The sequence below is a fragment of the Podarcis filfolensis genome (genome assembly GCF_964270895.1).
Source record: "Podarcis filfolensis genome assembly, chromosome: 14".
Classification (NCBI taxonomy): domain Eukaryota; kingdom Metazoa; phylum Chordata; class Lepidosauria; order Squamata; family Lacertidae; genus Podarcis; species Podarcis filfolensis.
In genome coordinates this window covers 34184017-34325082 of record NC_139616.1, presented here as the reverse complement: position 1 = coordinate 34325082, position 141066 = coordinate 34184017, and the positions used below count along the sequence as shown (strand labels likewise).

Genomic DNA, 141066 nt, shown 5'->3' with positions numbered 1-141066 from the left:
CATCCTTTTATATTTATGTTTTTAAGTATATACAGTGGTCTTTAAGGTATTCTATAAACTTTTTCTACTGTTGACTGAATTTCTTGTCATCTTGGTGCCTGATCCTCACGGTCATCTTTGCCATTTCAGCATAGTCCATCATCTTGGTTATCCATGGTTCTTTAGTTAGGACTTTCTTTTCCTTCCACTTCTGGGCAAGTAGCATTCTTGCGGCTGTTGTCACGTACATAAATAGTCTTTTTAAATCTTCTGGTATTTCGTCTCCTGTTAACCCTAGTAAAAAGGCTTCTGGGTTGTTGTTTTAATAAAAGTTACCTTAAACATTTTTTTCAATTCATTGTATATCATTTCCCAGAAGTCTTTTAGTATTTTACATGTCCACCGTAGATCAGAGAACATGGCAGTCTTTGTCCCTATGTCCCACTTTACAGAGGAAAGTCCTCTATTTGAAGATATCCTCTATTTCAGAGCTGGGTAAGCTGTGATTCTCCAGATGCTTTTGGACCACAACACCCATCATCCCTGATCACTGGCCATGCCGGTTGCTGTGGAGATCAACCACATCTGGAAGGCCACCAGTTTGCCATCCCAGCTCTGTTCAAATGCCGATCTATCCATTCCAAGTCTGGTTTTAAAGATAACAGTCCTTTCATAAGCAAGGAGATGCATATGCTGGGGTCAAGCGTGCATAGAAATACATATATTCATGAACACATACACAAAAATGCATTATATTAGGGAAAATGGCTTTGCAAAAAATTATGCTTTGGGCAAAATTGCATACCAAAAATATGTATGAGAAACTCGCACAAAAATGCTGGTGAATTTTAATAGGGACTTGTTCTTTCTTTCTTTCTTGCAAACTGATGTGAAAATGTGGAGAACTGAACTTAAGCTTGGAAAAAGGAGGAAAAAATGAAATGGGCGCATTTGCCCACCTCCTTCACTCTTGTGCCATCTGTATTAGAGAGCATCAAACTTGTTCAGCCAACATCGCTTTTGTGGGTTCTCCTCCTGACCCTTTAACTGCATCTTGATATTCAAAAAAGAAACTGGTGATCATGTCGTCCTGTCCCTTGTTTGCCACACCCAGAAGTTCTTCTTCTGCTGCTGCTACAGGGTTCTCGAATCTCACTGGATTTGTATATATATTTGTTTTTAAACGTGATTGTGGGGGAACGGCCCACTATTGGTTTCAATTGTCTAAACCAAAAGGAAGCTGTCCGGTCTTGTGGTTCATCTTCAGGAAACCTTGGTTTTATCCTCATGTGCCCTCAGCTGAGTCACTAACGGCTTCAGTTTTTTGAATGGCTTTTCTTTTCAAAAAACTCTGCAGCAGAATTTCATCCTGGAGCCCCTTGTTCTCTTCCTCCTAAATCTAGAGTTTGCAGTCTTGAGTGTGGCTAATGGCAGGTGATCAGATGCAAAAACAAAAACAAAACAAACCCTGAACCCACCCCCACGCCCCACCATTTTATTCCTTCCAGGGACACCTGCCTGTTTTTGTGGTTGATTTTCTGCAGAGGTGGGGGCTCCTTGACCCTCCAGATATTGCAGTAGAGGTCATCTGCTCAGAGTCTTCTCCACTATGGTGAAAAGTATTGTGTTTTTTTAAAAAATTGTAGTAATTCTTTACAAATTGCATATAAACCCATATTTCATGCAAATCTGCACCCTCTCTTATCCTATTTTTTTGGTGATGTAGAAACAGTCACTTTCACCACCACCGCCAACTTACTGAGAAAGCCCAATCCATCCAGCTCATCTTCCTGATCACTTGTGATGGCACAGGGGATGGGCTGGGCGAGTGGGCAATAGCTCAGTGGCAGAGCAGCTGCTCTGCATGCAGACAGTCGCAGGTTCAAACCCTGTAATCTCCAAATAGGACTGGGGAATGCTCCTATCTGAAACTCCAGGGGGCTGCTGCCAGTCAGCTCTGACCATACTGAGCTAGATGGGATGGTTGGCCTGACTCTGTTTAAGGCAGCTTCCTATGAGAGAGTGCTGTGGTAGTCAGGTCCTTGCACACTTCCTCCAGGGGTCTCTGGCTGGCCACTCTGAGAACTGCTTGAAGCCCTGGAGAGCTTCTGCCAGCTGGTGTTGACAATACTGGGTTAGATGGACTAATTGACTTGGTATAAGCCAGCTTCCCAGGCTTCTATTGATGTGTCAGCCCTTTAATCATAGCCATGAGGACTGGAAGCTTCCATTATTTTATTTTTTAGCAAACAGGCCATAACTTGGTGGTAGAGCACCTGCTTTGCATGCAGAAGGTCTCAGGTTCAAAACCTGGCATCTCCAGGTCAAAGTGGGAATAGTGTGGGGAAACCCAGAAGTGCTGTGGGAGAAGGATGATGGTATCTGCTGAGTCTGTCTGGCTTGGTGCTTCTCTGCTCAGCACTGAGTCATTAATATGTAATAATAATAATAAATAGGGACATGCTCACAACACGCCAATTCTCATTTGAAGGACCCAAGAATGAGTGGTCCTGAGACCTTCCACCGTCCTTATTTTCCATTGCTAAGGGCTTGACTCTATCCCTTCCTTGTGCTCTCTTTGCTTGCTTTGCAATCGCCTCTCTCCTCCAGCGATTCCAAAGCCAGAAGAGGGTTTTGTTCCTTTCTGCTCAAAATAAACAAAACAGAGCTGTCCCAAAATAGGTGACCAGCAGTTCAGATGTGTCTCAGCAGCTGCTGAGTGTGAAATGGCAGGCTGTGAACTGCACAGTGCTTCAGTGTCCTCATGTCTGCCTCGACACTAGAGAGGAGGCATCTGCTCCCCGCTCAGAGGTTTCACTTCCAGGGAGCCTGGGGACGCAGCTGAATTCTGAAGAAGAACGACTTTAGCAACTCACACTCAAGGGGGGGGGAATGTAACAAGGCATCCCCAAAAGGCAGGGGACATGAATTTACTAGGGACACGAACCAAAAAATGGAGCCATTTGGAGCATACGTAGCACCCCTGCTGGGTAGATGCAAACATCGTTGGAAAGCACACTGTGCAGGAGATCCCAAAAGGGAAACTGATGTGGGGTGTGTGGGTGTGGGTGTTCAGGTTGCAGACTGCCTTTGCTGAGCACAACAGCATTGCCTTTAAGTTCTCAGATAGCCACTGAAGGAGAGCCATATGTTCGCTTTTTCAAAAGCTGCAGCAATTTGCAGGCAGAGGGGGATGGGGAGAGGGGAGGGGCTGTGGTTGCTGCCTCCGCCACACGCAGTGGGATGTCAGAGAGGGTGAAAGCCAGGCCTCTCTGTGTAAATAACCCTGCAGGGCGCTGGTGTGTTCACTCTTGCGATAGACAGCGACTCCCATTAACCTCAAAAGGGTTTGGGTTTAATGGAGGGTTTCTTTGGGTTTTGGAACCGAGTGCTGGTGAATGCTGAACTCAGAATAAACCCTGCTCACGAGGCTGGTTAGATGATATAGATCATGAAGACATTTGCACACTGGGGAAACCCTGCTGTAAAAACAGGATGGCGGGGAATGTCTACCACGCAGAGGATTTGTTTGCATACAGTTAAGGATAATTTGTTCCATTATCCTAAGAGCAAACAGCCAAGGCCTCCGTGATCAAGGTATTCCAGAGTGTTTCAGCTGCGTCTACCCACCCACCATGATTACAAGTCACTATTATACCCTCTAGGGTAGCAATCCTAGGGCTGTTCACACAACCAGAGTTGCTTCATACTAGGAATGCTTGAGGGATTAGGTTTTTGGCAAAGTCCACTGTGAAACTGACCTGATCTGTCTTTTCTAGGCTAGCATGCAAATCAGAATTTAGGAAAGTAGGAAACTGCCTTATGCTGCATCAGACCATTGGTCCATCTAGCTCAGTATTGATGGACCTCCAGCGTTTCAGACTAGGAACAATCCCAGTCCTACCTTGAGATGCTTCAGATTGAATTCAGGACCTTCTGCATGCAAAGCAGATGCTCGGTCACTGAGCTCAAGCTAGTTCTCAAACAGTTTCCACACTTCCCTGGGTGTTCCATCACAGGTCTCAGCTAAAAAAAAATACTGTTAAATGTGTGTAATTGTGTGTGGAGGGAGTTATGCTTCAGGATAAGGAAAATGCGAACGTAATGAGAGTTCATCTGGACCAGCCCAAAGACCCATCTAGTTCAGCATCCTGTTCTCACAGGGGCCAACCTGGCAACACAAGCAGGATGTGAGCCCAACAGCACGCCCTCCACTAACGTTCCCTAAGAACTGGTATTCAGAGGCTGTATTGAGGAACTGCACACAGCCATAATGAGTAGCTGTCATTGATAGCCTCTTTCTCCATGAAGTTGTCTAATCCCCTTTGAAAGCCATCCATGTTGGTGACTATGTCCACACTGCCACTTGTCTCGCACTTTCCTCTGGGAAAACCTGCTCCTTGTCACTGAATTGGAGCAATTGGCTTTTCCACAGACTGACATTTGTTCTGATTCAGCAGTGAAGAATGTGTTTTCCCAGGGAATGCGGCAGGGCAAATGGGATACTGCTTGGACCCTTGCTTTCTAGGTGTGTGGACAAGCCCACATCTCTATTCCTTTTGGCGCCTGCTAAAAACATTTTTGTTCAGGCAAGTCTATCCAGACGTGTAGAAGTTGGCATGTGTTTTAATCAGTTTTCAGATGAATTGTTTTATTTATATTTTGGAGTTTTTGAGTGCATGTTTTTAACTTTGTCTTGCATTGACAATTTTAATCTGTGGTGTGTGGTTTGTTTTTTTTTGTTTTTGGGCAAACTGCAAATAGACCCTCTAAGCAATCAAGCGGTATATAAATGATGTTAAATAAAAAAGTAAACCTTTGGAGAGCAAATTCCAGAACTTAACTATGTGCTGCTTGAAGAAATGTTTAGTTAAAACTAGTTTGCAACCTGCACAAGGTATCCAGCTTATGTTGCTTTTTATTGTCACCGTCATCTCACAAATAAATGAGGTTTGATAAATAAGGAAACATTCACTGAAACAAGGAAGAGTTAGGAATCCTATTCCAGATGCAGCTGCTCACCACAAAGGCTGGCATCAGACATGGGCCATGTTGGGGTGCTTGGGCCTTTGACAACTGCCCGACAATGTCAGGTACCAACGACTGCTTTGCATGTGTTCATATAGGACAGTAGTTTTCAATGGATGTGCCGCCATGCCCTTGGGTGCCTTGTATGACGGTCAGATGTGTTGTGGGTGGAGAGAGTCGCGGGCAGCAGCACCCTCCATCCTTCTTTCCTTCCTTCCTCTTAATAGATAGATTAGATTAATAGAAGAGGCTGTGTGTGGCAGAAGTGAGGGCTGCATCACCTGCAAGGCATGGCCTGTAAGGCCTGATGGGAAATGTAGTTCCTGAGCCCTGTTTCTGCCTCAGATGGGGTGAAGTTCCAAGGCATGTACTCTCTCTCTCTCTCTCTCTCTCTCTCTCTCTCTCTCTCTCTCTCTCTCACCCCTGACCCTAGGGGTGGGAATTTATTAGGACTTGCTTGCAAGTAGGCACAGTTAGGATTGCAGGGAATGGAATTCCTTATCTCCACACACATACCATGCACACAAACACACAACACACACACACCGGGGAGATCTGTGTGTGTTTTTTATGAAGACTAAATGGCCATTGCGGTATATCAGTATATCAGTGCTTCAAAGTGCACTTTGTATCTTTTTCTGATTGCTATATAAATTTGTTTTCATTTTCCTCCCAACTTTCAAAAGCAACGTTTAGCAAAGCAATGAATGGCTCATAATTTTTTAAAAGCCTTTTCAAAGCTGTACTGCTTAAATTTGAAGCCTTAAAGGAATGGTGGGCAAAACCAGTAAATGATGAAACTACACAAGTTTTTACCAGATATCCCACAGGGGAGCCGCGTAAAGAATGTAGTTGGTCAAGGGAGCCGTGGACTCAAAAAGGTTGAAAGCCTCTGATATAGGAAATCATTCTTGAGGAAATCATTATTTGCAGTCTGACCTGATTTGCACCTTCTGGGCTAATGGGCGGATCAGCTTCCAATTGCCCAGGGGTGTACCTAGGGGTTGGCAAAAGTGCCCCCCCGGGGGGGAGGGGTAGGCTGCCACCCCCCCAAAAAAATAACCTATCAGGCTATGTAGTGTATGACGTATATGTCTGTGGCTCTGCACTGCAGCTGTCATGGTGAGATCAAATGCGGGAGAAGTTTCCCATCCTTCTTGCACTGTGGCACAAAGGCGTTCAAATTTTTTCACTCTTTTGGCAGGCACCGATATGGCTCCTTGCCAGGGGTGCAAGAGACCCTAGGCACCCTTCTGCAGCTGCCCTTCAGATTTCACACTTCTCCAGATTTTATGGTGCAATTCCTCGACTCATAATATCCCCATATGTATTTTAGGATGAAATGCATTTACAAATGTGAATTTTGTGAGAAAACTGCATTTAAATATGAATTTTTAAATAAGCAAAAATGGTAGATTAATGTAGAAAATGGGACAGAACAGATTTATTGCACAGACTTATTTTCATATGTGTTTCTCTGTGCCCAAAGCTGGCAGAAGCAAACAGCTCTCAGTGGCAGTTGATTCACATCAGGACTACGGAAGTCAGGGAAGCCAGCCATGGGTGGAGCCAGAGCCAAGGATGCTCATAGGCAGAATCAGTGGCAAGCAGAGCCAACTGATTCTAGTTCTGTCCTATTCCTCCTCCCGGCTGAATTCTACACAAGCAAGACTGAGACTAAAGAGGAGAAAGCTGATAGGCAGGGCCCACCCTCTGGACCACTTGTAAATGGGAAAGGTTGACAGCAGACTGAGGTTGGTGGGGCAGTGCCTTATTTGCCCTAATGGGGCAGCCTTGAATCCCCCTTACAAATATTTTGGGGAGATAACTGTGTTGCCAGTCCACTATGGAGAGAGCTTCAAGGTATTAAAAGACCTGGCTATCAGAAAGACTGCCTTCTCCTATATAGACCACCACTGTGATCTACTGAGGCTGACTGAGCCGTTCACCTGACTACAGTGTGGGGAAGGGCCTTCTCAGTGGTGGCACCTGCCCTGCGGAAGGATTTTCCAGCAGAGATCAGGCTTGCTTCAATGCTAGGTGGTCTAAAAAGTCCTCACTTACCCCAGCATTTTCCTGATCATTTTTGCTTTATTGGTTTGGCTTTGCGTGTTTGTGTGTGTATAATTTCCCCCTGTTGTTCTGACTTGGTTTTATTAATCTGATTTTATTGATTGTAGTAGATGGTATTGTGTTTCATATGCAAGCTGCTTTTATAGTTTGTCGCAGAAGTGAAAAGTGATATACAGATGTTCTGAACGAAGGATTAAATCCAGGTGTTGGCTCACACCGCTATCCAAATTGGAGAGAAACAAGCCTTTGCTTTGTTCTTCCAAACAGAATTCAACTGTGCATCCCAGACAGATACTTACAGGCCAATCAAGTAGTCTATTGTGTGTGGCTGATTAGTCTAATGGCGTCATACGCTTCATGCATGACACTTCAAATTACATCTTCATTCATATTTGAAAAGAGAAATGATTACCGTTGCCTGATGCCCATCTTCCTGCTAGAGCGAGGCAGCTATTCAGCTGGGGGGGGGGTCAGTCCTCCAGCTTCGTGAACACAGCACTCCTTATCACGTCTCTTCAGGGCCCTCTCTTTGTTTTGTTACTGCCACACTGTTCCTACAGGGAGAGACAAAAAATAAATAAATACCCCCGTTATTCTGAAATTTGCATGGGGCATTTTTCTTTCCAGTTGAGATTTGCATAGCTTGGTATCCAGATGCAGCTCACGCAATGGGAAGGGAATCTAGCATTTTTGATGAGGTGGGTGTTGGTCCCTTTCAAAGCCTTAAAAAACCCGCAACTCATCTAGATTTCTGGAAATGGTTATCATGCAAAAGTAAAAGATTTGCATCCATTGACTTAGTGAGTGTGCTTCCATTGGGGTAGATAGGTTTAAAGATTTATGGAGATGAACTAGAAGGAAAATGTAAAGCAGGCTTCCCCAACCTGGTGCCCTCCAGCTGTTTTGCACTACAGCTGCCATGAGCCCCAGCCAGCCCTCTAGGAAGGCCTCTAGTCACAGCCACCCCACATATATTTAAAGTACAACTCCCCCCCCCCCAAATAATCCTGTGAACTGTAATTTAGCCCCTCTCAAAGCTACTACAGCACCCTTAGCAAACTATGGTTTCCATGATTCTTTGGGATAAGCGATGCTCTCAAAATGAATGGTGCAGACATGATCTTTGAATACCCAGTCACAGGGGAGAACTCCGGCCTTCATGCCTTAACATGGGTCTTCCCAGTTCCTCTAGGATGTGACCTGGAGGCTCCATTGAGCTGTCATGTGACCCAAAGCCATAATCTCTTGCCGCAGAAAATTGCTTTGCAGGCAGAAGGTCCCATATTCAATCCCTGGCATCTCCAGGCAGGGCTGGGGGAGACTTCTGCCTGAAACCCTGGAAAACTGCTGCCAGTCAGGGTAGACAATACTGGGCTAGATGGACCAATGATTTGACTCAGTGTAGGGCAGTGTGACTACACTGCAGATTTGTCAAAAAGCATTGTGCTATTGGCAATTCTATTTAACTACAGCAAGGTCCAAGAATCTTCGATACTCTGCTCACTGATGGCAACCCCACCCACCCAGCCAAGAGTGCAGGACCAACCAGCCACACACTTTTCCAGAGGTGTGTGTTTGCTGATACCAGAGCAAGCATTGTCCTTCCCCCCTTCCCTGCACCAGCTAACATGCAACCCCTGCGTCTTCTGTTCCTCCTTCCCCGGAGGTCTAGATTCATGACCCATGCTGAGATCCATTATCTGATTTCTATAGCCAGCTGACTCAGAGAGGGACAAAAGCTATTCCAGAGATACAGGGGAAGAATAAAATAATGGACTTTGCTTGGAAACAAATTCCCTCTCTCCCTGTCCCCCTTCACAGCTGCGTTCTCTTTGTGTAACGAAAAGCCGGAAGGGCTCTCCAAAGACCTCTCCCACATTGGAGGACAAGGGGATGGGATGTCTAAATGCCCCCTCCCCCAGGCTCTGGGTTCAGAATGCCAGTGGAATCAAGTGGGAAATGGGAGAAAGTGAATCAAACCTGGCTCATAGCCAAAGCAAAAGGCCTCTATATGTCATCTGTTCCAAGCCATGGTGCAGCCAGGGCAAGATATCAGGGCTGGAGCCCAGCCCTTTGCCCCTACAGCTGATAATGAAGGCTACTGCGCAGGGGGACTGGTAGGGTAGAAGGCAGGGAGCCCAACACTAGGTGGCGCCAATGACCAGTTGGTAGTTCAGAGCACAAACTTGTAGACTTGTAGAGGTTTGACTATTAAGTGGTGGAGGGTAAAATTTTGTGTGGGGAGATATTTGCAAGATACAAGGTAAGGTGAGTGCCAGGGGAGGGAGGGATAGCACCATGGTGTGTGCTGCACAGTGATTAGTTGAGATTGGAGTGTGACAGAACAGGGGTTTGTGGTGAGGGGGAAGGATAGTTGGGTGTGGGAGTGAGTGGAGGGTGGCTGGGCGGGTGCTGAGGAGTAAGGGGTAGAGCAGGCAGGATAGGAATGGGACTAGAATTAAAAGCACATGCTGAAATTCAAAGCATCCAAACACTGTTATTAGAAGCAAATCACATTAGAACCTGTTACAGCCAGCTTTTACCGTAGTAATAAAGTTTGCTTAATCCAACCACGTCTCATATTTGGCTAAGCTATCAGGGCTGTGACAAAATAAGTCAGAGATAGTGGTACAGTGGTATCTCGGGTTACAGACGCTTCAGGTTACAGACTCCGCTAACCCAGAAATATTACCTCGGGTTAAGAACTTTGCTTCAGGATGTGAACAGAAATCGCTTGGCGGTGGCGCAGCGGCAGCGGGAGGCCCCATTAGCTAAAGTGGTACCTCAGGTTAAGAACAGTTTCAGCTTAAGAACGGACCTCCAGAACGAATTCTTAACCCGAGGTACCACTGTATCTATATGTTGGCAGTGGAATGCCAGCAGCTGGGAGGTTGCTTGAGGTCTTGGGAGCCCAAAGCAGGGAACCCTTTAAATCAAACAGCAACCCAGCGGAGTTGAAATAACTTTTCCAAAGCAAAAGGGATGCGTGGTTTGAGTCAAAGTAGCCTCTTGGTCTTAAATGGTAGGCTTGAGTAGGGGAGGGCACGACTGTATCCTTACAGCCTCTCCCCTCCTCAAAAAATTACAATTTTTTTTCTGAATCTGCATGGATGAGCAGGAACGTGAAGGGGAGCGGGGCAGAGGAGAAAATACTTGCAGCGCCCATTATGAGCTCAGGGAGGATTATGTGAGTATCACATGGACCTTCTCTTTTAAAACTGACATGTGGATTCTGGTAATTTAAAGGCAGAGACAGCGAATCCAAAGAAATAGATTTCCTTGCTGTCTCCGATCTTTGATTTGTGGAGTTCAGATGAGTCTATAAATAGCAGGCAAATAGGAACCAGCCTTGGGTTTCCCCCAGTGTATTTGATGGGTTATCTGGAGGTGAGAGGCTGTTGTTTCATTGTCAGGCTGCTGAAACTACATGGGGCCTGGGAGATGAGAGACTTTTGAGGAAGAGGGGGTAGGTTGAGAGTCTTAAGCAGCAAAGTTCCACTTTGGCTCTCGAAAGGCTGTATAGCTCAGTGGCAGAGCACCTGGTTTGCATGCAGAAGGTCCTGGGTTCAATTTCCAGCATGTCCAGGTACGACTAAAAGAGACCTCTGTCTGAAATCCTGAATAGCCACTGCCAGGCTGTGTAGCCAGTGCTGTGAGTGATGGACCAATAAGGCAGCTTCCTGTGTTTCATTTCAAGATCAGAACCCCCAAAATAATAATAATAATAATAATAATAATAATAATAATAATATATTTATACCCCACCCATCTGGCTGGGCTTCTCCAGCCACTCGGGGCGGCTTCCAACAAAATATTAAAATACAGTAATAATTGTCAAACATTGCAGGCAGTAGAAAGAAAGAACACCAAATAATGCAGCAAGGTCACTAATGAAGAGAAGCAGGGGATGACATCTCGCAGTCCGTGATGATACATGGTTACGGATAGGTTTGTGGGGCAATTAAATATAAAATAGCACCAGCAACTGCCAAGAATGTCTGGATATATGTAGAAGCCTGTCAAACAGCTCAACTGGTTGAGCACAAGACTCTTATCCTCAGAGTCGTGGGTTCGAGCTTCACTTTGCACAAAAAGATTTCTGCATTGCAGAGGGTTGGGCTAGATGACCCTTGGATTCATTTCCAACTCTATGATCTATGAAAAAATAATGCCCACCAAAAGCCAGCCGAGAGGCCTTAGGTGTGGTGTAAGGGCCATTCCATTGGTGGAGAGGAGAACCTCTATCAGTGCCACCCCCCCCCCAAAGGGAAAGCTCCCCAAGGGTCGATTGAGTGCCAGTGGTGCTTCCCTCACCAGCAGTGGGGCTTCAAAGAGGGTGTGCCATAGGGGGCTCATGGAAAGCCTTGGGTCTAGAGAATCCAAAGTCTCCTCTATCCCCTGACTTGCCTATGAGAAGAGCTGGATATTATAATAGCCCTGAGGCTGGCACACTCATTTTTTCTGCTTTTGACATCAATGGGAAGTGCAGAAATTTAAAATGCAATACAGTGGTACCTCGGGTTAAGAACTTAATTTGTTCTGGAGGTCCGTTCTTAACCTGAAACTGTTCTTAACCTGATGCAGCACTTTAGCTAATGGGGCCTCCTGCTGCCGCCGCGCCGCCGGAGCACGATTTATGTTCTCATCCTGAAGTAAAGTTCTTAACCCGAGGTACTATTTCTGGGTTAGCGGAGTCCGTAACCTGAAGCGTATGTAACCTGAAGCATCTGTAACCTGAGGTACCACTGTACAGGGATTGGGGAAGAGGTAACTGAAAAATCATCTCCACCCCCACCTTCGGTCCTGGCCAGAGTGAGCCAAGGCGGCTGAGGCCACAATGCCTCCTCTGCCACAAAATATCTCTCTCCCCTTTGCACGTACCTTCAGATTGCTTCATTAGTTATTTAGCTGATATGGGGTCAGAAAAATAAGCACCTGCATTTAATTGGCTTGTTATCACCGAAGCAGTCAATACACAAAACTGAAAGCCTGGGTCATGTTGATGCACTTTGACATAAATTCAAATTTATTTCCCAACCCCAAATACTGCAGCCCTCCCTACACCTGAAATTAAAGGCCATTTTGCTGCGCAACAGCCTGGATTGTATTTTATCTTTGGTTGTGCCCAGCTGCAGCAACAGCAGCATCTGCCCTGAGTGCAACCTGAACTAAGTCCCTAAGCAGGTGAGCATCGGCAGCTTGTTTGGGTTTCTTTAATTGAATAAGATAATGGGAAGTTATTATTTCTTTTTAGTGTGGAACTTTCATAATTGTTGATGAAAAGCTAAATATTAGCTCACATTGAGGCTTAGCAAGGGCAGAAGGCTAGGTAGAGGGGCATGATTGCAGCTTCTGATTGGCCCTGTGCCTGCAGCCTAACACAGTCAAGCACATTTGGCCATTGCACCCTCCTGATATTGCTGGGGGTAGAAAAAAATTGGAAACATACAACATCCAGTGAAATTTAGGGGTGGGGAGTTCGTGCCTACAATAGCTGTAAGTTAGAGAAGTCTTTATCTGACCAGTAAAAGAATTTCAGCAACCATATCCGTACAGAACCACAATCATTCCTAAACATGCCCCATTATTACTTTGGGGAGGGGGTCATGGTTAAAAGTATGGAAATGGCTTAATACAACAGTAGAAGGAAGGAAATGAGATCATGGATGCACACAAGCACACTCACATGCTGCCTTTCCAGGAATTTGCAACATTCCCAGCCCCATAAGTTCCAAGCACCTGACAGGGATCTTACAATTGAGACAGATAATATATATTGATCTGCCTAAATAAACAACAGGAGCAGAGGTCAACTGGATGACATCAGCTTGCAGAGTGCTCAGCACCATCTGCGAAAAGGATACAAGGGAGGTGCATTATTTATCAGAGAATGACTTTATTCTTGCCATATGCCTAGTGAGGTTCACCACCCAAAGCTTGCTGAATGCTTAACTGCACAGCTAATTAGACCCACCCCCCCCCCAGGCTACTCGTCAAAGGATCCAGATAAGTCTTTATCCCTCTCTTATTCCTCCTCTCGAAAACAGAGTTATCTAGTTCAGTGGTTGTTTTGTTTTCTCCTTGAGAGCAGCCTGAAGTGCTAACATTAGCAAAAACTGAGAGCTGCAGCCATGAAGGCAGTTGATGATAACCCTTTGTGTATTTGCATTGGGCTGTGTTCTTCAATGGGTAGATTGATAAACTAAAGATTTACTCCCACCAATTCCAGGCTGTGCTCTTGAGCCCCTTAGAACTTTCCATAGTTCCTCAATGAGAAGGGAAAGTGATGGCTGACTCATTTCCCTATGTGTGCTTGAATACAGTGCTTGGGTCCCTGGATGTTGTTCTACTCCAACTCCCCTAATCCCCAGCCAGCTTACCCCAATGGTCAAGGATGATGGGAACCATAGACCAACAATTTCTGGGAGAACCAAGGTTGAAGAACACAATTTTGATGTATTGTGTTTCATATTGTGCTCCGACTTCACTTGAGGGCATAGTGAGGCCTGGCAGGGCTAGGTAACCCTCTTGGGAGCAGAGTGTGCAGTCTGGCATATGTTCCAGAATCCTCTGCAACATACTAGAATTCCAGATCCCTTGGCAAAGCAAGTCAATTAGGAAAAGGTACCTTGGAATTAGAAACAGTGAAGCCCCACTGTGTGTTCATACTTGGAAGGTACTTTGGTTCCAGTGTGTTTCTGTAATAGAGAATGAAAAAAGAAAATATTAGAGATGGCCACTCTTTCTAAGTGGCAACTTATAATACGGTATGATGATGATGATGATGACTTGTTAGATGCTTTTTACCCAAAGGTTACCATTATCTTCCTATATACATAAAAATACAAGGTGTCATCATGCTTATTTGTTGGCAAACAGAGCACTTGTCTTCAGGAAACATGGCTGAGAAAGGAGAGCTTGAAATATCTTTACCATCAGTCTGCCTACATCTATATCTTCCTGTGTGCCCATATACGGCCTCCCACAAGATAGGAAGTTCTGTACTCCAGTAGGGGTTCTCAACTGCCTAAATACCTCTGTGCTACATCACTTTGAGCCAGGCTGGTCTAGAGACTGTAGTGTTGGATTTAAGTTGGGGAAGACTTGGGTTCAAATTGCTGCTGAGTTGTGTAGTGACTTTGGTGCAGTCAGTGTAACCTTCCTCACAGAGTTATTGTGAGAATGGGGGGCAGGGAGATGTATGCTTCCCTCCCTGAGCTCTTTGGAAGAATGGTGATATATATACATACTATACTTCCTTCAAGAAGCTCAAACCCTCCCCTTCTCTCATGACACCAGTAGTCATAATTCTTCTCCTATGGACCACTTGAAAATTGCTGTGGGGGTCTCAGTGGATCACTTAATAAACTTTTTTTTGGTTCTACAAACCACAGCACATCCATAATTCATATTTTAATAATGGTAGCCTTGCTCTTCTAGTGTGATGGATGTGCCTGTTTTTGTAAGCAAAATGTTCCACAACCTTTCCACGGATCACCTGAATAGAGATTGTGGGCTACCAGGGGACAGAAACCACAGTTTAAGAGCCTCTGACTCACAACAATCCCGTGAAGTAAGTTAGACTGAGACAGAGTGGCTGGCCGAAGGTCACAAAGTGAGAGTCATGGCTAACTGGGGTGCTGTATAAGAGTTCCCCCACTTCTGGTCACCACCACATTATAATGGCAATTATTTACTGAATGCAATTGATACATAAGCACAAAAAATGTTTGTTTCAAATGTAGCTTTCCTCTTTAAATGGACATGAGACATATAAGAACTTAACAGCCTTCTGCTTCTGTGTGTTTTAAGGGGAAATCTGCCTTTGAAATACATCTACACCCTTCATATCATCATCATCATCATCATCATCATCATCATCATCATCATTTTAAATGCAGTACCCACCCTTCACTGTGAGGTCCTAAGGTTATAACAATTTAAAATTCAATGTTGAAAACAGAACAAATTACAGGAGTTGGGTAGGTCCTGAAAACACGTATCTTGGGTGTGGAAGGTAAAGAAGTACGACTTTAGCATATAGCAGAAGCTATATAATGAAGGTGTGGAGAGAATGTGGGGAGAGAATTCCACAACATGGGAGCTGCTACAGAGAAGAGCCTTCTCATCGGCCACTACCTCCACTCCCAACTTCTGAGGGCAGTGGCACTACTCAGGGGCCCCCCTCTGCTTATCGTAACACCCAAGAGGGACTGCTGGGAAGGAGGCAGTCTTACAAATGTATGAACTTTTGTGATTAAATAATATAATATCTCCTTGGTGCATAAATGTGGGAATGAAATTCAGCACTTGAATTTCCTAATGTGTGGACAAGAAGGAGAGAGAGAAAGAAAGAAAGAGCCAAAGGAGAAATGGAACTGGGGCCCAGGCTTCAAAATATTGGCAAGTGAACATGGGTGCATTTTGCAGACATAAAATACAGTATCTCAGTCCACCCCCACATACTCTTGGAGAAAATAAATATGTGGGCTCTTTAGCCAGGATTGTGTAGAAACTGAGAAGGAAGTCAAGAGTGTAAAATGGCTCTGAATGCCCCTGGGTGCTTTGAAAGCCAGAGAGCTTTTGTGTGCTTTGAGGGAAGACTGTGTTTATTCTTCATGACTTCTCTTTAGTTCATTCCTGCAGCCAGTAGCCATGCAGCGAAGACACGAAAATGGGTTTTTGGCCTACTGAACTTTTTGCTACTCTCCAGGGTGCTTAAATGCCAGCCAAGCACTTGCCTTGCTGTCCAAGGTGCTGAAATTACCGCCACTATGCTCTTGTGGCCTGAAAGCCTGTGGGAAACTGCAGTGGATCAAAGAGGGAGCATAGGAAGCTGCCTTATACCAAGTCAGACCATCTAGCTCAGTATTGGTTCATCCTGTATTGTCTACACTGACTGGCAGCAGCTCTCCAAAGTTTCAGGCAGGAGTCTCCCTCAGCTCTACCTGGAGATGCTGGAAATTGAACCTGGGACTTTCTGTATGCAAAGCAGGTGCTCTACCACTGAGCTATGGAAAATTGGCAGAGGAGCAATTTGGCAGTGCTACTCAATGGGCTGCTACCCATTTGTTGGGCTGTTGAAGTTGCAGGAACCTGGCCAGTCCCTTTTAATAGCTATGGGGTGGGTCTCCTATAGGGCCCATCCACTCATTCATTTTATTTGTATGCCGCTTTTACACACACACACACACACACACACACACACACACACACACACACTATGCTCAAAGTAGCTTACAACCAATAAAATCATAGAATTGTAGAGTGACAAGGCACTCTGGGGATCATCTAGTCCAAACCACTGCAATGCAGGAATCTCAACTGAAGCATCCCTGGCAGATGACCATCCAACCTCTGCTTCTCCAGAAAGTTCCATTCAAAACAAAAATTGAGAAGTTAGTAGATTCCTGGGGGTGCCTCCCAACTTTAAACCCTCTGGAGCTTCAATTATTTTAAAGGGATGGGCAAATGTCTGCCCTGCACCTTCCATCATGGATAGGTTGTTTGGACTGCAGAGCTAAGTCCCGGAAAGATCTTACATAGTACCAGTAATATCATTATTGGCTCTCCAGAATCACTTAGCTGTGATTCCTACGTTGCAGGGGGGGTTGGATTAGATGACCTTTGGGTTCCTTTCAGCTCTATGATTCTGTGACCTCTCTTAGGCTGAGTGGGTGCAGTTATGGAATAAGAGGTGCTATTTACACATATAAAAATAATAGTAATGATCATTAGCTCAAAGCCCAGCATTCTGGCTCTACTGTGGTTATATAGCTGTGGCGGTTGTTTGTTTTTAAAGATCAGTACTACCCCATCTGTGTTGTATGCCTCAGCCAGATAGGAAGATGCTCACTTTACAAAGATGCTCACACTGTAAAGATGTTCACATGTTTCTTGGAATCTCACCAGGCTACCTGGGAACATCTTTGTGCCTGCAGCGTATGAGAGCTGCTTTGAACACCACAGGAGTAAATGCCAAGACTTTTGCTTGAAAAAGGCAGAGTAAGGAAAGCACATGAGTCAGGGCTGTCATGATGGGCAGGGGTGGGGCAATATTTTCAGGCCAAGGACCACAAGGTATTGGGGGCACAATCCATTAGTTTCCCCTCCCCCCCTTCTCTCTCTTTCTCAAACAGAGAGCACTATTTCCCATGGAAACCAGCATATATTCAATGCCCAGAAACTCTGCTTATCCTTTATGTGTCCTGAGAGCACAAAAGGCAAAATAAATCCCAGTCATCCCAGGAGAAGGATTCAGATAAAGTCAATATACAGCTGAACTGTGAACCCTGCTAACTTACAGCAACTTACATCAAGCCACAAACTTCAAAATGGAACTGCATCCCAAAAATTGCATCGGCACAATTGCAAATGCACATACAGCTTTCTGCATATTTGCAAGGAACACGAGTCCACCTCTCTGCTGACACATTTCCCCCTACTTTGATCTTCTTGCTGAGGAAAGGGCTGCAGTCACACACTTTGTTCAACACCAAAGGTGTTTTCCCTCTCCCTGCTTCCCCCTGAACAGCTGATGGGCAGGAGAGGATCCAGAGTGCTGGATGAAATATGACTGCAGGCTACATCTGGCTCATGGTCTCACCTAACATTGGGAGTGTCTGTGCTCATAACACACCTCCAATGTCATTTGGTGGTAAAATGGCAAATCCATGTGGCCTTGATTCACATGGTGAGTCCTATAGATTGATGCTGTTGAGGGTGTGGGATGAGGGTTGGGAAACTCTAGAGCAGGTCAGCATCTCGGTTCAGAAAGTACTGGTACACAGCAAAGTTTTGTTCTTGAGATCATGGGATATTCTGGATCCAGGCAGGAAGTCTCTGAGGGCCAGACTGGATCTCTGCTGTTCTTTATAAAATAAACACAAAGCAGATTGCAATAGATGGATAGATATAGATCACCAACTTACTAATGATTCCTGGATCTTTGCATGAAAAATCTGCAGGTGGAGTTGCCCCCTTCCCCCCTCCATTGCAATGTGAGAGTTCTCCTTCTGTACATATTCCTATGAAAGATGACTGTTATGTTGAGAAATTGCCTCTGAAGAAGTCAGGCTTGTATCTCTTGGCCGCTTTAACCAGAGGCTGTAAGCTGATCTCTCTTCCGAGGATGCTTGCCAGCTGTGAGCTCAGGATGAGAGAACGCTTGCCTCACATTGTGCCACTTTGCAGACTGCAAGGTGATCCTCCAATGCAAGGCTCTCCATTTCCGGGCAGCCTCAGCACTACAAAGGGATCACGATTCCTGGCCCACCCCCATCTGTAGGGAACTGCATCCAGACTCTGGAGCTTGAGATCAAATGGATGCCTGTTTCTGCTCCGAGTCAAATGGCACTATTGTAACATGTGCATGCCTGACACATGGATGGAAACTGACTCATGATATCCTTGAAGGCAGGAGCAAGTAAGGAGAAGGGCCCACAGGGTGGTATGTGCCAGTGGGCCCAAATTGCACACCTATTGCATCTATTGATCCTGTGGTTGGCAAGGGGAAAGCCAGGGCATGTGCAAGGTGGCTGGATTGGGGGCAAAACAGGTTCATGCAGTTTCAAGAAAAGCTACAGGTGAACAGACAGCCAGGTCAGCAGGGCATCATTCAGGGTTGGTGTTAGTTCAAAGATGCTGGGGGGTGAGTGGCTCCAGAGTGCAAGGAGGCCTGGGGCAGCAGCTCCCAACTCTCCTGTGGCATCTAATTCTCTCTGAGTTGTCCTCATTCACCATCCTTATATTCCTAACTTGCTCTCCAAGACAAGACAGTACATAAGAACATAAGAAGAGCTTGCTAGATCAGGCCAATAGCCCATCTACTCTAGCATCCTCTTCTCACAGTGACCAACCAGATATTTGTTGGAAAACAGCAAGCACAACACAAGCACAAAAGCCCTCTCCCCTCCCCTGGCTTCCAGCAGCTGCTATTCAGAAGCACCACTACTGCCAACCATGAAAGCGGAACAGAGCCATTGTGGCTAGTAGCCATTGATAGCCTTATCCTCAATTAATTTGCCCAATGCAGGCATATGCAGTGGTACCTTGGGTTACAGACGCTTCAGGTTACAGACTCCGCTAACCCAGAAATAGTACCTCGGGTTAAGAACTTGGCTTCAGGATGAGAACAGAAATCACTTGGTAGCGGTGCGGTGGCAGCAGGAGACCCCATTAGCTAAAGTGGTACCTCAGGTTAAGGACAGTTGCAGGTTAAGAACGGACCTCCAAAACGAATTAAGTTCTTAACCCAAGGTACCACTGTATATATGTATGGCATTTGTATATTGCTTAATCATTAGCATTTCTAAATAGTGTGCATAAAAATAAACCACGTGGAAAATAAAATAATAAAAAGTAATCATAAAACCAAGCAGAAACCCAAACACCAGCTGAAAATGCCTGCTGGAATAAGAAAGTATTTTATCATGCACCTAAAGTTCAACTTGACTGCCTAATCACAGTCAAGAGGGCAGTCCACAGGCTTGGGCTCCCAACACGGAATGCATGACTTCTGGTAGTAATGAACTTTACGTGTGAGTCACGGGGCCACTGGCAGAGAACCTCCCACCCACGATCTCAGTGACTGGGCAGGGATATAAAGCATTGTGATATTTCATCACCATTGATCATTTATTTCCATTCGTTGTGTATCCTGCTTTTCTGCTTAGGAGAAAATGTATAGCACATCAATAAGTGCAACAGAAATGAATGAGAGCAAATCAAAGGCCCCACCCCACTCCTCAAAAAACAGAAGGCATCTTAGCGTATTAAAAGGCCTAGTCCACTGAAAAGATTCAAATGCCTGTTGGAATAAAAAGGTTTTTCTCAGCCCATCAAATGGACCTTCCCTGTAATAGCTCCCCTCCCAACCACCCTGTCTCTGGAATGAGTGCCCAAGGGAGGCATGCCTGGCGCCAACTTTACTATCATTTCAGCGTCAGGTAAAACCCTTTTTATTCTCTTGGGCATGTGGGGAGCTTTAATGATATTGTTGCTACAGCTCCTCAATCCAACCTTCACAGTGTGTGTGTTTTTCATTGCTATTGTACTGATAACATGTATTGTCTGAATATGTTTTGTATGAAGTTTTATCATCACCATAGATAGATAGATAGATAGATAGATAGATAGATAGATAGATAGATATAGATATAGATATAGATATAGATATAGATATAGATATAGATATAGATATAGATATAGATATAGATATAGATATATAGATATAGATATAGATATAGATATACTGTCAATTGCTTTGAGACTTTTTTTGGGGTACTGTATATATAAACCAAATAAATCAAATAAAGCAAAGATGGAGCTGGATAGACCTCCTTCCTTTGAAAGGATATTCCATACTGACGGTACCACAACCAAGAAGGCTCTGTCAATTCTGCACATCAGGTGCACCAGTAGTGGTAGGGAAGAGGCAGGGAAACACATGCCGGATCCTAGATCCCACAACAGGCCATTTTGATTGGTGGGTTTACCCACAGGAATCATTTTGTTACACCAAGTGACTTTGTGTCCTTTTTTGATGTAGGACAAGGAAAATTCAATCTCCTAGCCTGTCTCCCAATTTGTACTGGCTGATCATTAAGAGCCAATTCTGTAGCTCAACTTTGAACATCTTCTATCTTTGTTATGGCTTATAGCTTGGCAAATAAAATTGCTGCTGCTACCTTGCCTATTTTATAAATGCCCGCAAACACAGGAACAACAACTACATTTTTATTCCACCTTTTTCTCCAAGGAGCTCAAGGTGGCGTATATCGTTCTCTCTCTCCTCCTTTAATCCCTGCAATAACCCTGTGAGGTAGGTTAGACTGAGAGGCAGCGACTAGCCCAAGGTCACCCAGTGAGCTTCATAGTCAAGTGGGGATTTGGACTGTAGTCTCCCAGGTCCTAGTCCAACACTCTAACCACTACACCACACTGCCTCTCAAAAGACATGGCTGCCACTGTGTGGAGTGCTCCCCACCCCCCACCCCGATGGCTGCTGAGAATTCTGAAGTTTCCTTGCAGAAAAGCAGAGAAAGATGGAAGAGATCATGCACACAGAGAAACACAAGCCCTTGACCATGTTGCTCCATCCGCTTCTTCAATTTGCTCCCCCACCCTTATGCTTTTTTGCTCTTTTAGCAGCTAATTTCTCTAGGGATTGGGAGGGGGGGAGCAGGGGACAATCAGCTGCTCCAAGAGAGTGAAGATAAGCAGAGATGAATGGCAGAAAGGTGGTCAGGGTCTCCTGGTTCCTTGTGGGCTCGGCCCTTTGATCCCCTCCAGCTGCCTTTGTCTGCCTTCTGGGTTTCTTCAATCAGTTCTCAACTGTCAGGTCCTGGCACAGATGTGGCTCCTTTGGACGTGATGAATGTTAACACATAGCCAGGCTCTTAGAAGGGAAGCATCCCCATGGGGAATGTTTTCCTGAGCTCCTAATTGATTCCTCCATAGGCAGCGCCTGTCCATCAGCATCACCTTTAATCTCCATCTTCCTGCTCCATTGCATGAGAAACCTCCCGTGTCCATTCTGAGCTCGGTTGCATGGGGCTTCTACCCTGGGTCTACACAGTCACTGCAGGAGGGAAGATTCTCTGCTGTCTGTTCTGTTACTGCAGAAGGAACATACTAAACAGGTTTCTCTGCACTTATCCGAGGAGACTTTTAAGTTCTGGCTTCTAGGAAATGTAGTAATTGGATGTTTCCCTCATCTTCCGGAAATGTTATTTACTGCCAAACATCACTGTAGCTGTGCTTTCCAGCTGGGTCTAATGATCTCCAGCAGTTTGTGTCCAGGTTTGTCTTGCCGAAACTTCACATGCACCATGAAGGGTTCTTAGTCTCTTCTTCTCCGGCCAATTAACTGCGGGAGACATACCAATCTATTTGTGCTGCTTCAAGGTGGGTCATTCTAAGTTTCTGGATATTTGCTCGCAAGAACTTTTTAAATAAGTAGTGTAGTTTGAAGCTGGCAGTGCAATATCTCACATGCTGATTCTGCACCATGCAGAATGGCTGCAACAGGGTGCAAAAAGAGTTGGCCATTCTGGGTTTAAGCAAAGACAATCCCCAGTGGTGACCAGTGTGCGTTGGAACTGGTAGGGCAGAAGGCAGGGAACCCAACAGTAGGTGGCGCCAGAGCCAATGACAGGCACAGCCAACTAATCCTTGGTTTGTCCCCATTCTCCTCCTCCCTGGTGAATTCCACAAGGGCAGCACAGAAACTAAGGAGGAGGACGTTGACAGCTAGGGTCACATGTTGAATGAGTTGTAAGTAGGAAGGCAGGCAGGTGGGGGCTGTCTGGGGGCCAGGCTGAGGTTGCTGGGGCAATGCTCCATTTGCCCTAATGGATCAGCTGCCATTGCCTAGTCCTTCAGGCCTAATCTGCGCTACATACATATATTGGGTTTTCCGCCAGTGTAGCTGTTGTGGCTTCCCCTTGAGAGTCATGGGAAGTGTAATTTCGCAAGGGTGCTGAGAATTCTCAGAGACTCTAGCCCACCCCTTCACAGAACTACATTTCCCAGGGTTACCTGTGGAAAGCAGCTGACTGTTAAACCTGTGCAGATATGCCACAAGCATCCTCTTGGAGGACCAAATGCTTGACTCCTGGCCTAGCCGTCCTCTGCTGAGCATGTCCCACTTCCTTCCCTGCCAGACATCCGCAGCCACCACAAATTGCAGGCTCTCCACGCCATGTCATCTGCCTTTTGTGCTGACTGTGCCATAATTATCTGTTTTGATTTGTGTTGCATCCCTCTAATTTAGACGTCCTTGCATGTTGTGCCGCTCATTTCTTCTAATTGCTGCTAGGCGCTCAGCTGACTTCTCCCTCTCCCTTTCTCTTTTTTGCATTTACATCCTCCCCCTTCCCTTTCTCCTCCTACTTCATCTGTTTCCAAGTAAATTTAGCGTACCTGAAAAGGAGGCAGATGGATCAAACCAACCCCTTGAATCCTGTGACTTTGCAGGAGGGAAAACTACACTGTTGACAGTTCTAGACTCTCCTGTGGTTGCATTTTGATCTTCACCTATTAGGGTGAAAAATAAAAATCAAAGGTGGATCAGGTGCCCAGAACAGAAGTGAAAGCAGTCTTGGACTTAGAGGTAGATGAATGGATGAATCTGTTTTCTATCCATGTAACTATCACATGTGTTCATCTAGAAGTCTTCTCCATCCTGTAGCTCCATGGAAGAGTGCATGTCTTGCGTCCAGGAGACTCCAGGTTCAGTTGCTAGAAAGCTGGGATAGATTCCCTATCTGAGACCTCAGAGAACTGCTGCCAGTCAGCATGGACTGAGCTAGATGGATAAATGGTCTGATTTAGTATAAGCTTCCAGAAATGGCCTGGCTCAGTACTCTCTACACTGACTGGCAGCAGCTGTCCAGGGTTTAAGGCAGGCGTATCACTCAGCCCTGTCTGGAGATGCCAGAGACTGAACCTGGATCCTTCTTCATGTCAAGCAAATGTTCCACTACTAAGCTACGGTCCTTCCCTCAATATGAAGCCCTCCAGCTTGATGAATTGTCATGGAGTGGCTGGATGCAGAGGAGTGCGGGAGGCTGAAAACCACATTAAAGCACATGTTGCTATTATATATGTTGGGATAGGCTTGCCTAAACAAAAATGTTTTGAGCAGGTGCTGAAACAAGTACAACAAAGGCACCTGCCTGATGTCAATAGGCAAGGAGTTCCAAAGTGTAGGTGTGGCCACATTAAAAGCTTCATTTCTTACAAATACAGAATGAGTATTATGTGGCAACAGCGCCAGTTCTGCAGATGGAAGCAGTTGAGTGGGCGCATGTGGGGTAAGCCAGGGGTCAGCAAACTTTTTCAGCAGGGGGCCGGTCCACTGTCCCTCAGACCTTGTGGGGGCCTGGACTATATTTTGGGGGAAAATGAATGAATTCCTATGTTCCACAAATAACTCTGAGGTGCATTTTAAATAAAAGCACACATTCTACTCATGTAAAAACATGCTGATTCACGGACTGTCTGTGGGCCAGATTTAGAAGGCGATTGGGCTGCATCTGGCCCCCGGGCCTTAGGTTTCCTACGCATGGGGTAAGGCAATCTTGCAAGCCCACATCTTGACTTTCTCCGATTGTACCTAAGCTATGCCCATCCCTTTAGCATTTCATAAGCAACAGCTTAGAAGATTATCACAAAAGGCAACAAAGGAAGTTGCCTTATACTGAGCTTGACCATTGCTCCATCCACATCAGCATTCTCTACACTGACTGGCAGTGACTCTCCATGGTTTCAGGCAGGGGCTTCTCCCAGCCCTGTCTGGAGATGCCAGGAATTGTGTTCTGCATTACAGAGAACATACCTCTAGTTCAAAATCAAGTATGATTTAAAAATAAAGAACCGTAAGAAGGGAGAGCTGGGTGGAGGGTTACAGTTGCTGGTCAACTGTTTCAGCACCACGGACAGCAGGCAGAGAATGCACACACAAGGCAACGAACCACAATCTTCCTCACCACGGGGAAATGCACTGTGTAGTTCTGTTTCAGTTGTTTCTAAATTTGCATCCATGCATATAAAGGAGCAGGCACAGATTTCCTGCAAATCTGAGCCTTCTTTTCTTCGCTTCGCGATGCGTTGCCTCTTCTATGGTGTTATGCAAAGGGTCGCCCCATCCACCCTTTGCTTGTTCACAGCAATCGCAGGAGAACTGTGCCTCTATCCAAGACTGTGGGTAATAGTGCTGTCTCCCAATCTTCGGCTCCCATGCTGGGCTCGCACGATGTGCTTGCTGCCAGTGCTGCAGCAGAGAGGTGTGGGAGGATGTGAGCCCATAATTGGCACCTTTCCTTTGAAGTGAGAGCCTAAAGCTTTTTCCACTTGGGAGTGTGAGGATCTGTGCTAATAAGCCTGATGGCATTGTAGGCACCGGTTGGAATCTGCAGAGCCCACGGCCTCCGAGATCAAAATGGGCCTAGACAGCCTCAGTGGTCCCCCCTCCCCTTTGCAGTGTGATGAGTCCTAGAGTTGCTTCAGGCCTCACGCCCACACTAAAGATGGAGGCGGCTGGAGATGAGAACCTATTTGCACACTAGGCAGGCTGCAGGGGGGTGGAATTATGGACTGCACCACTTTCGGATGCAACCGAGAGTGTGAGTGTCATATTTGTGAATACTTTCTCCATGGAAGAGGGTGGTTTTTTTGGGGGGGGAATGCATGTCGTAAAGTAGGACACCGGGGAGGCAGTGGTGAAGCATCATGCTCCAGCACCGGGGGGGGGGAGAGCAGGCAGGGGGCTGGTGCGCATCCCGGGAGCAGGGCGCGCCGCCCGCAGGGGTGTGGCGCGTGTCCTGGGGGCGTGGTGCACCGCCTGTGGGGGCACCCCGGGGATCACGCTGCCGGGGGCACTGCGCTCCCCCCGCACTCCTCTTCCTCCTCCAGTGCAGGGAGGGCTAGTTTGTGTAGCTTCCCCCCACCAATGTGGGGGGATACACACACACACACACCACTGAGCCTAGGACTTGCTGATCAGAAGGTCGGTGGTTCGAATCCCCGCGACGGGGTGAGCTCCCGTTGCTCGGTCCCAGCTCCTGCCAACCTAGCAGTTTGAAAGCACATCAAAGTGCAAGTAGATAAATAGGTACCGCTCCGGCGGGAAGGTAAACGGCGTTTCCGTGTGCCGCTCTGGTCATGACCCGGAAGCTGTACGCCGGCTCCTTCGGCCAGTAAAGCGAGATGAGCGCCACAACCCCAGAGTTGTCCGCGACTGGACCTAATGGTCAGGGCTCCCTTTACCTTTTACACACACACACACACACACACACACACACTATATGTGCATACATGCACACACACCAAGGAACATAATCCAAAAATTATCATGCCTCATATCATCCCAGCAATGGTTGCAGTGCTGCTTCCTTCTCATAAAATCAGGCTGGTGTAACTCTGTAACTGCTGTGGGACAGAAGGTCATTTGAAAATCCAGCAGGTCTGCTTGCAAATCCCAAAATGTTCATTTCAAAAACTCCCTCAGTCTAGTTAGCTAGCATCTAAAGGAGCAGGCTGTTTGACACCTTTCTCCATAATGTGTTCTTTACTACATAGGGGTAGCACATTTTTAAAGTTTGGCATTTGCCTGTCACTACTACGGATGGATCTGTCCATTTTTGTTTCTCCCTGTTTCTCATTTTTCCAGTCTTAAATTCAGCTCTCCACATTTCCACATAAAAATTGCCCTCATAAAAATTCATCAGCATTTTAGTGTGAATTTATTCAAATAGACACATTTTCCTAGGCAATTTTGCCTAATATCATGCATTTTTGTGTGTTATTTTCATTATTATATGCATTTTTATACGCACTTTACTTGACTGGAGTAATGACATTGCAAAATTCACAGAAGTGCGAATTTCAAAGGATGAGTGTGTTTCAGTTTATGTAGTTATCTCAGAAAATGTGATTTAGGTAGGCTTACCTGTAAATGCAGACTGATTTAAATTTCTCCCCCATCTCAAATCACCACCCACAGCTAGATAAGCTAAAGATGGGGAATCTCAAGCCCAGTGACTAAATGTGACTCTCCAGGCCTCTCTCTCTGGCCTCTGAGACTCTCCCTAGGCCACACCCCTCACTGGCTCTATTTCATGCCTTCCTTGAGTGTTTTTGATAGGCTGGAATGTGTCCTTGAACTCTGATTGTGCCTCTTAATTGCCTGGATGGAGGACAGAGAGAAAAGGGGATGTGTGAGTGTGTAATGAAACCAGCTTATTCACCTGGAGGAGCAGCAGGTGAATCTGGAGACCCTGGGTAGTTTGGCATCCCTTGTAAACACCCTGCAAGCAAATCGGGGTGGAAACTCATTGCCATATAACACACACCCTCCAGCATTTCTCTGATGAAAATAGGGAGGTCCCATTCCATAATGATAATTTTACTATTTATACCCCACACATCTTACTGGGTTGCCCCAGCCACTCTGGGCAGCTTCCAACATACATAATAATAATAATAAAACATCAAACATGTAGAAACTTCCCTATATAGGATTGCCTTCAGACGGCTTGGGGGTGGGGTCAGATAACTGCATATCCTCCAACATTTCTCCAATGAAAATAGGGGCATCCTAAGGAAAAGTGGGACATTCCGGGATCAAATCAGAAACCAGGACGGCTTCTCTAAATCAGGGACGTCTTTGCGCAGGCAAATCAGGGTGGATGCTGAACAAACAGGTTGTTTGCAGACAACCTTCTGTGCGGCTGTTAAAAAGGCACAGGAGCCAGCTAATGGAAAGTGGCAACCTTCACCAGTCTCTACCTCCACATCAAGCAGGAAAAAAACGACAAAAACACAGATTTTGCTTGGCCTTCTCTCTGATTCCCTCCCTCTTCAATCAGAAATGGGTGTGGGATGGGAAGAAGAGGCTACTGGGAAGCCGGAAGAACCCAGAGGGTTTGTGGGCAGTCCCCTCATTGGGAAGCTTCCCAATGAGCTTGCCACCCAGCCAGACATAATCTGACTCATTCATATTTATTTACAAACCATCCTTCCCTTCCGCCACCTGGCTTGGGAGTTATCGCCATGTTCCATCTGCTTGAGGTCGGGATAATTCCAATGGCGGTCTTCCCTTCCCTTGCACCCCCTGCCATGTGCCTAAAATAAATAATCCCCTTAGGGGAGCATACACACATGTGCACACATGGAGTTTGCCAGTTTCACATTGTCAAAAAAAAGATGCACAAAATGCACACAAGAGAAAAAAGAGGACACAATTTTTGCAGGAACTGTGCCCACGCTGTTGCCTGCACCTAGGTGCATGTTTAGAAAGTGTGACTCTGATTTAAATGGAAATAGAGGACAGTGACTCTTCAGGATCTCAATCCAGAGGTCTTTCCCCCATCACTTGACACCTGAGAGGCTTTTGAACTGGTTATGATGGAAATAGAGTCTGGGCTCTCTTGCACAGCAAGCATACACTCGACGTGCTATGATCCAGTTTTCAACCTAAGTGAGCATGGGATGGATGCAAGCTTCTACCAAGTCATTTAAGAGGGAGCTGCCTTAGACTGAGTCAAACAACTGGTCTAACTTAATATTGTCTTCACTGACTGGCAGCAGCTCTCCAGGGTTTCAGATAATGAGTCTCTCCCAACCCTACCTGGAGATGGCAGGGAGTGGACATGGGACCTTCTGCATTTAGAGCAGGTGCTCTACCACTGAGTAATGACTCTAATGAAGAAGTCCCCGACTTTTTAAGGCAGTCTATTCTACTATCAAACAGCTTCCACAGCCAGGAAGCTCACCCTATCATTTTTATTGTGATTTAAACTGCTAAGTTTGAGGCTTCACCTCCAGAGCAGCAATAGCCTCTCTAGATGTTGCAGAACTGCCTTAAGACCCATAGCCAACGGTAAGGGATGATGAAAGCTGTAGTCCGGCAACATCTAATGAGCGCCATGCCTACAATCCCTGCTCTGGAACAGTAGGAAAGACATTTGCGCCATCATATATTTGACCATGGCAAGGTGGCTATCATAGAATTGTAGAGTTGGAGGGGACCCCAAGGGCCATCTAGTCCAACCCCCTGCAATGGGGGAATCTCAACTAAAGCATCCAAAACAGCATCATACAGCCTCTTAACTGTCTCTTCTCTAGTCAAGACACACCAACTCCTTTAACCTTTCCTCCTAGGCTGTTGTCAGTTTTGTCAATCTCCTTTGGGGGGTCTCCTTTGGAGCGGAGGGTAGTGGGAGGCAAAGATTCAGTGCTGTGATAATAGTGCTGGAAGCTGCCTGGTGAAGTATCCAAAACTAGAAGCGTGATGGAAACATATGTTCAGTGGTTGGGATTCCTGTAACTTAGCAGTGGGGAATCCAAGGCATGAAGATCAAATGTGGCCCTCCAGGCCTATCTTTTCGGCCCTCATGGCTCTTCCCAGACTCCCCCCTCAAGTGTTTTTGTCTGGGTGGAATATGTCACTGAACTGCGATAACGCTTCTTGCTTATCTCTGTGTATGTGTGCATTTGTAGAAACTAGCCTACTGCACAAAGGTACATTTTACCTTCATTGCTGCTCCCACTTTTGCCCATGCCAAAATGCCAGCATGTGGCCCCTGGAAAGTTGCTCCGAAGGAAATGTGGCCCTCTGGCTGAAAAAGGTTCCCTCTCCCTGCCAGAACTCTTGGCTAAAATAGTAAACATTGCAAAATCAATCCTGTCTCCTAAGAGAGAGTAGCCTTACTACTCTGTGCCATTTAAACAGGGTGCAGAATCTAGTTCTCTTGGCCACTGCGTTCTTGTGGGGCAGAATGTGGGGTGGTGCAAATGGAGAGGCTTTTCAGAAGAAGGGGGGAGAGAACCACCCAGCATCTGTATTCCATTCCTCTCCCAGCCAGCTGCCTGAACTGAAGGAAGGCCCGTTGTCTGTCAGTGGAGAGGAAAGCATGACTGTTGAGCATCTCTCGCTCTCTCTTTCTCTCTGTGTGTGTCTTTGTGGGGTTTCTCCAAGCCAGCTGGCTCAGCATAGAAACAGGCAGTCATCTGCATTGGCACGTGATTGCAAGCAGCGTCCAGGCCGGCAGACAGCAGATCCTAGCCTTGCTTCAAACATGTCTGTGCTGCCGAGTCTCCTGGGATGCAGACTCTTTGCTTCCTCCCTCCCTCTCCCTTTCAAGGTTTTTTTTTGGGGGGGGGAGGGTGCACCTCCCAAGGCAAATGGGATGCGACAGGCTGTGGGGCTGCTGCCGTTTTGGGGCCTTCCCAGTCCAAGGCCTGGCCAGTGGAAGGCACCCTTAATAATTCATGGGCTTATTTATAGACTGAAAAAGCACTTTAGAAATACATCCCGTGAGGGCAAGGGGAAGGCAGTGTCGTTGCCAACTTTTCAACCAGCTGCCGCAGCTGTGCCTTAGTGGCAGGTTGGTGTGCAGGTGTTAGGGCATGGGTGGGGTATCTTGGGCCCAAGGATCAAATGCGGCCCTCCAGGCCTCTCTGTCTGGCCCTTGGGCCTCTCCCAGACCACACCCACTCAGCACAGCAATTCCATTCCTTCCTTGGGTGCTTTTGCTTGGCTGGAAAGTGCCCTTGTGCTCTGATCATGCCTTTTGCTCGCCTGAATTTATCTATAGAGATGGGGGGGTGAATGTGCATAGAAACTAGATTATGGTACAAAAGTTAAATTCACATTCATTACTCTGCCCCCTTGGCCCCGGGCCCTGCTCCCCACTACCGTGTGGCCCCTGAAAAAGTTTCCCAGAAGGGAATGTGGTCCTCGGGCTTCAAAATGTTCCCCGCACCTATGTTAGGAGGTAATAATGGGTTGCTTTTGTCATCAGAAGATTCCCTTGCCAATTTCTGCACCTTAATCTGCTGTTTGATGCACAAGAGCAGGCCAAAGTGATTTTTTCAGGTCAGCTGGCAACACAAGAAGGAAAGAAGTGTCCCTGCCTCCTCTGTCTAAAATCACAATTCTCTCCCTGGCTCCCATCCTTTCCATGAAGAAAAACAGCAGCAATTGCTTTATTTGCAGTGGGCAGTTGTCATGGCTGCAGAGGTGGCTGGTGCCCACTGGGGCTGGTGGGGCAGAAGGCAGGGAGTCCAACTGCAGATGGAGTCAGAGCCAATGGCAGGCAGAGCCAACTGGTTCTAGTTTTGACTCCATCCTCCTCTCTGCCGAGTTCTGCAAGAGCAAAACTGAAACGGAGGAGGAAGGAGCTGATGGCTCGTGCCACACCCTGAAGCTGGTTGTAAGAGGGGACCTGGCTGAGAGCAGATTGAGGTTGGTGCCCCCTTTGCTCCAAAGGACCAGCCTCCACTGTGTTGCTCTTTTCCAGCAAAGGAGTGTTAACGTGTGGGATGGTGGCAGCCAGATTTCTCCCTCTAGCGGCCAACTTGGATAGGGCCTGAGGATCACTATGGATGGCAATTGGCCTTATGGATGCAGCAAAGGGAGGTGTCTGCATGCTTGGAGGGACCCCCAAGATTTACAGAAGCACATGGTTTTTTTTTTAAAAAAAGAACAAAATTCCCTAACACACCCACACACCCCTCTGCATATGGGTGCACTAATGGAGAACAGGGGAGGTGCAAAAGTTTAATAAGAGAAGGAGGAGGAAGCAAGAGGGCAGAGGGGAAATAAGAAAATCCAAGCAACAGTTTGTCTTGGTCCCACACACATTCTAACTCCTGACAACAGCCGGCTGTTTGTCAATCAATTTCATGTACTGGAAATAACCATTTGGAGTCTACAAATTCTGATTTCTTACTTGCTGCACGTTTGAGCTATTGCTTGTGCTATATTTTTTTCATCTCCCCCCCCCCCCCCATTCTTATTAAACATGAAATTCTGTTGAATGCAATACCGAGGCGCATAAGATACTGATAATGGCTTACATTAGCTAAGGCTTTATTGATTGTGTATACCTCAATATGCAAGTGTGCACTTTAGTTCAGAGCTGGCCAGTGCCTGGACTCTCTGGGGCCACACTATTCTCTGGACTGAGGGACAGGGCTGGAAATATATTTTACCACATCATCTTGTTCAGCTCTTTAAGTGATCAGGCTCTGTAACCAAGATGGCACCCTCTAGCAGCCAGAGCATCACAACTATGGTCTGCAAACGCTCTGGTCCAGCAGTGCACTGTGTTGCACACTGTATTGAAGTCAGGCCCTGTGAATTATCTGTGCTGTGACCTGCTAAGCACAAGCCAATCTCCACACCTGTCTTCCCATCCATCCATCTCTTGGCTCAGGGAAATCCCTGCTGCAGGCCTGCATTAGGAGTCCTGCCAGGCAGCTGGGTAAAACAGTCCCCTGTAAACAAACCAGAAAAGCTACCCAAGCGTGTGTGAATTCTGAATTTAGGTTCAATGGATAACACATATGCAAAATGAAGTGTGACCTTAAAAGTGTGGGATTTTAAAATATGTAAAATATTTGTATCCTCCTGTTCCAGTAATATTGGGTCCAGCATATAAATAAAGGCAGTAGATAAATCATTAGAGTTTTTAAAAAATAATAAATGGTGACGATGCTTATGGCCAGAGGTAACTGGAAAGAAAAAGGATGAAGACTCTTTGGAAACAAGGCACTTTCAATCCAATGGCAGCTGGTGCCCCTTGTAGCTGGTAGGGTGGAAGGCAGGGAGCCCAACAGTAGGGGGAGCCAGAGCCCATGTCAGGCAGAGCCAACTCAGTCTAGTTTTTACTCCATCTTCCACCCAGATTCAGTCTGTGGCATTTCTGGGTAGGGAAACCTGGAGAGTTGCTGCCAGTCTAGACAATACTGAGCTTAGATAGACCAGTGGTCTGATCTGTGTAAGCCAACTTCCTATGCTTCCTAATCTGTTCTCTCCTAGAAGACCAATATTAAACATGTGGGCTTCCCTTGCACCACCACCGCCAACTCTTGCAAGCCCCAGGATTAAGTTGCTATCAAAGCTGCCACCTTTGGTTGCTGTGGTTACGGCCGGAAAGTTTCATTCACATGACAATAGCAGAGCAAGACGAACTCAGCAACAAAGATTTCACTAAAGGAAAATTGGCTCAATTTCCAACCTTCTGCTTAGTTTACTGGAGAGAGCGGCAGACTCAGGACTCGCACTCGCTGAGGGGGAGGGATCTCTGGGCTGTCAGAGGGAGCTTGGTTGATGGAATGCTGCTTCGTGTAAAACATTCCCCATGGATAGGGATGGGGAAGAAATTCACTGAAAGGTATTGTACTGAAAAGGCAGTGTATCAAAGTTGCAATTTCCATATCACTGTGAGAACCAACATGTGGTGTAGTGGTTAAGAGCGGTGGGCTCGTAATCTGGTGAACTGGGTTCGCATCTCCGCTCCTCCACATGCAGCTGCTGGGTGACCCTGGGCTAGTCACACTTCTTTGAAGTCTCTCAGCCCCACTCACCTCACAGAGTGTTTGTTGTGGGAGAGGAAGGGAAAGGAGATTGTTAGCCGCTTTGAGACTCCTTAGGGTAGTGATAAAGCGGGATATCAAATCCAAACTCAAACTCCTCCTCCTCTTCTTCTTCTTCAAAATTCGCACATACCTGAATTTTTTGGTGCAGTTTTCCAAGCAATCAAAGTTTACAAAAAAGCATATATTATAGGGGAAAGTGCACATGAAAATTAATATGCAGTGGTACCTCGGGTTACACACACTTCAGGTTACAAATGCTTCAGGTTACAGACTCTGCTAACCCAGAAATCGTACCTCGGGTTAAGAACTTTGCTTCAGGATAAGAACAGAAATTGCACAGTGGAGGTGCAGCGGCAGTGGGAGGACCCATTAGCTAAAGTGGTACCTCAGGTTAAGAACAGTTTCAGGTTAAGAATGGGCCTCTAGAACGTATTAAGTTTTTAACCTGAGGTACCACTGTATTTGTGAAAATAACATTCCTAAATGCATTATATTAGGAAAAGTTGCTTTGCAAAAAGATGTACATTTCATCGAAACTGTATGCAAAGATGGGAGAAATTCACACCCAAATGCTGATGAAGTAAGCAAAGCAATACCCATTGCCAGTCACAGCCATGCCCCCTCAAAGCCGTACCCGCTTCTAAGATTATGCAACCTTCTAAGATTGTACAATACTGCTGTTATACAATATTAATTAGGGATGCGTTGCAACAGTTAGTGCTGATTTCCATGTGTTGCCTTTCAGCCAGATTTCCTATTTTCTGTAGACATACATGGGCAAATGGTTTGGAGTGTTCCAATATCTTCTTTTGAAGTGACTTAAGTTGTGTTTTCCTTGAAGTTCCATTATATGTAACAGAACTTGAACACCATTCTCTTTTAAACTAAAGCTCCCCTTCCGTTTTCTGTGTTCCTAAATGCTTAGCTTTGGAGCAACTCTTCCTATGTTGTTCTTCCTATGCACAGAGTGACCCTAGGAGTCAATCCTCAGTGGCTGACTCACCTCCTTTCACTCTGATTGACTCCAATCAGCACAAAGTGTGAGAAGATTTCTTCTCATTGGCTCAAAAGCTCCCCTTCCATGCTGATTGGATGGCCCTAGGATGCTGGAAACAGGGATGCTGCTGGTACCCTACTGCATAAATTGTAATGGGTCTTCAACCTACTGTGATCATAGGCCACTACACTTCTGCCCATTACCATCTAAAAGGGGGGCAATTCCTCCTGCAAGATGATTCAATGAAAAGCTGAATGTTCCCTGGTGCGCCATGGGTCCAATTCCCTAACAGCCTTCCTTGTTGTTTTCCCAGAGTGACCTTGGAAGATGTCGAACCAGAGTAACGGTGATACGAAACCTCCATGTTTACCCCGGAACGGACTTGTGAAGATTCCCGCCCAGGCCAATGGACTCGGCTCTGCCAGCATCACCAAAGGGACCCCAGCGATGAAAAACCGCTTGTGCCAGCCTTCATCTGTGCCTGCTCTCATCGGTCCAGCCTTAGCAAATCACAGCGACCTGCCCATCCCTGGCCTGGCGCCACCCTTGTCCTTGGCGGCTCTGGCCGGGGTGCCATCTCCTTCTGGAGCTGCCATGGTGGGACTGAACTCCAGCGAGGCTTCCCCGACAAACGGGGAGGTCACTTCCCTCGAAGGCCTCTCCGGTTCCCCCAGTGAACGGCAACTGGCTGTGGACGAGAAGATCCTCAACCGCTTGTTTACGTACTTTTCCGCCTGCGAGAAGTGTGTCCTGGCCCAGGTCTGCAAGGCATGGAGGAGGGTCTTGTACCAGCCCAAGTTCTGGGTGGGCCTGACGCCGGTGCTACACACCAAAGAGCTTTACAACGTCCTGCCCAGTGGAGACAAGGAGTTTGTCAACCTCCAGGGTTTTGCTATCAGGGGTTTTGAGGGGTTTTGCCTGGTCGGCGTCTCTGACCTGGACATTTGTGAGTTCATCGATAACTATCCTCTGTCCAAGAAGGGGGTGAAATCCATGAGCCTTAAGAGATCGACCATCACAGACGCAGGCCTTGAGGTAAGTCTCCTGCACAGAGGGGAAAACTCAGGCCCAGGAGCCACAGACAGTCCTCCAGGTAGCCACACCCCCTTCTAGCCACACCCTCATTCCCCCAGCCACACCCCCTCTCCCCAGGCCACACCCCTTGCCAGTCGGACTTTATCCTCTGGGTGTTTATGCCTGGCTGGAATGTGTCCCTGAACTCCAGTAATGCCTTTTGCTTGCCTGGATAGAGAATAGAGAAGGGTGTGTGAGTGTTACTTAGAAAGTAATTTTTACATGTGTTTCTCTATCCAGGGACATGGGTGGCACTGTGGGTTAAACCACAGAGCCTAGGACTTGCCAATCAGAAGGTCGGCGGTTCGAATCCCCACAACGGGGTGAGCTCCCGTTGCTTGGTCCCTGCTCCTGCCAACCTAGCAGTTCGAAAGCACGTCAAAGTGCAAGTAGATAAATAGGTACCGCTCCGGTGGGAAGGTAAACGGCATTTCCGTGCGCTGCTCTGGTTCGCCAGAAGCAGCTTAGTCATGCTGGTCACATGACCCAGAAGCTGTACACCGGCTCCCTTGGACAATAAATCGAGATGAGTGCTGCAACCCCAGAGTTGGCCACGACTGGACCTAATGGTCACAGGTCCCTTTACCTTTCTCTATCCAGCTTTGCCTCTCTTCCTGACCCCAACACTCAGCATGTGGCCCACAGAACATTGCCCAGAAGAGAATGTGGCCCTCGCGGTGCAGTATGTCCCCTGCCCCTGGTCCCCTGCCTTCATGCTGAGAGAGCCTTTCCCATACCCTCCAACGTTCCTCTGATGAAAATAGGGACGTCCTAAGGAAAAGCGGGACATTCCAGGATCAAATGAGAAACTGGGACAGCTTCTGTAAATCTGGGGCTGTCCCTGGAAAAGAGGGACACTTGGAGGGTCTGCTTTCCTCTGTTGCAGGGCTGGGGAGAGTGCGGCATTGCATATGTTGCTGGTCTACAACATGTCTGAGCATCGGCTGTCTTGATTTAGGCACCATCTGCATTATGCATTTTAAGCAGCACCATACCACTTTAAACTGTCATGGCTTCCCCCAAAGAATCCCAGGAGCTGTAGTTTGTTCAGGGTACCGGGAGCTGTTCGGAGACACTGATTCCTCATGCAAAGCTACAATTCCCAGAGTGCTGTATTAATCAATACATCTTCCATGGGGACGTCTAATGCGGCTTTATAATGCATAGTACAAATGCAACCTTATTTGTTTGCTTGTTTACACCCTGTCTTTAAGGACAAACCGTTATTCCAATGTGACTCAGCCACAACCGTATTGTACGCACAATATGAACATCAAAAAAACCACCCAACATATGCAAACAATGGAAACACAGATCCAGTGCAAAATCAATCCCAAAACACCATATGATGATGGTTGCTGTTATTTTAATAAAGGGGAGGGTCTAAAGACAAGCAGAGCAGAGGTGGCCTACAGGAGCTGAGCAGCCTGGGCAAAAGAGAGCCCCGATCCACAGAAAGAACTGAGCAGGCTGATGGGGTGAGAGGTAAGGGTGGATGGACGGATCAGCAGTCTGTTTATGGTAGTGCCTCTGTAAGCCCGTCTGCCCCATTTAGCTTTGATTACTTACTTTTTAAAAAATCATGCAGAGAAAATCCTATCTAAATGCATATCTTCCCATGAAATGCATGCTTAAAAATATATATTTTATCCCACTATATGCCTTCTTTCTTTCCTTCCTTTTAGCATGGTTTTGCTTATTTAAACAATTACATATACTTCAATAATAGACAAGCATAAATAAATGCAGAAAAACAATGCAATTGAATGAAAATGAAAATTAAACACATGCACACACAAAGTATAAATTCAGTTAATTTTATTCACATTCCCGGGGGGGGGGGTGTATTCTTGGTGTTGCAGGGTAGTAACTTTTAAAAAAGTTTACTTTATTCATAAATATCAGGAAAGCTGAAATGTTACTAAGAGTTCTTAGATAGATAGATAGATAGATTCTTTATTGTCATTACACACGTGCAACATTGCACAAGTGCAACGAAATTGGATGCCATCCCTTAAAAACAACAAAAGCAAAACAACAACAACAACCCACAAACCACATTCCAGCCACACCCACACCCACACCCATCAATCTCCCAAGTCACACTATCGAGTTACAGCATTCAAAAGGGCCACAGCTCTCGGGTAGAAACTGTTTTTCAGTCTATTTGTCCTTGACTTGATGTTTCTATATCTCCTGCCAGACGGCAGTAGTGCAAACAGACTGTATCCCGGGTGAGATGAATCCTGCAGGATGTTGTTTGCTTTCCTAAGACAACGGGAACCGTACAATTCTTCCAAGGATGGGAGAGGTTGACCAATAATCCTTTGTGCTGTGGTTATGACCTTCTGGAGCACCTTCCTCTCCCTAGCTGTACAACTGGAGAACCAAGCACAAATACAGTATGTAAGAATGCTCTCTATGGAGCCTCGGTAGAAGGACACCAGCAGTCTCTCACTCAGATTGTTCTTCTTTAAAAGTCTGAGGAAATAAATTCTCTGCTGGGCCTTCTTCACCAGAGCAGTGGTATTTGCGCTCCAAGTCATGCCCTGATCGATAGTTACTCCCAAAAACCTGAATTCCGCCACCCTCTCCACCCGTTCCCCATTGATATGCAAGGGCTGAATGTCCGCCTTTTTTTTCCTGTAATCCACCACTAATTCCTTGGTCTTAGCCGTATTAAGAGCCAGATTGTTCTCTCCACACCAAACACAGAGCCGCTCCACCTCGTCCCGATAGGCGGACTCATCCCCTCCTGAAATGAGCCCTACCACCGTAGTGTCATCAGCAAACTTGATGATTTTGTTGCTGGAATAGATGGCTGTACAGTCATACGTATAGAGAGCATAGAGCAGGGGACTCAACACACAACCCTGTGGTGAGCCGGTGTTAAGGCTAAGGGCTGTGGACATATGTGACCCTACTCTAACCCTCTGAGAACGTTCTGACAAAAAATCCAAAACCCAGAGACAGGTGGAGTTGGAGAGTCCAATCGCCTCTAGCTTGGACACCAGTCTATGGGGGAGAATAGTGTTAAAAGCTGAGCTAAAATCCACAAACAGCAGCCTCACATAACTCCCCGGCTGCTCCAGATGGGACAGAGCAGCATGGAGAGTGGTGGTGATAGCGTCCTCTGTGGATCTATTTGCCCTGTATGCAAACTGGTAGTTGTCAAAAGTTGATGGAAGACAGGAAATAATATGACGGCGCACCAGTTTCTCAAAACACTTCATGATGATTGGAGTCAGTGCAACTGGTCTGTAGTCGTTCAAACTACTGATTGTGGATTTTTTGGGCAGAGGGACAATAGTTGACGACTTCAGGCAGGGTGGGACAATAGACTGGTGTAAGGACTTGTTGAAGATCTTAGTAAAGACCCTCGCCAGCTGATCCGCACAGCCCTTCAACACCTTTCCAGTGATGCCATCAGGTCCAGCCGCCTTCCTCGGATTCACCATCCTCAATACCTTTCTCACCTCATGCTCCTCTACCGTGAATGAGGGGCCCCTAAGGGCTGGTGGCTGTAATACCGGCGTCTCAGGTGGCTCCTTCTCGAAGCGAGCAAAGAAGAGGTTAAGCTCCTCCGCCAGCAAAGGGTCACCGTCGACAGCACCAAGGTTAGGTTTGTAGTTGGTAATGTGCTGAATCCCCTGCCACATCTGTCTTGTGTTGTTGCTCCTTAAATTATCCTCAATCCTCAGCCTATAATCCCGTTTTGCCTGTCGAATACCCCTCTTCAAGTTTGCTCTTGCCACACTGTAAAGCTGCACCTCGCCTGACCTGAAAGCCCTGTTCCTTTCCCGCAACAGGCCCTGGACCTCTCTATTCATCCAGGGTTTCTGATTGGGATAAAACCGGATGGATTTGTTTACTGTGACAGTGTCTGTGCAGTTCCAGACAGTAGCATAATTCACAGGAGGCATTTGAACGTTGTTATCATCATATATATTTTTGCCACTTAGTTGAAATTGAATCTTTTTCTGATTGTCCTCTAGTATACCTTAATTTTTGAATTAGTTTTTCAGCAACAGCTATGGACCAGATTTGACTACACTATAAATCCTTATTGAACTCCTCTAAATATTTCCATTTTCTTGCGATAACCATCCTAGCAGCTCTAACAACACATACAGAATCAATTCTTAAGAGAAAGATACAGAGTCAATTCTTTATGCAAATCATCTTCATTTGGCCCCTCTCATATCCCCAGTAATTCTAATGGAGGGATTGGTATCAAATTTTGTTTTGTTATTAAATTAATTCCTAGGAGCACCACCTCCCAAAAAGCTGCCTCTAGGTGTATGCATTTCTAAACCTATCTTACCCTAAAATGTGCAAACTAAATAGTTGTTGGCTTGTTGGCAATTTGGGATCTCAGGAGTGTCTTGCAAAATTCAGAGAAGTGCAAAATCTGGAGAATAATTTCATTCCAATCCATGGATAAGGTTGGAATGCGCAGATCAAGTCTATTCCCAATGGAATTCAAGGAAATTCAGTTTCTTGAGCATCCATAGAGTGTGGTTCTCTTCTTTTTTTTCTCTCTTTCAGACAGCATGAGGCGGGTGAAAGTTGCAATGCTATTGTACAGTTGCATCAGAGGAAGCACCTTTGAACTCAGTGGGACTGACTTCTAAATACACATACCTTGTAGGTGATTTGCAGTGCGCACCTACATGTGTCTGCTTGAGAGTAAGCCCCACTTGGTTCAAAAGAGCAGAGGGGTGGGGAACCTTTGGCCCTCCCAATGTTGCTTAGCCAGTGTGGCATAGTAGTTGAGTGTCAGACCTGGGAGACAAAGGTTCCAATCCCCAGTCAGCCATTACTTAGGGCCGCTCACCTCCTCCCACTCTGATTGGCTCCAATCAGCACAAAGTGTCAGAAAGACCTCTTCTCACTGGCTAAAAAACTCCCCTTCCTATTGATTGGACGGCTCTAGGATGCTGGAGACAGAGACCCTGCTGGAGAAATATTAACAGGTCTTTAACCCTAAGTGGGAACGCAGGTGGCGCTGTGGGTTAAACCACAGAGCCTAGGACTTGCTGATCAGAAGGTCGGCGGTTCGAATCCCCGCGACGGGGTGAGCTCCCGTTGCTCGGTCCCTGCTCCTGCCAACCTAGCAGTTCGAAAGGACGTCAAAGTGCAAGTAGATAAATAGGTACCGCTCTGGCGGGAAGGTGAATGGCATTTCCGTGCGCTGCTCTGGTTCGCCAGAAGTGGCTTAGTCATGCTGGGCACATGACCCGGAAGCTGTACACCAGCTCCCTCAGCCAATAAAGCAAGATGAGCGCCGCAACCCCAGAGTCAGTCACGACTTGACTAAATGGTCAGGGGTACCTTTACCTTTACCTAACCCTAGGTGACCTCAGACTACTACACCTCTGTCTCCACCCACAAGCCTGATGCCCGCTGATCCCTGGCTTAGACGATTTCTAATGTCCTTTCCAGCTTTGCCACTCTATGATCCCCTCCCCCAAAATGAAATCTGTGTTTTCCCTTTCTCAGGTCATGCTGGAACAGATGCAAGGGGTGTTGCGGCTGGAACTGTCCGGGTGTAATGATTTCACCGAAGCTGGCCTCTGGTCGAGCCTGAATGCCCGCATCACTTCCCTGAGCGTCAGCGACTGCATCAACGTGGCCGACGACGCCATTGCCGCCATCTCCCAGCTGCTGCCCAACTTGACCGAGCTGAATCTCCAAGCCTATCATGTGACGGACACGGCCCTAGCCTACTTCACTGCCAAGCAGGGTTACACAACCCACACCCTCCGCCTGAACTCCTGCTGGGAGATCACAAACCACGGGGTGGTCAACATGGTGCACAGCCTCCCTAACCTGAGTGTCCTCAGCCTCTCTGGCTGCTCTAAGGTGACGGACGATGGCGTGGAGCTGGTGGCAGAGAACCTCCGCAAACTCCGAAGCTTGGACCTGTCATGGTGTCCTCGGATCACAGACATGGCCTTGGAGTACATTGCCTGTGACCTGCACAAGCTGGAGGAGCTGGTCCTTGATAGGTAGGTGGAGAACTGAGCCCTCTTGAAGTTTCACAGAGGTTGGGATGGAGGATTGAAGCGTGATCTACTGAGAAATGCCTATGCAGCAGTGGAGAATTATCTTGCCAGGCCTCGGCTGAGCTCAGAAACCAGGCTGTATAGATCAGTGGCAGAGCACCTGCTTGGCATGCAGAAGGTCTTAGGTTTGATACTCATCACCTCCAGGTAGGAATGTTTCCCCTGTCTGAAAAGCCTGGAGATCTGCTGCTGGTTAGCGTAGACTGGGGGTAGTCAACCTTCTTATACCTTGTATACCTACCGCCCACTAATGCATCTTTCTTGATGTTAAAATTTCCTTACCGCCCACCAGTGTTCGATGGAAGGAGGATTCAGCTTCTACCGCCCACCTAGAATCCTGAAACGCCCACTAGTGGGCAGTAGGTAACAGGTTGACAACCCCTGGTGTAGACAATACTGAGCTAAATGGCTTCCTACAACCCTAGGGCTTGGTTCTAGCACAGACACACAACAATCTGCAGCGGTTCTCAACCTGTGGGTCCCCAGATGTTGTTGGACTACAATTCCCATCATCTCTACCTAGCAAGGCCAGAACTCAGGGATGATGGGAGTTGTAGTCCAACAACATCTAGGGACCCACAGGTTGAGAACCACTGAAAGGGTTAGAAGCTAATGGTGCGGTTTAAAATGGGCTGGGCCTATTTCCAGAGGGACAAAACAAGGAGAGATGTCTGTGCAGCAGTTTCTCCCCTCGTAACTCAAGGCTCAGGGGAAGCTGGTTGCAGCAGAGACACTTGCTGGTAGGGCAGAGTCAGAGCAGGCAAGGTGGGGACCAGGGGTGGCCCATAGCTCAGGGGTAGAGCACCTGCTTAGCATGCACAAGGTCTCAGATTCAATTCCCAACATCTCCAGGTAGGGCTGGGAATGCCCTCTTGCCTGAAACCCTAGAGAGCCACTGCCAGTCATTGTAAACAAGTACTGAGCTAGGTGGACCAGTGGCCTGATCGATACAATGAGGCAGCTGTCTATCTGCCTGCAATGCAGCTTGGTCACCATGAGACCAAGGGGTTTCCAGGGAACTGCAGTGCCTCAAGGAACAATGTTCTCGCCTTGATCTCCAAACACCTGTGGCTCATTTCCACTTGCTGCTGTAGATGACCCTGCTGGTGCAACGTCTTTATATGAGATTATGTTTCTAGCCCACCTTTCCTCCAATAAGCTCATGGTGGACTATATACTTCTTGTTTTATCTTCACAACCACCCTGTGAGGTAGGTGAGGCTGAGAGATGCTGACTGGCCCAAAGCCCACCAATGAGCTTCAGGGCTAATTTGAACCCTCTTCTTCTGTGTCCTGGCCTGGCATCCTAACAACTGCACCAGGCTGGCTCCAGTTATGCCAAGGCACTAATTGTCTCAGCTGCCTCCCCACCCATAACTTCAGGTACCAGTTGTGTGTGTAGCTTCTGATCTCTGGGCATCCGGAAAGGCCCTCCCCTCAGTCTATGGACTACACAGTCAATGAAGCTTCTCTAATTCAATGCTGCCCCCTTGTGAGTTATCCTAGCACATACAGAGAATCTGTGGGTCTCTCCAGACTGTAGCGTGTGTATTCCGCAACATGTGCTTGACACAATCATAGGGTGTTTGTGGTAAGTTTATTCTGCTTGCTTAGCTGTTCTGCGGTGCTTCTCCAATGCCACCACATTATTCCTGTACAGAAGTGCAACAAAAGTGAGGCAACAGCTCCCCACCCACCCCAGAACATTGTGGCATCTCCAGATAGGAAACAACCCTGTCTGGAATCCTGGAGAGTCTTTGCCAGTTAGTATAGACAACACTGAGCTAGATGGACCAGTTGTCTGACTTGGAGTAAGGCAGAGTCCAATGATCCTATGAACATAAGAAGAGAAGAAGAAGAGTTTGGATTTGATATCCCGCTTTATCACTACCCTAAGGAGTCTCAAAGCGGCTAACAATCTCCTTTCCCTTCCTCCCTCACAACAAACACTCTGTGAGGTGAGTGAGGCTGAGAGACTTCAAAGAAGTGTGACTGGCCCAAGGTCACCCAGCAGCTGCATGTGGAGGAGCGGGGAAGCGAACCTGGTTCACCAGATTACGAGTCTACCGCTCTTAACCACTACACCACACAAATGCTAGATGAGACCAGTGGTCCAAGTCCAACATCCAGTCCCCCCAGTGACTTACCAGATGCCTGTGGGAACTTGTGAGCAGGACAAGAGCACCCTCCTCTTTTGGAGCTTCCAAAAACTGGTATTCAGGAGCAACAAGCCAACAAGGAAGTTGCAGGATATGAGCTACCTGGAAATGAAGCAGTATGGCTGCCCCAAAGGTTCTATGGGTGCAAACAGTCTTGAATGTAGGGTCACGTGTGACCATCCCACAAACATCATGAGCACAAATCATCCTGAACGCACAATAAAAAGGACACCTGGAAGAGACCAGTTTTGGGGTGGTGCGTGCTCCTTAATCGTGCCAGTGTCCACATGGCATCATTGGCATCAAAATGCCAACTTCTGTATGCCCTCGCCACCAAGTTAATCTGGATTTACCTTTTTAGAAGAAAATCTGATTTTTAAAAAGCCTTTTGCCAATAACCCATGTGCAATTTCTCCAAGACCTGTCTCCAAATTTAAGTCCTCATCTGGAAGCTGTTCTGGATGTGGAGATGCCTTCTAAGTAGTCAGCTCAAAATGCACTTGTGCCTCTCCAGAATGGAGCTCTTGTGAAGAGGGTTGGGTGACACAGTTCTGAAAGCTTCATAGCACTGATTGGCTGTCCACTCTGATGTCACGAGAAACACCCCCCCTGCCCCATCTCCCAGGTTCCTTCCTTCCAGTACAAAATTCATAGCAATGCATACATGCATTCAAGTCTAGTTTGGTCCTCTGACAACTGCTGCTGTTTAGTTTATTGGTGTTTCATTAAAATGTGATGTCAATTTGTTTTAAAATGCACATTGCCCAGGTTTTCATGGCAACACATTTGGAAAGGCTGGAGTGCAGCCAACTAAGTTTTACTCAGAGTATACCCGTTGCAATTAATGGACATAACTCTGAGTAGAACTAACATTTGATACAACCTGATGTTTTTAGAAACTGTACCATCAAAAGGTCCCCTGCTCCCCCCCCATGCCTGCTGCTCCACCTTTTTAAAAATTGTATCTAGTATTACTAATATTGAAAAATATGGTGCATACAATATTTCAGCACATACAGTACTTAGTACATATAGGTATTATATTCATCAATAGCATCATATATCATATAAATAAAATCTATTGAATTATATCACACTGGCAGCCTCATATTTGGCTTTGCTAGGGAATTCTAAGGGGGAAATATGAGTTCAGTTTTGAAAGGTGTGGCCCACCATCTTGATTCCAAATGGCTTCCAATTTTATCCAAACACAGACGAAACCTGCTCCTTGATTGAAGAATCCATCCTGCAAAATTGGGTTAGGATATATTAAGAGCTGTCCAGACACGGAGCAAACAGAGAAACAACTCTTCAAAAGATAGATATCGATTATATTGAATTATTTATTTATTTTATTTTATTTGTATTGTGGTACATTTTCTAATATTCTAGCTCTCAAAATATGGAATCCATACATTACTCATCTCAGCATAAAAAGGCATTTAAAAACATCAATTATACTGCTACTTTATATCAATAATAAAAAGGGACTGGGCAGTTGAGAAGTTCCCCCTTTCCCCTTGCTCCTATTGCTCATGCTTTCCTCCTCACAGTTGCGATTTTCCTAACTCTCTTGCAGGTGTGTGCGGATCACAGATACCGGGCTCAGTTACTTGTCCACCATGTCATCTCTTAGGAACTTATACCTCCGTTGGTGCTGCCAGGTAGGTAATAGATAGGGCTGGCCCTACTAATAGACTGATGCAAGTGCCTCTGGCGGCAAATGTTGAGGGGCAGCAGGGGCAGCTCCCCCCCCCCTGACATGACTTTCTTTGTTAGGCTTGAAGTACAATTCAATAGTGGCTCTAGCCAGCTTCTGTGTGTGGAAAGCAGGGTGGGATGCCACCTTGTCTTCAAGGGGCAAAATTTCTTGGGCAGTCCCCAAGAATCCTCTGGTAATGGGGAAAGAGCAGCCTGGTACTTTCAATCCGTTGGCAGAGGCTATAAAGAGGTTGGGGAGGTGGGAAAGATTCTGGGAGTCTCCCTTTAAGCAATCCCTGCTTCCTGCTCTCTCCCCCAACAGCTGGCAAGTGGTGGCAGCTGCCAGGTCAGTGGGCAAATGACAATATTCTGGAGCTTCAGGTTGTCCTGGAGCCTCACCTTTGGGGAGGTGAGTCCTCTATTTGAAGGACTGACAACGGTGATGGCTGGTGCCCATTGGGACTAGCCAGAGCCAATGACAGGCACAGCCAACTAATTCTAGTTTTGTCTCCATCCTTTTCCCTGCTGAGTTCTACAAGGGCAACCACCAAGACTTAAGGAGGAGGAAGTTGACAGGTAGTGCCACATCTTGGATGGGCTGTAGGTATGAAGGCAGACAGGTGGGGGCTGGCTGAGGGCAGACTGAGGCTGGTGGGACAGTGCCATATTTTCCCAAATGGACCGGCTTCCACCGCTCCAATATTTTGTTGATGAAAATACGGACAGACATAGAGTTGGTCATCTGGTCCAATTTCTTTCTCAGTGTAAGATCTACAATACAGGATGCAGCTGCGGTATCTTTGGGTAGGCCTCTGCTGCTAGATCTCAAGTCAAAGAGAGCCCCCTGCTTCCTGAAGCAGAGTGTTCCACTGCTCTAGCCATCAGGAAGTTTCTCCTAATGTTGTCATCTGCAGTAACAGAGAACCGGTCTGCTCTATCTTCCGCCTAACAGCCATTCAGACCTTTCAAGGCCACCATTATGTCTGCCTAGACCAGGTGTAGGGAACCTTCTGCTCTCCAGTTGTTACTGAGCTACAACTCCCATAATCCCCAGCATGCATGGCCAGTGTCCAGGGCTGATAGGAGCTGTAGTTCAGCAACATCTGAAGAGCCAAAGGTTGCCCCAGACTTCTCTAGAAAGGTCATTTACATAGCTGTCAACGTTTCCCTTTTTTAAAGGGAAATTCCCTTACTCCAAATAGGATTCCTTGCAAGAAAAGGGAAAAGTTGACAGCTATGGTCATTTCACAGTTGGCACCCGTGCCAATAGAATACCCCCATATTAGCAAGACTTCAGGTCTTAAAAACGAGCATAGTTAACCGACTTAACCCACTTGCTTCTCAAGCAATTCAGGCTCACAAATCCTCCCTCCTTCTCTCCTGTTTCAGGTTCAAGATTTTGGCCTGAAGCATCTGCTGGGAATGAGAAGTTTACGCCTCTTGTCTGTTGCTGGTGAGAGCCAAACTAAGGGGAAATTTTCTGGTGCATGTCATGAATCCATTTGAACCCACCACTTTGCTGAGAAACGCATTCATACAAACACTGTCACCACATTCTTTTGTGTGGGGTGGGGGCAGGGCAAAAGGAAAATAAGGGAAACTTTGGTTAGGGGTTACACACTACCTCCCCCTCTCCCCAGAGAGCTGAAAGTGGCGAAAGGGAATTGACAATACTCGTTTCTTTGGTCATTTTACTTCAGAGGCAGGAAACCCTTTTCTGCCTAAGGCAGGCTTCCTCAACCTCTGCCCTCCAGATGTTTTGAGACTACAATTCCCAGCATGCCTGACCACTGGTCCTGCTAGCTAGGGATCATGAGAGTTGTAGGCCATACATTGGGAGGGCCAAGGTTGAGGAAGCCTGGCCTAAAGGCTGCATTGCCTCATGAGAATGACAATAATGTGCACAAAAATGCATACAACTGAGGTAAAATGTCTATTAAAACACTTATATTTGTGAAAATAATATTATAAAAATGCATTGTGTTCAAGGAAATGGCATACAAAAATGTGTAACCGGCCAAATTGCATAAAATGTGTATATTAGGATAAATTTGCACTTAAATACTGATGCAGTTTCATGCTAACCTTTTTAAAAGAATCGTGAACTAGTGTGGAATTACAGATAGGTAGCCGTGTTGGTCTGCCAAAGTCAAAAAAAAAAAAATTCTTCCAGTAGCACCTAAAAGACAAACTAAGTTAGTTCTTGGTATGAGCTTTCGTGTGCATGCACACTTCTTCAGATACACTGAAACAGAAGTTGCCAGATCCTTCTATATAGTGAGAAGGTGGGGAGGGGTATTACTCAGAAGGGTGGTGGGAATGGGTGGTTGGCAGATAGCTGTGATGAGCCTGTTGACGACTCTTAACGACTGCAATAGGTCTTACAGGAAAAAGCAAGGGGTGAGAAGGTGAAAAATGGCTTTGTCATGTATAATGAGATAAGAATCCAATGTCTTTGTTCAGACCAGGTCTCTCCATGGTTTTAAGTTTGGTAATGAGTTGCAATTCAGCAGCTTCTCTTTCCAGTCTATTTCTGAAAGGAATTGTGTGGAATTGTGGAGAACTGAACTTGAGGCTAGAGAAATGAGAAACCGAGAGAAACCAAAACTAACGAATTCATGTGTCCCTAGAATAGCTTCAGCTGAATTCAGTGGGGAGGACTTCTGAGGCCACATTAACACCACACATGTAAAGCACTATGACACTACTTTGAACAGGCCTGGCTTCCTCCAAAGATTTTTGGGAGCTGCTGAGGGCTGTTAGGAGGCCCCTGTTCCCCTCCCAGAACTACAGTTCCCAGAGTGGTTTCACAATTAATCCCACTTTGCAGGGGGCTGTTAAAAGTGGTATTTAAATGTGACCATTGTTAGCCTTGCTTGCTGTAAGTTGTGGTCATCTGAATGAGTTGTTTCTTGTTCATGGGGTGCTCTCTGATTTTGGTCTTTCCAGGTTGTCCTCTCCTGACCACAACTGGGCTCTCGGGCCTCGTCCAGCTTCAAGACTTAGAAGAACTCGAGTTGACAAATTGTCCAGGGGCCACTCCAGAGCTTTTCAAATATTTTTCCCAACACTTGCCCCGTTGCATGGTGATCGAGTAAGCCGCTCCCTGGAAGAATCTGACCATCGTCTGGAGCCAGGTCCTCCAATCCCAACCCAGCACTGACCAACCAATCAGAGTCATGGTTTTATTTATTCATTTAATATATCTATATATATATTTTCTTTTCCGGGAGAGATGCTGTGACTTATAAAACCACACATGCACTCACATGTACACTGAGAGAGAGAGAGAGATCAACGCAACGTGTGGCAAATCATAAGCCAAGAGTTAGATCGTGCGTATGAATGACCAGCGCACTTTGCATGTGCGTCCACGTCCCATGAAGCCGTGGCAGTGGCAACTTGGAAGAAATCCCTCCTCAAGTTTGTAAAATCCCCATGCCTCCATCACCTCCCGTCTTCCTTGTAGTGATCTGTCCTGAAATCTTAATTTTTGAAAAAAAGTAACGATGCTTAAAAAAAACACAAAAACAAAAAAAACAAAAACACAAATGAAAAACAAACAAAGTGGTGTATGGAAAGAAACAAGAAATCGCTGTGGCAGATTGGCAAGTTGGTGGCAAAAGCTGCTGCCACTCAGTGCTGGATCAAAAGTGGTTTCCGGCCAAGTGCTGGTGGGTAGAGGTTCGCCTGTGTCCCCCCCCCCCCCGCCCGGTCTTGGGTGGGTTGTAATGCAAGAATAAGGGGAGAGAGACCCCCTTGATGGCCTTCCCAGCTATGGATTCTGGATGGCCGAGCCTTCGGTTGAAACAGTCGGCGTCGTTCGAGGTAGAGGTGGAAAGCTGAAGAAAAGAGATAGAGGAAAGTCGGTTAAGGATGAATAATGGAGCGATTGCGGATGCGTGTTGGGTTCCACCTCTGGATTCCAAGAATGGGACGCTGCAATGAAGTGTTTATAGGAGGAGACAAGGGAGGGAAGAAAATGATAGAATAAGCAAACCGATCAACGCTGTGAAAGAAAGCCTTGTCCCCGTGACTCTTGGGAGACCGGGGTGTATGGGTGCTCCCACAGGCAAAAGCTGGTGTGTTGACTGTAAGTCATCTGCACATGAAGAGAGCAAACCAAGGAGCAAATGTTTCCCAGGAAATGGATTTAACAAACAGTCATCTGAACAATCCCGGCTGACCCTGAGGTCATGCCATGCTTGGCAGACAGCCATCTGCCTCCCTCTGGGTTTTTTTAAAAAATTATTATTATTATTATTTTGCTAATGATGAAGGGTTTTTCCTCCTTCTTCTCTTCTTCCTCTCTTCGGAACAAACCCGCAGCTTTTGCATGCTCGCTTGCTTCCGTCTTGTGGTAAGGTAGATTCTGGATTTTGCTTCGTCTTGGGCAGGGCTGTGGGCAGCAGCCTTGACCCCGGGCTCGGCTTGTCTGTTCCAGTGTAAAGCTGGCGTGGCTTTGTATTTCCATCCACGTTCCATTTACTGATGCACAGGGATTTTTCAGCTGTGTCTTCTGCTTCCGCCCAGAGGAGATGGAGGCATCTCCTTCCCTGAACCTCCCGCAAACCACCCCCTTACACACCAGTTCCTTCCTTTCCTTACCCAACCCTGCCAACCGAAGTGGGCAATGCGGAGTAGGGGTGAGGGAGAGATTTGATTCAGTTTGTGTTCGAATACGAATCTACCTAATCCACACTTTCTGTAATGATACGCAAACCAAAACTATGGCCCTCCTTCGCACATCTCTGAATTTTGCAATGCAGTTCCACAGCCAAGTAAATGTGCAAATTAAATATGCATATACTGGGGTGAAGAGTGCATAACAATGCATTTGTTAGTGAAAATAACGTGGGGAAATTCATTAAAGCAAGGAAAACTGCTTTGCAAAAAAAAAGTGTATATTAGGAAGAATTCACACTAAAGAAAATACTGGTGAGTTTTCATGATGGCTTTTTAATGGAAGAGACGCCAACCAGTGTGGAAATGTGGAGAACTCAGTTTAAGACTGGGAAACTGAGAAACCAAAATGGATAGGTTTACCCATCCCTACTCCAGAGTCTATTGCCCTGCCCTCTCCTGGGTCAAGGATCGGGCTGGCCATTGCTTGATGATCCTTGACTTCTTTTTAAACATTGCTTGGTAGCTTTTCAAAGTCCTTTTGGGGCTCTGTTGGCCCTCGGGTGCTGGAGGGCAACCTCAATAACTCAGGCACTCCACTCCCAACCATCCACCTACCCCTGCTGCAAGCTACCATGGAGATCCACCCCAAAGAGGCACAGCTAGCTACAGGATCTGGACAGGCACCTCTGAAGCAGCTAGGACACGTTGTATCCTGGTGGTGGGATCTCCTGTCGGGACAGCTAGAGCCGCTGCTTTATTGATGAGCAATGCTCGCTTGCCATTGCCGCTCGCTCTAGCACCTGTACACACACACACACACACCCCTCTGCCCAATTCACTGCTTTGGAAGAAAAGGGAGGAAGCTCGCCTCCAAACAGCGAAGGCTTCTCTCCTTCTCCTTTTGGGGAATGGTAGAAAGAGAAGCTACTTCCAGTTTCACTGGATGGTGCAAGTGTGTGTCCGCAGGCTAACCCAAGTCGCCACGGTGGCAGTCCTGTGCACCCTTACCTGGGAGTAAGACCTGTTGGACATGGTGGGCCTTACTTCAGACTAAGCCTGCTTAGGATTGCACTGAGGGATGTAAGCCATGATTTGTGCCGTGTTTCTGCAGAAATGAGAGGAGGGATTTTCAGGGAAGGCTCAGAAGACTTTTTCTGCCTCTCTTCTTGCATCTTGTTGCATGGGGCAAGTGTGTGCCCTCCTTGCGGGTTTTCCAGGTGTTTGCACCCCTGTTTTCCTTTTTCCACCCAGGCGGGACAAGCAAAGGGGCAGGAATGGATGCTGATCGCCTGTTGCGTCCTGTTCTTCAGAGGCAGAGAAAGGGGATGTTGCAAATGGTACACGCAACCCAGGCAACATTGTCCCAAAGGTTAGGGAAAGGAGGTCTAAGCTCCCCCTAGTGGCTTTTGCCCGAATTAACCTGGCTCGCTTGGAAGTCCAACACCCAAAGCAACCACCTGCACTGCCTATTGCCGCCCTCCCCGCCTGGCGCTGGCTGGGGCTGATGGGAGTTGTAGTTTGAAACACCTGGAGTGTGCCAGGTTGGTGACCTATTGCTCTGGGCCAGCCCCAGATATTTTACTACACACTGTGCCATTTCCTATTCATGGTGTTTTGGTGGCCTTCTCATTACGGTTTTGTGGTGGCAGGTCCATTAGGGCAACCTCAGTCTGCCCTCAGCCAGCCTTCACATGCCTGCCTTCTTTCTTACAACCAGTCCAGCAGGTGGCACTGCCTGTCAACGTCCCCCTCCTGTGTTGCCCTTGTAGAACCCAGCAGGTGGGAGGATGGGGGCAAAAGTAGAACTAGTTGGCTCTGCCAGCCATTAGCTCTGGCGCCACCTACTGTTGACCTCCCTGCCTTCCGCCCCACCAGACCCAATGGGCACCAGCCACAGCTGAGAAACAATATTCCTCTAGTTTGTGGCTTGGAGAAACAGGAATGTGTGATGCCGAAGAAGCGGCCTCTGATTCTAATGTCCCCATCATTCTTCCTGCAGCTAAGCCATCATCCCCAATACCAGCAGAAAGAGACCACAGGCACTGTCCAGCCCTACCTCTGTTGAGTCTTCCCAGCATTATCACTGCGCTGGGGCTTAATTTGAGCCGAGGATTCAGCTCCAGCACTAGTAATGCATTTTATATTAATACTGCTCACGAAAGGAGGACGGTCTCCCACCCCATCTCCCACTCCCTGCTCATCCCTCTCTCCCCACGGTACGACTATCTATTATTTCATTCATCTTTTAAAAGATGTACGGATCAAAGGTTTTCAAAAATATACAGAGCAACTTTCTTTCTTTCTTTTTGGCAGCTATGAGATTACTCACTGCCTTCCTCTCAGTTTTTAGAGCTCTGTTTAGGTTCAGTGTTATCCTCAGAGCTCTACTACTGCATGAAGTGGTCCCGGTGGGGTTCTCCAGGAGAAAGCCTGAGACTCTTTGCATCACACATAGCAAGCGCCGCATTTGCCTGCCCTTTTCTAGTCGCAGAACCCCTCACAATTCCGTCCCATATTTATGGCGTTAACTTCACTTCTCTTATCAGTAGCTTTCCCACATACCCTGCAAGCAATTCCCTCTTCAAGGTTAACTGATAGGTCTGGTTTGCTACAGCCTCCTCCTCCCTTTAGCCCTCAAAGGCAGCAGCTCTTAGTCCTACGTTGAGCCTTGGCCTCTCCCAACCCAGCCTCACCTCCTCCTTATATATTGGCAGTGGAGGCTTGTCCATCACAGTGAGTGGGGGACCCACCCCAGTCTGCCCCCAGCCAGTCTCCATCCACCTGCCTTCTTACTCACATGCAACCCAGGAGGTGCCAGCACTGTCTATTGGCTTCCTCCTCCTTAGTCTCAGTGTTGCCCTTGCAGAATGCAGCAGGGAGTAGGAGGATGGGGACAAAACTAGAATGAGTTGGCTTTAGCTCTGCCTCCTGTTGGACTCCCCTGATTTCTGCCTCACTAGTCCCCGGTGGGCACCAGTCATCACTGTATATTGGCAGAGGAGAACAGAGGATGAACAAGCTCCAGCTGGTGCCTTCTCAGAACATTAAATCTTTCTCCCCAGCTATTTCCAGATGGGTGTTTATTGCAGGATCTGGAGCTCTTCATGCATGCAGGAGTCCAGACAGTGTTACCGACATCAACTTGCCAGCCCATATTTAATTCAGCTGTACCTTTCCGGTGAAAACCCATTAAGTAAAACCCAAACCCATTGCCAGTGACCCATTTGCAATATCTCAATGGCTTGATTATTATGAATTAAACCCTATCGAGGAGACCCTGAATCTCCTCGAAAGGTATAACGGAGATTTTCCCAACTGAGCGCCTTCCAGATGTTTTGGACCCATCAGTTCCATCCAGCACAGCCATTGGGAGTGACTAGTAAACCAACCAAAGTAAAGGTTGATGGAGTCTACCTAATCTTTCCTTCTCACACTTGAGAAAGAGTTCCCATGTGTTCTTGGAACTCTGGCCCGATTGTTATAAGTTCAATGGCAATTCGTGTATGTTTTTATCATCCTTGGCCAAGGATCTAACTATGTCTGCAGATCTCCTTAGCAGAACTAGAGTGCTTCCTTTCTTTGTGGATTCCCCAGAAATTATCTCAGAGGTTCTGGACTACAACCAGCTGGGTTTGATGGAAATTGTAGTTCAAAACTTCTGGATGGCACCAGGTTGCTGAAGGCTGATTTAGAGGAAGGTTATATCCAGTCATTCATTCATTCATTCATTTTAAAAAAAGAATCATTTGCATTTTTCAAAAAACAAATAAATAAGGAAAACCCTCTCATGCAGCATTTCATAACACCCTGCTTGTTTGGATAAAGACATAAGGTAAAATAAATATGAGATTAACTGAGAGCTAGTAAACCTGTGGCCCTCCAGATGTTGTTGGACTGCAACTCTCATCAGCCCCAGCTAGCATGGCCAATGCAACATCAGGAGAGCCACAGGTTCTCCATCCCTTGTTTAGCCATTCAGGCCTAGTTTATTTATTTCAGACATTTCTGCCCAACCTATTTCTCCAAAGAGACTCAAGGCAGCTAAAAAAAAGTAATGAAACCATCTTTAAAAGTCCTGCTATACACTGAGATTAATGCTAACCACATCCAACCTGTTTTACAAATTTCCAAGGCATGTTTACTCAGAAGCAAGTCCCCATAGGGGTGCCGTGGGGTTTGCTCCCTGCTCATTGGGGGTGCTTAGGAGACCACAGAGAAGAAAGATATTCCATGTTTACCATTTGATACACCCCAACTAGATGTCTGGGTTCAAAGAGCTTGGGGAGGGGGGAGGGTTGAAGCGCTGCGGGTCATTTTGCATGAAGAGGGATGGGCTTGGGGGGGGAGACTCAATTTGTTTGTGAATCTTCTGTGAACAGGAAAAATCCATCCCAACCAATCATCATCCGATAAACCCTCCACTTGGGCCAACCAACTGGCTCAGCTCTGCCACCGCATAGAGGCCCAGCTTCTCCACGCAAACCTCACCTGGGCAGGATTACAGCAAAAGGCAACCACCTGTCCTGGATGGACTATGGGCCTCCTGTGCTTGGCGATACAGTGGTCCTGCATCGTTCCAAAGGATGTGTTTGGACACACACAGGCTTCTTTCATTTGTATGGGACTCACACGAACAAACTTGGTTTGACAACCACTTTCTTTTTTTAAACAGCAACAACAGAACTTTAATTACAAGAAATTTCGTTGCCATAACATCTTTGTAAAGCTTTAAGCTATTTTTTAAGATGACGTTTTACAACCTCCTGCTCTTTCAATCTGCCCTCCTCATCCTGCCCCAAGTGCATGATGGTTTGGGTGGGGTAAGTGTGGGATTGGGGTCGGGGTTCTTGTCTGTTGTGGGCCATAGCTGAGGTTGCTAGTCACATAATTTGAGCTGCCGTCCCCCCTCTGAACTCTCCTGAAGTTTGGTAGGTGGGAGTGTTGAATCAATGATAAATGCATGAAGGGAAATGAATCTGATTTTTACCAGCTTCAGGCTTCTCAAAGCTTGGGTCATTGGAAAACTCTGGCCACTGATGCAAAAAACCCATTGTATCTAATATAGAAATAGGGTGAACATTCCTATAATGGAGTTTTCTTTCACCCTATAAATTGTTTACACTGGTAACCAGGCAGTTAAATTGTTTTAATCCCATTGAAACCAGCAGATTGTTTCCCCTCCCTTGAATTTTTATTAAAGCTTGAAAGAACAAAGAAGAAAAAGTATAAAGAAATAAATATCAAATATCAAGCATTTTTAACATAAAAATTAAAAGAAAATAGATAAAGATGAGAAGAAAAAAGGAAAGGAGAAAACTTTCGATTCTCTATCAACTTTAAAAACTCATGTAATGTTCTTACTTCATAACAATATTCAACAGGCCAGCAGATCTTAGAGCTGGTAGGTGTTTAGTTAATTGATTGATATATTTGAATGCAGCTTAATTGCCAAGGTGGCTTCAAAGTAATTTACAAGTGTGAAACAAAATATAAAAATAAACAAAGACACATCATTAAGATACAAGATAAAACAACATCATCAAAATGTTAACATAAACAGCCATCAATAAAATCAAACAACAACAAAAACAAGCCCATTAAAACAGCAAAGCAGTTAAAACAGGAGGTTCAAGTGAGAGATCAGAGAAATGCTTGTTTAGCCAGATGTGTCTTCAAGATCCAGTGGAATGCCAATACTGATGGGGCATCTCGTATATCAGCAGAGGAGCGTTCCACAAAACTGTGCTACCTGTTGAAAAAGCCCACCACTGTGCTACTACAAGCTAGTAATCCTATGCACATACATCAGCTGATGGCTCTAACAGCAGGTTGTTTGTTTTTTCATAGGCCCTTCAGGATGTGGCCCTTCAATATGTGGTTACAGACAACTCAATACAATTAATCTGTATAATCTGTGGGTTTTTCCTAGAAAAATGAAGTTGTTACAGTAAGTGCCACACTTTTTAACAAAAACAAAAAGAGGTGCCAGTATTGCGTACCCTTGAGTACCCCCTGAAAAAACAACAACACTGCATAGAATATTTTCCACACCCAAAGGCCAGTACAAAATGGAGGTCTTGACCTGATGTCAAAATATGTACAGCAGTGGCATGTGGCCATTGAACTAAGGGGACTAGGCTAGCCCCCTAAATGTTCCCCTGAGGCCTCCTTCCCAAAGCCTGGGAAGCTTTTGCCTGGCTTAGGGACGGAGGCACCAGGTTCTGATGGACCCATCCTGCCATCTTCCGAAAGCCCATCCGGCTTCTGGAAGGAGGCAGGAAGGCTCCAGCATTCCTGTCAGAGCCCTGGCACCTCCTTCCCAAAGCTCGAGAGGGAGGTGCAATGCTCATGTGTGTGACATCAGGACGTCACAACATCACAGTGTATGACATCAACCCCACCCCACCCCTCACAAGCTAGTGTCTCTGTCTCTAATTGTTCCCCTATGAAAAATTTCACAGCACACCACTGGTATACAGGGATGAGCCCAGAAGGGATAGCATTCAATAATTTAGGGGCCACCACAGAAAGCACCCTGCTGTGCATCGCTGCTCCAAAAACTTCACTCGGCAGCCAAATTGCTAGCAGGGCCGCCCCTGCAGAATGCAACAAGCGGGCAGCTTATCTAAAAGCATTTCTGCTTTGCTCTTTATCCAAAAAGTATCCCAGAGAAACTTACATGCGATCAATAACAAAAAAAAGACAGTCCCTGCCCACAGGCGTACAACCTAAAAGATACAAAGAAAAAGGGAAAGGGGACATGGAGGGAAGAGGAAAACAAGCAAACTCAGGCAACAGTTCTTAAAATTCTGTAAGTAGAGGAGCCAAATGGAACTGACCTCCGCAGAGCTGTTGGGGTGGGACCAGCTTTCCATTTCTCCCTTTGAGATTGGACTGCCACAGATCTAATACCGCATGCAGCACTTTTACTGTATCCTGGGTGTTTTTCAGTGGAAGCTCGTTCACACATTCAGTTATCCACCGTGAATAGGGGTGGGGAATAAATTCAATTCAATTTTTAAAATGTGCATAAATCCACACAAAGAATGCTGGTGTGTTTTCATGAGCACTTTAAAAATGAAACTGATGTGGAAATGTAGAGAACTGAAATTAGGACTGGAAAAAGGAGAAACTGAGAGAAACTGAAACTGACAGATTTGCCCATACCTAGTCATGAAATGGTTCACATTTTCAAGGGCACATCCAGAGCATCTTAGGCAGAGATGGGGAAACGGTGTCCTATCTGATGTTGCTAGCCTACAGTTTCCATCATCCCTGGCCATCGGCCATGCTAGCTGTGTTGAATGGGAGTTGGAGTCAAAGAACACCTGGAAGGCCATAGGTTCCACACCCCTGATCTTAGATATACAGCTACAAACAAACAAACAAACAAACAAACAAACAAACGTGTTTGAACTGTATGTTGGACAAAAGATTCCTGTATTGGAGACAGCTGGACTAGAGGACCCTCATGGTCCCATCCAACTCCACAATTCTATGAGTTTATATGTGCCAAGCAGCCCTGGCTCTCACCTGATACAACACATGGGTCAATTGCGCCACAATGTTCAGAGTTTTCCATGGCCCCACTTGAGACTCTCATGGGGAGGGAGAGGCAAGGAAGGTTTGAGGTTGGGGGTGCAGAACAAGAAGCCATGGAGCAGAGAGTGCCTTCAGAAAGGATGTTTGTGCGTGTATTTATTTATTTTTCCTTCTAAAGGAGAGGGGTGCTATCAGGATTTATTATTGAACCAGAGTTTTTCCAGGAAATCACTTTCTCTTGCTGGAGTCAACCATATTATTATTGGTGACAAGGGAGGCACTGTAATGAAACATCCCGGTGGAGGAGTCAGTGGCCGAGTCCCAGGCAAAGCAGGCTATGTCACTAAATGAAAGTGGATGCCATAGTTTTTTCTTCCATGTTATGCTTTGAGATGACAGTAGGTTGGCACATTTTCTGGGACAACTATAATGTTCTCCTGCAAATAATTGATCACATTTCCAGGCTTCCCATTGGCATCTGGTCATTGTGAGAACAGGATGGTGGAGCAGAGGGACCTTTTGGTCTGACCCCATAGGGCTCTTTTTATTACCTTAACTGTGAGGACTGCTGGGGTGGACTGGCTAAGAGCTATGAGCCAGGAAGTCTCTGGTTCAGATCTGGCCTTTGCCATGAACCTGATGGGTAGCTTTAGCAGGATGATCCATCTCATGCTTGGCTTCCCCATTTCTGTTTTGAGGACAGAAGTACTGAGATATAACATGTGAGTTACTGGAAACACCATAAATTTGTTAGCATGTTTAAAGCACATAGCTTATGCCAAAGAATCCTGCAAACTGCAGTTGGCCCTTCACAGACCTACAGTTCCAAGCACCCTTAACAAACTATAGTTCCCAGGTTTCTTTGGAGGGAGATTGTGTGTGTTAAATGTGTTTCAGATATATGGTGTGGGTGAGTCCGTCTTTCGAGAACACCGTCACGCTCTTCCTGTACGCTTTCTTAGAACTCTGATCTTGTCACTGCTTGTTCGGTTTCACTAGAGTACTGTCTTATTGTTAGAACCATTCCTTTAAATACTTTTCACACACAAAATAGTTATAGGAGAGGTATGAAAACATGGGACCCTCCAGGTGTTTTTGGACCTCAGCCTCCATTATCCCCGACTATTGGGTATGCAGATGGGACTCTTGGGAGTTTGAGTCCAAAATTTGGAGGGCAAGGGTTCCCAGCAACAACGCTTCCTACAGCTGAGATTGGAGGAGGGATCTTAACTCCCTGGTCTTCACCTGAGACCTTGAAGAATCAATTACAGCAGGCAACCTTGGAGAGATAAGTACAGTGGTCCCTCGGGTTAAGTACTTAATTCGTTCCGGAGGTCCGTTCTTAACCTGAAACTGTTCTTAACCTGAAGCACCACTTTAGCTAATGGGGCCTCCCGCTGCCGCTGTGCCGCCAGAGGACGATTTCTGTTCTCATCCTGAAGCAAAGTTCTTAACCTGAAGCACTATTTCTGGGTTAGCGGAGTCTGTAACCTGAAGCATATGTAACCCGAGGTACCACTGTAGTCTGCAAATAAGGCAGCTTTCTTTCTATGTTTCATGGGGGGGGCATTCTTACACCCTTTAAGAATCCTGGGGACTCTAGCTCTGTGTGGTGTTTCCTATCAACTCTCAGCAGCCTTAACGAACTACACTTCCCAAGGTTCTTTGGGGGGGCCATGATAGTTAAAAGTGTCATAAGAGTACTTAAATGTATGGGGTTGATGTGACCTGAGACTGCTCAACCTTTTTCCCGTTCTCTCTCCCTTTCTGCTTCTTTAAGGCCTCATATTCATGTTTGTTCAGAAGTGCATTCCCACTTCATTCAGCAGGTCTTGCTCCCGAGTCAGTGTGCGCAGGACTGCAGCCTTAAACTTGCAAAGCTTCCCCATTTAGGTCATGTCTAGGGTAAATTTGGGTTGTATCCAGTGTTAGAGCAGCTCAGAAATTAACACAACTAAGATCCATTAATTTCAGTAGGTCTACTCTAAGTAAAACTTAATTGAATACCATTCATTGTGTCCTGTTAGAGAGGCTATTCCTTGATATGAAAATGTCCTCTGTTTGAAAGGTCATCTGGTCCTGTTTCAATATTTAAAAACTCTTAAGAAGGGAAGGCAGGAGGGGTGTTGAGGTCACACGTCAGTAGTTCACACCTGGAGAGCAAACTGAGCAACCACACAGGGCACCTGCTCACAGCCTTCCCAATGAGATGGATTGTACAGTATTTTTATTTAAATTGAATTCAATTAGTTCCAAATCTATACATCTATATGCGTAAATTAGCATGCACACATTTTGTGCAGATGTGTTTCATCTTCTGGAAGTGCATGTGTGAAGTATTTCCCCATTTTGCGATGCACAAATGAACACCACCTTGCCCATGATCCTCGAGTGGGAGAGCAATAAGCCAAGGGACTGGTCCGTGATTTTCTGCTCATTAGATGTAAATAGATCCGAAGGTCAAAATGGGACAATGGAATAATTGAGTCTGGCCATTTTGTCATTTACAGGCCAGACACATTCCCCCTAGTTAATATTATATCAAACCCATTAAAGACTTTATTAGTCTAAACGCATTGACATTGTTTTAATGCCACATTTGTTAAAGAGGCCTTAATTGCTGTAATAATTGAGAGAGTGACCTTGAAGAAGCTCTGGCAATGAAGGGAATGCACACAAGGCATTTTATTTTATTTTATTGCTTTAATCTGCCTCCTGGAGCAGTAGTCCAAGGGCCATGAGAGGGACACAAAGAGCTTTCCAGATATAAAACTGTGTTATTGCTAGCTAGTGAAAAAGAAATTTATGGGAGAAAAATAGTATTTAAAAGCAGGGCAACGCCAATACATTTTGAATCGGAAGGAGAAAATCCACATGGTGCACACACAGCCCTCCTCACACACAGATGAAAATCAGACACGACCCACTGGAACATTGTTGTTGTTCCTGCTGTTGCTACGGTGTATTATCCGTCCTTCACCCTAAAGTCCAAGGGCAGATTACAACAATTTAAAGTGCAACACTAAGAAAAGTTTTTAAAACTTACAATCCCCCCCCAAAAAACCCACCACAATCCCCCAAAAGTATGTATGCCTCTATCAAGCTGCCCCTGTTCTCTGATTCCTATTCCTGGTAATCCACTATGGCTAATGTGTCCACCCATTTTGGCCTTTTGTGAAGTGCCTTCTTAAAATTTTGCGAGTGCTAAAGTTGTCGTTGTACACAGGGTTCATCTCTCCCTGCCAGGTTTCCAGATGTGAAGCGTCTTGAGAGGGTGATGGATGAATCTTGTCCCTAACACACATTCTGGTAAATTGCATGTGCATGGGCGTGAGAATTCCCAGGCCAGCCCCATCACTAGGCAGTGAGGTGGACACTTCAGGTGACACACACATAAACACACAACTTTCTGAGCACCCTCTCCTGTTCCTCTCCTCCTGAGCCTCCATCCTAGCATCAGCAAACCTTGATTTTCTTTCTGGTCTTGTAACCTCTAAGCTGCCCTGCTGTCTTCAGTGCAGTGGAGAAAACTGCCCCCAGTGCCATGGTGGAAGTGAAATTCAATTGCCAGTCTGGTCTGCTTCTATATGTTAGAGTGGCAGGGGTAGCAGCATGTTATAATTCCCTAAGTTGCTGAATTCCCTCCCCAGAGAGATGCATCTGGCTTCTTCACTTTCGATGAATGCTAAAGATATACCTCTTTACCCTGGCCTTTGGCACCCGAGATGTGTTTACAGGGCTCACCTTATCCCCTTGATTGTAATCTGTTTTCATTGTTTTGAATTTTAAATTGTCATAACCCACCCTTGGACCTGCTGGTGAAAGGTGGGTAATAAATTCAGCATCACCTTATCCTTCGCCTCAGGCAGGAAAATGCACCGTTTCACACGGTGGTGGCCAATGCATAGTTTGAATACTTATATTGTCACGACTATTCTTATAACTTTAATTAAGAAGACAAACAGCTGCTTGGCTTGTAAATCAGGCTATTGCAGTGCTACCCAAGATGGGGATTCAGAGTAGAACCTTCAGCAGTGTGTCTTTACACACACACACACACACACACACACACACACTCATGCAGAGTGCTAATTCACTCTCTATTTTAGTCCATTCCAGTTTTCTTTCATTAGGCATTTACCATTCTAATCTGGACAAGAATTCACAGGAATGCAAAGATTCATTCATTTATTATCCAAAGCAGCCTGAAGTGGGGGAGGGGGAGAGAGAGAGAGAGAGATCAGCTAAAAAACCATTAACATTTCAGACTGAGCACAAACTGGGCAACTCTCATTGTTTCGAAAAACTGCATTCCAACTTTGATAAATTGCTGTGATTTGGGGTATCATTTTAAAAAATAAATTGCTAACAGCAATCTATTTATCATTGTTGCTACAAAATTGTTTTAGGTTTTGTTTATAGATTATTTTAAATGGCCATTCCTGCACATTTAAATGTTTTTGGGTTTTACTAATGATCCTGTCTACTGCAACCATGAAACTTATTGATGTTCCTTTTAATTATCATCTATTATTATACTATAATATTATAACCAGTCATTAATGGTATTTCCACCATTGTTTGAGTTCAGTGGAAAACACATTCTTGGGAATTCCATTGGCTTAATATCAGCCTAGGTAGTAGCTTTAAGCCTTTCAGTTTGCAAACTCTGGTTTGAACAAACCAGTGCTATTTTGCTAGAAAAAGAGGTGTTGAAACTCACTATGAATGCCTCCCTTGCTCTCTTATAATGGCAATGGAGCCTACCTTAGAGATGCCGGAACTCAGTTTTGGCAAATTCTGGCTTAAAAAAAAGCCCTGGAGCTAACCATGGTTAAAGTGAATAATATACTGCTCCACCATGATTAGATGAGAACAGAATATAATTTTTAATACATATATGTATGCTAGGAAGAGCAAGAGAGTGATAATCCAAATGCAATAATTTTATTTATTTATTTGAATCATTTCTATATCCCTTTACATTTCTGAAAATATCCACATTTAGAGAAGCATAATTAACAGGAAAGCAAAATATTCTCATAAACATAGAGAAATGTTCTCTTAAATATGATTAGGAAATGGGGAACATTCCATGTGCACTGTTGGGCCTTTCAGTGAAAGAAGAGATGAGGAAAGGTATCAGGTAGAGACACGGGGGTGGGGGGGAATTGTAAGGGAAAGATATGAAGGAAAGATAGAAATGTGCTTAAGATCAGTCACTTGTTCTATACAACTGCAATATCCTGATTTACTTGTGTTACGGAGCAGGGTGACAGTGCATTCCTATACAGTAAATCCCACTAAGTTCAGTGGAGCTTACTCCCAAATAAGTGGATATAGGATTGCTCCCTGAGAAAGGTGACTCCACTTCATGCAAGAGTTCTAACAATGTATTGGTCCGAATTTAGGGCATAACTCATTAAGACTTTCTGCTGGGCAAGCCGCATTGACACCAATGAGAATTGCTCATTCATTTAGCCGGGCTTGTGCAAAGGAACACCGTCAGTGGGTTGTGCCTGCCATTCTCCTGCACCCCTGTTTTAAAGTGTCCACTGGTCCAAAGTATTATTTAAAGCTATTGAAGCTGAGATGTTTCAAATTACTATAAAAAGGGGAAAGAAAAATAAAATTCTGAAAACCATTTTCTTACTGTACATACAAGCCTCCTTCTCCTGTATATTCTGAAGATATAACCTTATATTTGGTAAGTGTTTCTTGTGCTATTTTATCACGTGATCTGTTTATAAAAATATATATTAAAAAATAAAAAAATACAGAATATCTGATTTACTTTTTACACCCACGTCATTGTATGGTAATGTATATAAAAATATACTTGAAGCTGACCACCTTACCTGTGCAAATTCAAGATCTAACAGCACAGGGCTGAATCAGAGAGTTGGCGGGTGCCTTGTAAGACACCTGTGTCCACATCATACATTTGAAGAGCACTACTTATTTCTACAGAATCCTGGGAGCTGTAGTTTAGCCCTCACGGAGGTAAATTCCCAGCACCTTCAACAAACCACAGTTCCCAGGATTATTTGCAAAAGTAATGTGCTTTAAATATTTGATGTGTATGCAGCCCTCATCCAACCTACTGTTCAATGTACAGCATCCCCAGCAGAACATTGCACAAAACATTTATATAAAAGGGGGGGAAAGAGGAGAAAGAACGTGCAACTTCCAAATGAATGTCCATGCAGTGGGAAACACGCATCTGTGAGCATCACATGCGATGATACACACATTGTTTCATGGGTGTAGCCAGGATTTTTGTGGTGGGGGGCAGGCCTTTCGAGGGGGGGACCTCAGTTTGCTATGTACCTTTATTAATTTTTATTGATTTGAGGGGGCAGCTGCCCCTCCCTGCCTATGTCAATGCATGGTTTGCATATTATTGCCTACACAAAAATGTGTACTGTAGGATTCTCACAATGACAGCTGTTCCCAGTATGCATAAGGGGGCACACTAATGCAAGGGGCTAAAGGGTTCCTTGCAAAATTAAGCCACTATTTTGGATACAGCATTTCCCCGATATGTCCCCCTGGAGTGTTGAAGCCCTGTGAACATAGTAATAGTAATAATAATAATAATTTATTATTTATACCCCGCCCATCTGGCTGGGTTTCCCTAGCCACTCTGGGCGGTTTCCAACACAATATTAAAATAAAGTAGTGCATCAAACATTAAAAGCTTCCCTAAACAGGGCTGCCTTCAGATGTCGTCTAAAAGTCTGGTAGGAAGCCAAGTCAGACTAGGATGGAGGCTGGTCCATCTAACTCAGTATTGACTACAATGTCAGCAGTTCTCCAGGGTTTCAGAACTGTGCGACTCCCAGTCCTACGCCTAGAGATGCCGGGGGATTGAACCTAGAATCTTCTGCATACAAAGCTCAGGCCTTTCCCCTGCGTGTAGCGTTGATCTCCCACTCCATCAAAACATGGGCAACAGAATCTCAGGGGAGAAAAGAAGAACCAAAAACTCCTTGATACAGGTGGAGCAACAGCGGACAGAGATGGCAGGGGCAAAGTGTTCCAAAGCGTGACCATTGTCCAGAAGCAACTGTAAGAGGTACCTTACAGCTTTCCATCAGGCTCTCATCCAGTGTGGTGGCAACCATTATATACGATAATCTTTATTGTCATTGTCCCATACAGAACAACGAAATTACCAAGTAAACCCAGTTTTAACCTGGGGCGGGGATTGCATCCAGGTACCAAAAATGTGGGAACTGTAAAACCAGTGAAAACCAGTGGACAGTTAGATTTCGTACTCCGGATGGGGTGATTCTATTTCAAGGCTTGCATGTTTTTAAAAGAAAAAAAGAAAGGCAGCATGTCAGGGAGAACGATTCTAACCCAGACCACTCCCTGCTGTGCTAGTTTTCTACATGCAGGATTATAAATAAATAAAATACACGGGAGCATTGAAAAACGCGACTTCCCCGCCCCCCGCCCGCGATCCTGCGGGAAAACGCAGCCGGGGGCGACGGGTGAAGCCTCCCGCCCAACGCCCCGCGGGCTCGCCGGCGAAGGGCCGAGAAGGCGGCGCGGCCAGGGTGGGGGGCCGGCAGGCGGGAAGGCAAGCAAGGGCGGAGCGGCCTGGCCGGTGGCGGAAGGGGCCGGGCGAGGCGGGCCGGGTTTCCGCGGCGGAAGGAGAGGCGGCTGCCTTGAGCGACGGAGGCCCCGCCAGGAGTGGCCGCGGGAGCAGCGATCGGTGAAACCGTTGGCCTGGCGGCCTGGGCCCGCTGCCAGGTGAGCTGCCGCCCGTTTGCTTTTGCTTTTTCCCTCAGCGCCTCGTCCGGCGCTCGCTCGTGAAAGGCTGAGGGAAGCCAGGCCAGGCTGGGTAGGCCTCGCGCGGGACTAAAACTGCTGCGCATTTATATATGCAGCGCATCTTTTTGAGCTCCCGAGACATGTAAGGGTGAGGAAATGCTGGATTGAATACATTGCATGGCGGGTTTGTTTGTTGTTGTTTTTATATTAACTAAAGCTCCGTTTTAAAGCAAACTTTAATCTGCGGCGTTGGCTTTTTTATTTTATTTATATTTTTTTATAATCGTTCTTGCTTTCATTTCCAATACGCAAAAAACCATTGGTCACAACGACATAGGGAAAAGGGGGTGGGGAGAGAAGGGAAGAGAGAGGAGGGTCGTATTACAACAAAATAGCATTATAATTCCAGGCTATTGTTCTTCATAGGCGTGTTATCCAATAATAGTTTTTTTCCAAAGGAAACCGTGAGAAGAGGGCGGCTGCTGGTCATGTTGCTTTAATTTGATGTATTCAATAAACGGATGCCAAACTTCAGAAAAAGTTGTGCTTTATTTTTTGATAGTGTAGCATTCAGGTATAATTTGTTCACTTTCCATTAAAGCGGTGGTCCAGATCTGCACATGTATTGCATCATAAGGAGACTCGTGTTACATTTAGGACTCTTCCACACTTAACGTTTGCTCTGCATTTGTAGGCACGGCTCCACAATTTAAAGCTTCCTGTCCAAGCCGCAAAAACCTGCTCTTTAGTGCTGAATCCACTTAAAACCGGAATTGCCGTTTGCTCCGATTTAGGGGTACAGATTGGGTTTTCTTGGGGAAAGTGGCAGAGAGAAAAAAAGTGCCTGGACACAGACCAGGAAAGCGCAGGGCAAAAGGTTAGTGTGGATGATCCCAAAAATACATGTGCCATTAACTGTCAGTCTTCCCAGTTAAAATTGATCTCTCCCAGCAATATATTCAACTGGGGTGGTAATGCTTGTTTTCAGCCCTAGTTTCAAGTGAGGAAAAGGTGGGATATTCAGTAAATAAATAAATTACCTGCTGCCTTGCAGGACATCTTTGGGAAAAGAAAAGGCCAAGGAGTAAACCCTACACAAATCCAGAGTGGAGTCCCTAAGGCAGTTGGTGGGATGTCGTCTTGTATACTTTCTGGCAACTCCTGCAGCCAAGCTGGTGCCAAATGTATTGTTCTGCTTCCCTTTGGACCACTTCAACAAGGCAGACAGGGCGGTCTTGTCCTCTGGGCAGTCCAGGACCTCCATGCACACTGCCCAGGCTTGTACCCTAGGGAGGTCACTTTGGTGCTGCTAATGCAACAATAAGAATTGGGGGGGGGGACAGTTATTAATTGGTCTCTGCAGCCACGGCAGGTGCTGTGATTCTCCAGCAGTTTGACTTCACCCCCGGAGGCGTACTCCATTTCTCTTGAGACAGACGGATGACAATAAATAAATAAAATATGAAAGACATTAAAACATTTGTCTTTAGTGGTGTGTCAGTTTCTTTTATGCAGGTTCTTCTCAGAAGCAAATGGCAACTTCTACAATGGTGGGTACTGGTCTTGTTTCAGTGTCCGATGCTTTGAGAGAGATGTTTATTCTTAACTAATTTTCTCTGTGTGTGGGTGTGTGTGTGTGGGTTGGTCTGCATCCTGAACAATTCTGTCTTGTATTGCAGAACTTTGCTGAATTTCTTCGGCCAGAAGCTATCCTGCAAGTGAAAAGTTTCTGTCAAGAGTCTACTTGAAAGTAGGAAAAGAAGTGCTTGATGGTTTACAAAGACATTTCCACACAAGGTAGACCTAAAGCCAAGTAAGCTTCCAATGCAAATTAGAAGAGCTTGCAACTAACTCTGGAGCTGTAAGCACTGGCTTTATGTGATCACTTCATGACATTTCCTTGTGTTAAGATGCTGCCCATTTCTGGGTAGGACCTTATTTCAAGTGCTGAATATTCCTTTTTTTAAAATGAAGCTTTAGTGATAAGGAGCTTGCAAGATTGAGTTTAATTTTGTGAAGTTGTCCATTAAGATATAGCTGTAGACACTCCTGCTCTGTGGTCATTGGGAGATCCCTCAGAACCACAGAGAGCCCCTCAGAAGGCAGCCATGGAGAAAATGGCTAGGGTGACCACTGCCCTCGGTGGCAATACTATCACTGGACGGACCATGTTCTGCCACCTGGATGCCCCTGCCAATGCCATTAGTGTATGTCGTGATGCTGCCCAGGTAGTGGTAGCTGGGCGTAACATCTTTAAGATCTACTCTATAGAAGAAGACCAGTTTGTGGAGAAGCTGAACTTGCGTGTTGGCCGCAAGCCATCCCTGAACTTCAGCTGTGCCGACGTGGTGTGGCACCAGATGGATGAGAACTTGTTGGCCACAGCAGCCACCAATGGCGTCGTTGTGACCTGGAACCTCGGCAAACCATCTCGTAACAAGCAGGACCAGCTCTTCACCGAGCACAAAAGAACAGTTAACAAGGTGTGCTTCCACCCGACAGAGGTGTACATGCTTCTCAGTGGATCCCAGGATGGCTACATGAAATGCTTTGACCTGCGCAAAAAAGATTCTGTTAGCACATTCTCAGGTAAGGAGTCATTTCTGAATTTGCTGTGCCTGACTCTTAACACTCTCAGCAATGGTCGAGAGTACCTTTTTCTAGTTACACCTGGTCAAAAGGCAGTGCTTTGAGTTTGTTGGGGCTGGGCCGAAAGCAAGGTGTGACCAAATTATTGAGAGAGAATCTGATTTGGCCCTTGAGCCTGAAATCTGTTGTGCTAGAGTATGATTACAAATGGTGAGTGTCATCTAGATGAGCTGCCAGATATGAAGCTTGCCAAATATGCTGTCTGTTGCATTATCTTTCAGGTCAATCAGAAAGTGTCCGTGACGTCCAGTTTAGTATACGTGATTACTTTACCTTTGCTGCAACCTTTGAGAATGGAAATGTTCAGCTGTGGGACATCCGCCGGCCAGACCGCTACGAGAGGATGTTCACAGCCCATAATGGGCCCGTATTCTGTTGCGATTGGCACCCGGAAGACAGGTATGGACAGCAGGGGCTAGAATTCTGCACTAAAATTTTGTTCTTTGTCTTCAAGCATATCCTCATCTCACTTTATTGTGTACGCTCCTTTTTTCCCTTTGGCACCATCTCACGTTGTGCACTAGGATTCTCTGTTCCCTGCCCATGGAACATTCTTCCTTCTTAAATATGCAGTTTTCCCTTCCTATTTTTAAACATTATTAAACATGGAGAACTTACTGTTCTTAAGATTGCCTTCCTCAAGTAAACATCTTCCGTGTAGTGCTTTGTTTTTAAGCATTATATTATAGAAATGCATCTTAGAAAACTCAAAGCTCTTTCTCCAAGAACTTGTATTTGTTAGTATGCTGTATAAATTATTTTCCTAAATTTGAAATTCTAGGCTAAGAACTGCAGCACAGGTTCCTAACTTGTGGCCCTTCAGATGTTGTTGACGTCTAGCTCTAGTCATTCCTGACTAGGGGCCATGCTGGCTAAGGTTTATGGGAGCTGTAGCCCAACAGCATTTTGGGATGTATGAGGGTTTTGTCATGCAGATAAGAAAAGAAGACTCACAGGTGTGTGAGAGCAAGGATCGGGATGTGTGCTCACCCCACCCCTCACTGTCACTGATGACTTCGCTATAAGCTCTCAGGAGTAGAGACATGGGGGCTCCAATTCCCATCAGCTCCAGCCAGCATGACTGCTGGTCAGGCATGATGGGAGTTGTAGTTGAACATATTTGGAGGGCTACAGGTTAGCCCCTCATGCTTTAGCAGTATTGTGAGTTGGTAGCTGGGTATAAGGTCAGTGTAGATCATGTATAAGAAAAGTGGTGGTTGCTGAACTGTTTACTGGCCACTTAAGCTTCTCTTCTCTTCATCTAGGGGCTGGTTGGCCACAGGGGGCCGAGATAAGATGGTAAAGGTCTGGGACATGAACACCAACCGGGCCAAAGAGATATACTGTGTGCAGACAATAGCCTCTGTGGCAAGGGTCAAGTGGCGGCCTGAATGCAAACACCACATTGCCACATGCTCCATGATGGTGGACCACAACATCTATGTGTGGGATGTACGTCGGCCTTTCATCCCCTCTGCCATGTTTGAGGAACACAAAGATGTCACCACAGGGATTGTGTGGCGTCATCTCCACGATCCTTACTTCCTCCTGTCTGGCTCTAAGGACAGCACTCTTTACCAGCATATCTTCAAGGATGCCATCCAGCCTATTGACCGGGCTAACCCTGAGGGGCTTTGTTACAGCCTCTTTGGGGACCTGGCTTTTGCTGCGAAGGAGAGCCTCATCTCCTCTGATTCTAACCGTAAGCGTGATCGGCGCCATCCTATCTTCTTCAAGCGCAAGCTAGACCCCACAGAACAGTTCGAGTTCATCTCCTCTTCCAGTGCCCTAAGTGTATTTGAAGCGGACACAGAGTGCGATGCTGGTAGCATGGACTGGTTTGTGCGGACCGCCAAACAGTATGTGCTGACAGGGAGACCGCTGGCAGAGCTGTGTGACCATAATGCCAAAGTAGCCAAAGAGCTCAAGCGCAACCAGGTAAGGGCTCCCTTTGTGCAGGAGTTATTCGCTTATACTTCGGTAGATTTGGGGAGGGGGCTACAACATATCCTAGTCCCAATGGGCACCCAGGAAGGAGATGCCATGGTTGATTGTATTGGAATCCAAACCTGCAGCATGTATGTTCAACTCAGAGTGCCAGAAGTCTCTTTGCTGAAGTTGGCGGCTTGTGATGAAGCCAGAACATGAGCCTGAATTAGAGCCTTAAGTCAAGGGTGGGGAAACTATGGCTTTTTGGATGTTGGACTCCCAGTTCCCATCAGCATCAACCAGTGTGGCCAGTAGCTGAGGATAATGGGAGTTACTTTCCAGTAGCACATGGGGCTCTATTCAAGTAACTTTTACTTAGAATAGGCCCATTGAAATGAATAGTCAAGTCTAATTTTAATTCCAGTGAGTCTGCCTTGAGTGCAGTTGATGGAGGGCCATAAGTTTCCCATTCCTAATGCCTTAAGTGGCACAAGCAGAATGTGTAGTGAGCAGAAGTCTATACTTGTAGTATTTTATAAGAGACCTTACCAATCCAGAGATATTATACTTCCTACCAGTTGCCAATCAGAAGGTCAGGGGTTCAAATCCCCGCGACGGGGTGAGCTCCCATTGTTCGGTCCCAGCACCTGCCCACCTAGCAGTTCGAAAGCACGCAGTGCAAGTAGATAAATAGGTACCGCTGCGGCGGGAAGGTAAACGGCGTTTCTGTGCGCTGCTCTGGTTTGCCAGAAGCGGCTTAGTCATGCTGGCCACATGACCTGGAAGCTGTACACTGGCTCCCTTGGCCAGTAAAGCGAGATGAGCGCTGCAACCCCAGAGTCGTCCACGACTAGACCTAATGGTCAGGGGTCTCTTGGTCTCTTTACCTTTACCAGTTGTAGAGGCTGATGTTGCATGTGTTATTTCTCTGCTGTGAACTAAGTCTCAGTCCTGAAATTCCTGAGAGACAGCTAAGAGTTTCCTAGCATGTAAAGAGGAGTCAAGGGCTATGTTCAGCCCCTCTCCCATAAGACATTACCTGAAATTGTTGTGGTGGTGTGTGGTGGCCTCCAGCCCAATACCTCATTCTTCATGTCTCGTTTGCCTCTATTCCTTTTCCTTAGCTGAAAGACGTGGCTGTTGATAGTTTAACTCTTTCTGTTCTTTCTCTTATTTGTCAGGTTGCTCAGACATGGACCATGCTCCGAATTATTTACTCTAGCCCTAGCACTGTTCCCTCTTCAAACCTTAATCACAGCATTGGGAAGAGTAGTTCCAGCCTTCCACTCATGAACAGGTAAAAAAGGCTTCAGCATCCTTGATCTTAGTTGTGAGATGGGAGGTAGAATGTTGACTGTGGCAAATGTAGGTGGGCTGGTTGCATGAGAGGTCTTATTTACACATTACCAGCACCATTTGCATTAGGTAGAGTATTCATCTGGATAAAAGTGAGAAGACTCGCATTTCCACTCTTGAGCTCTTGGAAATAGGGCATACTCCAGGGCAGAAAAAAATGCACCTTGCTGATAAGTTCAGAAGTGCTACTGGTCTTTCAGTAGGTTCTCATGTGAGCCGTGAGAAAAATTGAACTCAAAATCTTAATGATAGAATATTTGTGTGGTTACTTGGTTACCAGGAATTGCAACCAGTGGGGGACTTGGGTGCCGGGATGTAGAAGGGAAGCTGGAAGCATCAGGTTTTACCTGGGTGTAACACAGATTTGTGTTTCCCTTCCAGCTTTAACTTGAAAGATATTCCTTCTGGGATTGGCAGTGAGTCAAGGATGGAGAGGAGCAAGGGAGAGAACCGACCTGAAAACATACTCATGGATTCTTCCTCCACACTGATCAATAACGATGGTGAGAATGGTGACATACCTCTCCCCCAACACTGCATAGAAACCTAAGAACCATTTCTCACTTCCTTCTCTGCTTCCCTCTTTTTTTTACTCTTGGATGTCTAGAGAACGAAGAGACTGAAGGCAGTGATGTCCCTGCAGATTATCTCCTTGGGGATGTGGAAGGAGATGAAGATGACCTGTACATGATAGACCATGAGAATCCTCACAGTGAGTGTATATACTCTTGAGAACTGTTGGTCCTTCCTGTTCCCCTTTCTGTGTTGGGTGGAATTGTTTATCTTTCCCCATCTGCCTTTCCTCTCATGGGTCCATGTTTTCTTAACAGCTGAGGAGCAAGAGTACATCCTTCCCCAGGAGGCCTTCCCTTTGCGTCATGAGATTGTGGACAATCCCTCTGCACTGGATCACTTACAAGACAAAGCAGACTCCCCACATGTCAGTGGCAATGAGGCAGAGACTGTGTCACTGACACCTGTGGAATCATTCTCCCTGATCTCCATCTCTCACTCTCTGTATGACAGCCGTCTGCCTGCTGACTTCTTCAGCCCCATTGTCCGTGACATGTTGCTCTTCTATGCTGAGCAGGGGGATGTCCAGATGGCGGTGTCTGTACTTATCGTGTTGGGGGATCGTATCCGGAAGGAGATTGATGACCAAGCACAGGTACCTCCCTGTTCTGTATTTTAGGATTAGGATTGGGGGTCATAATTACCAGATACCTGCTGAAAGCTGCACACTCAATAAGGAGCCCATCCCAATCCACAAAAACTCCTATCCTGCTGCGCCTCCTCCTAACTGTTGCTGCCTATTCACTTGCCCTCCCCAAGTGAGCAAGCAGCAAGAGATACAAGGAGAAGGAGTAGTAAGCTCTGCACAACTTATCCTCTGCCTCTATCAGAGCTGGTGCTGATCAGGCACAGAAGGAGAGGCATGTGGAATGGGCAGTGGCCATGAGGAGGTCTGGGTCTGGTGAATGCCTGGATGGGAGTCTGCCCAGGATCCATTTATACTCCACTTTGAATTCCATGTTTACTGAAAGGCAGCAAGTGTGTGAAATAAAATAGCTGCTCTTCATGTTAATGCTTGTGGTAGTATATTAAGTGGAGTTGGTCTAGATTGTCTGGCTATCAAAGCACACCTGCCAGTTATTTCCAGTTTGATGGGCCAGGGCCAACTTAAAAATATCCATCTGCAGAAGAGGAACATGGAAAGATCCATATGAATTTTGTGTTCTATTTCACCTGCATTAGAAGTTGTTCATAGACTTGAGTGCATCTTTTTTTAAAAAAAAAAAAAGATGAAAAGGCAATATATGAGTATTTCAATAAAATAAAGGGTTTGAGTTGCAAGAGACAGGTTGAAAGAGATTTCTGGAGACGAATACTGTAAGTGACTTGTGTGCAATGCCTTAAAACCCCACAGGAACACTGGTACACTTCATACATTGACTTGCTGCAGCGCTTCCAGCTGTGGAACATCTCCAATGAGGTGATCAAACTGAGCACGTGCAGAGCCATCAACTGCCTCAACCAGGCCTCCACCACACTGCACATCAACTGCAGCAATTGCAAAAGACCCATGAGCAACAAAGGCTGGATTTGTGACAGGTGAGAGGCCTCTGCAGAGACACACTGTGTGCATGTATGCACATATAGAGGTTTTAGTTTTGTGACATACTGAGAATAATTTTATGAATCTGCCTTATTCCAAGTCAGACAATTGTTCAACTGATCTGAAATTGCTTACTCTGGTGGCAGTAGCTTTCTGAGATCACAAGCAGGGGTGTTTTCCAATCTTCAGGACTGGGGATTGAAACTGGGATCTCCTGCACCCAAAGCATCTTAAATTATCTTCCCTCTTTTAAGTAACCCTTCGCATACATACTTCCTGATAAATAAAGCTAGAAGTGATTTTGTTTTCCAGGAGCTAAAAATCATTTTACCACCCCCACACTGATTACATGAAGGCTTTTGAAGCTAGGTGTGCCTTACTCGTTTTATAGGAGATCATATGATGTGACCTATGATAGTGGACTGATTCTTGAAGAATGTAAAAAATGCCAGAATGGCCAGTTCTGGTGTTTTATTTTTAAAAAGTGTAAATTTACAGCACAGTGTGCAGAGCCTCACTGACTTTACAGATGCGGAATGGACATCACAACAGTGAGAGGTTGTCATGACTTGTCAGCGCCCAAGCAAATGTGTATATACATCCTTTACGCACAAAGCAGCATAGGTCATTTTACCCAGAACCTCCCATCACACCTGGCTGGTGAGGCCATAGGTAGCAGTTATCCAAGGCTTACAGATAGCTCCCCTCTTTGGGCCGAGAGCCCAGCATTCCAGGGTTCACAGATAAGCATAGCATTAAAGCAAGCCAATTTGCATATATCAGAGCAAGTGAATATAAACATACATCAGCTCATTATTGCAAAAACGACTAATTAATTGTAGCGTTATCTTGACTACCAAGATGGTGTTTGCAGAGCTTCTGGAACATCTCGCCTTTGGTTCAACACAGTGGTGTAGCAAAAGTGTTTTTAAAAATTCCTGGGAAACAAAATCACTTCACGACTGCTTACATCCTTTTTCATGCTGTTTAAGAAGTATAGTGGAATACAGAAATTTAGAACAGACCTCAATTTATGCTACATCAAGCCAACAGAGACATCCCAGGCACCTGATTACAATGCGGTCATAAGAAGGCTGCAAAACATAAGTTTTTTGAGCTCCTGATGGGCTCCTATCCATTCATGACTGATGTGCTGGTTCAGTGGGTCAGAATGGATCTCTTATCTATACCTCTTGCGAACTTTATGCATCCCAATAATGCACCTCCCAATAGTGGTGAAAAATGAATTGGTGTACAATTTCAGGTGAGCCATGCTCCTACCAGCTGCAGAGACTACAACTGCTTTTCACATTTTATTTATTTTTTGTATTTCTTACAATTATTTCCTACTTTTGCTCCAAGGAGCTTAGGCTGGCCTGCATGTTTCTCTCTCACACACATGACCATCATGACCATGCACCATTTTACTCACGCAACCCTCTGAAGTAAGTTAGGATGAGTGAGCTTCATGGCTGAGTGAGGGACTTGCACCTGGGTCTCCCTACTCCTTGTCCATCAGTAATCACATTAGCTCTCATTGGGATTCTTGTGTTCCAGAATCTGTGTTGCATTTGACTGCTAAGATAAGTCATTTTCTTCTGGTTGATACATTCTGTGGTCTCGTTTCAGATGTCGGCAGTGTGCCAGCATGTGTGCTGTGTGCCACCACGTAGTGAAGGGTCTGTTCGTGTGGTGCCAGGGCTGCAGTCATGGTGGCCACCTGCAGCACATCATGAAATGGCTGGAGACCAGCTCCCATTGCCCTGCAGGCTGTGGTCACCTCTGTGAATACACCTGAACCTAATGGGAGTCTTTGTCCGCTGGAAAGCAAAACCTTGACGCACTGGCTGCTTAGAACTGGCACTGAGCTCTGTTTATGGGAGGCATTAGAGGCATAGTTGCACAAGAGAACTTAGTGAGTAGGATACTGTGAAGGAAAGGTGACCTTCGTTACTTCACAAAAAGCAGTGAAACTTTAAACGCTCAGGCGATTGTTCTTGAAAGCTTCTGGTCACTTACATCCTCCCCCCTTTTTTACTGCTGCATAATATATTTTTTTTGTTATCACGATTCTGCACAAACCTACTTCTTAATGAGCCAAGATGGCACCATGAGACACTTTTGAGTTTCATTCCACTTTTTATACTGAATTAAAAGAACACAGTGAACTTTACTGCTTGCTGCTTTCTATAGAGTTCCCGAATCCTTTTGCATAAATGCTCCTAAAATTAGTGAGCTATGGCACAGCATCTGAATTTCTTCCTCAAAGAGGAAATCTCTTTCCAGGATATGTATTCAGCTGTATAATTTTAAGCAACATTTCCTGCTCCCAGATGCAGAGCATAAACCACTGGCCAGCAAGGGAATACTATATTTGTTACCACTTTTAGAACTTTGTAGTAAATTGCAGACTGATAAAATGCAAGAACTGGAGTTCTCTAAAGATCATCTTAATGAGCTTCTGCAAGTCAAGGAACAAATGGTTATGACTATTACTTAGAAGTAAGTCCCATGATGTTCAGTGGAGTTTACTCCCAGTGCATTAGTTTGGCATATTGGTCTTCCTAGCAGCAATAAGAAGACAAAAAGTACAGCTATATCTTCTGTGGTGGGAGCACCTAATGATGTCAGTGCCTAGTCTCTTGAGGAGATAGGCGATCCAACAGGATCTTGGTCCTAAACTGTGAAGGGCTTTAAAGGTCAATACCAACTTATAAATTAACATAAGACAAATTGGAACTACTGCACATAATATCTAACAAGTGCCAAGTCAAACCATATTGTTGTTTTCCCCCGGTCTTTGGTATTGCTATTCTTTCCATTTATTCTGAAACATCAGCCTTTCATGCTACAGGATAGCATAGTTGGTCAAATTCAGATTATTGATCCAAATGATCCCTAAATCTTGGTGCTGCTTGCCTGGCCAGTTATTCCTCCCTTATGCCCATGCTGCTGCTCTAAGCTTTATATCTCATACCATGCCCTTGGGAGATGTAAAAACAATCATCTGTTGGTGAGTTGAAAAATTAAATATGGATTAGGTCAGAAGCAGCCAGCATTCATATCATATGCAAAAGAACTGTTTCAATGTTTAATATAATGTGCTGCCATTTTATTTAAATGGTTTTTAATATCTCAGGATATAAATTAGGACAATCATGAACAGATTACATTCTGGTTCACCCTCAGTTTGAGATGTTTAAATCGTGGCCCACTGTGAGTCAAAAGCTGTCTACGCATCAATTAATTTTATTTTAAATTGTGTGGGGAAGGGGTATCCTAACCTCAGATGCTGCTGTCGACTGTGAGCAGGACCACGTTGCTTCAGAGGACAGCCAAGATTCTAGAACCTGGTCATGTCAAGGGTCTCATTATGGGAGGGATTCTGGAACCTCTGAACCAATCACACCCTTTTTCCAAGAGGAGGGTTAAGTGGAAGGCCTGGCAGCTCTTTGTGCTGCCTCCCCCCACCTTGAAAAAATGGATGATGCCTCTGCTTCGGCGGGGTACTCCCACCGCCACATGGAGAGGAAGATGAGTGCGATGGCTTGTACAGTCTTCAACGAACTTCGACTGGAAGGGAAGCTCTGTGACGTGATCATCAAGGTCAATGGGTGCGAGTTCAATGCCCACAAGAACATCCTCTGTAGCTGCAGCTCCTATTTTAGGTCAGTGCTTCTAACAGGCAAGAGTTGGTTTCTCTGGCAAAATTCCCAGGAATATGTCTTGATTTAAGGGCTCATTTTATTCAGTAATAGATGCTTGAGTTCCTGCTGTCTTCAAAGATGTGGTTGGCTGCTGGTTCACCCTCTCTATCCCAGATTGCAGTTGTGTGGAAGTCATAACCACTAATTAGTAGGTTGACAGGCAGTTGGAATTTATTAGTTGTTCATCTGCCTTTTAACTGATCAATTAAACTCAAAGAAGTGGTCATATTGCGAAAGCCACTGAATAGGTTCCCATTTAAATGATAAATTTAGTAAAACAAAAACTACCAGAATAGGGTTTTTTATTTTATTTATTTTTTGTGGGGTTTTTTAACTACCAGAATAGTTGAGAACCATGTTGTAATGTAACTTTCATTCTCTGTTACAGCAACATTTAATCAAATTGTCTTAAAAGGTAAATGAGTGTGTTCTTAACTCATGTCCACCAATTAACAGTTTCAGGTTGTGTCTTCAAGTCAAGGGGATGCCAAATGGCAACCAAAAGCATAATTCAGAAGCAGAGTCTTTTATCAAAGCCAAATAAGTCAAGAAGAAGGTTAATGAAATACCACAGGATAGGAATAAGGCAGAAAAGACAGGAGGGGATAAGATTGTCTAGGTTTCTAATTTGTTTGAACAGTGGATTCCATAGCAAGGATTTGCTTGAATAATGAGACCCTACCATCCTTGGCTTTTCATGCCCATCTAGGATAAAATACAGAGCCCACACTTCTTCTGAGTCATTACTGACTTGTAGTATTGGGAGACTCATGGTGCTATTTGAGCAAACAGGGTTTTTGTTTAATATCTGGTTGGCTCTGTTGAATAACGGTTTCTGAGATTTTGCTGATACGGTCAAGTGACCGTACTTCTTGCCTTAGGAGCAAAATCTTGTCGCATTATCAGCCCAGTAGCTACTGAGGACCCAACTCTTCTAGCCCAAGGAAGTCAGCAAATGTGAGCTGGAATATGTTTCAGTTGAGGTATGTAGAGTACTAAAATAATAAGCTGCCAATGCACCAGCATGACTTAAGAGCTGTCATTGTCAACAATAGTTTACACTGGCAACCAAGTCCACAGGTTGAAGCCATGATGTGCCTCTTGATGGGCATTCCATCTGTTGCAACTTTTATTGCACCCCAGACCTGATGTTAGAGAATCTGGTCTGAATATTTATTTTTTGTTTAGCTTTTATTTATTTTTTGGCAGTCTGGCCTAAAGATGGGTGTGGTTACAGTGTCAGCATTGTAGACAGGTGCTGCCTGTTCATAGGAACTAGTGCAAGGTTGCTCAGTCTTGCATTGAATTCCTAGTCAGGCAGGTGTGCCCTAAATACTAAAACAGATCACCTCAACTTTCTAAGCATCTGGGTAGGCATGTCTAAACAAGAATGTTTTTAGCAGGTGCCAAAACAAGTACTGTGAAGGCGTCTGCTTGATCTCAATAGTCGGGGAGTTCCAAAGTGCAGGCGCTGCCACACTAAACAATTGAGTTCTTACAAATGCCGAATAGGTATTACGTAGCACCTGTAGTAGTGCCAATTCTTGTTCAACTTTTAGAAGCAATATGAGGCTTGCAGCTGTCATGAGCACCAAAAAGTTGTGGGGATTGCTATAGAGGTTCAGCGGGTTAGCTGGAGGATCCCGGTGGACCCAACACCATCCCCTTGAGGATCAGGACCCCAAGATGCAACAAAGACCAATGAGAAATAGTTGTGTTCTTTTTCAGAGCTCTGTTTACCAGTAGCTGGAACAACTCAGAGAAGAGAGTATATAATATTCCTGGCATAACTCCAGATATGATGAAACTCATTATCGAATACGCCTACACAAGGACAGTGCCCATCACCGTGGACAATGTGGAGAGGCTTCTTGTGGCTGCTGACCAATTTAATGTGATGGGCATCGTCAGGGCTTGTTCTGACTTCATGAAATGCCAGCTGTGCCTGGAGAACTGTATTGGTATCTGCAAATTCACAGAGTACTACTTCTGTCCGGAGCTGCGGCAGGCGGCCTATATGTTCATCTTGCACAACTTTGAGGAGATGGTAAAAGCGTCTACTGAATTCCTGGAGCTCTCGGTCAATGAGTTTAAAGACATCATTGAAAAGGACGAACTCAATGTGAAACAGGAAGACGCCGTCTTTGAGGCCATCCTCAAGTGGATTGCCCACGATCCCACAAACCGAAAGCAGCACATGGCAGTCCTGCTCCCTAAGGTTAGCCCTTTTAAATATCTTGGGGGTCCATCCATCCCCTGTCCTTCAGGTATCTAGGACCAGATTTAACTAAATACTTGGGCTAGCAGGAGCCAGTGCAAGGACTCCCATTAGCGCTACAGGGCTTTCCCCCACTTCTCCCCACTGTGCCTCCCTCCATAAGCTCTGGGGGTGGTTTGGGAGAACCCCCAAAACGGCACACAGGGAGGAGAGGGTGGAATCGTTCCATCTGGCAAGCAGAACTGTGTGAGCTGACAGAACGATTGTAATAGTGTGGTGTTGAATCCAACCCCTTATGTCTCCAGATCTACAGTGCTGGCTAACTTCCCAATCAGCTTCATATAATGGCTGTGTACTGGTGCAAGAGGCTGTATGCCTCCTGAATGCCAATTGCTGGTAATCACAAGTGGGGAGAGCTGTTCCACTCGGGCTCTGCTTGCAAGCTTCCCATCGTCATCTGGTTGGCCACTGTAAGAGCAGGATGCTGGATTAGATGGGCCATAGGCCTGCTCCAGGAGGCTCTTGGTCTGTTACGTATGTCACCCTGAGTTTCATTCATGTGTTTATTATTGAAAGGCTGATGTTGCTACCCGTCACTGGGAATCACAAGTGGGGAGAGTGCTGTTGCACTCAGGTCCTGCTTGTGGGCTTCCCGTTGGGGCAACTGGCTGACCACAAGGATACAAGCATCATAAATTGGGGGAGAGCTGTACAGTGGTACCTCGGGTTACATATGCTTCAGGTTACAGACTCTGCTAACCCAGAAATATTACCTCGGGTTAAGAACTTTGCTTCAGGATGAGAACAGAAATCGTGCTCTGGTGGCGCGGCGGCAGCAGGAGGCCCCATTAGCTAAAGTGGTGTTTCAGGTTAAGAACAGTTTCAGGTTAAGAACAGACCTCCAGAACGAATTAAGTTCTTAACCCGAGGTACCACTGTAGCTCAGTGGGAGGGCACGTGCATCACATGCACAACACCTCACTTCTCAAAACAGTTCATGCAAAAATCTAAATCTAAATACAGTACTACAATAACAATATACAATAAGCCATATTGTATCACTGAAACATAACATCGCAAAACTAATAATCGGCAATTAATGCAGCTGGTGGAATCCTCTGCTGGTGATCCAGTGAATCCTTGGCAGCCAGGATTTCAACCGTCCTGGAGATGCTGCTGAGTCCCAAAACATCAGCTGGACAAACACCAAACAGTTGCTGTCCTAATGCCTGTACTGCAATAAAATAAAATTATTACGTTGGTAGAAGGAGGATTGCTGCTCTCTGGATCCTCCAGTGGCAGCCATTAATCACAGTAAAAAGAAAGTGTTCATAACTGGTCTCCTAATTGATTCGGATGTTATGAATCATAGCATCAGCTCTGCATAACATAGTTTTTCTTCATGTCATGGAGACCTTCCCCGTGATCTCACTGCTAGACAGTTAAGTGCAGCTTTAGTTATACTCCTCCACCTTCCTGAGAGGATACCACTTCATAATAAGACTCCTGTAACACAGTGGGCAAGGTTCACAGGCTGAGTGATGGTGGGGAAACAGACCTGTCTCATGAACTTGAGAGTAACAAGGCAGGAATGTGCCTCATTCCTATTAGGCTTCTTGTTTAGCACCAGTCCTTTCACTCCCCTCTCTGTAGGTACGCCTGGCCTTGATGCATGCTGAATATTTTATGAACAATGTCAAAATGCATGACTATGTGAAGGATAGCGAGGAGTGCAAGCCCATTGTTATCGACGCCCTGAAAGCCATGTACGATCTCAACATGAACGGACCATCTAGCTCCGACTTCACCAACCCGCTGACGAGACCCCGTCTGCCGTACGCTATTTTGTTTGCCATTGGCGGCTGGAGCGGTGGGAGCCCAACCAATGCCATCGAAACGTATGACGCCCGTGCAGACCGCTGGGTGAACGTCACGTGCCAGCAGGAGAGCCCCCGGGCGTACCATGGTGCCGCCTACTTAAAGGGCTACGTCTACATCATTGGGGGTTTTGACAGTGTGGACTACTTCAACAGCGTCAAGCGATTTGAGCCCGTCAAGAAGACGTGGCACCAGGTTGCACCCATGCACTCACGACGCTGTTATGTTAGTGTCACCGTCCTTGATAACTTCATCTATGCCATGGGTGGCTTTGACGGCTATGTGCGTCTCAACACAGCTGAGAGGTATGAACCCGAGACCAACCAGTGGACCTTGATAGCCCCCATGCATGAGCAGAGGAGTGATGCAAGTGCTACAACCCTGTATGGAAAGGTAATGAGAATGAAAGTAGGCCAATGTTTATAAAAGGTAACCAGCTGCTAAGGCTGACAGGTCACAGGGATAGATGTGAAACTTTAGGGGGGTTGCCTCTAAGAGAAGAAATTAAATATTAAGGGAAGATTAGGAAACGAGGCTAGACTGATGTCCACAAGGCCCCTCACCATCCTGAGCTGCTTTCTAAACTACAACCCTTTTCCAGCCTTTGTTCGTTTCTGTAAAGATGACAACAATACAGATAACGTAAACCTGGTTTTAGGACAGAGGGGGGGAAAGCAAAAATGTTAATGACACCAAGCTCTGTTTTTCTTTTTCATCAAATCCACATGGAAATGCTGTGGAAATGCAAAAGAGTTGCTTTTGATTGATAATGAACCAGAGGGGGCAGGGATGAGGGATCCATAAACTGAACCTCAGTTCAGATGAGATGAAGGTGTTGTGAGTTGGTGGCTCATGTGACCTGAGAGGTGGTGATCATTGCAGTTTGGTGAGTGTTGCTGGATTTGGCCTTATCTAGAGAGGCCCAAGTGGTCTCTACATCTTGAAATTCCTTTTACCAGCTGAGGCTGGTGCACCAGGTGTGACCCCTTCTGGATGACAATAGCTTGGCCAGTTATCCACACACTGGCAACATCTTGTTTAGAACACTGCAATGTTCTGTACGTGAAGTTGCCTTTGAAGATGCCTTGAAACCTCATTTAGTGCAAAATATAGCAGTATGTTCATTAATTGGGACCACTCATGTAGAACATATTATGTCAATCTTAAATCAGCTACATTAACTGTTTCTGTTCAGAATGGAAAGTTCTGATTTTAACCTAGACATCCTTAAATAGCTTAGAGCCCCAGTGCAAAAACCTGTCCAGCCTTTGAGATCATCCCTGCTCTGCCATCAACTGAAGTAATAAACATCTTTATTTTATTTTTTGTCTAGACCTTTTAATGCTGTATGTATTTTATGTTAGATTTTAAAAACCTTCAGTATCTGTTTGCAATGCTTATTATTGTGATAGTTTGCTTGGCAGTATTGTTTTATTGATGGATATACTTTTTTATTGCTTATATTGGTCGCCGCTCTGGGAACACTGTCAGATGAAGAGCAGAGCAAGATAAATGGTGGCAACTTGTGGCATCTTAAACCCTAACAAACGTATTATGACTTGAGTGGTTATGAATTAGAGCCCTACTTCATCAGACACCATAAGACTTTCATTGTTTTTGTACAACAGCTATCTCTCTAGAAATGAAATGAAATAAACAAGCACTTGAGATCTTTTTTAAAAAAGAAAAAAGATAACAGTAAGCACTGCCAGCCACACATGCTTTTTCTAGTGAATCTCACAGTCAGGCGTCCTGCGAACCCCATCAGTTTCGGTGCAGTATCCATACTTGAGCAGTTCCTCTGATATAGGGTCATAAACTGAGCACGAATATTTAAGAATCTTAAATAATTTTAAGGAATAAGGCTGTAACTCAGGGGGTAAAGCATCCATTCAATCCCAGGCATCTGCAGGTAGGACTGGGAAAGACCTCTGAAACCCTGGAGAGCCACAGCTAGTCAGTATAAACAATACTGAACTAGATGGACCAATAGTCTGTTTCAGTGTAAGGCAGTTTCCAACGTCCTTTTAAATTTGGCTTCTTGTAATCCCTGTGTGATTTCTGCCACATCTGGCTGGAAACAGCCCACCGGCCACATAAACTGACCTTCCAGGTGCCAGATAAACCCAGCTGGCTTTGCAATGTCAGGCAGGCTGTAACACAGAATGTCTATTAAGCTGCTGGTGGACCATCATATCAGGCATAAATGGCAAGTTGTGCAGACCTGCTCTAACATCTTAAGCAATGAGAGGTTATCCAGCCAGCTATTTCAGCAGGAAAAGCAACCTTGGTTTCTGTTACTATAAACCAGTGATGAAAAATCTGTGGTCCTCCAGCTGTTGCTGGACTCCATCGGCCATCATCCTTGGCCATTGGACATACCAACTGGGGCTGATGGAGTCCAGCAACATCTGGAGGGCCACAAGTTCCCAAACCCCGATACAAACTTTTCAAGTGTATCCAGGGTAGGAGCTGGTGTGGGTTTCATGGTCATAGTAGAACTATGGAGAGTAAGCTTCAAATCCCTACACAGCCACAAAGCTCACTGAGTGTCCTTGTCCCATTCCCTCTCTCTCAGCCTAACATAGCCTCACAGTGTTGTTGTAAGAATTGCATGGGAGGTATGTCGTACATTGCCTTGAGGTGCTTGGAGGAAGGCCAGGATTAAAAAATTAATCACACTTAACAACAGTCATTCCTTATCCCAAGGAATCATGGGAGCTGTAGTTTTACCCGGGGGCCTAGGAAGCCTGTGAAAATTCTCAGTGCTTTCACCAAACTACAATCCCCAAGGTTTTTTTGGAGGATACCATAACAATTAAAAAGCCATCAAACCAATACGTGTGTAAAGTGGACAGGGCCAACAATTCTCTCTACAATGGCACCAAATTTATTTCAACAATATTTTCACAAACCTATTTTTTGCTTTCCTTTTTTAAAAAAGGTCTATATATGTGGTGGGTTCAACGGAAATGAGTGCCTGTTCACAGCAGAAGTGTATGACGCCAAGATTGATCAGTGGAGCTTGATCGCACCCATGAGAAGCAGGCGAAGCGGCATTGGCGTGATAGCGTACGGAGAACACGTCTACGCAGTAAGGCCAGGGTCCTTTTGTGCCCGTAATGGCAGGCAAGCCTGCAGCACCCTTTGGCGGTAAAGTCGTTGGAACAATGCTGCCTCCTTTTGGTTTGGTGTAGACCAAGTGCTGGCCAAGCTGTTGCTCATGAACTCTATATATTTAAGGAAGTGGATAGGCACAAAATGGCAAGAATGCTGTATCTTAGTGGTCTTCTGAGGGGTGTGGCAATCTTCTCAGCCTGGTATCAACAGCTGGCATCTTCAGACAGCTACTGGGGTCTCAATGCCTGGCACTAAGACCTCCAAGCTGCAGCTGTCCTGGTGGTGATGGCAGCAGGGCCAGCCTTACTGTAACATACATATTATTTGGTAATCACTAAGTATATGCAATGACACTCAATGTTGGGCCATTCTTTCAGGTGGTTCTGCTGAATCCTCATCCCACTACTCACACCAAAGTTCTGTTCTGTTGTGGGAGGTTGCCAACGTAGGAAGTTGCCGACACACATTCTGAGATTACTGAATAACAAAGAACACTTTACTTGGTTTGGTGCATATTATATAGCTCAAGTATCACTAATGCTAACTAGCAACATTACCTGTACCCGCACATCGTTTACAATTATCAGATACCTTATATTACACCTATTGTTAGGCAAGATGTGGCAGCTTATCACCTGTGTTTCTGCACGGCCTCTGTGTGTAGTAGTGCATGTTTTCAGGAGGCTTTGGGATCAGGGGCTACACTGAGAGCAAGGGAAACCCGAAAGCAGGGCCTCCAGTGGCCTGTCCATAGTTCACAGTGTTCCACCCTCTCCCAGACATCAGTTTGATGTTGAGGGTTGCAACTATTGCTTCCACGGTCTCTCACTGAAGTTGGAGTCAAGCTCCTAAATCACACACTCCCAACACTACCATGCATTGCCACGTGTGTGTTGTGGGGGGCTTTTTCTGTTTCAACCTGCAGGTTGTATGGAAGGAAGAGAACCTCTGAGCATGTTCAGAGTGACTGTCCTTCCTTATCAAGGCAAAGCCATTTCTTATGCTCCTGTATTAGGGGCACATGACTGGTCAGTTTAAGTCCTCATATACCACGTTTCTTTTTTAAAAAATTAAATGCCACCTGTGACCTCTGCCTAAATAATTTCAGCCTCTCCATGTCGTATTGCTTTTATGTATCAGGGTGTTTCTTTTTTTCAAAAATCCATTAAAGTTTCTTGTTGATAACTTATAATTCCAAAACACATACAAAACAACTTAAACCACAGAAATCCAAGCCACAGTGAAAAAGTCCTCAGCCTGACAGGGCTTTGATTCATACTGCTTGGGCTGCACCAGGAAGGAAATGGGGAAGTCAAAACAAATAGCTGAGTGCAGATATAATGGATTACATAGGAACACAGGAAGCTGCCTTATTCTGAATGAGACCATTGCTCTGTCCAGCTCACTATTGTCTACATTGACAGACTCTGCAGGGTTTTAGGCAGGGTTCCTTCTTAGTCCTACCTGGAGTTACCTGGGGCCTTCTGCATGCAGTGCAGATGCTCTAGGATACATCTGCTGATTTCTTGTAGCCTATGGAATAACCATATTTGCAAGCAGTTGTACACCAGTTTAAGCATTTAAAGTTCTGTATTGGTGACCTGTACAGCAACCCTCTATAGCAGGTCTTTGCTTTTATCCCACAGTAAAGTTAAGGCTACAATTGTAGTTTGCATTTAGGGCATGTAGTGAGTCCATGCCGAGGTGTAATTTAAAGTAGGGAGTCAAATGCCTCAGTGAAGTCTTCTACTGGAACAATTTGTGTTGATTTAAACTAGTGCTATGCAAGCTTTCAGTGTGCACAGAAGACTTGATCAGATGACAACAACTCTCTTCTCTGGTCATTGGCCCCTATGGCAGCTTCCCTCTTGTGCCATCTTGTCCTTCATCTTGGGCAATAAAATGTCCTTCTGCACCAGCCCTGACTACTGCTATTGCATGGAACTGATGGGAGTTTGGGCCCAGCATCTGCATGGTGCCTCCTTGATCTGCCTGGATCAGTGGTCTGACTTGGTGTGAAGCAGCCGCCGCCTCCTCCTCCTCCTCTAAATGACTCCCTGTCTTTTTGCTGCCTCACAGGTGGGCGGATTTGACGGAGCCAACCGCCTTCGGAGCGCAGAAGCTTACAACCCCATCGCCAACACCTGGAGGACCATCCCAACCATGTTCAACCCTCGCAGCAACTTTGGCATCGAAGTGGTGGACGACCTGCTCTTTGTGGTGGGCGGCTTCAACGGCTTCACGACAACGTTCAACGTTGAGTGCTATGATGAGAAGACGGACGAGTGGTACGACGCCCACGACATGAGTATCTACCGCAGCGCCCTGAGCTGCTGCGTGGTGCCAGGGCTGCCCAACGTTGGGGAGTACGCTGCCAGGCGGGACAACTACGTGGGGTCAGCTCAGAGAGATGAGGTCAAGTACTCCTCATCCACAAGTACACTACCTGTGTGAAAAGCTCTCCTTGACTAATAAAGCCCTCTAGCAAGAACTATATGCACAGGTGGATTCACCTTTTTTCTCCCCTTCCACCTTAAGCTGTGAGACTGGTCCTTGTGGGTGAGCTGGTGGCATATGTCCCTCCCCTGCTCAGGACCTTAACCAATCCCATTCTTTTATCCTTTAGGAAGTCATAGAGCTGACCTATAGGATATGAACAAAGCTGTTGAGAACAGTGATGGGATTCAGAGAAGAGCCATGAAGGGGAAAGAGGGATTTACCATTTGTGCTGCTATTGCTCTGACACACAAAAAAGAGTAGTAGGGGAGGACTCTCAAGGCACTCAGAAATGTTAAAAAGCATGCAAAGGCTACTACTAGGAAAATGTTGATTGTGGGTTAGTCTTGCTTTATATGTATCCAGTGATATAACTCCTACTCTCCATTCTGCCAGATGAAGAGCCGTTTGTAAGTAGAAAGCTTGCATATTCCTGCCGCAGTAGAAGCTGATCCAATAAAACCCATTCAGCCAGACTACCCATTTTCCATTTCTTATTGAGAACAGCAGTAACAGACCTTGTCAAGCAAAACAGGCATTCCACAAGATGTCCCTGTTACAATCTGTAGTTTTCTTTAGACACTTGGCTTACCTAGTTGTACTTAACAGATTTTATTTTTTAAATTTCAAAATATAGCAATTCTGGCACGATGTGTAATTTCTTAGGAGAATCTTCATAAACAGAAAAAGTATGGAGCACTGAATGTTTCTAATAGTTAAGCCAAAACATTCCTGGGAATGTGCATCTGCCGCTGAAACAGCAACCCTGTGCTCTGTCTCCTCTTCCCTAGCAATATGCATTACTGCAGCTTGTGTGACCTCCCGGTCATGAGTAGGTGGTGGAGTTGGGCTGTATGTGCTGGCCCTGCCTGCTATATCTTCATCCTCTGTCCTTACACTCTTCTCTCCAGACCTCCATGCCTTTGACGGGAAGTCTGATGAAGTGGGGAGCTTGCAGGTGCATATACCATTCCCCCCTTCAGACCTTCTGCTCAGTGTATAGAAGTGGGCTTTCAGTGGGTCTACTCTGAGTAGGACTAACCTTGACTACCACCCATAGACTCCAATAACAGATCAGCAAACGCAAGTATGGCATTGTCTACTCTGCCTGGCTGTGGTTGTCTAATTTCATGCATAAGTTTTTCACATCACCTGCCAGCTGATCCTTTTAGCACAGCAGGAGAAGGGTTTTTTGTGACAGTTGGGGGGGGTCCTATTTCCTTCCCTTTGGAGCCTGAAAAGGACTACAGAACTTGTGTTTCAGTTGGTTGGGCCCCTGAACAACAGCTCTCTGCTTAAAGCAAGGATAGGGAATAGTGTTGATCAAGCCAATATGGTCCATGGTCAGCAATGAAGGGAGTTGAAGTCCATCAACTTCTGAAGGGGCTACAGTTTCCCCATCCTTGACTTAAGACGGTGGGAATGCCCTGCAACATTTTGCTGCAGGCCCTGCTTGTAATACCGAGTTCTCTAAAGAAACCTTCTGCAAGTTCAGCTTTATTTTTTATTTTTTTTGTAAAATATTTATTGAGATTTTACATAAAACAAAGGTTTACAGAATAAAAAGAAAACATATAAAAAGAGATAAAAAAGAAAAAAACATACAAAAATACATAAAAAAGAAAAAAGAGAAGTAAAAATCCAAAATGCAAAAAACGAATAAATAAATAAAAATTAAAAACAAATCCATTTTTTTGTATCTTCAAACTCGTTAGCTTGTTTCTTTGACCTCCTCACACCTCCCCCTTTTGTATTCCCATTTACATAATCAAATCAACAAATCCTTACCCTCTTTCATTTATCTTAACTCTATATCTTAACATATTATAACTCTATATTTTCATCCATTATCAATCCATTTTTGCATATTCTTATTCACTTTGTTGCTAATGCCACTTGTTTTCAATCCAACATCATTTTAACATTCATTAATTTTACAGTGTTTATGCAGATAGTCTTTAAATTTCTTCCAATCTTCTTCCACCAACTCTTCTCCCAGGTCTCGGATTCTGCCAGTCATTTCCGCCAACTCCATATAGTCCATCACCTTCATCTGCCACTCTTCCAGGGTGGGTAAATCTTGTGTCTTCCAATACTTTGCAATAAGTATTCTTGCTGCTGTTGTTGCATACATGAAGAAAGTTCTATCCTTCTTTGGCACCAATTGGCCGACTATGCCCAGGAGAAAGGCCTCTGGTTTCTTCAGGAAGGTATATTTAAATACCTTTTTCATTTCATTATAGATCATCTCCCAGAAAGCCTTAATCTTTGGGCTTATACTCAGTTTTCGGTATAAGCGTAATATAAGCTTCTTTCCACGACTCTGGCGCTTTTTTCCCCTCCAAAATTTCATTACAGACCTCCTTTAGTGGTTGAATTAACCAGTCTTTCAAAGTTCTATAGTATTTTGAGGTTAAGCCATCCGGCCCTGGAGATTTACCCAACTGCATATTCTGAATGGCACCTTCTACCTCCTGTTCTGTAATTTTGTGGTTCAGCATTATCTTGTTTTCTTGAGAGATTTTTTGTAATCCATTTGTTTTTAAAAATTGGTCTATATCAAACTCTTTCTGTGGCCCTTGTGTATATAACTGTTTAAAATACCTCTGGAAGCATTTTCTAATTTCCACTGGATTCTGAATGTTCTTTCCTTCCACTTCCAAATTAGTAATAGTATTGAGCTTTTGTCTTTTTTTCATTTGCCAAGCTAGCAATTTTCCACATTTGTTAGCTGATTCAAATGTCCTTTGTCTCATTTGTTTGATTTTCCATTCAATTTCCTGATTCATCATCTTCATATATTGCACTTGATATAACTTTATGTCTCTCAGAATCTCTTGTGATTTTGGTTTCGCTCTTAGTTTCTTCTCGCTCTCTTTTATTTTTCCAAAATTTTATCTTTTTTCTCATTTTGGGCTCTCTTCTTTATTGTATTCTGTTGAATCAGAAACCCCCTCATAACTGCTTTACTTGCGTCCCAGATTATTCTATTTTCAGTAGTAGTATTCAAATTTATCTCAAAATAGTCTCTCAAAGTTTTTTGGGCCTTCTTGATAACCTCTTGATCTCTAAACAAGGTGTCATTCATCCTCCATCTGAAGGAATCGATTGGTGTTAGTTTCATCTCCATTTTCACAGCATTATGGTCGGAGCAAGTTTTTGGGCAAATTTCCACTTTTCGAGTCTTAGGTGCCAGTCCTCTAGTTATCCATATTTGGTCAATTCTTGTCCATGTCATTTTGGCTTCAGAGAAGAATGTTCCCTCTCTTCCTAAGGGGTTCTTAATTCTCCAAATGTCAATCAAGTCCATATTGTCAGTCAGTTCAAAAAAAGTTTTTGGTAGTCTGCCATCTTTAGTTACAACCTGTCTCTGCGACTTGTCCATATTTGTAGATACCACTCCATTCATATCTCCCATCATAATAATGTTGTAATTCATATAGTCCAACAATGTCTCATGCAATTTCTTTAAAAAATTCAGATTTCCCCTCATTTGGTGCATAAACTCCTACTATTAAAAATTTTTCTCCTTGTGATTGAATTTTGATTGCCACAAATCTTCCTTGGTCATCTTTAAAAACGAATTTTGGTGATAGGCTCTCCTTTGCATAAATAACAACTCCTCTCTTTTTAACCTTATCCGATGAAATAAACTCTTGACCCAATCTTTTATTAATCAATACTTTCCTATGTAGCCTTATCACATGTGTTTCCTGTAAGCAAATTAAGTCCAATTGTTCCTTTCTCAATAAATGAAAAGCTTTCCTCCTCTTCTCCGGGGAGTTAAATCCATGAATGTTCCAACTTAATAATTGCAGAGACATGGTGTATTTATTCTACTTTCCTCCAACTGCTCCCAATAATTCCTCTTGTCCTGACGGTGGTATCACTTTTTCTAACTTGTCCAATCCCAAAGGTGGTGGTACTATGTCTAGTACTCCTGGTTTTAAAGCTCTTAGCTCTACAACTTCTTTTTGCAGGTCGTCTTCGTGTTCTCTCAAGAATTTTTCTTTATCTTCCACTGATCTTATTTTAAACTTTTTCCCTTTAAAGGTAAAGGATAGGCCTTGGGGGAATTCCCACCTAAAAATGGTTCTGTTTCCTTTCAACAGGGCCACCAAATCTCCGTAATTAGACCTAAGGTCCAAAAGATATTTCGGAATGTCCTTGAATATCTCCACTCTTGAATCGTTTATTTCCAAGGTCTTCTGGAAGTGCAGACTCAGTATTTTGTCTCTCTCCTCTTTTGATCGGAGGGTAATCAGACAGTCTCTCGTCCTGTTCTTTCTCCCTCCTCTTCCAAGTCTAAAAGCACTTACTATCTTAAAATCTTGCTTGTCATCCAGGTTCCAAAAGCCTGCAAATTCCTGTGTAAGAAAATCACTTAGGCTGTCTTTTTCAAGTTCAGGGACCGCCCTGATCCTCAGATTAGTCTGTTTCTCCCTCAGTTCAATCATGGACAAAAGCGACTGATGGTCCCCAAGCTGTTTGCATATCAGTGTTATTTTTTCCTCTACAGCCGCTGCTTTTTCCCATGCTTCCTCTGCTATCTTTCGATTAGAAGTAGATTCTTGCAGCAGTTTTTCAATGGATTCTGTATTGGAGTTCACCTTCTGCCCCAAGATGTTAATGCTAGAAGTATTCTGGTCAATTTTAGTTGTCACTTCAGTAATTTGTTTGCTTAATTTTTCCAATGTTTCATAGATTTTGTTTAATACTGAAGTAAATCCCTCTTCAGAGGCCATTCCTTTTGATCCAGCTTGTACAGGATCTTCCCCCTGTGGTACAGGAGGGCCGGAAGCAGATGCTCTACGCTGCTGGGATACTGCACTGGTCTGCTGTAATCTGACCTTACCCGATCTTGTTACTTTTTCTTCCATTACACTTTGTCTGAGAATCAAGGTCAATCCCACGGCCAAGGCTTGTTTTGCAGTGGAAATTCCCAAGCTAGTTGAGAGTGGAAAATTCCCCAAGTAGTTGTAACAATTTCAGTGTTCCTCTAGGGGGACACAATAACAGTCAATAGTCTTGCAATAGAATATCTTTTCCAACTTTTCCAAAGTCCCCCTTCAACAAAATAGGCAACAGTTTCAAGTCCAAAGAAGCCCTTTAACAAGTATCTCCCTTGCAGAGCTAGCTGTCAAAAAGTTACATTGTCCATAAATAGTGCGACTCTCAGTACAAAAGTTCTAATGATCCTGGCAATCCGTTCCCAGGGATTAAGTGGTGGTCTTTATTCCCTTTTCTCTCCTTCTTGTCTTTTTTTTGCAGGCAAATAAATTACTTTCCTCTCTTCCCTCCCCTCTCCTGCAATTCAGGGAGGGAATTCTTTTGCTTTGACGTTCGGATTTAAGGCTTAAAACGCAACTCTCCAGGTCTTAGCTTAAACAGTCTTTGCTTTGATCTGTATACAGAAAGCGGAAGGCGGACTTCCTGTTTACACCTTCCCGCTTCAGTGCCAAATTAGTCCCTTTTTTTCCTTTAATCCCAATCTTTAAAACTTCACCTACTCACGGGTAGTTGTTTAATAACCGAATTGTCACAGGAAAAAGGTCAGCGCTCTCCGGCAACAGCTGCGCGGCTTCACTCCACGGAAAGAGCAATTGACTCTCAGCACCGCGCCGATCTCCCCGTTACGCTCCGGACCCCCTCACAGGGTTCCCTCGCAATTTGGGGGGGCGCTACAGGTGCCCGCCGAGTCCCACGGTCACAGGCTTCACCCGCCTGTGATTTTCAAGAGGGTCCCCGCTTCGCCGTAGCGGCAAGACCCAATTTCCGCGGAGCTTCTCCCTCCAGACTAGAGGGAATCCGCCATTGCCGATGGCGCCGCCTCCGGAAGTCTGCAAGTTCAGCTTTAGTTCCTCCTGCCTCTTTTCTTCAAATAGCACTAATGCGAATACAGAGTGGTCTTCCAACTGCAGGTGTTAATGTCACTCATTATTTGACTCATGCTGTTGGGAATTGTAGTTTAAAATATCTGGAGTGCTCCACCTTGGAAAGCTGTTGCAGATTGTAGCCTTGGCCTTTTCCATCATGCCCAGGAACATCTTTTTTCTCTCCTGCCCACACTTTTGGCTTTGTGTAATATATCTTAACTGAGGAAGACTTTTGTGAAGCTTGAAAGCTTGCTCACTTCTGTGTTGTGACTTTTTGTTTGGCCCTATTAAAGCCAATGGGAGAACATTTGAGCATAGCTGTCAACATTTCGCTTTTTTAAAGGGAAATTCCCTTGTTCCGAATAGGATTCCTCACAAGAAAAGGGAAAAGTTGACAGCTATGCATTTTAGTCTCCCAGAACAGTCTGCAGCTGATCTGAAGGTAACCATTACTGGGAAAAGGAACTTCAAAGGCAGACTGTGAAGCCTTTGAATTGCAGTATTTCAAGAGGTTCAGTGCTATCACTTGTGGGCTGAAGGACTACAGCTACCTGCCCACTATCCCTTTAAAGCACATTCAAGGCACATTCTTTCCTCAAATAATTCAGGGCTCTAGTTTATATCTCACAGAGCTACAATTCCCAAGAACCCCTTAACCAACTACAGGGTCCATAATTTTTTGAGGGGGGGGGAAAATGTGTTTTAAAGATAAAGGCTGTGTACACACTATATCATGCTACATGTCTTAAATGAGTTACTGATGAAGGATTGTGCTATCAAACATTTTGAGTGAGAATGGTTTGCTTAGGTTTATTGCATTTTTTAATTGCTTGTCACAGTGAAAAGCCTCCGAGTGATCTACAAAAAGAATAAAATACATACTAAAAATGTGTAAGCATCCAGTCACTGGTACCCAAATGTCCACTGCAGGGGGTGATGTCTTTGCTGCCAAAATGACAAAGTTGGTTCCAGGAAAGCCTCCCTGGAGAGAGCACTTCCTAGGGGTGGGGATCTACTACAGAAAAGGTTTGTTCTATCATTGCTACCCTCTAGACCTCCCTTGGAGGAAGCATGCAAAAAATGGCATATGACAATTTCAGGGTCCATATGGATTCATAAAGGGAAAGGCAGCTTTTTGGTTATAGGTGTTCTGAACCATATACGGCTCTAAAAGTCAATACCAGCACTTTTGAGACCAGAAACAAATTGGTGGAGAGTGCAGTCAGACCAGAACCAGAGTAAAGCATTCATGTTTTGTCCCCGTTAACAGCCTAGCAGCTGCTTCCTGCACAAGCTGTTGTTTCCTAGCCAGCCTCAAAGGCAGCCCCATGTACAATGTGTTGCAGTAGTCTAACCTGTTAAATAAGGCAATTGTCACCACCTGTACTTTTTTGTGCTTCTTTTCCCTCTGACCTCACTTTGCAATCCTCACAAACATGTACATTTGTACCTTCATCAGGCTATACCATAAATGTGTTAGTCTTAAGGGATCCCAAAACTATTTGATTATACTTCTTCAATGTTTGGATTTCTCCCCCTAATGGGCCAACACTTGTTTAGTCGTGTCCGACTCTTTGTGACCCCATGGACCAGAGCATGCCAGGCACTCCTGTCTTCCACTGCCTCCCACAGTTTGGTCAAACTCATGTTCGTAGCTTTGAGAACGCTGTCCAACCATCTCGTCCTCTGTCATCCCCTTCTCCTTGTGCCCTCCATCTTTCCCAACATCAGGGTCTTTTCCAGGGAGTCTTCTCGTCTCATGAGGTGGCCAAAGTATTGGAGCCTCAGCTTCAAGATCTGTCCTTCCAGTGAGCACTCAGGGCTGATTTTCTTAAGAATGAATAGGTTTGATCTTCTTGCCGTGCATGGGACTCTCAAGAGTCTCCTCCAGCACCATAATTCAAAAGCACCAATGCAATTTTTATTTGAATCACGAATTATCAGGAGGTGTGCATTAGAAAAACAAGCCCACACTGAGGTAACGTGACTTTGGGCTTTCCAGTCGTGGCACATTCTAACACGACGAGCTCTCCAGCAGGGCAAAGAATACGTCTGGTTTTGGTATGCTACTTTCTCTTCCATACAACGCCACCCTTCCCAGAGGGGAAACTCAAGTGCGTCGAGAGAAGAAAGGGTGCGCGTTTCAGCTGCAATGCTTTGTGGGTGATGTAGTCTTAGCCCTTGTATCCAATACCAAAACAGCCGGCTTTCGACATTCTTTTGCAGGGGGGGGGGGGTTCTCCCTTTCTCCCTTTGGCTTAACTCTGTGCCCTCTGTGCCTGCTGGGTAATGTAGTCCTTTCTCTTTTCCGGCGCTGCTACAGCTGGGATTAATTTTTGCACATTTCCAACTTGGAAAGCGGCCAGCGTCGCGAGAATAATGTTGGGTGTTGCCTGGCTGGAAAGTTGAGAGGTTCTCACGGTGAGGACTCCGTTTCTCGGAGTGGCTGCAACGTACGGACTACAATTCCCAGATCCAAAGGGGCGAGGAAGGGTTGCCCGTTCCAGGGGGCTTGGCGAGATCTCCCAAGGCACGAGCGCCCGGCGCGGTAAAGGGAATGCGAGGTAAAGCGGGAGGGATGGAGACGCAGGTGGGTCGAGCAGGTGGAGGGATGCAGGGAGGAGAGAGGCGGGCGGAGCGTCTAGAGACCGTCTGCTCGCCATCAGTCCGATGAAGCCGCTTACGTGTCTCTAAGAAAGAGGAAATGCAGCGCCGGGAGTTGCGCGGGGGCAAACGAGGATACAGATTTGCCTACAATTTGCAAGTGGCAATTTATGCCCATAGATGCAAATTTTGAAATAATTGCTGTAATTTAAACCAGGAATAAAACGCATCTAGCCATAGTGGGGGGAGACTGGCCAGGTCAGCTGCCTGCCTGCTGCCTGGGGATGGGCAAGTTCAAGCCCTCCCCACACTGCTCTTGCTTCTGATGGGGTTTGGGGTTTTTTTTACCTTTCAGCTAATGGGACCAGGCAGCCCTTCAGCAGAGGGCTGTCCTTTGTAAAATAGGGGACACACACACACACACACACAATCACTATCACAATCTGAACGCTTTGGCACGGGCATGAAGATGTAATGCACTTACATGCACTTTATAATTTTGCATCTTTTTTAATCCCCCTCGTTATGGGGAAAGGAAAGGCGTTAAGCAGTGTACTGAAGCAGCCAGGGTTGCTGGATGAGTATTTTGGAATGATCCTCTGAGGTGGGCAATTCTCATGCAACAGTCAACCTGTGTCCAACCTTATCAACCACCCCTTGTGGTACAGTAGCAGCCGAGAGGGTCCGCCTTCCTTATGGCCTGCCTTATAGCAAGTTTTGCAGCTGAGTGTAGATTTGAACTTGGATTTTTTACTGTGTAAAAACTGCTCCCTGCACTCTACCATCTTCCAGATGCAGCTGAGCACCTGGCCTTAAAGCATTTTTCCTGAAGGAGGTTCCTCTCAAGGTTCTCCCACTGCAACCTCAGCCTGCAAAGGATCACTGCTTGGAATGACAGATGTGTAGGATTTTGGAGCAGATGGGACCCAGGGGCCAGCACTTTTTGCTCTTCCCTTTCTTGATGATCTTCCTTCTGCCCGGATATTTAGCATTGCTGGACACTGATGGAGGCTGGTGAGTAGGTACACAGTCAAAAAATGGATCAGTGAGAATTGGGTGGCTTCTCCCTCGTATATAATCCCTTCATGCATGAACTCACATTTTGAAAGGCTCCCATCCTCCTGTATCACATTTTTGCCTCAATTTCAACCAATGGCTTGTTTGTTTGTTTGTATGTTTAATTCATTCATTGTTGCACAGTCTCCTTTCCCTGCTTTAGGGCCGTGTCTTTATTTGTTGCACTTTAATTGTGATCACTTTAGCATGACCTTGTTGTTACTGTGTTAAAAGCCTTGAGAACTGTGAAAGCACGACCTGTAGAATGTGGAAACAAACAAATGAGCTGGAGCTGGTTTTCAAGTGCTCAGGTCTGATTCATTCAGGGGGAGTCAGAGAGAGGGGAAGTGAGAATAGGGGTGTCAGAGAATAGGGGGTGTCGGAGGGGAATGGGGAGTGTCAGGAAGAGAGGGGGGGAATGCTCTGTATCCATCTTTTATTGGTTTGGCCTTGCCTTGCCCCCACCCTGCATTCGTCATCTGAGGCCCTTCTTCATGTGCCTCCTCCACAAGAGGTCTGGCAACACGAAAACTGGCCTTTTCTGCAGTGTCTCCCCATTTGTGGAATGCATTCCCCAGGGAGACTCGCCTGGCGCCTTCATTATACACCTTTAGGCGGCAGGCGAAAACAGTTCCTCTTCAACCAGGCCTTTGGCTGCTTAACACTCTGTGTCCTTTTAAAAATGTTTGTGGGAGGGGAGGTTTTTGTTTTGTTTTGTTTCTGTTCTTGGTTTTTATTATGTACTCTGTGGGGGTTGTTTCTGTATTTTTATGCTGTGAACCATCCTGAGATCTTTGGATGAAGGGTGGCACACACAATTTTTTTTATTTTAAAAAAATCTAATAATAATAACATGCTGCCCCCAGAAAGATTACCCTTGAGAGAATGAGGCCCTCAGCTGTAAAAAGGCTCCTCACCCCTGCTATAAATGGATATGAAAAATATCCTGTATTTTAAGGACTGCCTTTCTCCACCCCTTCTCCCCTCAGGTTGACAAGCAGCCACTCTGCGTTCATGGAAGAAGACAGCTGTACCATTGAGAGGAGGGATGCCACACTAACCTACTCCCAGTTCATTGAACAGTAAGTGGCAGGGGCGTTTTTTCTTTTTTCTTTTTTTAAGAAATATTTATTGAAGTTTTACAAAAACAAATATGCAAGAACACATAATAAAAGAAAAAATAAAAGTACAACATATAAAAACACAGAAAAAATAAGAAAAATTAAAAACAGTTCCATTTTTCATAACTTAAAACTCATTTGCTTGTTTCTTTGACCTCCTCACACCTCCCCTTCTTGTATTCCCATTTAAATATTCAAATCAGCAAATCCTTACCCTCTTTCATTTATCTTAACTCTATATCTTAACATTTTATAACTCTGTATTTTCATCCATTTATCAATTCATTTTTGCATATTCTTATTAACTTTGTTGCTAATACCACTTATTTCCAATCCAACATCATTTTAATTATGTTTTTACCTATTTATAACCCTTTTTTCATATTCTCTTAAAGCATTACAGCTGGAAAACACTTAATTTCTATCCAACATCATTCTAACATTCATTAATTTTACAATATTTCTGTAGATAGTCTTTAAATTTCTTCCACTCTTCTTCCACCGACTCTTCTCCCTGGTCTCGGATTCTGCCAGTCATTTCTGCCAATCCCATATAGTCCATCACCTTCATCTGCCATTCTTCCAAAGTGGGTAGATCTTGTGTCTTCCAATACTTTGCAATAAGTATTTTTTCTGCTTACCTGTTTTGGTCATCATCAGGGGGCTGGGGGGGGTCCACATTCTTGGGAAGGGAGGGAGGGAGGGAGAGGTCTGTGAAATCATCATCTTCATTATACCTGCACCTTCCTTCAAAGGAGCCAGGGCAGCAAACATATCAATAGATAATTAAAAAAAGAAAAGAAACAGTGCAAAACAACCTTCTAAAAAGAAGTTTATAACTCCTAAAAGCAATCACCTGTTCTTAGACTAATAATTTCAAGGTTGCCAGGGCAAAAACCTTTAAATGCCTGGCTATCCAGGCTTGGAGGGTTTCCGTCCTTTTCCACATATACACAAGGTTATCACGGGTGACCTTTTTGCTGTTTATGAGCCGCACAGTCCTGTGCATGCCTACTCAGAAGTAAGACCCACTGAGTAGCCACATGATAACACTGCTTTATTCCTTGGGCAGCATCTGAGGTGCCACAGGTTCCCTGTTCCTGTTATAAATATAGTGTTGAATCTTAGGGAACTTCCAGAATGATGTGTTGGCTGAGCATTCGTCCTGATTTGTTTGCCAAGAGATTAGAGGATTTTGGCTATTTAATTAGCATTCATTCTGATCTGTTTGGTGATAAGCCAGATAAGCAAATGTTATCCCATACTTTCCAGTACATTTCCTCATCACTTTGCTTATCTCAAAAAAGACTGAACTTCCTCAGGTCTGTTCCACAAGACCTCCCAATCAGCTATATCTGCTCAACACGAATTTGCATGTACTTGATTGAATTCCAGCCAGGAATAATGACAGGCGTGTCTTTGTTGTCTTTATGGTGCCTCTTCAAAATCTTCCTTTTTCTCCTTGAAAGTGGAGGTTTTCATCCCCGTCTGCATCTGTGCATAGGAAGCTACCTTATATCTAGTCAGTTTCCTTGGTTCATCCAGCTCCATATTGTCTACACTGGCTGGCAGTGGCTCCGCTGGGTTTCAAGCAAGGGGCATTTTTAGCCCCCCCTGGAGATACTATTGGGATTGACCATGTGACTTCTTGCATGCAAGGCCTTCCCATTTGACATAAAAATGTTTTAATACAGTGGTACCTCGGGTTACAGACGCTTCAGGTTACAGATGCTTCAGGTTACAGACTCCATTAACCCAGAAATAGTACCTCGGGTTAAGAACTTTGCTTCAGGATGAGAACAGAAATTGTGCTCCAGTGCCGCAGCAGGAGGCCCCATTAGCTAAAGTGGTGCTTCAGGTTAAGAACAGTTTCAGGTTAAGTACGGACCTCCGGAACGAATTAAGTACTTAACCCGAGGTACCACTGTATATGCAATTGTTTTTTTAAATGTAAGATTGTTGGAACTGTGTTTTTATTGTTAAATCACTTTGAGATGTTTTATAGGCAGCGATGCATAAATGAAACTAAATCAAGAGCTGCCTGTTATATACAACAGTGGCTGACATTGTTGTGTCAGATTTCAGTGGCACCTGTGCAGTGCCAAAATCTGGCAAGCCCCCCCCCCCCCCCGCCCATCTCTTGCCTTCTGTTGGATGTCATCGTTGTGGCGCCCCCTGCAGCACCCCAGAAGCTCTGCACCCAGTGAAATCGCACTGGTCACTTCCCCCTAGATCTGCCTTTGCAGACAACAGCTGTACCTGTCTTATTTGCTTCTTAGGTACGCCTTCTCTCGGCCAGTTATACTCCAAGGAATAACAGACAACTCGGTGAGTGTCCCCACAACTGCACATTCGGGTTAAACATTAGAAAGAAGACTTGGTGCTGGCCCAGTTTCATAAGCTGGATCTCCAAGGTCTCAGGCCTGTGCCTCTCCCAGTCCTGCACCCGGAGATCCCCGGAGATTGAACCTAAGATCTTCTGCATGCAAAGCAAACAGATGCTCTGCTACTGAGCTGTGGCCCTTTCCTCTAGGAACACAGGAAGTTGCCTTATTATGCCAAAGTAGATCATCGGTCCATCTAGCTCAGCACTGTCAATGCTAACTGCCAGCAGCTGTCCAAGTTTTCAGAGAGGAGTTTTTCCCCAATGGTATCTGGAGATGCAGGATTTGAATCTGGGGTCTTTCGAGATTCCTTCCAACTCTAATTCTACTCTTATCTCCTTCTGTTACCTGCAGGAGTTCCAGGCCCAATGTACCAAGGACAAGCTGCTGACCAGGTTTGGGGACCGCCCTGTCCGTCTTAGCACCGCCAACACCTATTCTTACCACAAAGGTGAGGGCAGGGTGGCCAAGATGCTTTCTGGAAGGAACCAAAGTGGGCTGGGCTTGAGCCGTGCAGCTTGGCCCAGATCTGGCACTCTCATTATAAAGGACACTGTTCTTACTTGATAAGAATTAGTAGTAGTAGTAGTAGTAGTAGTCCTGTTATTTACCACTACTGCTCTTTGGTTAAAAAAAAAAAAAGAGGTGCCAGTATTCATATATTGATAAAAGTCACCAGGCTGAATGTTTGCTTTTCCAAGGCTGCATATAAAAGCAATCATAAAAGTAACATTTCAAATTTGATTAAAGAAAGCTATTTGAAATTACTAGGAGTGGAGGCAGAGTAGGAAACTTTTTGTGGTCCATGACTCAATACAATGGGGGTGGAGACGCTCCTTCAGTTTAGAGGTGAGAGTTGCTTTCAGAAACACCTGGAGGGCCACAGGTCTCCTCCATCTCTGGTCTCGTGCCAAGCAGGACAGCTCTTTGAGGGAGATGCATGCCCACTGCCTGCATTCAGCATCACTGACTTCCTTTTTGCAGTTGACCTGCCCTTCCAGGAGTATGTGGATCAGTTGCTGGAGCCGCAGGACCAGACTTCTTTGGGGAGTGGTGAGTAAAGCTTCCCGCAACACTAGAACTCGGGACCATCCAATGAAGCTGAACGCTGGAAGATTTGGGACGGATGAAAAGAAGGACTTGCTCATGCAGTGCCTCGTAAAACCACGGAACTCGTCCCCATAGGAGGCAATGAGGGCCAGCAACTTGGATGGCTTTAAAAGAGGACTGGGCAGATTCATGGAGAAGGCTCCCATGGCTACTAGCCATGGTGGCTCAGCTCTGCCTCCACTTTTGGAGCCAGTAATGTTTCTGAATACCAGTTGCTGGAAATTTCAAGAGGGGCGTTCACATAGGCAACAGGTTGGGCACTGTGAGACGAGGATGCTGAACTAGACGGGCCTTTTGTCTGATCCAGCAGGCTTTTCCTATGGTCTTCGGTACTGTTTTGTTCTTGGAGGCTAAGGGGAGAATATAGGGACAGCTCAGAAGTCACAGGAGAGTTGGAACAGCCTCCTTGCTCTCCCTTAGCCTCCTTCAGCTAATACTGCCCCTCCACGAATCCTAGCTGCCCTGTCTATATGCTGCCTTTAGTTTTTACTGATGCTGCCCAATCTTTTGCACCCAATCCGGCCACCTTGCCCATGCCCTGGCTTTTCCCTTGCCAACTACAGGATTAATAGATGCAATCCTACTCTAGAATTGCTTCCCCTGCTTTTTAACTCCTGCCTCAAGAGCTGAGCTTGGCCTCCATCCTGCCATGCAGTCCCTGGTGGGTCGTATTCAGGGGCCGATTCCTTGCTTCCCCCCTCTCCTCCCTGCACAACTGGCAGTGCCACCTTTTTGCTGTTGAGACAGCAAGGCTCCACTTGCTGCTGGCGCAACAGGAAGGCTAAGCTTCTCTTCTCAGCCCAGCTCTTTGTTCAAGGGACTGAACATGTCCCACCGTCATGAAAATCCAACAGTTTGCTTTCGGAACGGAACACAAAATTGATTACAGGATGTTTTTTCTGTTAAGTAAAGGTCTGTGGTTGTGCTCTCTCTCCTCCTTGCAGAAACACTCTACTTCTTTGGGGACAACAACTTCACGGAGTGGGGCCCTCTCTTCCAGAAGTACACTCCGCCACCGTTCCGGATCCCAGGCACCACTGGAGCCTACAGTTTTGGGATTGCAGGTCAGTCACTGGCGCATCAAAGGGATGGAAAGGCAGCCGGCACTTGGGAATTGTTATCCAATGTGTGTTTTGAAGGGGTTTGATCCTCACCCTGAGCCTACTCATGTAGATATTTTGCCCCAATTGCTCTGTTTATTTTTATTTGATTTATATGCCACTTTTCTTCCAAGGAGGTCAAGGTGGCATACATCTTTCTCCTCCTCCTCCATTTTATCCTCACAACAACCCTGTGAGGTAGGCTAGGCCGAGAGGCAGTGCCTGGCCCAAGCTCACCGGGTTTCATGGCTGAGTGGGGATTTGAACCCTGGCCTCCTGGCTCCTAGTCCAACACTCTAACCACTACACCACACTGCCTCTCAGGCTCTATTGGGGTTTTCATTTCTGTGAATTTCAGCTGGTTTCAAGGCAGACCCCAGGCCTTGACCCTTGATTTATTTATTTAGTGGTCTTCCATAGGGATAGGGAAACTCAGGCCTCGGGGCCAAATGTGGCCCTCCAACACTCTCTGTCTGGCCCTTGGGACTCTTTCCAGGTCATGCTCCTTCCCTCCAGGCCATTCCTCTCACCGACGCTACTTTGCACTCTCCCTGAATTTTTTTGCCTGGCTGTGGAATGTGTCCTTGAAGGCTTCTTGCTTGCTTTTCTTTTAATAGTCATGGGATTCTGGGCATAGCCTTTCTGAGGGAAAAGTGCCAGCGAATTGGTTATCTTGCCACCTGGGTAGAGAGAAGGCTGCAGGATTGCTCAAGGTCATAGTCAGCAGCTGCAGTTGTGTAACTTAACAGTGGGTACACTCTCCAGTGCTGGAGAAAGAAGGCCCTAGATTGTGCTTGGCTAAAGGAGAAATCTACCCTCCTATATCGAAACCTTATGGTGTGAAGAAGAAAACAAGAACAAAACATCCAAGTCTGGTAATGGGAGCAGAGAGAACCTAAAGCAGCAGCAAGATTATTCCCGTGGCATTTGCTGCCATCAGCCTTCCTCTGAGACAAGGGAATGGTCTGAACACCTGGATCCTACTCAGCCCAGGTTGGAGGCAAGTCATTGAGTTTCGCAGCGGAAGAAAAGCAAGATATGTAGTTCCTTCATTTACAGTGTACAGTGTTCTCCACCCCCACCCCCATTTTGTCGTCACAACTCCAGGAGGCAGATCTTTTAACGTTGTGTTTTAATTGCTGTAACCCGACCTGGGACTGTAGGGAGATGGGCGGGTAATGAATTAACTAATAATAACAGTAAATGGGCTGAAAGCCAGTGACTGGCCCAAGGCCAGTCGGCAAGCTTCATGATGGAGCATGGATTTGAACCCATGTCTCCAGGGCCCTAATGCAACACTCCAATTGCTGCACCACACTGTCAATCAGAAATATAGTCTATAAGCAGCCCAGCCATTTGGTACCATGAGTCAGCCTGGATAACTCAGTTGGTTAGAGCATGGTGCTTATAATGCCAAGGTTGCAAGTTCGATCCCTGTAAGGGACAGGTGCATATTCCTGCATTATAATAATAATAATAATAATTTTTTATTTATACCCCGCCCTCCCCAGCCAAGGCCGGGCTCAGAGCGGCTTACAAGCAATAATAAAAACAAGGTGAATGTTTACAACTTAAAAACAAAAATAAAAAACAACATTAAAATAATAGAACATTAAAATATTAAAATGTAGCCTCATCGCAGGAGGAGAAGGAAAAGAAAAAAGAAAGAGAGGGAGGGAGGGAGGGAATCAAATTGGCTCCAAGCCAAAGGCCAGGCGGAACAACTCTGTCTTACAGGCCCTGCGGAAAGAAATCAGATCCTGCAGGGCCCTGGTCTCATGAGGCAGGGCGTTCCACCAGGCCGGAGCCAGAGTTGAAAAGGCCCTGGCTCTGGTTGAAGCCAATCTAACTTCCTTAGGGCCTGGGACCACAAGGGTGTTGTTATTTATGGACCTTGAGGCTCTCCGTGGGGCATACCAGGAGAGGCGGTCCCGTTGGGGGAGTTACGGGGAGTTGGACTAGATCAGAGCTTTCCAAACTGTGTGTTGTGACATGTTAGTGCAGACATAGGCAAACTCCGGCCCTCCAGATGTTTTGGGACTACAATTCCCATCATCCCTGACCACCGGTCCTGTTAGCTAGGGATGATGGGAATTGTAGTCCCAAACATCTGGAGGGCCAGAGTTTGCCTATGCCTGTCTCAGTGTGTCGGCTGCAGTGTGTAGCACGAGCGCTCCCTGCGCTCCTTCCAGGACTGGGAAGGGGTTAGCTTAACCTCTGGTTTGCTAGTACAAGTGTCTAAAAAGTGTGTCACCAACATGAAAAGTTTGGAAAGCTCTGGACTAGATGATCCACAGGGTCCCTTCTAAGTCTACAATTCTATGATCTATGTCTTGATGGTAAAAGGTAAAGGGACCCCTGACCATTAGGTCCAGTCGTGACCGACTCTGGGGTTGTGGCGCTCATCTCGCTTTATTGGCTGAGGGAGCTTCCGGGTCATGTGGCCAGCATGACTAAGCTGCTTCTTGCGAACCAGAGCAGCGCACGGAAACGCCGTTTACCTTCCCGCCGGAGCGGTACCTATTTATCTACTTGCACTTTGACATGCTTTCGAACTGCTAGGTTGGCAGGAGCAGGGACTAAGCAACAGGAGCTCACCCCATCACAGGGATTCGAACCGCCAACCTTCTGATCAGCAAGTCCTAGGCTCTGTGGTTTAACCCACAGCGCCACCCGCGTTCCTGTCTTGATGGTAATGCTCCTTGAAAAGAAATGCTAATTTCCTCCCTTTTCTTTCTTCTCCGGTCGTTTGCAGGCCCCGGCTCGGGAGTCCCGTTCCATTGGCACGGCCCAGGTTACTCAGAGGTGATATTCGGCAGGAAAGTAAGTGCCTCAGCTGGAGCAATGAGAGGGGCTGTGATCGCCCACCTTTTCATGCAGGTGGTCAGCCTGCACCTGCTAGGTGGTCTTGTTTGAGACATCAGCCGTGGGGGTGGGGGTGGGGGCTCAACTGGACTGGATGCTCTTCAAGAGCTTATTCACCCAGCATCTGGGTGGCCACAGGTTCCCCATCCCTTTTACTGTTCCTACCAGCTAAGCCCTTCTCTCTGTCTCCATAGCGCTGGTTTCTGTATCCTCCAGAGAAAATGCCAGAGTTCCATCCCAACAGAACAACACTGTCTTGGTTGTTGGATACATATCCCTTTCTACCGTCATGGGAGAAGCCGCTTGAGTGCACCATCCACCCCGGAGAGGTGAGTCACAGCTGTGGCCCCATTTCCAAAGTTCCGGCCCTTGCCTACATTACTCTAGGGCCAAGTCAAACTGTTGGTCCATCTTGCTCAGTGTTGCCTACACTGACTGGCCATGTTTTTCCAGAATTTCAGGCCGAAATCCTGGCTGGTGCATATCTACACAAATTGCTGCACTCTAGGGTGGCACTGTGGGTTAAACCACAGAGCCTAGACTTGCCGATCAGAAGGTTGGCAGTTCGAATCCCCATGATGGGGTGAGCTCCCGTTGCTCGGTCCCTGCGGGAAAGTAAACAGCGTTTCCATGCGCTGCTCTGGTTCACCAGAAGCGGCTTAGTCATGCTGGCCACATGACCCGGAAACTGTACGCCGGCTCCCTCGGCCAATAAAGCGAGATGAGCACCACAACCCCAGAGTCGGTCACAACTGGACCTAATGGTCAGGGGTCCCTTTACCTTTACCTAGCCTGCCACAAGCTTGTGTGGCATCTTTGGCCAGGTGCCATGGGCCCACTGCTGTCATCTGCTCTGAAATTGGCTCTGCAGCCTCGGAAGGTTAACCTGGATTGTTCTTTAGGAGATCTACTTTGTCTCGGTCTGCTTGCTTAGCTTCCACTTTTGCTTCCTTTACGTCTCCAGTGTTCTTTCACTACAAGGAAGCTAAACTGGGTAGCACAATCCCCTGAAACCTCTCACAGCAGGGGTGTGTAACAATAGGGACTTTAGCAAGGCATGGTGTTGCCAGGCCCCTTTAGTCCTCGCTTTGTTCTCTCCCACTCCTCTGCCTTCCCTACAGGTCCTGTACTTCCCAGACCGATGGTGGCATGCTACCTTGAATCTGGACACCAGCGTTTTCATCTCCACGTTCCTGGGTTAGCAGATCTGCATGGTGGCTCCTCCTTGGCCTTCTTGCCACTACTCCTGCGATGGCGTACGAAGAAGCAGGACTTGTCGACAACATTTGGGGAATCTGGGGCTAGTGATGGTGGGACCATCCCCGTCTCTCATTGGATCATAGCACAGAATTAAGGAGAAGGCAGGTGGTGGTCTGCTAGTGGACTTCCCAATGTTTTGGACTACAACTCCCATGATCCCTGCCCACTGACAATGCTGGCTAGGGCTGATGGGAGTCGTGATGCCCTCCAGATGTTTGGACAATGTCACCTACCCCTCGTCTGAAAGATGACTTACTGTAGCCTTTTCTAATCTGGAACCTACTAGACCACAACTTCCATTAGCCTTGACCACTGGTTATGTAGGCTGGGTCTGATGTGGGAGCTTGTAGTCCAACATAATCTGGGTAGCCATGGGTTTCCCCATTCCTGGGTAAAAAATGGACAAGATGATGATGAATCAGAAATTTCCAGTGACCACTCTTTGTAATAGGCAGGTCTTCTAATTATAGCCTTACATTCCAGGAAGGAAATGTGACTTCCGAATGACTTAAGAGTTGATAATTTGAGAGCCCTTGGATGAAGTTAAATAGGCTGTTTGCATGTAGTCACCTGTGATAAACAACAGTAGTGTGCTCTTTACAGCTGGATGCCCATTTATTTTTTAAATAAGCCCTATTCCTATCTGGTTTAGCTGGTGCAAAAAATTAAGCTGGTGATGTTGTTTCTCTTTCTTTCCCACCAGCTGGGTCTCTGCTAAGAAAAGCTTCACTGGTGAATTTCTGCATATCAGGCTGATGTTAGATAGGGGAGTAGGGCTCACCCACGAATGCAAGATTTGGGGAAACTCAAGTTTTTACAAATCTTCTTTGTACCACAAAAATGTGACCTATTCCAAGTTTTCCCCGTTGATTCCTCTCGTCTTCGCTTCCTGCCATGAAGCCCCAGTTCCATTTTTTGTTTGTCATTCATCATCTCTGGCAGGGAACCTCTGGCCCTCCAGTTGTTCATGGGCCTCCCATCTGCATTGCCGATGGTCTGGGATGATGAGAGAGTTCCAACTCAGCAATACCTGGAGGGCCACAGGTTTCACACTTCTGTCCAAGGCAATCAGGGATCACATCAAATGCACTTGCAGAGGTGTAACTCAGGGATGAGGGATCCCATGCCCTCCAGCTGCTATTGAGACTCCTCCAGCTCCATTAGTTCCAGCCAACATGGTAAGTGGTCAAAGATCATGAAAGTTCTAGCCAATGACAGCTGGAGGGGCATGCATTCCGCAAGCTGCAATTTAGTGCTTTGTGGACAGATGCTGCCTAAATGGTTTCTCCAGCCACATGAGACTTTCCAGGAACACGTTTGCCTCTAAAGTTCACTAGTTTGCGATAAAGGCAGACTCAGCCCTGCTTCTGATGCCAAATTAGATTTGCAGGTTTAGATCACTCACATGCGTTCCTAGGAACATGGGAAGCTGTTGTCAGGCTGTGTGCCCAACCAGCCCAGGATTGTTGAGTGATTGGCAGCAACTCTTCATCAGTCAGATAAGAGCCTTTCCCATCAGCCCTTTTAACTGAAGGTGGCTGACATAGAGTTCCTACATGGCTTCTCAGCTTGAGCATGGTGCTCATCAAGCGATAAACTGCAGGACCAAAAGGGCCTCCGCCGTTCCAACAAGGCAGTTTATACCAGGGGTTGTGAACTTGTGGCTAGCCAGCTACCGTTGAACTCCCAACTCCTAGCAGCCTCAGCCAACATAGCCGATGGTGAGGGGTGATGGGAGATGGAGCCCAACAAAATCTAGAGGGCTGCAAGTTCCCCAGATGTGCTTTACCCCTCTTCAAATTACCGTATTTTTCGCTCTATAAGACACACCAGACCACAAGACGCACCTAGTTTTTGGAGGAGGAAAACAAGAAAAAAAAATATTCTGAATCTCAGAAGCCAGAACAGCAAGAGGGATCACTGGGCAGTGAAAGCAGCAATCCCTCTTGCTGTTCTGGCTTCTGGGATAGCTGCGCAGCCTGCATTCGCTCCATAAGACGCACACACATTTCCCCTTACTTTTTAGGAGGGAAAAAGTGAGTCTTGCAGAGCAAAAAATACGGTAAATTAGATCTGCTAACACCATTTTGCTTCTCAAAGTTTTACCTTTTTATAAAAAAGAAAAAGGGTTTTGTTTTGCAAAGTTCTTGGAACAAAGGCAGCAAGTGGAACATTTGCCAGCAGAGTGCCCCCATTTTACAGAGAACAGCTGGGCTACATGTGTGTGCTTGTATGGGGAAAATCTCAGCAATAGAGATTGAGAGCCTTCACTGTCTGCATTTGCTGGATGATCCTTGTTGTTCATGCTGACCTCCTAGGAATAACAGTGGAGGGATGGGCAGGGAGTGGATGGGACTAATTTCCAAAGAAGTGCTTTTGAAAGTTGAGTCTGGGGTCACGCTGAACTGTTTTTTCTTTGCAAGCGATACAAAACAAATGCAATTGTTTCTTGAAAGCAGTCAACTTCGTTTTTGGATTTAAAATATGTTTCAAAAAACCTGAACTGCTTGTAAAGTGGTCTTCATGTAGTTTTATTTTGGGGGGTGGGATGGGGGAAGGATATAAGTGGGGAAATACATTAAAAACAAGAGAGGCTGCACTGCTAAGGTTTGTGTGGGCGTTTTAAAGGAATGCTTTCTCCTTAATTCTGATTTCCAAGTATATAGTAAACAGGTTGTGATTGCTGGAGGTAAAGCTTTCTAGACAGGCAGTTCTTTTAATAATGCAGAATTGCATGCGCTTTTTTTTGCAGCAGGGATGGGGAACCTGTGACCCCTTTGGATATTGCTAGACTTCAGCAGCTCCAGCCAGCACACCCAGTGGTCAGACATAATGGGAGCCCTTTCCCAACAAAACCGGGAGCGCTTTACAGAAGTGGTGAAAAGGATAAAGAGATAGGGAGGGCTAGTAGATGATGCTCAAGCAAGGCCTATAAGAAATTCCACCCCACCTTCCATTTCCATTTGCTTCATAGAGTGTAAGAGCAAACTCATTTCCCCCCACTGAAGCACAGTCAAAACAACAGCACCCAGACCAGAGAGGTAGCAGCAAGTTTGGGGGAACCCCATGGATTGCAGAAGTACAATTGTGTACCCCCCTCAAAAAACCAAAACGGCAGTGGGCACAGGATGCAGACTGCTGAGGGGGAAAATGGGACAGTGGGAAATGTAATGGAAGACAGTGTGGCTGACGGACACCCATAACAAGAGCCTGTCACGCACTGCAGCAGTTTGTCTCAAGTCCCATTCATAATGTTAGTGGGAAAATGTGGGGTGTACATTAAAAGCTGGGAGATACCTCCCACACTAACAGCTAGCCAAGAGATCCACCTCTAACTGTTGCCTCTGTACCACCTTAAACAGAAACTGCCCTCGCCCACAAAACCACCGCCCTCCTCAAAATTTCATGCTCAGATATTTATTTACCAGTGTAACCAAAATTGGAGAGACTGCACGTTAATCCCTGCCCCCTTTTAAAGGACCAAAACTCCCTGCAATAATATTAACTATGCTTCAAAATATCCCTTTGTTATTAGGGAGGAGTTTTAAATAAAACAACAACAAGAAGAAGGAACTTTCAGTGGTTTAATGGGAAAACAACTACCTGGAACAGAGCCGGGGGGGCTCAGCTTCCCAAACAAGCAGGTGCTTCCCCCAACCAAACCCAAATTCCAGTCGTCTGTATAATAATTATTAGATCTCTGTGCCCACCTCCACCACCCAGCCCCAAATATGTGGCTATTTATTTACAGAGTAAAGAGGCCAAACAATAAAAATAAACCCAACTATCCTGGGCAGGCAGGAAAATGGAATGAGGTGGGAAGGGGGGGAACCTAAAACTTTGTACAGAGAGAGAAAGGAGTGGGAAGAAAGCTCAAAGCCAAGCTGGGGGGGTTGGGGAGAACCGGGAGGGGGGCAGTCCAGCCCCTTCAGCTTGTGGCTTGCCGCAAAGGCCGAGCCCAACAACTGCAGCATAGTCAAAGTGGGAAGGGGTGTGTGTGTGTGTGTGTGTGTTGAGGGAAATGTGTCCATCTGCCTGGAGAGCTGTGGGGTGCAGTTTGTGGGGCCAACGTGGTATCCTTCATATGCCACTGTGGGGTGTCTGCCCCTCACACAACGCATTTCGTGGCCCTCAGGGAAAGTGCTGCTGCGGGCCTCCCTTCTCGCCTCTCTTCTTGAAACAGGGCTGGCTTTCCCTGCCACCTCAGAGCCAGGCCTGCGGCTCCCGACTTTGCCCGTGTTGGAAAGCGGCCTGGGACCAAGCCGACGCCAAGGAGGCTTTTCTGCAGCCCTGGCCCACCCCAGGGAGGTGACATACGGGCCCCGTGCTGGCACAGGATGAGGCGGCCCGGCCAGCCGGAGCAGGAAGAGGAGGGAAAGCGAGACAGACAGTGAGTAAGGCATGGCGCTGGCCCAGCAAGCTCAGAGAGCCAGTCTCTAGCAGTCCGGTGGCCTTGGCTGCTGCGGCTGGGGGACGCCACGAGGAGGCTGCAAGCACAGCCTCTCCCCTGCGGTGGTCAGTAATCTTCTACCCAGCCGTTTTCCGATATGAACGCGTCTATCACCTCTTTCATGGCAAGGTTGGGGATCAGCTGGTCCTGGGTCAGGGGGCTTCGGGTCACCGGGTCAAAGTGGCCGACGCGCTGGAAAGAACCCAGAAGAGAGTCAGTCAGGCGGCTGCCCAGGAAGCCTCTCACGTCTCCCGCAACAAAAATGCTCCCCCCAGCCCCCAAACGGTCAGATTCAGGGCCCCCTCTGCCCCCAAAATCTGTTGCGTAAGGCAGCGTTCCCATCCTACCTGGAATGAAATCAAAGACATTTTTTTTAAATCCCTAAAATGGCTTAAGGGTGTAAACTAATGTTTCATGAGGGTAAGCCTGTTGAAATGAGTAAACCTAAGTTCTGTTTGTTCATTTCAACATGTTAACCCTGAGCACTGGACACCAATCCTCTTTTTTAGGCCTTTGATGACCTTTCAAAAACTATGTCCTCTCTTTCATCTTTGAAAAGACTGGAGGTGCAATTATCAGAGGAAGGTGAGAACTATCTGAGGGCAGAGAGCCCTGCTGCATCTGGATCGCTGCACTGTGGATAACAGAACGATCCCATCAAACCTGGTGCAAAGTTGTGGCAGAAGTGCCTGCGTTCTTCAGAGGCCTCCTGGAAGGGTTCCTGGCCAGAGCAGTAACTCATCCAGAGATACTGCAGGCATTCTCTAGGGACAGGCACTTGGGGCTCCTGCTTTTGCTTACCCAAGTGAAATGTTTCTCATACCGCCTTATTATCCAACACCCATGTATGCGTGTGGAGCTCCTTGACACAAGGAGTGGGGGTGAAGAGATACACCCTGCTCCAGTCAGGATCCCCTCATGTGGGGGAACTTGACACATGTACATCTACATGCATGTACACCCCTTTGCAGCCAGCTGAATACAGAGATAGAGTGGCCCCTCTTGCACATCCTTTCAGTGTGTGTGTGTGTGTGTGTGTGTGTGTGTGTGTGAGAGAGAGAGAGAGAGAGAGAGAGAGAGAGAGAGAGAGAGAGATCCGAGCCCCTTCAACCAATTCGTGGTATAGCTGGGGTCTGCACAGAAATATGATGCAATTCTATTGATTGAATGCAAGGTTAACAGCTAATATAAAAACCATGCAGCTGTCCCCCGTTTCTCTCTTCTGCAGAAATTATTCTGGTGGCCTTTGCATTTTGTCTTACATTAGAACTCGCTTATATTTGCTCTGGTCTTGCCAGTCGCCTGGGCGGGGCACTGTGGCTCACCCTACCAAACCAGTCCCCTTGTCCAGCTCCCCTCCTGACTTCTGAAATTCTCGCAGTCTCCACCTTCTCAGCTCTAAGGCAGGCATGGCGGAAACCTTTGCCGCTCCGGATGTTGCTGAACTACAACTCCCATCAGCCCTAGCAAGCATGGCCAATGGCCAGGGATATGGGAGTTGTAGTTCTGCAGCAGCTGGAGGGTCAAAAGTTTCCCATTTGTGCTCTTTGGGCAAGAAACTCAACTTCTTCCAAATACAAGCTGTGGGGCTTAGGAAGCTGTTGTTGCATTTGTTCTATATTAGGAAGTCAATGCACCTCCCCTTCTGAACCCTGTCACTACCATCACCTGCGCAACCATCGTGCCAAAAAGCCTGAATTACCTGGAGGTGCTCTTCAATGTCTTTCCTGTCATACGTGATCCCGCTGGGCGTGATACAGGGTTCTCGCATCAGTTCAAAGCTGATCTTCCCACACAGGTAATCCGGGATGTCACGCTTCTGGCTCGAGAAAACCAGAGTTAAACTTAGGCAGATTTCTAGTAGGGAGGGGAAACCTCTGGCCCTCCAGCTGTTGGGACACCCAACTTCCATTAGCTCCAGCCAGCATGATCAATGGTCAAGGCTGATGCGAGTTGTAGTTCAGCAACATCTGGAGGGGCCGCAGGTTCCCCATCTTCTCTTATAGGGTATGTGATGGGTAGTGGATGGAACAGCGAGATGGGGGACTGGAGAAGCCTGGCTTCCAATTCCTGTTCAGCTACAGATGACTTTGGGCCGGTCATTCTCTCAAACCTTTTGATTATTTAAAAAGGGACCTCCAATAACAGAGCAGCTTAAAAAATTATTTTAGCATAAGAATTTCATATAATAATGTGGTTAGCAGCCACACACTCTTATTTCTCTCATACGAGGGAATGCCTCTTGAAAGATAATGGTCCCTGCGACATGTGGGCACATCATCTAAAGTCAACTCGCTCTTTTCTAACAGTCAAATCAAATCAACTATCTGTTGTTTGGTTCAGACAAGTGTGCAATGTTTAATATGACTGAATTCGCAGTGAAGGCAGCTCACCTTAGGCAAGGTCATGGGGCCACTCTCGAGAGTTAAGATTCTGTTTTCTATGAACGCTTTATTTATTGTATAGGTCCAGTTTTTCATGTATAATTATTGCATATATTTTATGTTTGTGTTTGGCTATATCCTGTATTTGGCTGCCTTAATAATAAATTTGATCTTAACAGTCTGAAATAAGTATGATGATGATGATGATGATAATATTCTGTCCTTCTACCAAGAAGGCACCCAGGGTGACAATCTCATCATTCTCTCATATATATATATGCATGCGCTTCTAAAAACAAATTCTAAAATCAGTGGGTCAGTGCATCTGGCTGTTAACCAGAAGGCTGGTGATTTGAGCCCACTCAGGGAGAGCTGTGGGCAGGATTCCTGCATTGCAGGGTCCCAACTCTATGATTCTATGATCTAAAAGTTGCCATAAAACAATGTCCTTCAGCCATCAAATCCCTGGGCAAACAAAAATGTTTTCAAATTTCTCCTGGAAGTTAATAATGATGGAGACAGATCTCACTAGGGAGGCCATTCCACAACCAGGGGAGTCAGCACTGAAAAGGCCCTGTCACAAGTCAGAGCCACACCAACAAGGCTTCACTGGCCGACCGTAGGATCTGAGAGGGCTGATGTGTAGATTTACCCAGGTTGGGCCAGCCAAAACTCACGCTACTAATCAACTTCGATTAGGGGCCTCCTATGAACTTGGATGAATTTGAACTTTGAATGAAACATGAACCAAATTAGTTAATTTTGTAAAGGGACAAAAGTTAACTGGAATTTGTTCCTTTTTTTGGACATGTCGAACTCGTCCCTTTTAAAAATGAACTTCCCAACCTGTCTGGGAACCCCCATGGACACTGCCTTGGGTTCCATAATAGAAGAATGGTGGAATATAAAAGCTGAGAAAATACGTAAATGGAGCCGGGGAGCATGGCCCTCTGCTTGAGCTTGCCCTCACCTTCCGCTTCTCATCCACCTGGGAGAACAGCTCATCCATGTCTGCTAGGTACTTTTCCTAAAAGAGAAACAGATCCCTTAGCAGGAAGGAGCAAAGGCTCAACGCAGAAAGCAGGTGAGGGAATTAAGCAGTTAGCTATAGATGGGGCAAACGGTCATATCTGGATGATGAACACAGATAAACAAGAGGGACAATTGCACCTCTTTATAAAACAGCAGCTCAGGTCAAGTTTATGAATGGTCCATAGATCTCCAAATTTACACACACACGGGAAAAAAACCCAAACAACACATTTTTCCATTGTTAAAAATTTGAACAAGATTAGTACAGAAACTGAAATCTCTTAGCACTTCTGTAAAAACAGGGGCAGGAGAAACCTGCAGCCTTCCGGATGTTGTCAGATTCCAACTCCCATCAGCCCCAACCAGCACAGCCAGCAGTCAGAGATGACGGAGTCTGACAACATCAGGAGGCCCACAGGTTCTTCCATTCCTGCTGCTTACAAAAGCTGCTTACAAAGCTTTTCAATTTGGGATGCAAACACTGCAGCCAGCTCAGTTATGCCAGCCTGTGTATACATCCCTGAACAGAACAGGAAGTCCACGTGCTGCTCTAGACACCTTCCTTGGGAGCAAACAAGAGACAGGTATGTCCGGTTCTTCCGTATCAGTACAAATTGCGCAACAGTAACCTGTTCCGTACAGTTCCAAACTCGTGTTCCTAAATTGCGCGTGGAATGCTGTCACACCTTTCTCCTGAGCATATCCTGGGCTTTTCAACAGCTCCCCGGCCAAACCTGCTAAGTTCCCTCTGACCTTTCGGCTGTGGGGGACATCTCGGGGCCAGGGAGCTGGACAGCAACCCAGGCGGGTGGTGAGGGACCTCCAGTCCCAGGACAGGGATTTACCTGGATCTGTTGGGTTGCAGCTAAGATTAGTCTTACTCAGAGCAGACCCACTGAAATTGAGGTTTTTAAACAGCAGTGAGGTGGCCATCTGTCAGGGATGTGGCTCCTGCATTGTAGGGGGTTGGATAGCTCAGTCGGTAGAGAATGAGACTCCCGAGTGGTGGGTTCGAGCCCCGCATTGGGCAAAGGATTCCTGCATTGCAGGGGGTTGGACTAGATGACCCTCGTGGTCCCTTCCAGCACTACAGTTCTAGGATTCTATCATGAACATTGAATTGCCACTTCAATAGATCTACTTGGAGCAAACGTTTAGCAAGAGACATCCCATTGGCATTTCTGGGACACTGGCAGTGTAGAAAACTGCCAAAGGGTCCCAATTCCCTTGCTCCTCCATCTGAGGTTGAGGTCAGAGCAGGGCTGAACCCTGGCAGATCCCCACAGTTAATGGGGGCAAGGGACAGATGTCTCACCCCATCACAGCTGCTGACAACCCAAACAAAACAGTCAACCGGGGGCCCTTAGATAGGCTGAGCCCGGGCAAAGATTGACAAGGATTCTCACGTGTTTGGCTTCAATGTTGGCCAGCTGCACGCGGCTCCGACTTTCCTCCACGTTCTCCTCTTCCTGCGCCCGTCGACATTCATCCAGCTCCCTTAAAGAGAAGTGGAGATTGGGCAACTTCACGGAGCTTGGCAAGGCTATCTTTTTTTAAAACAATTTTTATTTCAAAGCCAAAAAAATTTACAAACATCAAATTCAAAATCCATATCCATTTTCTAACAGCCTATTACATAGATTACCTAAATTAAAATTTATCTAATTGTTCTAGGCTTCCCTTTGCTATATGTAAATACAACGCAATTAGCAAATTATATTATAAATGATATCATAGGTTCCCATATAGCCCCCACTTCCCTTCACCCATGTGTGATCTCAATATTTTACTTCTTCCATCTTGTTGTGTTGTTATAATTTAATAATTATTCAGTTGATTCTATTATTATTTTCTTGCTTACCCCTGCACGTTTTACACATTCTCTATTAATATTTCAATTCCAGAACCATATTTTTTCATGTATTCCTTCACTCCATCCCACTCTCTAATTATTCTTTGATTTGAGTGGCCTCTAATAATTGCCATCAATTTTGCTATTTCTACAAACTCACAGAGATTGCTTTGCCATTCTAATAGTGATGGGATTTTCTCCACCTTGAGCTTGGCAAGGCTATCAAGGGCTACCAGCCATGATGGCTATACCCTACCTCCACCACTGGAGGCAGTAATCCTTCTGAACAGGAGGGGGCAGGTCTCTTGTGCTTGGGTCCTGCTTGCAGGTTTCCCACAGGCATCTGGTTGGCCGCTGTGAGAACAGGATGTCAGACCACTGGCCTGATCTAGAGTACCCGTCTTATGTCACTTATCAAGAAACACAGCGATCAGGAAAAGGAGGTCAGAAGCCACCGCAACTGGCACCGCCGCTCAGGGTCACAGCACGTGCAAAGGTTTCAGCTTCAGTCCCTGACACCCTCAGCTTAAAAAGAGCCAGGCTCAGCGACTGATGGGAAAGAACCTCATCTCCCCGAGAAGTTGCTTTCAGTGGGTGTAGACAACTCCTACGACTTCCGAGGCAGCTTTTAAAATTCCAAGTCCTTTTCACATTGTTGTGAAAGACCTGCTTTACTTTGATTTCACTCTGTGCCACATTAGTCTGTTCTAGATTTCCAGTTTTTACTTCTACTTGTAAACCACTCATCAGAGAACTCTGGTGACGGGCACAGAAATGTAGTTAATAAGTAAGCTGCGTGGGGAAGAGGCAATCAGGCCCATGGATGAATATGGCCCTTCGGACCTCTCAATCAGGCCCTCAGGACTCTCTACAGGTCACAGGTGGGGAACCTCTGGCCCTCCAGATGTTTCTGGACTACGGCTTCCACCAGTCTTGGTTACTGGCCATGCTGGCGGGGGCTGATGGGAGTTGTAGTCCCACAACATCTGGAGGACTGAGGATCCCCACCCTGCCCTTGCTCATTCCATCTCCCCGGGCCACTCCTTCACTGATGTGCTCTGCAAGGTCCTCAAGTGCCTGGAAAGGGGCTTTGGATTGTGACGGTGCATCTTGCTTCCCTGGATGGAGAGCTGGGTGTCCTGGTGGATGTGTAAAAACCTCTGGCTTCTGGGTGGCTGTAGCGCAACCTGCTGTACAAAGGCTACGCATTGCATCCATTGCTCTGCCCACCTCTAGCATACGGCCCCTGAATGCTGCCCAACAAAGGAGTGTGGCTGAAAAAGCTTCTCTACCACTGTAGTATATAAAACAAGCTATGCACCCAACACACACAAAGTCCCCTTTGTTCTTCAAGAGTTTCTCCACCCATATCTGCCATCACTCCCTCTCTTTCATACGCTCTTTTACCTCTCTTTCTCTGCCATGATGAGCTTGGTGAGATAGGAGTGCAACTCGTTTTCCTGGTTGATCCGCTTCTCCTCAATGTTGTTCCAGCGCTTCTTCTTCGCAATCCGCAAAGCGCTTGGGATGTCGTCCCCAAAGTTCAGTCGTTGCTCTTTGGCTAAGTTGTAGGCTGGAGTAGAGGGGAATATATATATCAAGAAGGAGGAGACGAAATAAAGATCTTGCAATGCAGTGTGCTCTATGTGGGCCTGCACCAAAGGCTCCAGCTAGGGCAAAACTAGGCTGTCTTGATGGGGACAGACCATTGCTGGCATGCCACTCTAGGGCACTAAAGTCTGCACTGACTGCCCATACACATGAACAAACCTGAATGACTTTCAAGTTGATACCCCGCTCCTTTTTTCTTTCTCAGCCCTGTGGATAGCTCAGTAGGTACAAGAGGAGACTCTTAATCTCGGGGTTGTGGGTTTGAGCCTTGCATTGGGCAAAAGATTTCTGCATTGCAGGGGGTGGACTAGATGACTCTCATGGTCCCTCCCAACTCTACAATTCTACGATTCTAAGGAGAAAAGAAACCTTGACTTCTACTTTTAGTCAAACCAACCAAGCCTTTGGTTGATTGACATCCTATGCCCTTTTAAAATGTGTTGGGGGAGGGCTGTTACAGGGTTGTTTTTGCTTTGATTATGTATTTTGTGGTTTTATATTCTGATTTTATCCTGTGAACCACTCAGAGACTTGCGGGTATAGGGCGGTATATAAATTTAATTAATGATGATGATGGTGGTGGTTCCTGAACTGAGGGAACTGAAGCTTGTTTAAGCTGTGGTTTCGGAACAAGCCAGACTGGAAGCATGGCTTGGTCCTGGCTCATTCTACGAAAACAGTATGAACAAACCACAGTTTCTGACTGCGTACAAGTTGGATGCCTAAAGGCTAGGCCCCACAATTGCTCTCAAGTCAAAGACATGTGGCTGTTCTAGACTCCCTGGCTAAAACTGCTATCCAAAGACAAAGCTGTCCTTGCCGGATTGTTAAGCGATACAGAATTCATTTCGACTTGGGCCGATGCCTGGTTCAAACCCTGGCAAAGGCTGGGAGAAATCCCTGCCTAAAATCCTGGAAAGTGGCTGCCAGTCAGTGTAGAAAGTAGTGAGCTAGATTGACCAATGGTCCGGCTCAGTGCAAGGCAGCTATGGTTGATTCTATTCAACTGATTGGTCAACTTGTGACCACCTTGCACTGAAAGGCGGTACCTAGAAAGACACACCCCTACTCACTCGGCTAGCCCGGAAATGAGAGCCAGCTTACCTCTCTGAAGGTTAGCAATGGCCTCGTCGTAGTTCTCCATCTCCATCTGGCACTGCCCCAGGAAGAAGTGCGCCTTCACGGACTGGCTGTCCAACTCCAGGGCATGCTTACAGTCAGCCAGGGCCTTGTCGTGCTGCTGCATCTTAAGGAAGCATAAGGCGCGGTTGGTGTAATAGACTGCCACTAAGGGATTCCGGTTCTAAAAGGAAAGAAAGAGAATATAAGCATGAGGGGCCAGATGGGAGACTAAAACAGCCCTCAAGGGATCTATGGGAGAAGGTGAGGCCCCAGATTCAATCCCTCCAATCACCAGGTAGGACTGGGAGAGACCCTCATCTAAAATCACAGGAGAGCCATTGCCAGTCAGGGTGGCTTAGATGGGCCATTGCTCTAACTTGGTATTAAGGTAGCTTCCTGGGTTTCGGGTTAATACAGCCTTTTCTTCATGAGGACTAGAAACTTACTTTATTTGTTAGTAGACATATCATAACCCAGAAGCAGAGCACATGCTATACATGCAGAAAGTTCTGGGTTCAAACCCCAGCATCTTCAAGCAGGTGGGGAAATCACCAGAGAATTCCTAAAGGAGCCACTGCCAGCCAGTGTGGACACTACCAAGCTAAATGGACAAACAGGGCAGCTTCATATCCTTGGAAGAAATCATTTTCAGGCAGGTCTCTACTTCTTAAGTTATTATTATTATTATTGTTGTTGTTTATTATCCACCCTTCACCCTAAGGTCCCAGGTCAGGTTACAGCATTAAAACACAACATTTAAAACAACTGAAAACACCTTACAATTTCAAAAATAAGGAAGGTCCTAAAAATAAACACCTCGTGTCAAAAGTCAGTGTTAAGAGGTGTCTTCAGCATTCACTGGGAGCTGTATAATGAAGGTACCACACGCACCTCTAGGGGAGTAGTGCAACACCATCCAGGGCAGCCCACCTCCCAGAAGTGAGAACTCAGGGCACATGACACCTCTGTCTTTTCAGGATCCAGGTTCAGTTTATGGGCCCACATCCAGCCCATCACTGCCTCCAAGCACTGGCCTAGCACCTCAACTCCCTCTGCTGATTCAGATGGAACCGAGAGATAAGAGTTGGGTGACATCTGCATATTGGTGGCACGCCCCTCCAAATCCCTGGATGACAGTCCGCAGAGGCTTCACATAGATGTTAAATAGCATGGGGGACAAGACGGAAGCCTGCGGCACACCACAGGACAACTCCAACGGCGCTGAACAGCAGCTTCCCATGACCACCTCTTGGAAACAGCCCGAGAAGAGTGGAACCACTGAAGTATGGGGCAAGGCTACAACTGCTACAGAATGAGAGGCAAGTTCCGTCTTACTGATCTCTCAACTTGGACCAGGGAGTGGTTTAAGGACAGTCAGATTTTGAGTTTGCCCCACCCTGCAAAGAGTAGCGTTTTGTCTTTTTGTTTTGTTTTGCATGGGCAGAGTGCATTTCCTACATTCCATTTAGAATCAGAGAAAGGGCTGCCAAGTCTAAGCCACGGCTTTCGAAAAGGCTTAAACCCCAGTATATCTTCAAAGAATCACCGAACTGTAGAGGTGGAAGGGATCACAAGCGTCATCTAATCCAACCCCTGCAATCTTTTGCCCTACATGGGGCTGGAACCCATGACCTTGAGATTAAGAACCTCATGCTCTACTGAGCTACCCATCTTGTCTGTGAGGTTGTATCATTTGAGCAGCTGATTATTTATCATTATTTCTCCAGGCAGGCGGCTACCATTTAAAAAAAAGTAGCATGCAGCAGCTTAATCTGAAAGGTAGATCACAGGACTCAAAACAGTGAAGAGAACTGGTGCAGATCTCAGGGAAAGCCCTGGAGACAGAGTGATTGCAACCAGAGAATCATGTATTCTGAGTCCCAATAGAAATAATGTGCAGCCACAGACGTGCCACTAAGTGCTAATTGTTAAATGTGCACCTGTGGTGTTATCAGCCTTGCTGCATGGACAGGGGCACATGTAGTGCAATCTGGCTGAAGACAACCTAAGAACTCATTTTTAATCTGTACTCAAACAAGGAAGGCGGGACCTTTATTTAGAACTGTCCAAAGTAGGAAGGGTTGAGGCTTACAGAGAAGGGTGGCTGGCAAAAGGTCGCCAAGTGAGTTTGCAGTGAAAAACAAGTCTGGAGGTTCAAACAGGATGCTGCTTTATACTGAGTCAGACCATTGGTCCATCTAGCTCAGTACTGTCTCCACTGACTGGCAGCAGCTCCCCAGGATTTCAGGCAGGGTTCTCTGCAAACCCAACCTGAGGATTGAAATTGGGGCCTTCTGCATGCAAGGCCTTAAAGCATGCTCTCTGTCCATGCTCAGAAATGCTGCCTTTCCTCACGGCCTCCTATCACACATTATTGGAGATAAAACTGAGCATTAAAACAAGGTTTTTGGGCCGGGGGGAGAGAAGGATGAGCTTTGGCACAAACAGAGCCCTGGTCACAAACCCAGGTTTGCTTCTTAATGTCCACTGTTCCCCCTACCTTGCCCCTGTCAAATCAAGGGCCAGAATCATAATCTGCCCATGCTCAGAGAAAAGTGCCCTTGCCACTTCCCCCCGCGTTGCCCCTTCAAATTATTTTTAGAGTAAGCCTATCCAGGCTCTGATTGAACTCCGGCACTGGCAACTCCCAGTCTATCTCCTCCCCTCACCTCACCCCCATCTGTCTCAAGAGGGCAAGCACTCTGCTGGTGCTCAGAGGGCCATTTTGTTTGGTCACACCTCCCTTCATATCTCAGAGGAAAAGGCTCAGCGATCCAAAGGGCACTTACCTCCCACACCACTATTGCATCATCTGAGTGTCCTCCTACCCTGCAGTCTGACGCCAGGCTCTACATAGCATGCACTTTGCCCATGTTCAGAGGGCTCTTCTCTTACTCCCCTTCAGCTATTCTTGGGGTAAACCCAAAACACTGAGGAGCAGCTGGGAGACTCACACTGAGTCTTGGTCACCCTGCAGCTTGCTTCCTATGCCACCATACCGGAGAGCAGGCCCTCTGCACATGCCCAGAGAGGCATTCTCCCCACTTCTCATATATTCTCCCAGGATAAGGCTCACGGGCCTGAGCCTCCTCCTCCTCCAGCTCTCGCTCCGCCCCTCCAACGCTCCGCCCAGCCTCTAAAGAACAACACTCAGCACTCGGTCCATGCTCAGAGGTACACACTCCCTATCTTCACGACCCGCCCCCCTCCGACTCGGGATAAAGTCCGAGGCCTGAGCTCAAACGAAGCCTCCTCTCGCCCCCTCCCCGAAAGCGAGACCAAGCCTCTCAAGTGAGCGCACTCTGCCCATGCTCAGAGGCCACCCCTTTCCTCCGGGCCCTCTCGCCCTCCTCCTCCGCCCTCCGCCCTCTCCCCCAAACAGAGGCCCGACTCACGATGGCCCGCCCGTAGCAAGCGGCGGCCTCCGGGTACTTTCGGCTGACGAAGAGCCGGTTGCCCTGCTCTTTGTACTCCTGGGCGCTGCGGCTCTTCTCCGGGCTGCCGCCCCCGAGGCCGCCGCCGACCAGCCCCACACCGGGCCCGCCGCCCGTCAGCCCCGCGCCGCCGCCTCCGCCGCCGCCCTCCTTCTCCTTTTCCTTCTCCTTCTCCTCCTTCCCCTTCATGCCGCCCAGGCAGAAGCAGCCGCAGCAGCCGCCGCTGCCGGCCCGCCCGGAGGAGCCCGGCGGGCACCGATCGCCCCGGCCTCGCCGCACCGCCACAGCCCGGCCCGGGCCCCGATCGCCCGCAGCAGCAGCAGCAGCAGCAACACCGCCCGCAGCACAGGCAACGCAGCCGGGGAAGGAGGGCGGGCCGAGCGGGAGGAGGGGCCCGCGCGAACGGAAAGGGCCGGGCCCAGGCGCCGGAGGAAGCGCGGCCAGCGGAGCGAGAGCGCCGCCTGGACCCCGGCCGGACGCACGGCGGCGCCTGCCCGAGGGCACTGGAGAGGCGGGAGACGGCAAACGGCCACGATCCTGCGAGGGGGGGCTACTCGCGAGCAAGGCCCGTTGGCTGACCGAGGGCTCCCGCTTAGGTGAGGCTAACGCGCTGCTGCTGCTTCTTCCTCCCAAGTTAGGTCTACGGAGCGGAAATGAAAGCCCCGTGGATTCCAGCAAGGGCTCTTTACTCCATGAGTAAACCCCTCAGGTCGGATCCTGGCTCAGTCATATAGTTAAATAGGAAGACCCAGAAGTCCCGTGATGCCAGTGAGTCTGCTCGTAAGTATGGCTTAAGGCTGGATCCCTCCCATTCCAGAAGTTGTGGGGTTTTAATGGGGGTAAGTAAACTTAACACAGTACAAGTAAGGGGGGAATGAAAGCCCCTTGGATTTCACTGGGGTTGTTTACTCGGGGAGTAAACACCCACATCACCCCGTTTGGATCCGACCTGTTGGAAGATCTCACGAGTTCTGGCATTTTAAGGGGGTTGAATCCTAAGACCCAGCCGTCCCCTCAGGGTGGGTCCCCGCTTTGCCATGATTAAGATTGGAAGACCCAAAATTCCCACGATGCTGTAAGTTTGACTTACCCATTGGAAAAGACCCATATATCCTGTGGTTTCCGTGGGACTGATATCCAGGTAGGTAAACTTAACAAACTGCTGCTATCCTCCTCCTCCTAAGTAGGTTTACGGAGGGAAATGACAGCCCTGTGGATTTCAGCAGGGCTGTTTACTCTGGGAGTCAAGCCCTCAGGTTGGATCCCGTCTTAGTTATAATTAGAAAGAAGTCCCATGATTACAATGAATCTGCTTATAAGAATGGCTTACGGTTGGATCCGTCCCATTGGAGAAAACCTCACACAAGTCCTATGATTTTAATGAGGATGCCAGTGAGCCTACTGAATGGCTTAAGTCTGAATCTGTCCTGTTGAAGACCTGTTATTTCAGTGGGGTAGGTCACTTTAAAACAGTACTGCTATTCTGTGTAGGATTTCAGCAAGGCGGTTTACTCTGGGAGTAAACCCCTCAGGTTGGATCCGGTCTCAGTCATAATTAGAGGGGGAATGACCCATAATATGCACTGTGATTTATATGGGTGTTTGTATGTATGACTAAAGGTTGTATTAGCTAAGTACTACTACTGAGAGTAGACATATAAATTACCGTAATGGGCCTAAGTCATGTCTAGTAGTTGCAATGGGTCTACTCTGAGTATGACTACCATTGGATATAACCTGAAGTTGGATCTCTGCTAGGATTGTATCCTTGGTCGGTAAACTGCCACCTTCTTCCCAAGCAGGATCATTGAGGGGGGAACCCCATAGTTTTCAGGGTGAGGTCACTTTCATGTATGCAAACTTGCAGTGCAATCCATTATTTTTTTATTATGTTAAGGATTTTTTAAAAGGTTAAGACTGCCTTACAGTACAATGGCCTCTCTGAGTAGCTGGTAAACAAAAAGCAAATAAAATGCCTGTTCCAATAATATAATCTCAAATAAAATACACATTAAATAAAATACACAATAAAATAGTAAACTGCCGTCAGGCATTAAAATAGGATCTGGTTACTGAGAGGTGTAGGCCTATCTAGAGCTCGTTGGGAAAAAGGTGAGGTGTAAATGCTGCCATTATTATTATTATTATTATTATTATTATTATTATTATTATTTTCTCCAAGGCCCTGCTGCTTAGTTCCCTGCTTTTGTTTTTGCTTTCGGTTTCAGGAAGCCTTAAATGATGGGGCTGGAAAGAGGACTTTATGGATGTGATGACCCTGCATACTGGAGAGCGGTTTTGAATGTTTACCAGGATGTGGTCATGGCCAAAGCGAGCAAGCGGAGGAAAACCATTGCCTTGGATAAATGGTAAACATTTTCAGCAGGTAGCAGAGCACACCTGCTACACCAAAGAGCTTCTGGGGGGGTTCCCTCTCTCATTGTACATTCAGTGAAGCAGAACACTGGAAGATTTGGGATGCACAAAAGGAAGGCCTTCTTAACACAGCACATAGCTAAACTATGGAAGATGTATAGTGATGGCCTCCGGACTCTTCTTATGTTTTGATGCTTCAGTTGCAGCCTTAACACTGTGATGATTTTTCATAACTGGCAGCAGAGCTGGAGAATCTTAAGACACTTGTTTCTTATTCGTGCCCTTCATATTTTTATCACTTTGTTTTATGTGTATCCTTACTTGCCCCTTCTGATTTTTATGTCGTACTGAATGAGCCTCCTGCTAAGATTATTTACTGAATTGCTAATTTATTGAATTGATATCCCACCCTTCCTTCCCAAGGAGCCCAGGGTGGCAAACAGAAGCACAATTAAAAACAAAGCAAAAGCATTCTGAAACGATTACAATTAATCCAATCTAAAAGCAGTTTCTGTTAAAAACATTCCTGTATCCAGTGCTCTTAGGGTTGCCAGGAACAGAATTCTTTAGCCACCCAATGCTTGGGTAAACAGGAATGTTTTTAAATTCCTCCGGAAAGCTGATGATAATGGAGACAGGCACACCTCACTAGGGAAGGCATTACATATCCAGGGAATCACCACTGAAAAGGCCCTTCTTGGGGGCAGCAGCAACAGAGCCACCAAGTCCTCCCCTGCCAATCATACAGTCCAATATGACTTCTGCAGAAGAGCAGTGCCAGTCCCCAGAACAATGACAAGTCTGTGGCCTGTGCAGTTCTTCTCTTTTTGTCTCTTGTGAGCTTTGCCCGAATCAATTTAATTGAAGAAGGGGAAAATGTGTTTCTCCTCTCTGATCTTTTCAATGCTATTCAAAACAATTTTATTGTTTTTACCCCTTTCCCTGTGTTACCATTTGCAGGTATCAAGAGGAGCTGCCAATTGCTGTTTCCGAGCGGAAGGACAAACACTTGACAAAAGAAGAGCTGGTGAGGCTGATGGAATGGAAGCTTTCCGTAAGTAATTCTGCCAGAGTCGGTTGCCATGTGGAGCAGAGGCAGCATGGACCCAGGGGCGTGATAGTGCTTAGTCACAAGAACTTGCAGCCCTCCAGATACAGCTGGACCACAGGTCCCACCATTCCTGCTCACGGACCACGCTGGCAGGGCCTGATGGGAGTTGGAGACCAACAGCAGCTAGAGGGCCACGTTCCCCATCCCTGTTTTAGAACTTCTATCCCTCACGTGCCCCATCTGCTCACGGAAGTTAAAAATAAAATAGAAATACTCACTGTTTAGGTGACGGGAAATGCCTGTGAAATGAAATAACAGTAATCACATTATAATAATGGTAATATATTTTTACTTTTTGGATTTTATAATCATTTGTTTCCAAAAGGTCTCTGAGAGATTTAAGAAAACATTTAAAATCATAAGCATGAATATACTATACCCTTAACAGAACTCATCCAGAAGACCTGCAATTCCTCTTTATATTTTACACACACAAAGTGCCCCAATAACAGCAAAATAGCACCAGCTCAGTTATTCAGAAGCCTGGGGGGCAGGTCTTGGCACTGCAAAGCTGGCAGCACAATAAAGGCGCCTGGCAGACCTTACTGGGGAGAGCATTCTATAGCGTAGCTCTGTCCTGAGTGAACATATGAGACTCAGAACTAATTTTAAGTCAGCAGTGTAGGCCCAAGTGGGAATGACTGCCTTCTCTCTTCCCTGCAGAGAGGCAAGTTTCGCCCTCGACTCCAGCAGCTGGTGGCCACTAACTCCAGCGAGATGGTGGAGAGTTGCACCAGAAAAGCCTTCCAGCTCCTCCCTGACGTAGCAGCTGCCATGACTGAGCTGTGCAAACTCAAGGCTGTGGGGCCCGCCACAGCTTCAGGTAGGAAAGGCCCTGAAGCCTGCAGGTTTGTTTATTTCCTGTATTTCTTTGCCTACACATCCTGAAAGGCATTTGAGCAATGATTGTGCTCTTTCATGCACCCAACGTTCTCTTAACGTGATCACAGCAAAACATTTCTTCTTGAACGGTGGTAGCTCAGTGGAGGAACATCTGCCTTGCACACAGAAGGCCCCAGCTTCATGTTCCCACTCTGAAACCTGGAGATCTGCTGCCAACCAGTGTTGGCAATACTGATCCAGATAGACCAGTGGTCTGACTCTGTATAAGGCAACTTCCCTTGTGGAAGAGCATTTGCAGACACAGCAAGGCCCCTTCCATCAGCTCAGCTCGGCCTGGCCCGAGTGCTGCCTGGGTTTTCTCAAACACTTGTGCAATCATGTGATTTTTCAAACCCATTTGCCTCCTGAAGCTCCCCCACCTCTCTGCCACCAAACTCTTGTGTGGTGCAGAGGATTCTGGGATGATGGCCTGCCAGGTCTCCTATAGAACCGACACAACAGTCTTCTGTGGCTATACAAGGCAAGGTAGCATCTGCTCCACAAGAGGGAAGCCACTCTTCAGAGAAGCTTGCCTGTCATTGACGATCTAAGGAACTGTGATTCTTCAGAACTTGAATTTCTCTCTCTCTTTCTCTTGATTTTTTATTTATTTAAGAAAGGGCAGACACTTCTATAACATACAAGAAGAAAGAAAGAAAGTCAGTGCAGTTGAATTAAAATTATACACACATAATGCAAATTTGGATCACTTCATTCACAACCCCTGAAAAGAATTATTATTATTATTATTATTATTATTATTATTATTATTATTATTATTAGGAGTGGAGGTAGTAACATTTTCCCCCCAACAAGAGGGATACAGAAATAAACAGTGGCTTGCCTGTTTGACAGCATGTGTTCCACAGCTTTAAAAAAGAAAACGAGAAAGCCTGCAGTGTTTCTGCTTCTTCATGAGCAGGGATTCTATGCTACTGGAAAACCTGAATAATTAAGTATCTGGATCTTGCATGTTGGGCTCTATATTTTTTTTGCACACAGCACATACATGCTTAGTGAAAGAACAAGAGGGGGTCCCACTCTGCCCATGTATGCCCTATGCAGAAGTAACATGAATAGGGCTCAAATTAATATCAAGAGCTTCCCTCATTCCTCACCTAACCTTGTCTAAGGCCACATCTGCACCTTACATTTAAAGCTGTTTCATACCACTTTAAACAGTCATGGCTTCCCCCAAAGCATCCTGGGAATTAGTTAAGGGTGTGGAGAGTTGCTGGGAGATCCCAATTCTGCTCACAGAGCTGCAATTGCCAGAGTTCCATGAGGAGAGGAATTGACTGTGAAACCACTCTGGGACTGGGGTCTCCTAACGGCTCTCAGTATCCTTAAGAAACTACAGTTCCCAGAATTCTTTGGGGAAAGCCATGGCTGTTTAAAGTAGCATAATGAGGTAGATGGGACCGAAACCAAGAATGTGGCTGCCTATTCCACCTCGCTCTGCCTGAGTGGAGTTTCGTATTCCAGATGGCATATTCTTGCCCCATGTTTATTACAGACTGCTACATATTGGTCTAAATTGTTTGCTTGTTTGTTTAAGCTTTCCGCCAGGATCCACGGGGTTTAATCTTGTCAAGCTGTATGAGCAGCAGCAGCAGCAGTGCTTTACAAATAAAAATAATTCCAGCCTTTTGAGGGCAGGGGTGGCTAATCTGTGACCCTCCAGATGTTGTTAGGCTATGAGGACCGTCATCCCTGACGGCTAGTCATGCTGACTGGGACTGCTGGGGGCGTAAGAGGCTGCCTTATACAAAGTCAGATTTTGAACATCCCAGCCACACAAAAGTCAGGCAAGCAAGAGGTATTATGATTGCAGCTGAAGGAGGCACTCCAGCCAGGCAACAGCACTCGAGGGCAGGGCATGGCCTGAGGAGGGGACAGTGAGACTTGGATCCTTAGGAGTCATGAAGGGAGGATTCAACCTGCTTTGGATAGAGTTGACAGGATGGTCCTACAGATTCTTCTGCTCGTATTTCCTTCTCCCTCTTTAAGAATCTTGTAGCTTCGGAAGTACCCTGAAGGTGTTGAGAGCTCAAGGTTCATGTGTGATATTGCTCTCCCGCCATCCTTCCCAACATCTGCCTTTGCTCCCATTGCAGCGATTCTGACTTCCGGAGCCCCGGAAGCAACTGCCTTTATGGCCGATGAAGCAGTAGAGTCTCTGCCAGGCCTTGTCCCTGTCCAGTACACCCTCAAGCACTACCTGCTCTACCTTGATGGAATCCAGAGCTGTGTCAAGAAGCTAAATGAAGGTAAGGCGGGAGACGTTGGGGCACTCTGAACAGGTAGGGATGCCGGCTGGATGTGGAGGGTTCTCCTTGTGAGCTAGAACACTGAACACACAGACTTCCAGCTCACAGAAACCTCCTATGTGCATTCCATTGCTACCATATATGCCAGGAAGAGACCCTTCCTCTCTGCCCACCAATAGGATTCTGTCTCTACCTTTAAAGCCCCGCCTCTTCACTTAAAATAATAATTATTTAAAAGCTCCAAGACAAGTCAAGTTTCTTCTGGTTCTGCAGTTATTTGTTCCTGTGCGTTTCTGGCTTTCTTGTCCAGTTCCCATAGAAAGTTGCCTTATGTTGAATCCGACCGTTGGTCCATTTAGCTCGGTAGTATTTCTTGGGAAAACCTTTTTCAGTCAGAGCGCTATATTCCCTTGTAGACAACCTTCTGGGGACTGAGCCAGAGGCAGAAGTGAGCAGTGCTCACAAAGGGTGTGTTTCTTTCTACACACACACACACACACACACACACACACACACACCCCTCCGTCCAGGCAAAAAAGAAGCCAGATCACAGCTCAAGGACAAATTCCAGTTGTGCAGCAGAACCCAAGCAGGGCTCAGGGCAGGGCCAGTGAGGGGCATGATTTGGGAAGGGGCGCTGTCACCCAGTCTCAGGGTTTCTACATCCTCAAAGCACACAGCCCAACCGATTCCTCATTCTTGATTCATTTCCTAGCTGATGCAGAACAGGCCTGGACGCCTCACCGTGTGGAGATGTGCCTCTGGGCTTGGGCTGTCGGCAGCAAGATGCAGCTGCCTTCGTTGCGGGCTCTAGGCGGAGAGGGAGCAAAGGAAGGGGACGGGGCAGAAGCAGGCAGGCCTAAGAAGAAAAGGAAAGCAACATGAAAAATTCCAGGATTCCAGGGCTGCGGCTTTAGAATTGACCTTTGTTCCTTGGTGCATGAATACTGAAGCTGAACTACACACACACACACACATGAAAAGGCTGTGCTGTTATCCTGGATCTCCAGGACAAATCGCCAGGAGAGTCTGCACCAGTGATCATTCAAGACCTTTGAACCTCTGGAGCAAATAGCGTAGCTGTGGAAAACTGGTCTTCCCTCTCAGGACTCTCTTTCACTGTCTACAATGTGGAGCAGCACATGGCAAAATGTAGATCAGCCTTCCTCCCCATCCGCCCCACCCCAAATAATTCGAGAATGGTAAGTCACTCATAAAACAGATTGGGCATCCTGATGTTAAGCTTGTGGTTTATGGCTGGAGCCTCACAGCTGCTCAGGATCTGGGATGAGCTTTATATTTGTGGGTGGGGAGGAGTTTTGCCTCCAGTTTGACGACTATCTAGTGATTATCTTTCCATGTAATGTAAGGTTTGGCTGACTTGTGTCGTCAGGAGCAATTAGCCCCTTGGGTACCACTAGGGGGAGCACCTCCACTGGAAATGCCCTCCCTTCTAAACTCCTCCCCTCCCCTGCAAGCATCCTGTAAGATTGTGGTCTACTCTAGTCTACTTTGAACGGATTAATGGATGAAAGCTCTGCTATCCAAATCCTCTGACATGTAGGGAAGCGGAGGTGTTCGACTGACTATCCTTTTTGCCTCCCCAGCTCTGTCACTGCTAGTGAAATAAACACAACCAAAGCACAATTTATTTTCGGAATCCAATTTTGCTTTACGAAATCAAGTTTTATATTAGCAAAATAGAAATTTAAGCTATTAACAACAAGAATTAAATGCATTATCATCCATAGTCTCTCCCTCACTCTCTCACACACAGTCAATATGAGATATGTTCCCAGCTGCATTACAACAGAGGGAAGCTATTTTTTTGAATATTATCCTGGCATTTCTCATTGTAGTTCTTTTCCAATAAAGTCCTTATTTTCCTACAAATTTAGTTGTTGTTTCTAACAACCTAAGAAGTGCCTGGCTGGCAGATCAGGCCAGTGGCCCATGTTCTCCCAATGGTCAGCCAGAAGCCTTCCGGAAGTCTGCCAGCCGTTCAAAATATGATCTTCCGGAACACATCAATTTGGATAGACTACTGACCATCTCCATTTCTGTGACCTTCCTTTGACTTCTACACCCATTTTGCTTTGCGATGCAGGACAGCGGTAGGTCCTTCTGTAGCATCCTCTTAATTCACTCAGGGGTAGGGTGAGGCCCAGCTGGATTGGTGCCTTGGGCAAGCTGTGTGTGAGAGCCCCTCACAATCTGCCCCAGAATCCTTTGCACCGCACAGTAGTTCCTCAGCAGATGTACAAAGGATCCCTTGCCTGAAAAAAATGGGAATGGCGTGTGGTGCTTTCTTTGACTGGAAATGGACCCCTCCCACGTCAAAAAGGCAAACCAAAAAAAGGAGGGGGCAAGTTGGACTCTAATCCTGAATGCATTTCCCTTGAGAGTTAGCCTCGCTGAACTTAATTCTGAGTCGACGGGTTTATAGGATTGTGCTCTGAGGGTTCTCTAAAATAGGCCACGGGCCCTCTAGGCAGTGGTGTGCAGCCTCATTTTGCTGGAGCCCTTGGCCATGGAGTGGAACCCCTCGGATATCTCTTCTGCCATGTCGAAACGTCTGGCTTTCCCCCCCTCCCCGTGCCAAGGGTTAGCAAAGCTTGCTGCCGCAGCCCAGGAATTTGCCTTCTGGCTGGCTTTGTGCTGGCTTGAGTTTTTCTGCTCCAGTAATTTTTCCTTGGATGCTTAAAAGTCCCCGTGCCTGCAATCCCCCGTTTTCTGTCCTTCGCACAGCCTGGAGATTTTGCTCTTGTTTTTTGAATGTGTGCTTTTGTATTTCTTTTGCGAGTCCTGGGTAGGGAAAGCTTCCCGAGAGCAGGAATAGAAAGTGAGAGTGAAATGCTTTGCCAATCGCTGCTGGGGAATGGTCTTGAAATCACAACCTGAGGGTGCCCCCCCCCCATTCAAGTGGCCAGCCCCCATCCGATCCTCGTGCACTAGGGTTGGGTTGGCATCCGTCGGTCATGGGAGACAATGGAGGAGTGTGCCTCTGGGAGTGAAGTCAAACCATTGGAGAGTTACAGCGCCTGCTATGGGGATGGATACAGGAGAGAGATGTTTTGTTGCAGGTGGGGTAGATGAAGGCGCCTGGTTGTGCTGCTGCAGATGCACCATGGGAAGCTCTGTGTCCCTGGGAACCTTCCCTTTGTTTTAGTGAGTCTTGCACTGATTAGCTTCCCAATAGACTATTGGGCTGGCTATATAAGAGACAAAAGATCCTCCTAACCCAGCATTTAGTTTCCAGTTCTGCCCCCTTTAAAGAGCAACACATCGTTAAGCAACAAAGCAAATACAGTGGTACCTCAGGTTACATACGCTTCAGGTTACAGACTCTGCTAACCCAGAAATATTACCTCAGGTTAAGAACTTTGCTTCAGGATGAGAACAGAAATCGTGCTCCGGCGGCGCGGCAGCAGCAGGAGGCCCCATAGGCTAAAGTGGTGCTTCAGGTTAAGAACAGTTTCAGCTTAGGAACGGACCTCCGGAATGAATTAAATACTTAACCTGAGGTATCACTGTAGTTAAGTACCCCAAGAGCAAAAAAACAACAACAACCTCTGGTGTTGAGTGCTGACAGCATTGGCACTAAAACAAGAGGGGGATATTGACATCCACTGGGAAAACACTGAGGTTTTCCAGAAGTAACAAAACAAAAACCCAACCATCAACCCTTGAAAAAAAATCAGCAGCCCATTTTAGAAATCATTCTAAATTGAATTCAGCATCTCAAAAGCCATGGCTTGCCAATGTGGATGGGCTTCTGCATAAAACATGGACAGTGGAACTGAATATTTTAGAGGAAGGTCTTAACTGTCCGGCTGGAGTCCCAAAACAGAAGCACAAGTCTTGGGAGGCGAGTTTATACACGGCAACATTCTGTTGCAGGTCTGGCATGCCGAGTCCTAAAATAATTGAATGGAAATTGTGTGCTGATTTAAAATAAACAGGTAAGAGCACTTGTGGAATTTCATAGTCTGGGGTCCTCATTGGGAAGGACCAAGGGAGTGCGGGGGGGGGGCAACCCAGAAGCTCCTCTGCCATCAGTAATCTTGCAGCTTCAGTATCTGGGATGCTGCACTGCTTTCCCCTCCCAGAAACGGAGAAGGGCATCCCCGCAGAGCGGCATCTTGCCTTCAGCTCAGCTACCGTTGGAGCTGCAGTGTTAGTTCCAGCGGGAGGCTTGGCGCAGGGAAAGCCGGGGTGCTGCAAACATGTCAACACCGGGGGTTGCACTAGTTTTTAACACAGCGGAGCAACTGACCTAGTTTTGAGCTAGCAGACTGTGGCTCCCTCCTCCGCTCAGGTATTGCTTTGCTGACACTTCGCTCCCAACCCTCCTCCTGTCACCCTTTCCAGCAAGGAACCCTAACGTCCAGCGCGGGCGTCAAGTCTATAAGCAGGTGTCCCATGACCTCTTCTGTGCTTTGTTCATCCCTTATTTTGGGCCATTCCACATGTCTGCTGTCACTGAATACACAGCAGGCTTTCCTAGAGTGACCTGCTGCTGCTGCTGCTGCTGCTGCTGCTGCTGCTGCTGCTGCAGTCTGGGTTGCCCATTTTCTGCTTCCTCTGCCACCGAAAATTAACCCTCTTAAGAGCGTAAAAAAATCCCTCTGGATCAGGCCCAAAGCCCATCTAGTCCACCATCCTGTTCTCACAGGGGCCAACCAGGAAACACACAAGCAGGACCTGAGTTCAACAGCACTCTCCCCTCACTCTGTCTCAGCTCTGGAAGGCCAAATGCAGCCCTCTCTCTAAGGACCTAGGGACTATCCGCAGCCCACACTTCCTTCCTAGCCATGCTCCAGCCACTTCTCTGGCTTGCCCGAATTCACAGCCTCTCAGAAGCTTGTGGCCTTGCTCTCATATTGCTTCTTGCTCACCTGGATGGAGGATTGAGATGCAGGGTGAGTCGAAACCGCTCTACTTTGCATAGGTACAATAATGGTGCAAACATTGCTCCGTCCACTTTTGGCTCTGCTCCCACCTGTGACTGGCATGAGGCCCCTGGAAGGCGGTCCGAAAGGGAATGTGGCCCTCGGGATGAAAAAGCTAGCTCACCCCTGCTGCACCTGGCACACTCTTGAGCAGGGGTCAGCAAACTTTTTCAGCAGGGGTCCGGTCCACTGTCCCTCAGACCTTGTGGGGGGCCGGACTATATTTTGAAAAAATAAATAAAAATGAACGAATTCCTATGCCCCACAAATAACCCAGATGTGCTGGTCCCGGGGGGTTACTGTGCGGCATGGTCCGGGTCTAGTCTGAGGTCAAGGGTGTGGTATGGAGGCTGTCCGTCAAGGCTGAAGCTGGGTCCAAGGCAAGGAGTCAGGTGTGGTCAGGAACTCTGGCAGAAGAGCAGGACAGGGTGCCGGCAGGAACAGGTTACCAACAATGTTGTACCCGCAACCTGGGACTGGGCTGGCTGGCTTTTATTTGCCCCGAGGCATAGGGCGGCCCTGGTCCACAGGTGACTCGCCTCTCCTGGCCTGGAGGCGAGCACTCCTCCTGCAAGAACTTAGTTCCCTCCGCCTCTCTGCCCTGAGCCTCTGCAGCTCAGGAGAGGCTGGAGGGTTACTGGACCCAGGGGCAACCTCCACTTCCCCTGACGGGGCTGAGAGTGGAGCACCTGCAGGCAATGGGTCCTCGATCACCTCTGGAGCCAGAGCAGACTCAGCTGGTGTCTGCTCCTGAGGACCCGGCACAGGTGAGGACCCTTCAGGTTCAAGCCCCAGCCCCGGCTCAGCTGGTTCTGGAGGCGGGGACTCCTGTGCAGGCTGGGATTCCTCAGGTTCAGCCTCTGAATCTGATTCCCAGGCCATCACACCAGAGATGCATTTGAAATAAAGACACATTCTACTCACGTAAAACATGCGGATTCCTGGACTGTCCGTGGGCCGGATTGAGAAGGCGATTGGGCCGGATCCGGCCCCCGGGCCTTAGTTTGCCTACCCCTGCTCTTGAGTATGGCTGCGGAGCCCCTTCTACCAGACATGCAGAAGTCCCAACTGCAGAGCATGGTGGGTAGGGTGTTTTCCACTGTTAAAGGCTCCGTTTCGTTATTCATTCATCAAAAGTGCCTTGTTCTTGGCATTTGCGTTCCTTTTTCTCCAGCTGTTGTTTGAGAGACAGCCAGCATCTTTCCCTCTTTCTATCCACCCTTGTCTCCGTCTTTAAAAGAGATCCCTCCACACAACACCCGCAATTAAAGAAAAGCTGGGGACTTTGCATGGGGGTGGAAAGAGCAGCATTGAGTAAATTATTCACAATCACATCAAGCAATTAGTTTGTCACACTGAAATGCCGAGCCACACACAGAGTCCCAGAGGATCCCCCAATGCATTACTTTCCCTAATCCTCACTGAGAATCAAAAGGATTATGTGATGTTGATACATTCCGTTCCCCATCCGTCCCCTCTATAGTGGCTGCGTTTTGTTGAGGGGAAATCAGAAGCAATTAACAATGTTGTTCTGTTTTGAGAAGGATGCCGCAGATTAAGGTATCGCAGATCCCAAAGGCCCAAGACTGTGTCAGAAACCACAACTGCGTATGCGCACAGAGAAAGCTGGTTGATCCCACATTAGATTCCAGGTGCATCTGGACCAGCGTTGTGAATGGTCAGAATGAGAAACCTCCCACCGGACGTTTATTTATAAAAAAATTATTGGATACCTTAAACTGCTTTAACACATTATTGTAATATTGTGGGGTCAGTCTGAATGATACCTGTGGGTCCCTTCCCAAACCTGTGATCTGTGAGGTTACAATCTGTTAGAGACCATTTCTTTGTAAGATTGTAGCCTTTCTAGGCCTTATTAACCATGTTCCCCTTCAAGATAATGCCCTGAGCTGGCCAGCCAAGTACCTCCATTTACATATCCAAAGAGCTTGCCCTGTTGCTATAGAGACAAGTGGGTGGGCCTTTTCCCCACATCACCTGCAATTGCAGCAGAGTTCTCAGTTATTAGAAGTTCTGCAGACGGGATCCGCAACAAAATGTTGCAGTGTGGAGCTCTCCTGTTCAGGATTCTAGTGTCTCCATTCCACTACCACCCTGCTTTCATTCCCCACCTCCCTCCAGCAGTCAAGAGGCAATGATCAGTTACCATGTCCAGTCCTTAATGAGACTGGGTTTGTGGAGGGTGTGTCTTTTTCTAAAAGGTTTTTTGTTCTTGTTCTGCAATCCTCAGGGTCTCCCCACCCTGAAGTCTGCTGATAGAGAGATGCAAGACAGCTGCATCTTACCTATGTAAGGAACGTTATTCACACTCGGATCATCAAAAGTATAAATGATGATGATAAGTGGAAAGGTTTATACTAGAGGAATGACTCTTAATTATAGAATGGGCTCCAGTTTTTTAGATACAGTGGACGCTCGGGTTGTGAACATGAGCCGTGCGGGAGGCACGTTCGCAACCTGCAGTGTTCGCAACCCGTAGTACCGCTTCTGCGCACATGTGGGTCACGATTCGGTGCGTGCGCAAAGCGCCGAAACCCAAAAGTAACCCGTTCTGGTACTTCCACGTTCGGCACAGTGTGCAACCCGAAAACGTGCAACCTGAAGCGTCTGTAACCTGAGGTACTGGAACAACACCAAACTCCAGTAAAATATTCACAGGGATATTTGGGCTATTTTCTGGGCTGTGTTAAATGTAAGCCTATGGGGTGTATTAGATATAGTTAAATTGCATCATGAAATTAGATTTAATTTCATTCGGTTGCAATGGATGGCTTTTTTTGTTTTTGTTTTACTTTTTCTAAATAAATCTGATCTGAAAAAGAAGACATAGATCGCTTCAGTGCATGAAAGTGGTATTTAGCAAAACACAGTTAACAGCTGCTGGCAGACTTATCTGTCATCTAGACCGGTACTGACTATCGTGATTTAGGGTTGCTGCCTTTTAATGGACAGATGTTCCTGCTCCTTTTACAGCCTTGTGACGGGTAGGAAAATCAGCAAGGGCAGATTCTCTCTCCCCTCCCCACCCTCCATCACTGCCTCTCCATGTTGGGAAGTTTGAATGGCTTTAAATGAGGATCAGACAAATGAATGGAGGATAAGTATCAGGGGCTACCAGCCATGATGTGCCTCCACTGTTGGACGCATTATGGCTCCGAATGCCAATTACTGGGACTCATGAATGGGGAGTCTGGGGTTGTGCTCAGACCCCACAAGCATCTGGTTGGCCACTGCGAGAACAGGATGCTGGACTAGACGGGCCATTGGCCTGATCCTGCAGGCTCTTCTTAAATTCTTAAGCACTCCTAGTGCTGTGCCAAAACTTGTCCCAGGAATCTTTGGGGAGAGCCATGACTTTGAAGAGGTACAATACTGCTTTGAATGTATAGTGCAAATGAAGCCTATGTTGTGGGTGTGTTTTGAGGTTTTTATTCTGTTCCAGTTTTTTTTTTAATTAAGTTTTAAAGTTGGACTATGGTTTTTATTATTGATGCATCTGTTGGGGGGTTGGATCTTCCCAAGGAAGCTTTGTGCATTTAATGAATAGAACTTATGAAATCTACATTTTAAAAAATCAAATAACAGGCAAACCTGTATGAATGTACACAGCAGTAACCCACTGTACTTAATGATAAAGATAGCTCGGTTAGCATTTTGGGGCCGGGTACTTCTATCTATACACTATTCTTTAAGGATAAAGTCAGTGTTACAAAACCTTGATTAAGCCCAGCTGCCTTTCCCATCAGCCACAAAAGCTGTCGCTTACCCAGTGCATGTTAATTTATCCATTCTCTCCTCAGCTATCACCAATAAAAACATAGGAACTACCAAAAGAAAGAAAGAAAGAAAGAAAGAAAGAAAGAAAGAAAGAAAGAAAGAAAAAAAGAAAGAAAGAAAGTTGGACTATGTTGGAAGTCGCTTTGGGTTACTTCATATTTTTGTTTTTTGTTCTTTTTGAAACCAGCTAAGAAATAGAATACATTCGAATAAAACCGGCACTTACAGCAGACCACATCCCGGTGTGTGCAGTCAGCTGAGATGCCCTGTGTTTTGTTTCCCTTTCCCGTAACCTCGCCGTGACCCGATTGCCACTTTCACCATGAATAATTAGGTCTCTCCATTCTCCGGGTAGCTGTTAAAAGTCAGAGGGCTGCCAAGTGACTGCTGCGCAGGGGGGGAAAACCAAAGCCTCTCTTGTCGGAGTGGCAAGGGCAAAGGGGAGCTGGCAGCCAAAGGTCATTCCAGTCTCCTCCTCCTCCTCCTTTTATTCGTATGCTGTCTTTCCACAAAAGAATTGTGCTCAGAGCAGCTTTCAGCAATGAAAGCAGTGATACATCACTGAAAAATCAACAGGCACAATAACAATTCCATGATAACAGCTAAAATGAAACAACAACATGCAACGAAAACAACAAATGTAATAACATTGCACCTCCTAGAAATAGAAATAGCTTCTGTGCCCACTACAAATTAGCTGAGAATGCAGTTAGCCTGATCAAATATCAAGGTCTCAGCTTCCTCAAAGGGTCACTGTCTCTTTGGCATCACCCTTCAGGCAGCATCAGTGCTTCCAAAGGCCAGAGGTGTGGTAGTTGGACGCACTCCTCCCGTGATGTTCCTGCTGATGCCTCTTCTACACCATGCAGCTTCTCAATAGCCTTAGCTCTGATTTGACGGTGGGTTGTATCCAGCTGCATTCTATGTTCCTCCTGGAACATCTTTTGCCTTTTCATCTAAAGCAGTCTCTTCTGTGCCTCTTTACATACCTTTCAAGTGGTTTTCTGCATGGGGAGGTTCCCTCCCCCCTCCCAGTGGTTTTCAGGGGTCCATCCTTTATTACATCATTTAAAGATACTTTTTATTAATTAAAAAAACTATGGAATTCAGCAAATTTATTTGACCTACAAGCAAATACGGTTGATAAAGTGACTTAGGGCATTACCTGCTCTGGGATCCCATAGCTAATTCTCCCCTGTTCTCCATGCTGGCCCAAATAGGACTAATTTAGCCAGCTAACCCTGGTGATCATCTAATGTTTATTGGATGGATTTCCCTCCTAAATTGATTTTTGAATTCTGAATTCACGTTTTATACTGTATTTTATGCTGTTTTTTGTTGCATCAATTAAGTGTTTTAAATTTGTTGCTAGCCGCCCTGAGCCCGGTTTTTGAACCGGGAAGGGCAGGTATAAATAAAAAATTATTATTATTATTATTATTATTATTATTATTATTATTATTATTATTCAGAGCCTACCCATTGAAATCAATAGACCTGAGGGTAGGGAACCTGTGGCCCTTCAGATGTTGGACTCCTGATCCCATCAGCTGCAGCTGGCACAGTCAAAGGGCAGGGATGGGAGCTGGAGCCCAACAGCATGTGAAAAGCCAAAGGTTGCCCTATTCCAACCCTAGGAGGTGTGTTTAGATTTGCAGTCCAAGGGCCAAACTAAATCTCAGCAGACTATTTGCATCAGAAGGGATGCTAGTGAGGGAGGCATGGTTGGTTTGAGTGCAGAAGGCTCAGACTGTGGAACTCCCTGCCACAGGAGGCTTTTGTGTCTCTTGTAGCATTATATATCTTAAAAGGTATCCCAGTTCTGTTTCTTATGTAGGGAGCTTATGTTGGTTCATGTGGCCCTCTCTTCTTCTTCTTCCTCTTCTTCTTTTCTTCCCAGCACAGATCCTAAGCTCAGCAGTGCCCGCTCAAGCCATGGACTCTGCCACAGGATGACGCTGGCAGTGTATGTCTTTGTCACATGCCCACTGGCGGGAGGAGTAAACAGAAAATCTAGCCTTAGCAGGCTGAGCACTCCTGACACCAGCAAAAGAAGGAACTGAATGAGGATGACGCAGCTGGAAGAGACAGAAGCTCTTAAAGGTGTTGCCCTCCTGCGCAGCTCCCAACCAGGTAAAGGAGGGCAGCTTCAAGAGAACCTCATACATGGCAAAAGCAGTCAAGTCATTTGCCCATTATGGCCTTTCCATCTTTCATACACTGAACCATCCTTAACAGCAGTGATGGCTAGTCCTCATTGGGACTGGTGGGCTGGAAGGCAGGGAGCCCAACAGTAGGGGGCGCCAGAGCTAATGACAGGCAGAGCCAACGAATTCTAGTTTTGTTCCTCCTTGCTGAGTTCCACAAGGGGCAACACTGAAAGTGAGGAGGAGGAGGAAGCTGACAGCCAGACAGCCTCCTCCCGCCACATGGGGACCCCAAACTGGTTGTAAGAAGTGTGCATGCACACAAAAGCTCATACCAATAACAAACTTAGTTGGTCTCTAAGGTGCTCCTGGAAGGAATTTTTTTATTTTGGTTGTAAGAAAGAAGGCGGGCTGGTGGAGACCTGCTGAGAGTAGACTGAGGTTCGTGATTCCTTTGCCCTAATGGACCAAACTCTGCATGCACCTGATGCATTTTAGGTCCTTTAGAACAGGAGATAACAAAGACAATAGCCTTTTATGTAAGTGTTATTTTTTTGGTTATTTGGTTATCTCTTTTTCCTATTCTGTAATCCCCCCGGGAGCTGGTGAAGACTGGGTGATAAATATATGTAAAATAAAACAATGCCAAAAGGCGGGAAGCCCCATTGAGCTCGTTGGCAGAAAGGTGGGATATAAAAGGAAAAATAAAATAAATGTACAGTGGTACCTCGGGTTAAGTACTTAATTCATTCCGGAGGTCCGTTCTTAACCTGAAACTCTACTTAACCTGAAGCAGCACTTTAGTTAATGAGGCCTCCTGCTGCCGCCGCGCCGCTGGAGCACAATTTCTGTTCTCATCCTGAAGCAAAGTTCTTAACCTGAAGCACTATTTCTGGGTTAGCGGAGTCTGTAACCTGAAGCGTATGTAACCTGAAGCGTATGTAACCCGAGGTACCACTGTACTGCTTACATTAAGTAGTGAATGACAAGGTAAATAAAGTACTATTAGTCAGAAACTGAACTGAAGCAGAAAAGAAACAGCACTGATCGTGACACAGAGAGGTCAGGCCTTGCCAGAAATCTGGGGCAGGTGTTTAGTGAAAGCCGGAAAGATCCAATGACGCCAAAATTCTGCTAGATTGAAATGTAACACTCTGCTCCCTAAAACACTGCCGTTTACCTTTCAGCACAGGTCTTCTCATGTGTTCTCTGGTCGCCAGGCTGTCTTCTGCCTCCTCCTGGAAAGGACACTTTCTGCCCTGGGTCGCAAAGCTCACCCCTTAAGAATCCCAGGGGGTGGGGAGTGTGTTTCAAAAAGGCCTCCCCTCCCACTGTGGGAGCAGGAGAGTGTTTTTATGGATTCCCAGCATCTCAGGCATCTGTCTTAGTTGGAATTATTACCTGTCAGACCGCATCTCAGAAACCCCATATCATGAACCCTGTTATCTTCCTGGGTCCACCCACGCACACAAGCAAAATAAACTACAATATTTTTTTCAAAAAAAACCAACCCATCCACATGGAGAGATGCACGCTGTTTGCTCCCACTCCCACACATATCACGGCAACCGCAGCTGCAAAGAGCAACACACAGGGTTGGGGCTTGTTTGCCTGGCATACTTGTGTGTGCAAAGGAAGGCCTCCAAGATACAGAAGCCGCAGCGCCAAATACCACAAGCCTGTCTAGTGCTGTAAAATTTTTGATTATTTTGTGTGTGTGTCCCAATAGATTGTGGGGGCGTAACCCATTACTGGTGATTCAGGGGGCTGTTTCAGAGCAGGACTGCAGAAACTCAGACTGGTGATGGGGAGAGAGAAATGGATGTGACAACAGGTCACATCCATTTATCTGCACACCTCTGGCCCCCCACACTACTGCCAT

The 141066-nt window shown here is 46.2% G+C and overlaps 6 protein-coding genes across 21 annotated transcripts in view; 5 read left to right on the top strand and 1 right to left on the bottom strand.

Annotated features, from left to right (window-relative positions):
- FBXL16 (F-box and leucine rich repeat protein 16) overlaps positions 1 to 53320 on the top strand; it is a 74347-nt gene extending 21027 nt beyond the window's left edge. For 5 of the 6 annotated variants that reach the window (XM_083585263.1, XM_083585261.1, XM_083585264.1 and 2 more), the window contains exons 3-7: positions 34281 to 35002; positions 40544 to 41052; positions 44847 to 44931; positions 46358 to 46421; positions 47918 to 53320. In XM_083585263.1, the coding sequence (XP_083441389.1) occupies positions 34295 to 35002; positions 40544 to 41052; positions 44847 to 44931; positions 46358 to 46421; positions 47918 to 48066 (1515 nt within the window). In that variant the 5' untranslated portion in view covers positions 34281 to 34294 and the 3' untranslated portion in view covers positions 48067 to 53320. The remainder of the gene's footprint in view (positions 1 to 34280; positions 35003 to 40543; positions 41053 to 44846; positions 44932 to 46357; positions 46422 to 47917) is intronic. The other variant, XM_083585265.1, reaches the window with a different exon arrangement.
- Positions 53321 to 64690: 11370 nt separating this feature from the next.
- Positions 64691 to 75141, top strand: WDR24 (WD repeat domain 24). 4 transcript variants are annotated; one of them, XM_083585061.1, is made up of 10 exons: positions 64691 to 64897; positions 66598 to 67507; positions 67789 to 67966; positions 68833 to 69505; positions 70678 to 70793; positions 71234 to 71355; positions 71460 to 71564; positions 71683 to 72020; positions 72780 to 72964; positions 74598 to 75141. In XM_083585061.1, the coding sequence occupies exons 2-10, from the start codon at positions 67027 to 67029 to the stop codon at positions 74764 to 74766; spliced, it is 2367 nt and encodes a 788-aa protein (XP_083441187.1). In that variant the 5' UTR covers positions 64691 to 64897; positions 66598 to 67026; the 3' UTR covers positions 74767 to 75141. The 4 variants fall into 4 exon arrangements, with proteins under 4 accessions (XP_083441187.1, XP_083441188.1, XP_083441190.1 ...); XM_083585062.1 differs by having other exon boundaries at positions 64749 to 65066; XM_083585064.1 differs by lacking the exon at positions 64691 to 64897 and adding an exon at positions 64946 to 65060.
- On the top strand, positions 74656 to 86863 carry KLHL10 (kelch like family member 10). 2 transcript variants are annotated; one of them, XM_083585111.1, is made up of 5 exons: positions 74656 to 76636; positions 78404 to 78893; positions 80547 to 81164; positions 83716 to 83865; positions 85971 to 86387. In XM_083585111.1, exons 1-5 carry the CDS (start codon positions 76449 to 76451, stop codon positions 86343 to 86345), a joined length of 1821 nt encoding a protein of 606 aa, XP_083441237.1. In that variant the 5' UTR covers positions 74656 to 76448; the 3' UTR covers positions 86346 to 86387. The 2 variants fall into 2 exon arrangements, with proteins under 2 accessions (XP_083441237.1, XP_083441238.1); XM_083585112.1 differs by lacking the exon at positions 83716 to 83865 and having other exon boundaries at positions 75280 to 76636; positions 85971 to 86863.
- Positions 86864 to 94534: 7671 nt separating this feature from the next.
- On the top strand, positions 94535 to 112783 carry JMJD8 (jumonji domain containing 8). Its single transcript, XM_083585400.1, has 11 exons — positions 94535 to 94827; positions 95660 to 95881; positions 96913 to 97005; positions 99324 to 99372; positions 99783 to 99879; positions 100413 to 100481; positions 101483 to 101602; positions 104394 to 104461; positions 104698 to 104832; positions 105625 to 107568; positions 107835 to 112783. The coding sequence occupies exons 2-10, from the start codon at positions 95766 to 95768 to the stop codon at positions 105703 to 105705; spliced, it is 828 nt and encodes a 275-aa protein (XP_083441526.1). The 5' UTR covers positions 94535 to 94827; positions 95660 to 95765; the 3' UTR covers positions 105706 to 107568; positions 107835 to 112783.
- On the bottom strand, positions 109334 to 121922 carry STUB1 (STIP1 homology and U-box containing protein 1). Its single transcript, XM_083585353.1, has 7 exons — positions 121610 to 121922; positions 118197 to 118395; positions 116889 to 117054; positions 115036 to 115126; positions 113568 to 113624; positions 111916 to 112032; positions 109334 to 110405 (listed from the first exon to the last, which is right to left on the bottom strand). The coding sequence occupies exons 1-7, from the start codon at positions 121835 to 121837 to the stop codon at positions 110280 to 110282; spliced, it is 984 nt and encodes a 327-aa protein (XP_083441479.1). The 5' UTR covers positions 121838 to 121922; the 3' UTR covers positions 109334 to 110279.
- A 151-nt stretch (positions 121923 to 122073) lies between these two features.
- LOC310748988 (uncharacterized protein) lies at positions 122074 to 140688 on the top strand. 7 transcript variants are annotated; one of them, XR_014541421.1, is made up of 7 exons: positions 122074 to 122244; positions 123877 to 124017; positions 124985 to 125078; positions 125799 to 125958; positions 128135 to 128287; positions 138938 to 139170; positions 140372 to 140688. XR_014541421.1 is itself a non-coding variant. In XM_083585410.1 (6 exons), exons 2-6 carry the CDS (start codon positions 123887 to 123889, stop codon positions 138991 to 138993), a joined length of 594 nt encoding a protein of 197 aa, XP_083441536.1. In that variant the 5' UTR covers positions 122074 to 122244; positions 123877 to 123886; the 3' UTR covers positions 138994 to 139837. The 7 variants fall into 7 exon arrangements, 5 of the variants coding, with proteins under 5 accessions (XP_083441536.1, XP_083441535.1, XP_083441533.1 ...); XR_014541422.1 differs by lacking the exon at positions 140372 to 140688 and adding an exon at positions 136234 to 136361 and having other exon boundaries at positions 138938 to 139837; XM_083585410.1 differs by lacking the exon at positions 140372 to 140688 and having other exon boundaries at positions 138938 to 139837.
- Positions 140689 to 141066: the final 378 nt, after the last annotated feature.

What these genes read in the sequence shown, in the direction of transcription:
- STUB1 (XM_083585353.1), bottom strand. Translation starts at nt 121,837, where the DNA reads ATGAAGGGGAAGGAGGAGAAGGAGAAGGAAAAGGAGAAGGAGGGCGGC. An exon ending in CATTGCTAACCTTCAGAGAG is followed by an intron (nt 117,055 to 118,196) that starts GTAAGCTGGCTC and finishes CCTCTACTCCAG; the next exon opens with CCTACAACTTAGCCAAAGAG. An exon ending in ACATTGAAGAGCACCTCCAG is followed by an intron (nt 110,406 to 111,915) that starts GTAATTCAGGCT and finishes GGTTCTTTCCAG; the next exon opens with CGCGTCGGCCACTTTGACCC.
- WDR24 (XM_083585061.1), top strand. Translation starts at nt 67,027, where the DNA reads ATGGAGAAAATGGCTAGGGTGACCACTGCCCTCGGTGGCAATACTATC. An exon ending in TTCTGTTAGCACATTCTCAG is followed by an intron (nt 67,508 to 67,788) that starts GTAAGGAGTCAT and finishes ATTATCTTTCAG; the next exon opens with GTCAATCAGAAAGTGTCCGT. An exon ending in AGACCATGAGAATCCTCACA is followed by an intron (nt 71,565 to 71,682) that starts GTGAGTGTATAT and finishes TTTTCTTAACAG; the next exon opens with CTGAGGAGCAAGAGTACATC.
- KLHL10 (XM_083585111.1), top strand. Translation starts at nt 76,449, where the DNA reads ATGGATGATGCCTCTGCTTCGGCGGGGTACTCCCACCGCCACATGGAG. An exon ending in AGCTGCAGCTCCTATTTTAG is followed by an intron (nt 76,637 to 78,403) that starts GTCAGTGCTTCT and finishes GTTCTTTTTCAG; the next exon opens with AGCTCTGTTTACCAGTAGCT. An exon ending in ACGGAGAACACGTCTACGCA is followed by an intron (nt 83,866 to 85,970) that starts GTAAGGCCAGGG and finishes GCTGCCTCACAG; the next exon opens with GTGGGCGGATTTGACGGAGC.
- JMJD8 (XM_083585400.1), top strand. Translation starts at nt 95,766, where the DNA reads ATGTGTAGGATTTTGGAGCAGATGGGACCCAGGGGCCAGCACTTTTTG. An exon ending in AAGGAATAACAGACAACTCG is followed by an intron (nt 99,373 to 99,782) that starts GTGAGTGTCCCC and finishes TGTTACCTGCAG; the next exon opens with GAGTTCCAGGCCCAATGTAC. An exon ending in CACCTATTCTTACCACAAAG is followed by an intron (nt 99,880 to 100,412) that starts GTGAGGGCAGGG and finishes TCCTTTTTGCAG; the next exon opens with TTGACCTGCCCTTCCAGGAG.
- LOC310748988 (XM_083585409.1), top strand. Translation starts at nt 123,887, where the DNA reads ATGATGGGGCTGGAAAGAGGACTTTATGGATGTGATGACCCTGCATAC. An exon ending in ACCATTGCCTTGGATAAATG is followed by an intron (nt 124,018 to 124,984) that starts GTAAACATTTTC and finishes TACCATTTGCAG; the next exon opens with GTATCAAGAGGAGCTGCCAA. An exon ending in TGATGGAATGGAAGCTTTCC is followed by an intron (nt 125,079 to 125,798) that starts GTAAGTAATTCT and finishes TCTTCCCTGCAG; the next exon opens with AGAGGCAAGTTTCGCCCTCG.